This window comes from Talpa europaea (assembly GCF_964194135.1).
Source record: "Talpa europaea genome assembly, chromosome: 6".
Lineage (NCBI taxonomy): Eukaryota > Metazoa > Chordata > Mammalia > Eulipotyphla > Talpidae > Talpa > Talpa europaea.
The window spans coordinates 2800312-2922207 of NC_140072.1; the positions used below are offsets into that span (position 1 = coordinate 2800312).

At 49.4% G+C, this 121896-nt stretch overlaps 1 protein-coding gene across 1 annotated transcript; it reads left to right on the forward strand.

The window, feature by feature from the left end:
• Positions 1-62908: 62908 nt before the first annotated feature.
• TAF1B (TATA-box binding protein associated factor, RNA polymerase I subunit B) lies at positions 62909-120015 on the forward strand (the record flags this gene model as incomplete). The annotated part of the gene is made up of 15 exons (XM_084234653.1): positions 62909-62926; positions 64174-64272; positions 67722-67809; positions 70769-70866; positions 73337-73432; positions 77238-77391; positions 80370-80526; positions 85546-85645; positions 103111-103258; positions 108602-108779; positions 109314-109360; positions 112089-112179; positions 115398-115468; positions 116007-116229; positions 119823-120015. The coding sequence occupies 15 exons, from the start codon at positions 62909-62911 to the stop codon at positions 120013-120015; spliced, it is 1761 nt and encodes a 586-aa protein (XP_084090779.1).
• Between the last annotated feature and the right edge of the window lie 1881 nt (positions 120016-121896).

The window sequence follows — 121896 nt, forward strand, 5'->3', positions numbered from 1 at the left end:
CGGCCTGAGGGGTGTGCATGTTTGAAATAAAGTACCTGGGGAAATAAACGACCAATTTCGCCAATCTTTAGAGGAGTCACTGGCGCAGAAGACCACGGAGGTTGAAAGAAATCATAGCAGGACAATAATAGTCATTCCTCGAGCAATATCAGAACGCCCTGCTGTGCCCCTCCGGGACTCCCACCCATGACCTCGGTTTCTCTTTACCCTTCTGTCGCGTTTCCTCTAGTTGTTCACCAGTTTCGTGCCAACCTATGTCAGGGGCCGCTCTGGGCCCTGGGGCTTCAGGGATGAAGCAGACAGACACTGTCTCTGCCTTCAAGGATCTCAGAGTCCAGCGCAGGTTGCTGGGGCTGACGTGCAGCCATCCCAGCCCCGGCAGGCTCATTGTTGATTCGGGTTGATGAAGGAGAATTTTGGAGCCTTGGGTGTGTCTGACAGGTCTTTAATGCTGAATCAGGGACCAGACTCATGGGCAGACTAGCAGGCGGGGAAGCAGCAACTGAGCCCCCTGCCCCTGATAGCCAGGGCTCCCTGGCAACTAGGACGGCATGTCGGTAATCACAGGTGTGCGTGCCCCATCCTTTTTTTTTTTTTTTTTTTTTTGCATTAACACAGCAGCATGATATGGGGGTGGGTGGGTAATGAAACCTGGGAGGAACACAAGGCTGCAGGTGGCACCTGTAGAGGCTGGCAGTGGCGGGAGGCAAGGAGCGAGCACCCCATGTTCCTTCCAGGGGCTCAAAGAAAAAACAAAACAATTACAAATTGTAACAAGGCAGCAAAGTGAAGGCAGTGCAGGCTATGCGAGAATGTGTGTGTGGGAAAAACTAGATAGAAGCTGAGGGCGGGGCCCTCACAGAAGTGTCACGTGAGTTAAAGGGCTGAGGGTCCAAGAATCACCGATGCAAATAACAGGGGAGAGGGCACCTTGGCAGGAGGACTAGCTTGTGCAAAGGCAAGGACGTGTGTTTAAGGAAGTGATGGGGGCTCTCTAAGACAGGGGTGAGTGAGGAGAGCGGAAGGAGGTGACCTCGGGGGAAATCCTCCAGCACCTTCAGGTCAGTGCGGGTGCTGTGGACTGAACGCTGGTGTCTCGCCAGCCCCAATGCATGCGCTGAAGCCACAGTGCCCAAGGTGATGGTTTGAGGAGGTGGGAATTAGGTTTAGATGAAGTCAACAGGTGGGATGTTTTGGTAAGGAGTAGAGCTGCCTCTCCACCCTGTGAGGACACAGGGCTGTCTAAAACCAGAAGGCAGGTCCTCAGCGGAACTGGACTGGCCAGCACCCCAGATCTCCAGTCTCCAGAACAGTGAGAGGTAAATTTCTGCTGTTTAAACAGCCCATCTGTGGCGCCAGCAGGCACAGGGCAGGTTAACTATGGAGTCAGGCAGACGGATAAAGGGGGGCCCGAAGCCCCAAAGTCCCGGATTCTTCAGGCTTTAATGCTCTCAGGGAACCAGGCACATAGGCACGCCAGGCAGGGAAGCTGGCAGCAGGGAGGCAGGCTTGGGCTGGGCAGGGGCGCCGGAGGCAGGCAGGCAACGGAGCCTCCCAGCCCCCCACAAATCTCTACGCTCTTCCTCCGGGCTCTCTCTGGCGTTCTCTCTCACATGTCGTCTTGGGGTCTCGCCTCTCCGTAGCCACGCTGCTCGTCCTCTCATTGCTGCCGCCCTGTTATCCCCGCCTCAGGCTCAGGCGTGCACCCGTGCTCCAGTGTCTACAATCAGGCACTCGTGCCCTGTGCCTGTGCTCCCGAGCGCCTTCTCTATTAGCACAATCAAGGCCCCAGGTGATGGCCACACAGGCCAGTGGTACAACATGCCTGATTAACTCACTGACCCTGCACCATCTGTGGGGAGGCCCAGGCTGGCTAAGATGGTCAGTGCAGTGACCAGCCAGTGTCTAGGGAACAGAGACCATACCAGTTTCTGCCCAGGGAGCTTAATGTAGGGAATTTGAGCCCAAAGGTGCTGGAAGATCTACAAGATTAACAAGGAAATGGGGTGGGGGTTGGAGGAGCAACAGAGAGAAGAGGATTGCTGCCCAGAGGCCAGCTGGAGCCCCCAAGCCCACACTGGTGTTAAAAATAGGAAGAAAAAAAGGGCCCAAAATGGAGTCCTTCATGCCCAGCCCCGGCCCAGACTTCACCCCTAATCCTACACCCATCATTGAGGTCATCTGCTGATGAGCCCCTGTAAGGGCTGGACTGACCACAGGGCAGGTTTTCTGATCCCATACAGACCGGGTAAAAGAGGGGTCGGAGTCCTCAGTGGTTTTTTTGCAGGTGTTTATTGGGGTTCACCAGGCATATGGCAGGCAGGGGTGCTGGCTGGGGGCTGGGAGGCCTGCACAAGTCTTCACTCTATCTGGGCTCTCTGGCGTTCGTTCTGCTGCTTCTCGGCTTCTCTTTCAGCTTCTGCTTCGGCTGCCGCTGCTGCTACTGGCGTCCCCGTGACGCCGCCCTTAAAAGCACAGTCTTAGCTCAGCTGAATCCCATCTACCTCTGCCCACACCCTATTCCAGGTGCCGCCATCAGGCATGCATTCAGGACAAGGATCCATCATCTATCCTGATGGCGGAAGGGCAGAAAAGCCTGACATTTTCTTTACCCTACAGCCCCCCTCCCACGCCTGTCTGTCCACAAAGGACGATGCTTTCACCTGAAATAATCATTTCTGTGGCTAATAACCTTGTCGCAGCCTCTTCTGTCTATAGTCCCGTCCTCTCTGTGAGCCCTGCTGTACCTCCCAGGCGCTGCCCAGCTCATGAATCGTGAAGAAAACCAACGACATCTGTAAATTTGTGAATTTTGCTTTTTAGCTTTCCCTCCCATCCTAATCATGCAAATGAGCAAATCAAGCCAGAACTTTTCAACACAATTAAGGACACAGTTTTTATTATTTATAGCAAAAAAGTTTAAAAATAACTGAGCAGCATGCTACCTACAATCACAGAGAAAAGCTCTGGCGGCCAATAGATAGTGAGATTAGGGCTGTTGACCAACAGTTCCCGCAAAAGGAGACATAACTGGATCCCAAACATAAAGCTGCTCACTTCACTGATGAGAAGAGAAATGGAAAATGAAACTGCAGGTGATGCCATTTCTTGCATACCCATTTGTTGAAGCTGGTAACGCCAGGGTGCCTGGGACAGAGGAGGGACCAGAGTCCATGCCCCCATATTCTGGTGGGAGTGCGGTTGGCCCCACATCTAGGAGGACAACTGGCAATCCCCCCACCCCGTCATGCCCAGTGGGCAGCCTCTGACCTGCCCTCTCCCTCCCACGGTGTCCCCTCCAGCTGTCCTCGGACCTGGGGAGTGATGGCTGGTCACAGAATGTGGCTCTCAACATGGCCGGCCAGCAAATGGGGAGACAATTTTGGGGTCCATTGGTAGGACTGGATACCGTGGGGTGGGAAAATAGCAAGGGTGCTCATTGACACTGAGAAGGAAATTTCTCCAAGAAGACTTTTTTTTTTAAATTTATGTATGCATACAAGAGCAGGGGTGCAGGCCAGAGGTGTGGGGGTGAGAGGATCCACCAGAGACAGAGTGGGGAGCAGAACAGGCAGACTGACTGAAACACACTGCTGAGGGGAGTAGCAGGAGACAGGAGAGGTCTGCTGCGCCATGTGGGTCAGCTCCCTGGCCGCGGGTCAAACTCATGCTGCACTGGCTGCAGATTGCTTCATGGTGCTGGGACTTAACCCCTTGTGCCACCAGGGAGGCCCTCCAAGATTTTTTTTTAAAGATTTTTTTATACAAGAACCGGAGTACAGCCCAGATGCGCAGGAGGGTGAGAGGATTCATCAGAGACAGAGTGGGGAACAGAACAGGCAGACTGACGGAAATACACTGCTGAGGGGAGCAGCAGGGAGACAGGAGGGGTCTGCTGGCCATGTGGGTTGCTCCGAGGTGGGCAGGGATCGAACCGGCGCTGCAGAGGCTGCGGACAGCTTCACAGCGCTGCGCTCAACTGCCTGCGCCACCAGGGAGGCCCTCTCAAGATTTTTAAGGGAGAAAAAGGCAAGAAAAGCAAAAAAGAAACCAGGTAGGAGGCGGCCCAGAAGTCAGGCAACTGCGTCCAGGAGGGCTGAGCCCTCCAGGAACAGAGGCTGCTCCCCTGGGTGGGGCACTGTGAAGACCGTTGCTGTGGAAATGAGGTCTTGGAGGATCATTTGGGAGTTGAGAGAGGAGATATGTGCTTAGGCAACACTTAACGGACTTGACCTTGAAGGGGGCCAGGGAATGGGAAGGAAGCCAGAGAGGGAGTTTTGCACCGGGGTGTGGGAGGTAAGCGTGCAAGCTGCATGCGAAGGCGAGGATGCAACCTATCAGGGTGTTCTGCAGAGGAGACAGAAGCCCAGAAGGACAGAGTCCAGCAGAAGGGTAGAGGGAACTGACTCAGCGGTAGCGGGGAGGTTGCCCCAAGTCACACAGCTGTTGTGGGACTTTTCTCTTCATTTGAGATGGAAATAGAAAGTTGGGTTTCTTTTTCAGACTCAGCACAACTTGCTACTCAACCGGTAGCAGGTGCTTCATCCATGTGTGCTGATGAGGGTGCCCATCTGGGCCGGCGCTCCATGGCCCTGGTCATGGCCAGTGACCGCGGCCTCTTGGTGGGCACCGCTGTCATCCGCAGCACCAGACTCGGGCCCCAACTCTCCGAGACCACTCCGCCCTTGACTTACTGGCAACTTGGGTCACCCCACCCCGTCACTCCTCCGCCTTCCTGCTAGACTGCTTCGGACTTTCTGCCCTCGCAGCCTCCACCAGCATAACCCCAGGCCCCGTGATCCAGGCCTCCCCACCCCTCCAACTTTCCTCCCTAATGAGGGATCCCATCAGCACGGACAAATGCTGTGATCTTTGGGTCTATCAGGATCCCTAGCCCAGCCCCTTGCTGCCCAGAACGCCAGACTCATCCCCGGTGTCCTCAGACCCACCTGCTGTCGGGCAGCCTCTCCACTCACCCTGGCCAACACCCCATTGCTGGGTTCCCCTCCCCAGTCCCTTCCCAGGCTGATCTCAGGCCAGTAACCTGGGGTTATCCTGGCCCAGCCTCCACCTTCCCTGCAGGTGCACTGGTGACCTGACTGTCCCAGGGGAGCCCGCACGAGGGAGCAGCCTCTGACCTGCCCTTCTCCCACTGACTATATCCCGTGCCCTCTCTCCCCCCTAGCTGGCCCCAGGCTGGGGCTGGCCTGGCTGCTCCCTTCTGAATCCACTGCAGACAGAGGGAGCAGGAGGATACCTCACCCCCTTGACGCATCGCTCCCTCCCCGGAGAGGTCACCTCAGAGGCTGACGCTCTGCAGAGCTATGACCCCAGCAGGCCCACCCCCGGGTGTATTCTCAATAGAAATTCACTTATTTGTTTACCAAAGACACGTCCAAGAAGGCTCCCAGCAGCACCATTCATCATATATTTGGAAAATATTCTAACCTACTTCTGGTTACTCCAACACCTCATTCTAAATCACACACAGCCACAGCGGGGCCAGCCCTGCCAGAAGATCTGGTCCTGCCTCACCCTTTCTCCCTCTCCAGCCAGAACAGAGTGTATTTCCTCGTTTACCTGTGTGCACAGGCTGCGCAACGCTCCTGGAGCACCCTCACAGCTCCTGCAGGCAGAGCGCAGAGCACTGGGGCCGAGGAACAGCTGTGCAACATCTGCCCATGGGGAAACCAGCCCTTCAGCCTTCCCTTTGCCCGAGGGCCCGATACAGGTGTAACCACAGGGCCCTTGCAGCTGTGCGGCGCCTTCTGGAGAAAGGAAGACAAGACCCGAGCATCACTCCCTCTGTGCCTGGTCGGCGTCAGGGTGTCTTGAGGTCAGGAAACTGAAGGTCAGAAGCCCCTGGCAAGATAATCACATTCCATGGCGAGGACTCACTGTCCTGTCCTGTAAAGTAAACTCAGACTTGTGGCTGGAGCAACCATTCTCACTGAGGAAAACCTCTGGGGCTGCTTCTTGGCTTCAACTCTCACTTTGATGATCTAATAAACTTTGTCCAACTCACGGAGATTTTTTTAAAACAGGTCATCGGTTAGCTTTATTTTTATTTATTTATTTATTTATTTTTAAAGATTTATTTATTTCTGCATATAAGAGCTGTGGTACAGGCCAGAGATGCGGGGGGTTGGGAGGTGAGAGGATTCACCAGAGACAGTGGGGAACAGAACAGGCAGACTGACTGAAATACACTGCTGAGGGGAGCAGCGGGCGAGATGGGAGAGGTCTGCTGCGCCATGTGGGTAGCTCCCTGGCTGGCCGGGGAATCGAACTCGTGCTGCAGAGGCTATGGACAGGTTCATAGGTTGCGTTTTAACCCCTTGCGCCACTAGGGAGGCCCTATTTTTATTTATTTATTTAATTTTTTAAAAAAAGATTTATTTATTTATACAAGCACTGGGTACAGTCAGAAGCGCGGGAGGGGGAGAGAATTCACCAGAGCCAGAGTGGGGAGCAGAGCAGGCAGAAGGACCGAAGTACACTGCTGAGGGGAGCAGCGGGCGGCAGGAGAGGTCTGCGCGCCATGTGGGACCCTCGCTGGCAGCCGGGGATCAAACCAGTGCTGCAGAGGTTGCAGGCAGCTTCGCAGCCCAACCGCTGCACCACCAGGGGAGGCCCTAATTTATTTTTTTGAGGTAATGGCAGTTCACATTATCGTTGTGACTTAAAGGTATGGGATCTCCCCCTGCAGGTGTCGTTGCTGCACCAAACCCACCACCAAAGCACCCATGAGCTGCTGTGCTCCCTCCCCACTTTGTTGTCACCCCTCATCCCCTCCCTCTGGTAACCTCAGTTCTACAGTCAGATTTCTAGAGTTTGTTTCTACTTTGGCTTTAAATGACACTTTGGTTTCTCTATATTTCACATATCAGTGACGGATTTCACTTCACATCTTCCCCTCCGGCTCCACAGTGATGCCACAAAGCCAGAGCTTGTCTTTTCGGACAGCCGAGCCGTATCCCAGGGCATGGAGACCACATCTCCTTGACCCGCGTCTCCGTATTTGAGCACTTGGATTGTTCCCACGTCTTGCCATCGTCAATGGTGCTCAGAGGACACAGTGGTGCCGCCGGCCCTTTCAAGCTCTGTCTTTGCTTTCTTCGGGGAAGTGCCTGGAAATGGAATTGCTGGTTCATACGGCAGATCTGTTTTTAATATCTCGAGAAGCCTTCATGCTGTTTTCCAGAAGGGCTGGACCAGTCTCCATTCCCACCCCTAGCGCAGAGGGCGCCTTTTCCCCCCACCGCGCCAGCTCTTGCTGTTTCTGGTGGTGTTGATCTGGGCCGTTCTCACACGTGTGAGGGGGCAGCTCATTGTGGCTTTGATTTGCGTTTCCCTGATGGTAAGTGACGATGGGCATTTTTTCATGTGCCTATCGGTCCCCTGTGTCTTCTTTGGAAAACTATCTACTTACCTCTTCTGCCCTCTTTTTGGTTGGGTTATTTGTTTTCATTTTGTTGAGTTTTCAGAGTTCTTTGTAGGTCTTGGATATCAGCCCCTTGTCAAATCTATGGTGTGCAACTATTTTCTCCCATTTAGTGGGGTGTGTTTTCATTTTACTGGCAATTTCTTTTGCTGTTCAGAGCTTTTTAATTTGATGTAGTCCCAATTATTTATATTCTCTTTGTTTTCCTTGCTGCTGGGGATGAATCCACAAAGACATCTCTGAAGTCTGTGCCATGTTTTCTTCTACATGTGTTATGGTTTCAGTTCTTACATACAAGTCTTGTTATCCATTTTGAGCTGATTTTTGTTACAGTGTGAGATACTGTTCTAGTTTCATTCTTTTGCTTGTGGTGATCCAGTTTTCCCAATACCATTTATTAAAGAGGTCTCCCTTGCTCCAGTGAATATTCTTGGCTCCTTTGTGGGACTTTATTCCAGTTAACACCCAAGGAGCAGTAGTTGAGAGGCTGAGGACCCAGGTCTGAACCCGCCTGCCTGTGTTTGCCTCTCTGCTGCCATTCTTGGCCCTGTGTGACCTTGGGCAAGCTACTCCTCTTCTCTGTGCTTGTTTCCTTGCCTGTGAAATGGGGGTCTCCATAGCTCTCTCTGCACAGGAGTGTTTTGATGGCTCGTCCAGCTCACACCCCGAGTGTTTAGGGAGGCTCCTGCTGCAAGAAGATGGGGTAGTCATAAAATCAGCAGTTATATGAGTTGAGCAGTCACTGAGTGCCAAGTCCTTTCTTTGGGTTACCTCCTTCCAGCCCCCCGCTTCTCTAGAGTAGTTAGAAATCTCTTTGTGGTACCACCCGAGAAACTGGGTCACAAAGGGGACAAGTGAGCAGGCCAAAGGCCAACAATGGGTCCTTACGGGGTTTGCCTTCTTTTATTTATTTCATATGGATATCGAGAGATGCTTGGTGCCATGTTTCCTCATCCAGAAAGGGAGGAAAATACAGGGAAATCTGGCTTGCATGTCTCATTATGCAAGAACTGATTTTCAGAGACCAGACCTTGTCCTCCCAGATTCACTGGAGTCCTCACTTGACCCGCCTGGGCTGGTTTCTAGGAAACCACTGCCGGGCCTCCTGAGCACCTGGGCGCCATCTTCCAGCTGCATCTTCTCAGTGAAGAAAGGAACCGGGGCCCAGTTCTCCTGGCAGTTCTGCTTAGTAGGGGCCTCCCGGAGCTCAGGAGCTGCAAGACTCACAGAGGCACATGATTTGAAATCAACAGCCAGTCTTCCCCTCTCCCAACTTGGCAGATGGGACACGCTGATGCTAGGAGGGGAGAGTGATTTCTCCCCAGGCCGCTCAGTGGACCACGGTGTTGACGCTCCTGACCTAGGCGTCCTGCTGGGAACTGCTCCTCTGCTCTGCGTCTTTGCTTTCCAGTGCATCAGAGGTGACAGCTGGAGGCACAGCCCTCAGAGGGCATCCAGGGGTTCTCTATCCCGCCTGCCTTTTTAGAATCCTCTGGGGGTGCCTTATGGGGGTCCCCATCCCACACCACATACATCTATGGGATTAAGGCCACTGAGAGTCCTTAAAGATTCTCCTAGTGACTCTAAGGTGCAACCAGGGTTGAGAATCATCATTCTGGCCCCAGAGGTGGGAAATACCCAGGCCACAGTGACACAGTCGTGACCAGAGTCTCACCCTGATCTTTGCACTGAGGTGGGTGTTCTTTTTAATCCAATGCATTGTTTCCCTGTCCCCAACCCGCACCAGTAAAAACAGCCTCACATCTGGTCCGCTTCCAAGTAGTGCCGAGCTTGGCGGGAATACATCACACTCAGACCCATCAGGAGCAGGATTCAGCTCAAATAGTGAGCAGACTGAGAATTCTGTTGTTACACAGCAGAATTCAGTAATTTCCAGACTTGGGCAGGTTGGCTTTCCCCAGACGCAGCTGTCTACTCCCTAAGCAGTGTGCGTCATCTTTACGGGCCCAGCCTGCCTGCAGTGCCCTTCCTACTGCCACTGAGCGGAAGAGCTAAGTGTGGCTCAGAGACAGGAGACCCGCAGGGTAGTGGGCCTTGTCCTGTTATTGGAACCTCCGTCTACACTGATCCAAGGAACATGCTCTTCCTCCTGCCTTTTGCCAGCCCTGCCCAGCTCCCTCCTGGACGGGTTCCCACTGCCTGCGTTTTGTCACCGCCATCTCACCTCACAGCCCTGGGTCCAGCCCTCTGAGGCCCCGCTCTTCCTGGCCCCCAAGTCTCCGGCTGGATGGTGCTCCTGTGCCCACAGGTCTGTCGGGGTCAAAGACCGAACGAGAGACTGGCAGCGAGTCAAGAGCAGGCTTTAGCTCCAAAACTCTGCCTCTTTACTTTGCCAGAGGCTGGAATGGCCCGGAGGCACTTGGAAACCCAACTTTGCAAAGAGAAACCTTCCCTTAGAGCAGCGCCTCAGTGGGCCGAGCCCATCCGCTGAGGCCTAAGCTTTTTCAGTTTTTATTTTAAATGAGGCTGTTTATGCAAATCTGTCAGGAAGGTTAAAAAAATCCTGACTTGCCCTGGTGCCAAGCTCTGTTTTCTAATTGGAAAGGGAGTAATTGTTCAAGCTTGCGACCAATGCGCTTCTCAAAATTGCATGTTTTACAAGAGCTGCTCTTGCAAACATATAATTCTGATGTTGGGAAACCATTGCACCAGAGCCGTTTTGCAAACACGGGAAAGTTCACTCAGGGAACTGGGCGTTGTTCCCCTAGATTGTGACAGCCGGGGACGCTGGACGTTAGGGAGGAGACACGGGCATATGCCCGCTGATTTCTCACCAGCAGGAGGTGGGTCATCTGGGGGTGAGATGTGAAGAAAAAGAAAGAATCGGATTGGGGGACCTGGACCCCTCTGCTCCAGGGGGCTATGCAGCTTGAGTTCAATCCAATAAGCTTGCTGGGTCTCACTTTCCTTGGCTGTAAAATGTAACTGTTGGCCTGGGTTCTCCCCAGTGACTTGGGTTCCTAAGAAACTATTTCTCTGCGCCTCCCTTTCTGGTATGGCAGGTGGAGCTATTGAACCAGGTGACTCAGGGAACAATCTGGCCCAAGAATCCCTGAACTTTCCATTGTCATGGGATGATTCCCATCCACAAGGGGCATGTCAGAGCATTCGCTTTCACTATGTCATTCTTCCCAGAGAAGTTAGAATATTCTTCCCTCAACTGACCGCACTTTGTGTGAACCTCTCTGGTGCCAGCAAGGAAAGATCTACGGAAATTTCATCTTCTGTCAGAGTCAGTCATACTTTTAGGTTATTATCCAAAATAAACTGATTGCTCGGTGGAGGAGAAAATGTTGGGTGCAGAACAGGGATGGGATCACATATCTCCTCGCCTGCCTAGAAAAGAAATGAGCCTTTGGGTCTCCTTGGAAAGCCAGGAGTCGGCCAGAAACTTCTCTGCTGCTTTGGACAGGGGTGAGTGGAGGGTCCAGGGCCTGACATCCTGCCAGTTGGAGAATGGCCAGTGGTCCTGGTTCCTCCAAGCCCAGGACAAGACAACAGGACGCAAGCTTCCCTTTGCTCCTGACAACACTTCCAGTTCGCCTTGCACCCAGTCTCTCTCTGTAATGCTGTATTTCTCTCAGGGACCCTGAGTTTGTTTGAACTCAGTATTGACAACTTGCCCCTCAAGATCTGTAGCCTGCTGGGTCTGCTTATGGGAATCTTCTTCTGTCTATCCTGTCAAAGGGGGCTGGCCCTCAAAAAACAGGGCATCAGCTGCCAGAGCTGCTCTGGATGCAGGCACCAGGCTTTCTCTGGCCCCAGCCTGTGTTCCAGGCCAGTCCGTGCTCCCCGCACCCCCTCCCTCGCGCCAGTGTCTGCTCTCAAGCTTGGCTCCGCCCTGCCTGGACTGGCAAACTCTTCCACCCCTCTCCCTGTCCACTTGTTAAATATGTCAGCGTGAGGGGCCTCCCCGGTGGCGCAGCGGTTGAGCGCTGGGTTGTGAAGCTGCCCGCAGCCTCTTAAGCGCAGGTTCGATCCCCGGCTGCAACCCGGCCACTGGAGGAGGGTCCCACATGGCGGGCAGACCCCTCCTGCCGCCCGCTGCTCCCCTCAGCAGTGTCCTTCGGTCCTTCTGCCTACTCTGCTCCCCGCTCTGGCTCTGGTGGATTCTCTCCCCCTCCCGCGCTTCTGACTGTACCCAGTGCATGTATAAACAAAACAAACAAACAAATAAATAAATAAACAAAACATGCCTCTATTTAAAAAAAAAAAGTTTAAAAAATAAATAAATAAATAAATACGTCAGCGTGGACAGCATGGATCGCATTTTATTTTATTTTAGTTAATGTATGCTCAGAGACTGTCCTTATGTCTCAGGCTCAAAATGGAAATGGCGCAAACAATGAGATGTTAATAAATTAACAACAAAAAAATCTTTTGTAGAAAATATCCCACCGCCAACCCTTCTATCGCCTGCCCCTTCCTTCCTTCCACCTTCCTCGTAACCTCAGAGCCTTCACTGTGTTAATCACCGCCCACCAGTTTTTATAAGTGTCTTCCTTTGTCAGAGCATCGCTACGTGCATGTCCCGTATTTCTCTGTCACTGTGACGAGCTTGATGGCACATCACCCCCCCGACCCTTTTCATATGCCATCATCTCCTATGGAGAGGACTCCCTGGGAGTCCTCCCTTGTTGCACAGACAACCCTCTTGGTCTGAGTGGACACAGCTTTCTGATGGGCATTGGCTCTGTGTGTCCACCTTTGGTGAGTGTATCAAAAGCTGCACTGAGAGCCCCAGGGCTCCAGGGAGACCAGGCCTGGCAGGGCCGGGCACACTGACACAAGCTCAGAAGATGCTCTTCTGACCTCCCGTTGGCCCTGCACAGACACTCTGGCCTTTGAGTGACCTCAGACCCGTCTCTGATAGAGAAACCACTTATTTCTGAAGGGAAACCAAGGAGCCTCAATAGGCAGAATACATGGAAATACTGGACAGAATTACGGTATAAAAATGTAGGACGGAGCTAGCAGAAAGATAGAAAAGTCACTGAGGCTGAAGAGCCAGGAAAGCCCCAATCCAGAGAGGACGGTGGACTCGGGGCTGGGTTTGCCTCTGCTGACCCTTCTTGGCTGGAGTGTGGGTTTTTACTGGTTCATGAAGGTGGTGCAGGCGATGACGTCTGACACCCATCCGGGGTGGAAGATCAGGTCGAAGACCCACCCCCACCTAAAGCCCCCACAGAGGACATGACATCACTCGTCACCGGGACAGCAAAGCCAGCAGAGCCCTCGTGGTCTCTTTCCGGCCAAGTGCACAGCTGCCCCCTCACCCCTAGGAATGCACACCGCTGTCTGGAGACATGGTTGACCATCATGGCTGGAGGCATCTAGAGGGTGGAGGCAGTGGGCTTGCTAACTAGCCAACAACACACAGGACACCCCCAAAGAGTGACCAGCCACAGCAGTAGCACCGCTGTTGAGAACTCACACTGTGTGCACCTCTGGCCCCACAGGCCATGGCCCCCCCAAGCCCCACTTTCACCTGGGGTGTCACAGGCACCTCCTATAAGCTCCTCTCTTCTACTTCAGCCTCCTTCCGGCTGGCTCCCACCTCGGATCCAGAAACCCTTCCCTAAAGCTTCAGATGGTCATCGCCGAGGGGAAGTGAGCTGAGCACTCACTCACAGAGACTGGACCCAGAAGACGCGGCCTGGAGACGCCAGGGAACACCGTGCAGCAGCAAGGGGAGAGGGAGGCCACCCTTTGCCACCAAGTGGAAGGAACTGGATGCCATCATGCGAAGACAGGGTAGCCAGAAAGATAAAGACAAATGTCGGTGGTTTCACCCTTACGGGTAATAGAAGGAAATGCAGTGGGTGAGCTGCCAAGCAAAACTAGTGGTCTAAGAGCTGCACCCAGGTGCGGAGGATGGGGTGGGAGGAGGGTGAGGGGGCTGCAAGGGAGGGTGGTGGGTATTTTGGTTTTGTTCATTTAAAAAAGGTCAGAGCGTGTCCTTCCCCACCTTAAACCTTTCCAGGGTTTCGCCCCTTCCCTGCCTTCCAGATTCCCAATGGTGCTGCCACCCCTGACCTCTCTCTCCCCTCTGCGCTGCCCCCTCCTCCCGTAGGGTCCTGCCTGCACCCCCTCCAAGCTTCTGGAGGTGGCCCTGTTGAGGGTGGGCTCGGGCCCCTATGATTTTGTGACTCAACCTGTGTGCGCGTCTCTGCCTGGGGCTGGGGGTGTGAGGCTGGCTGTAGTCAAAGCAACTACAAAACTCCTACAAGTGAGTTGCCTCCAACATCTAGAATCTGGCCTGGGCCCTGCTCCAATTTCTGACTCTTGAGCAGCAGCTGACAGCTCCGTTCCCCAAAGTTGGAGTTAAGGAGGAGTAGGACTCCGGGCCCTGGAATCCTCTCTGCCTCTTTGTCTAAACTTTGGCCTGAAATGTGAAATCCTGGAGGCCACTTGACGTCCCTTGCCATTTGGGGCTCACCCAGACACAGCCTCCAGGTTAGCTCAGGGCACACCCTCTGCCTGGAATGTCTGACCCAGGAGGAGGGGTGCCTGGAAGAGGGTGCAGGCGGGAGGCACCCTCTGTGCATAGCTGCCTTGGGGCCCCGCCCAGGGAGTCTCTTCATGTGCTATTTCCCGTTTAATGCATTCATCCTGCCAGACTTGCAGGCAGCTTTTTGGGTGCCCATCACCCAGACAAATAAACCGAGTCACAGTGATTGAGGTAGCTGGCCAGGATCACACTGGGAAACAGGAGTCACACCCAGGCCTCAGGCCCCACTGAGCTCAAAGTTCCACATACCCCTGCCCTCAGCTGAGACCTGAGATGAGGGCTTAGACCACGAGAAGACTTGGAAGAGGCCACTCAGGCAAGGGCAACCTCCAACCTCGTCTAGTCAAAGGTGCAAAGTCAGGCATCCCGCCTTCATGAAGCTTTTTAATGGAAAGCGAAGCTCACGTCAATCTGACAGAAGGACACCACCTCAGCAAATGCTTACAGGGGCCCCCTTGCCCCGCCCTGAGGTGCACACTCACTCCAGGGCCACCAGCTGGTGTGAGGGGACTTGTGCGAAGACAGCCAGGCCCCAAGCACAGGAGGAGGGTGCGAGTTAGGATGGTTGGGAAGAGGAGGCAGGCTCGCAAAAGGCCTATTCAGACAGTTCTCCCAGTGTTTGAGTTTGGCTGGTTTGGCTAAGTAGCCCGAGGTTAGATTTTGATCCCCATGACTTGTGGGGGGACAAGTTATCTGAGCGGTGCCAATCTGCTATTTTGGGATCTGAGTTATATGTAAAGGGGTGTGGCCTGACGGAGTGTGCTGAGGAAAAAAAAAACAGTCGTGTGTGTGCGTGTGTGTGTGTATGTGTGTGTAAGGTACCCCTGGAAGCTGTTCACTGCTCTCACCCCCTAGGAGGCCTCCCTCCCTTGACTCACAGGAACTTCTGCCACCAGCTGAATCTGAGGGGCCTCTGGGGTGGACAGAGCCTGCTGAGAACTTTCTACACTGTGAGGAAACCTGCACTGACCTGAGGTGGTTGACAGGTGCTGGCCCCCAGCCTCACATTTTCCACAGCTCTAGGCAGCCAGCAGCCTGCACTCTAGGAAACCTGTCTCAGGAGAGAGGGTGAGTCTGAGGCAAATCAGAGCAGGAGGGAGCACTTCCTCTCCAGAGATGAGGGAGAGCCTGGGGAGGCGGCGTTCACAGGGTGCGGTGAGAAGCGGGTTTGATATCAGGTAAAGGCAATTTGCCAGGCTCTGTGCTAAGCGCTGGCATCTTTGTTGCTTTTGAAGACAGAAGCCTGAAAGGGAGCTGAGGACGGGCTTGGCTGACTCTTCACCTCACCTTTCCAGAAGCTCCTGTGCTCTCGCCCTGGCCGGAGGCCTAGTGGCGGTTCAGAGTTAATAGGGTCACTGAGGGCTCACCAGCTCAGGAAACAAGAACTTGAGTAATAGGGGCAAGTCTGGTTCTACCACTCACCAGATGGGTGACCTCGGGCAAGTTATTCAAGGGCTCTGACCCTGAGCTTCCTTTTTGTGAAATGGGGTTACCTACCTCACAGGGGAGCTGTGGAAACCAAAGCAGACTATAAAAGTGAAGCTCCTACCCAGGCTCCTGAGTCACCAAGGAAATGTAATGAAAGTCACCCTGAGAACCTTCCACACACCCATTAGGACATAGGGTTAAAACTAAAAAAGCCAGTCACATCAAGTGCTGATCAGGACCTGGAGCTCTGGAGAGCTCACACACTCTGGCGGCAAATAGCGCTGCCACCTTGGAAAACAGGCCATTTCTGAAAAAGTCAACAGGTCACCTAAACATCACCAGACCAAAAAAGAGCACATGCTGCTTGACTCTATTTATTTACAATTCCGGAAAATTCATACTGATCTGTAGTGACAGAAGGCAGATTGGTGACTGCGTGGAGACAAGGGTGAGGGGGTGAGCAGGAAGGATGAGGAGGTGGGCGCGGACTTGCACACATGTCATCAGATTGTGCACTGATATGTGCAGCTTCTTGAATGTCGGTGATGCCTCAGGCAGCTGTGTAAAAATTCTTGGAGGCCATAAAGAGCGGATTTTACACTGAAAAATAAAAAGAAAAAGTAGAACAGCTGGTACAGAGTTTGATTAATACATGCTGGTTGGTTGACACAATTCCTGGTTCCTCGCTACATCTGTTCATCCTTTCATTCCCCTGTGAGGAAATGGAGTAGAGAGAGGCGCTGTGAGCCAGGAGGGCAAGTTACCACCCCTGCCTGCCAGAGCACCCAAGAGGACCGGGCGCCCTGATGCACCACCCCAGACCATGTCACCTGTGCTGGGAGCACTGGACACCAACGTGAGAGAGCCCCTGGAAGGAGCAGAGCAGGAGAAGGGAGGGGGTGTGTTTTGCCTGGGAGAGGGAAGGGTCAAGGTTTCAGCCAGAAAATTGTTCGAGGTGACCTTGAAGGATGAGCAGGTCCCCAGGCTGGGAGAAGGGAAAAGGATGGCAGAAGACAAAGCAAAATCCATGTCTGCCCTGATCGGAGGGCAAGAATGTGACCTCCTCTCAATATTGGTTCGTTCAGGCCCAACCACACACTGCCTACGTGTGGAAATAGGTTTCCCTTCTGGGGTACCCTCAGGGCTGGATCTGGGCTGGGGAGCGAGAGGCCTAAGGGGCCTTAGCCTCCCTGGAACCTCAGGAGAGGAACACTCAGCGCAGGAGACTGTTCCAAGGCCCCAGGGAGCAGGGCAGCCGCCAGCAGAGGGAGGTGCCTAGACACAAGGCTAAGGGACAGAAGCTTAAGGGTTAGCTTCCTGGGGCTGCCCTAATGAAACACTGCAAACTTGGTGGCTTAAAGCAACAAGTTTCACTATTTTGAGGCAAAGAGTCTAAAGTCATGGCGTTGGCAGGACTGTGCTCCCTCTAAAACCTCCAGGGAGAATCCATCCTCACCTCTTGCTGCTTCTGGGCATTCGTGGGATTCCTCGGCTCCCTCTGTGCCATCTGCCTCTGACCTCACGTGGCTCTTCCCGTGTCTCTGGTCTCGGCTCTCCCTATCCAATCTCTCAGAACACTGGACCCATCCTTGCTTCCCCAGGAAGCTGTGGGACAAGGGCCAGGCTGAAGACAGAGCTCCCTGATGTGCGCACTGGTAGCTGGGAAGTGCCATTCCCCACCTGGCCTGGCCATGGCAAGTGGGGTGAGGCCTGGGTGCAGAGGGAGTGAGGGGGAGAAGCAGGGGACCCTGACATATTTAGGCCAAGGCCCTCTATGCCCCAGGGACACCAAGACCTCCTGGGAACTTGTTCATGTGCAGCTTCTCATACAGGTCTGCAGGGGCCCAGATGGAAACTGAGGAGCTGCCATTGTTCATAGATACGAAAAGTCTTTGACAGAAGAGGAAGCAAACGTTCAGAGGAGGAACCTGTGACAGGCCTGCTCTCTGCGTTACACAAGTCCTTCCAAATCTCGCCACCCCTTTCCCAGCCTAATCCCCACTGTCCCCCCTTGTGCTTCCTATAAAATGGGCCCACGCGTGGCCTCCCACACAGGCCTTTCTCAGCTACACACATAGGTCCATTCCTTCCAGAAACTTCCCTAGTCACTGAAACTCCCTAGTCACTGAAATCCTATGCTGTCTTCTAGGCCTGCTGCACGTGCTTCCTCCAGGAAGCCTTCCTTGATAACCTCAACCAGAAGTTCTCATGCTTGCCCGCCATCCACAGCATCTGTGCCTCGGGTGTCAGGAGGTATGTTTGGATCCTGGGGGAAGGGACAGCCCTATGTCCAGGGTGTGAGTCTCAAGTCAGGCCCATGTGGACCAATCACAGCTCCACCCTTTGCTAGTTTGGGAGTCTTAGACAAATTTCTTGTCTGCTGGACTTCCGTCCCCCCTTTGTGAAGTGGAGATGTTAGCAGGGGCACCTCGCAGGGCAGAGCCCGGGAAGCTGTCCCTTTCCAGGGACTCGAGCTCATCAGGGACTTGATTCCTGCCTCTCAGAGGTCTTCCCCACTCCCTCAGCGTCACTCAGTTGTCACATCGCAACCAGCCTAACTCTACTTAAAATTTCAGCCTGCCCACGTCACCTGCCCACGTCTCCTGCCCAGCCTGCCCTATTTATTTTCTCATCACTTACATCCTTTATCATCCTATTTGTGGCATCTCACACGCCTATTTGGGTCAGCGTCTGTCCCCTCAAGGCTGCTCTGGGAACACGGGGCTTCGTCTGGTTCTGTGTTGGGTCAGTGGCATGATGTCAGGCCCAGTGCTGTCTGTGTGGAGAAGGAGCTGAGGAGGCCACTCCAGAGGAGTCTGCAAAGGGGGAGAGGGGGGTCACAGCCACATGTGGTTGGCCAGGAGCGCCAGGTGGGGCCCGGGGTTAGGTGGTGATTCCCATCAAACTCCAGCTCCCACAGAAGACGGACGGAATCTGAGGTCCGTGAGCTGCTCCCAGTTCCAAACTCCGGCTCCTCCTCTTCCTTCTTCCTCCCATGGGGCACAGTAGAAAGAACAGCTCCTGGAGGCCTCCCTGGTGGCGCAGCGGTTGAGCTGCGGTTGAGCGGTTGAGCGGTTGCGAAGCTGCCCGCGGCCTCTGCGGTGCCGGTTCGATCCCCGGCTGCTCCCCGGCCACCGGAGGAGGGTCCCACATGGTGCGCAGACCTCTCCTGCCGCCCGCTGCTCCCCTCAGCAGTGTCCTTCGGTCCTTCTGCCTGCTCTGCTCCCCGCTCTGGCTCTGGTGAATTCTCTCACCCTCCCGCGCTTCTGACTGTGCCCAGTGCATGTATAAATAAATAAATAAATAAATAAATAAATAAATAAATAAATAGATAGATAAATAATCTTTAAAAAGAAAAAAGAAAGAACAGCGCCTGAGCTGGGTTAATTTGCTCGCGGCCCAGAGATAAGAAAGCATCAGGACAGTGCTCAGCATGTCCTAAATCAGGGGAAGAAAAATGGGCTTCTCACAACCGCCTAGGAGACAGCTAAAATCCTCAGGCTGCCACCACCAGATTTTTGTTTCCACGGCTGAGAGGCCAAGTGCCCACCCCAGTCTTGGGCTGCCCGCACCCCTCCCTTGCTCATCTCTTCACCAGATGGAAAGACAGACATTTTCTGAGGTATCCACAGATGCCCCACACCCATCTGGAAGTAGCCCAGGGAGGACGCAGGCAATATTTTTCTCTCCATGTCACAGTGGTTCGTCCAGGGCCACAGAGCTGACTCGTGGTGGGGCCGGGGCTTACGCTCACATCAAACTGCTCCCCATGTCTTTTCCACTGTGCCCCCACTTACTCTCCTTCAGCCACACACAGACCAAGACCTCGAATGCCTCCCTGAGCACCCTCCTGGGTATCCTGTGTCCCTCCTGCAGCCTCTGTGACCTCAGGCGGGCCACTCGGCTGAGCCCCTTCCCCCTCTGGATGCTAGTTTGTTAAATAGCCCTGAATACTATGGCTCTTGTGACTAGTGCTGCGTTGAGCATGGGTCCATGTGTCTTTTTGAGTTAGTGTTTTCACAGTCTTTGTAAATACCCAGAAGTGGGATAAATGGACCATATAGTATTTCTGGTCTTAATTTTTTGAGGAACCTCCACGCAGTTTTCTACGGTGGTTGCACCAAGTGACGTTCCCTCCAACAGTGCGTTTTTCTGACAGGACTTGGTGGATCTTTATTTATTTATTTATTTATTTATTTATTTATTTATTTATACAAGCACTGGATACAGTCAGAAGTGCAGGAGGGTGAGAGAACTCACCAGAGTCAGAGCGGGGAGCTAAGCAGGCAGACTGATGAAATACACTGCTGAGGGGAGCAGCGGGCTCGGCAGGAGAGGTCTGTTGCGCCATGTGGGATTCCCCTCAGGGCCAGGGGATCCAACCGGTACTGCAGAAGCTGTGCAGAAGTTGCTGGCAGCTTCGCAGCCCAGCGCTCACCCGCTGCGCCACCAGGGGAGGCCCGACTTGGTGGATCTTAATGTGCAGCCCCCCAAGGATCCCCTGGGGTGGTGGGAGTGGTTATACAACTACTAGTGTGTGTGTGTGTGTGTGTGTGTGTGTTCAGGTTTGGGGACAGAGAACACAGGAGGGAGGGAAGATGTGGAAGAGGCAGGAGAGATATGAAGTAAGATAATAAGTTGGTTGAATTTGAGGTCTGACGTTAATGAGATTATAAGCTGATTGAGTTTGAGGTACAGGAATTGAGAAAGATGTCAGATAGTTCTTGTTTATTGCTTAAAGAGCAAAGGTGAGCAAATCAGAAAACAATTGGGTGTTTGGTTGGGAGTTAGAGAGAAGGCAGGAACCTCTGAGTCTGACTAAGAGTGATTCTGGGCAGTGGGGGTCAGAGGTGGCCCTTTAGAGACGCTGCACCCGGGGAGGGCAGAGGTGAGAGTGTGGCGTGAGCTCGCAGGGAGGGTGCGGGGTGTGGGAAGCAGCCCTGCCTTTGTCGTCTGTCTCCAGGTATCCTCTGCACGCGCCAATGATACACCGAGATTGTTTTTTTATTTTTTATTAAATGTATGTATGTATTTATTTCCTTACATTATTCAATTTTATACAGTATTTGATTTCTCCCCTCAGTTGTAGTCCACATAGTTCTCCCCCCACCAAACCCCTGTGAGCCGCAGTCCCTTGTGCTCTTCCCACCCCTGCTTTGACCCCTCCCCTTCCCTCTCCCCTGCTGGATGCCTCAGGTCTATGGTCAGCTTGCAAGTTTTATCCTTTTTTCTTGACCCTTTGTTCAGTTTCTCTCTATTCCACACATGAGTGAGACCCCCTGATATCTGTTTTTCTCATAGCGAATTTCTTCACAGACTCTGTCAACACTGAAGCAACCTTCATATTCCATTTGTTGAGCTTAGCCTCAGAGCCAAAGGAGAAAGCCCCAGAGCTTGTTAAGTGTCCTGGTCCAGGCTGTCTGCTGCCCCAAGCCTCCAGTCAGTCATTGAACCAAAATGATCCAGCTCAGTAAGGCCATTTGCATCCAGGCAAACGCCCTTGGTGGCTAATAGAAACCCAACTTTATACTGCAGGAAGGTCTCCGGTAAGCAGCACTCATTCTGTCTGTACAGTGGAATGGAGCTGTCTTGGGTTCTTTTTGGGGAGCCAGTGTTATGCTTCTCCCAGGTAACACTTCCTGGAATCCTCAGCTATAATCCATCTCAAAGGCAACCTTGGTCCCGTTTTTGCACACAGCGCACAATCTACATTGTCTTGTTTATTCCCAGCCTCAGAGAGAATTGGGATGACGGGGTGGCCTGAATTCTAATAACGCTTCAAATAGTCATCTGGGCTTGAGGCATCTGGCTGGGTTGGCCAGAACAGCCACAGGGGTTATTATTGCCAAAGACAAAGGGCTGGGTTTCTAGAATTTTTGTTTAGGAGAACAATGCGACAAGAGAAAACCTGGAAAGGTTTCCAGAAAGGTGGGGAGGGGTAACTCGTCAGTGTGATCTGTAAGTGAGGGGCCACAGAGGGACATCTAGGGGCAGGCAGGGGACACCTGGACACAGCTCTCCCAAGGCAGTTTAGCCTCCTGGGGGCTTCCCCTTTGGAAAAAAGCCTGCAGCCTTTTGGTGTCAGGAGGATGCCCATTCATGAGGATGGCTAGCCTCAAGCTTCCAGAATAAGTTCAATTCAAATAAAATTACTGGTGCCAGATGGGAGGTGGGGCCTGGGAGAGGTGGCTCTGGACGCTGTAGCCACTCACTTGCCGACCAGTCCTTGATGGGGCACCAGCTCTGGCCCTGGTTTTATGGGGAGGGAAGGTCTCTGCCTGCTGGGAGCACCCCCATTTGGGCAGATATAGAGGATATGATGCCACCACGTGAGGACACTCTCACACTGGCATGGAAGCAATGATTGAGACACCAGAAAAGAAGGAAAAGGAACCTAAGAACACAGCATTGAATCTGGGTGCAGAAAACAGGAAGAATCTAGATTTCAGCAAGGTATTGGACTGCTTCTCCTCTCACTCTGGGCACTGATAGCAAAAGCTAGCACATGCATGGCCGCGAGCATGTTCCAGGAAGCTTTCAAAAGCTTTACTCACATCAACTCGAGTAGGTCTCACAACAGCCCTTGAGGTTATGCTGTCATTATCCCCATTTTACGGATAAGGAAACTGAGGCCCAAGAGGTGAATTCTTAAATCACGAGAATGTTTTCTCCGAGATCACTATACTCTGACCCACGGGGTTGTGTCTGTCCAGAAGGGGCACATTCCTTAACTCTCTATTCCCTCATTTATATGGGCTAGTGGGGGCCCAAGAAATCAAACAGCCCTTTCCCCACTACGCACCCCGCCCCCCACCACCCCTGCAAAAAAAAAAAAAAAATCAAAAGATCAGCAAAATTTGAGAGGTCACACTAGGGCTACTCAGAGAACAGGGAACACCAGCTCATCACGTGGCTATGGCTGCCTTTGGTTCTTTAGACGGGAAAGGCAAGAATTCATGACAAAGGGCACTGTTACATTCTCAGTCTTTGTGTATATCCAGGGCCGAGTGCAGGAGACCCATATCACTCTCTGGAGGCCGGGCTCAGCCGTTCCCTTCCAAGCTCCTGCGGTCTTGTTGCAGGTTCATCTTTGCAAGGTGGTCCTCCCTGGCCCCACCTCCAGCAGCCCCCTTCAGAACTGGCCTGCTGTGCTCCCCAAACAGTCAGTGCACCCCTTTGTGATATTTCTTTCCCCGCTTTTCTGTCTGCATGTTTACACAATGTTGTCCTTCGATATATCACTGCTTTCTGGTTGTTTGCTTGATAGATGCTATGTATTTTCCACAATGCCTCCTCACTTCCACGCTTGGTGTTTGTCAGCACGGCTGTCTGAGCAGTGCCTGTTGTCCAAGTAATAACTATGAGTTTACTCAGTAGACAGATACCCACCAGGAGGGAGTGCAGAGTGGGGGGGCAGAGGGTGCTCTGCTCAACTCTGTTCTTTTCAGCACGTTCACCAATGGGATGAAGCTATGGCGTAGCTTCAATCAGTCAGATTGCTAAAGTAAGACTGGAGAGGGTAATGAGTTGTTTGGACAAAGTTTGCCTTGCAAACTTTTTTCTGGAACCTGCTTCTCATCTGTGTGTTTGCAGGGCTTCCCTCAGCAGCCATGACCACAGCAGGATGGTGTCCCAGCCCTAAAGGTGGCTGATTGGTGTCCCAGCCCTAAAGATGAGCCAGAGAATCTTCCAGACGGCTTTGGAAATGGAACTTACAGATTCCAAGGCTCCCCAGGAGGCTGAAGTAAATACATCAGCTTGGGAGATACTGTGGCCATGTTTTGCTTTCTGAACCTGAGAAGTAGAGGAAGTTGGTTGGAAGAGAGAGAAGAGGAAGATCCAGAGGAAGGGAGAGAAAAGAAAGGCACCGGAACCCGTGGTTCACCTGTTCCTGGACCCCAGTCACCAATTTGTCCCTTGTCCAGAGAATTCCAGAACATGGCCGTAGACCTCCCTTTCAGCTTGAGCTGGCATCTGTGCTAATATTCTTGTGCCATCAACAAGCAGATCTGACGTCTCTGTTTACAGCTGACTCAAAATTCAAGAGGGCAAATGGGTTGCAGAAGCATCAAGACCACATCAAGACCAAAAGCATCAAGCAGTTATTGGGGAACTGCTTTTGGGGCGCTATGGTGTTGTGCTGTCATCAGCAGGGTGCTCGCTACCCGATGTGCATAGAAGCCAGATTATTGTGACATCTGGGTTTTGAGAAAGGAAAGAAGCTTTATTGCAAATCAATTGGCAAGGATTGGCAGAAGGTAAACTCAAGTCTGCCCCCTTAATTAAGAAGGGGAATGAGATGATACAGGTTAGGGTTTGAGATTATATATACGGAATAAGCTTATCTAGGGTTGATCACAGCGAGTTCAATTTTATTGGCTGAAAAGCAGGTTGAGGCAAAGAAATGTGGACTTGGCTGAAGTTCATCGCTTAGTTACAGAGCAGTCCCTATATGGAGACATGTGAAGAGGCTTTTCTTCAGATCACTGGAGTTGTGTATTCCTGTTGGGGCCCCCTCACCTCTGGGAAGCCCCCTCCTCTGCATCTGTGGTCTCCTGGCTCTGATCCGCCGGCACCCAGCTCCAGTTCACTCACTTTTGCTTGCTCAAGCTGTATTATTTATAAATAAGGCCCAGCCTCTGCTGCCTGTGGAAGCAAACCTCAAAGAGAAAGTTAGCTTTTTCTTTCTTTATGTTGAGCTCTAGTGTCTGAAAGCCAGTCAAGCATTTAGCCTGGTTACCGTATGACCTTGACAACCATCAGGATGGGGGGGATGCCCCGGGGAGCTATCTCCAGGCAGGGCAGGGAAACCAGGCCCCACACTCATGAGTCAGGAATATCATGGCAGAAATGGAGAAGATTTTGGTGGAAAAATATGGTATTTGTCATATAGAACATGAAGGGACCGAGGCCCGACCTCGGACAATGGGTGGAAGGACTTTGAGGCGAACCCTGGCAAGCCATCTCTACCAGCTGTCCCCCGGGCCATGGCCCTTCCAGGGAAGCAGAGAGCACCTGACAGGAAGAGTTTTACACAAGTTGGGCGGCCACACACGGGTGGGCGTAACAAGGGGGCTTCCTGCAGGGAGGTGTCTGTACTTGCCCTCCCAGCCCTGCGATCCTGGCATTAGAGAAAGAGCGGGTTTGTTCCTCTCTGAACCCAGAAAGGACCTGCTCACCAGCGTTTCAGAAAGCCAGGGTTTCAGAAATCCCTGGAACAAAATGTTTGGTTTGGTCTCCTCCTCCCCAAACAATTAGAGAGGCGTTTCTCCGTGGGAACTGGGGGAGGTGGACACACCGTCTCTGCCTCCTTGGAGCAGCACTGGCTAGTGAGCCCAGAAGGGTGAGGCTGGTGACGAGGCTGAGCACGCCCCAGGGAAGCCCGAGGGGCCTGTCCCAGGCTGGGGCTGTCAGGCCAGCAAAGCGGTAGGTCAGCAGGGAGAGAGTCTCCACTGAGGCCCAGAGGTTCCCAGGGGTGCAGGACAGCCTGGACCTGAGGCCAGGCCCTCCTAGGCCACCCCTGGTGAGCTCTGTCTCAGAGATGTCTGTCCTTCCCAGCCCTCCTCTCCCACCGTCCCCACCGCTGTTTCCCAGGCTGCACTCTCGCCCCACCCCGGGAACAGGCCCTAACTCAGCTCTGTCCCCAGGCCGCCCTCCGCCTCCCACTCAGTTCCCAGCCTCCCCAGAGAAAGTCTTTTCAAAGATACTTTAGTTAAGTCTCTTGCTGCTTAAAACTCAACAGCAACCCATTATCCTCAGCAAAAAAAAAGCTCCTATTCTTCAGCCTAGTATTTGAGAATAATAACCCCAGAGCAAGCACTAAACCCAGCGCTCACACATGCTGACATACATCAGCTTCTCAGTCCCCACAGCCACCTCCTTGACAAAGGTCCTACGGAGACTTTCGGGAAGGCTGGTATTTCACCAAGGCACAGTGAGTTGGGAATTCATTTGCCCACACCTAAAGCTAATCAGGGTGGGCCAAGTTCAAACCCAGTCCGGCGTCTCAGCCTCCCCTCGTGCAAGTCAAGGGTGGTCTCAGAGCTGTGGCGGCAGCGAGGGGGCTTATTAGAAATGCAGTCTCAGGTGCCACCCCAGGCCCCTGGGGCCAGGAGACACATCTACACTAGAGCCCTCGGTGTCTCTCAGGCAGGTGTGAGGAGCGCAGGGATTCCATGTGCCTTTCTCCACCACCTCGCCCCACCTGAGGACCCTGTCCCCACTCCAGCACTGAGGCACCTCTATCTCACATTGCCCAGACGCTGAGCTTGCCTGCGCCCCCAGGAAGCCCTGACCCTGGACTCACTCACCAGGCTGGGGAGCCCAATGGTTCTGCCTTGTTTCTTTTCTTCCTGACGCATCCCTCTTGGATATATGGGCTGTTGTCAGCTGGGGCAGGAGGGCCCGTTCCCATGGCTGGCCGGTGCCCTTTATCGCCACAGTGCCCAAGAGGGATTGGCGAAAGCACAGAGGCACTGGCCTGGCCCGGGACCCGGTGGGCAGAGCTGTGCAGGGGGCAGGTAGGAGAAAGAGCAAAGGCGTCCGGGTAGGCTGCTGGGCTGACCCTCCTCTGCCTCGTCTCCCACATGTGGCGGCTGTGTCTCTGCTCCTCCGCCGCCGCCGGCCGCCTAAAGCCCACAGGGCCGCGTGAGGGGGACGGAAATGCTGTAGCAAGGGAACTCTGTAATCAGCTTATCACCTTTCAGTGGAATTCTGGATGGAGCTAGAAAGTCCAGATGACAGGGAAACTGAGGCCCAGAGGCACCGAGTACTACACAGGGTCACATAGCCACCTGCAAACAGAACTAAGGCTGCAGGGCACCTCAACGGACACCTGTCCGCGCCCTCCCCGCTCCCCATGGCCTGCACGTGGCCGCTTGTACGGCTCCCGCTCTCTGGACAGGAAAAGGGAATCGGAGGTGGCGTCTCAGGAGAAAGTGACGTGGGTTCCGAAAGGCGAAGTCCAACTTGGACGACTGTGGTCCCGCGGAGAGCACAGCGAGTGGGTCCCCGCCCTCAGCCACCGCAGGCCTGAGCTTCCTGGGAGAATGGCCGCCGGAGCCGGGGTCACTCTGGCCGGAGATGCCCAAGCAGATGAACCCAGAGGCCCACGCGGGACACACGCACCCCTCGGGCAGGGGCAGCCGGGGGCCCTGGCCTCCGGGGCGATGTGGAACAGGTGTGGGTGCTTGAAGCACCTGGGCCTACACGCACGCCCACACCTGTGCACACCCCCACACACACTCACTCTGGCCTGTGAGGGGCGGGCACATGTGTGGGCACGGATTTTGGCCTGAGCAGGTGTGTGGGTGTCCCCCCACCCAGATGGGAGGCCCAGAGCAGGGCTGGGGAGCTGAGCACAGTGGTCCTGTGCGGGGGAGGTGAGTTACCATGGAGACGAGAATGGAGCTGCAGGTTGGGAGGCAGGATGTGTGGGCGGCAGACACTCCACCATCCAGGGACCGCGGAGGGAGGGGTAGAGGGAGGGCAACAGTGGAGGCTCCAGGCTGGCAGGCAGGCTCCGGAGGGGGGGGTTGGGGGTGGGGAGTGAGGCTGGCAGGAGCAGCAGCCTGGGACCCTGGGACGTGAGGTGACAAGCATGTAGCTGGTCCTGGCTGACCCACCAAGCCAGGCTCCAGGGCCTCTGCCTTCTTCAGAACGCTTCTCCGCCTGTTCCCGCCTGCTCTGCCTCCGCTACCCAGAGGCTCTCGGGACCCTGGGCGGGTACGGGGAGCAGAGGTCTGAGGCTTGCCCTCCTCCAGCCCAGGAACCCCCTCCCCAGCTTAGGGGTGGGAAGGGAGGGAAGGTCTGAGCTGGGGTGGCAGGTGGAGAGCAAAGCCAGCTGGGCAGGGGTTGGGAGGCCGGGGCCAGGGTTTCCCCTCTGAGGACGATGATGGGGTGTGACTCCCGGGCCTCACGGCTGGGGTAGTGCTGCTTCCTCACCAGGGAGGGTGTGAGGAGCCGCAGGGATGCAGGGGCGATGGGAGGGTGGGGAGCAGGGGCAGCGCCCACCGCACCGGCTGGCACCTACTGGGGTTTCTGCGCAAGTGTATTTGCTCAGGCAGAAAAAAGTGTGTTGCCATGGCAACCCATGTCTTCCCTACCAAGCTAAGTCCCTCTGTGGGAAAACAATATCATAGATGCCAGGGATGGGTAAACTGAGGGGGCTTTCCAGGGTCAGGCCCAGGGGCAACGAGTACCCCTCCCTCGGGGCAAGGGAACCATGTTCACCCACACTTCCAGGGTGGCCGCGGGCCTGGTGCTGGGCACCAGGGATGTGGAAATTCTTCTGACACTGTCTGTCCCTGAACCCAGGGAGCTCATGGTCTGGGGGGCAGAAGGGGCAGGAAGACAGCAGGTAAACATGGTGATTCGGAGGGTAAGCACTTCCCAGGCAGTGGGCGAATGCCCTGTAAGCACAGAGGAGGCAGGAAGGCTTCCTGGAGGAAGTGACACTTGTGCTGGCCTGGGCCACACTCACTCCAGGCAGGGGAACAGCAAGCACCAAGGCAGGGGAGAGCAAGCCGGGCCCCAGGAAGTTGTGGTGCTGGGGGAGGGTGTGCCCACCAGTGGGGAGGTAAGCCCTTGTCTGCAGGGGCCAGACCTTGAGCCCCACCTGCTCTTGAGCCCCAGCTGTGCTGCTCCCCAGGTGGGAGACCCTGGGCAAGGCACTGTGCTCCTCGGTGCCCAATATCCTTGTCTGTGAAATGGGGACCAGGGTGTGACCCATCTTGGGGGGCACGTAAGTCAGCTGTGTGGATTCCACGCAGGCCGTGTGGGAGTAACGCTATTAGTAATAACATCTCGGCCCTTCCCCCCACCAGCTTCTCAGGCAGGTGCGAGCAGGAGGGCACAGGTGCCTGATCTCTAAGACACGGGATTCAAGCTGAGCGGTGAGCAGAGGGCCAAGGTCCCGCAGCCCACTTCTGCCCCAGCCGGCTCCTCCTGGAAAGTTCCTTGAGCACCTAGAAGCCCTTGGAGCCCATCCGTCCAACTCCTGCCTGGCCCTGAGGACACTGAGGTCCAGAAAGGGCAAGGGACTTGGCCGGACACACAGCCAAGAGTGTGTGCCGGGGGTGACATCCCCGGTGGAGCGTGGCTTTCTATCTGACCTGAAGAAGTAATTGATTTCTGGATTTTAATAATTTAAAAGCCTCCATTTTATTCCTGCATCATCAAAAATAGAAACTCTCTTCTTCCTCATTCCAGATTTCTTTTAAAAGTAGCAAGTGGGAGCAAGGGTCTCTGAAGGGTTTGTGGCAGTGGCGCCCCCCCCCCCCGCCAAACAGAGGCCGAGAGCCCCGAGTCTCTGACTGGAGAAGGGGCCAGTGGCCTCGTGTGCGCCCCTCCTCAGCCCCACTGTCCGTGGAGCTATGTGAGGGCACAGAAGCCACTGAGCTGCTCCCCTGGAAGCAGTGCAGAGCTGTGGGACTCAGCTCCCCACTCCTTCCCTGTCCACTGGCTGCCCTCTCCTCCTGGGCAGTGGGCTGGACGCCCCCTCTCAGAGTTGCTGAGAGTGGCCATGAGTCCCTGGTGGTCCTGTCTGTGCCCAGACCTGACACATAGTAGGCCCATAGCCTAAGACAATGTCCATCCAACACCCCAAAATTCCGCAACAAATGCTCTGGTTTCCTTGAGGCCTTAGTGGTCATTGATCAGGGCAGCGTGTTGGTCACCTGTCTCTATCCACGAAGCCACCATGAAGGCTGCCCACTCAGCCTCAAGAGGTGGTTTTCCTTTTGATTTTTTTTTAAAGATTTATTTATTTATGCAAACAAGAACTGGGGTACAGGCCAGATGTGCAGAAGGGTGAGAGGATTCACCAGAGACAGAGCAGGGAACAGAACAGGCAGACTGATGAAATCCACTGCTGAGGGGAGCAGCAGGCAAGCCAGGAGAGGTCTGCCACGCCATGTGGGACCCTCTGTGCCCGGGATCGAACTGGCGCTGGAGAGGCTGCGGACAGCTTCACAGCATGGTGCTCAACTGCCTGCGCCACCAGGGAAGGCCACCAGGCCACCTTTTCCTTTTGAAAAGCCCCCAAAACAAGAGGTCACCCCCAACTGAAAATGCTCCCAGGCCCAGCCCCTTATATGTTCAGCAACTCTGGGTTAAAAAAAAATCTCTCCTGAAAATGAGGTCAGGTAAGCTAGCGGGGGTTGTCCCTGGGACAGATGGCGTGTGGCTCCAACAGCAGGGCAGTTTTATGAGAATCCTCAGGGTGTCAGCCCATCCACAGACAGGGGGTTAGATAAGAGGGAGAGGGAAGTCAACTCCAGGTATTTAGAAGGTGCTCCTTTGCAGGGGTGGCAGACAGGAGAGCTCTGGGATGGATACCCCATTAGGGACCCCAAGCAGCGCACCCTGTCATCCTTCTGACCATACCTCAGTCCTGTGACCACAGAGCCCCGAGTTGGGGTTCGGCCCAGGCCCTGCTGTTGACCAGCTCAACACCTTTGCACCAATGGAGTTCTTGCTCCTAAACCTCAGCTTCCTCATCTGAGGAAATGGACACAGTTGTGCTGCCCTGGGCGGGAATCCAATAGAAGAGGCCTCAGCACAGGGGACATCTCCAAGGTCAGCTTGAGTGAGGCCATGATGTTGCATGATAACACAGCCCACAGACACCCTTTCCATCATGGATGGGGACTCTGAGGCCCAGGAGGGACAGTCCCTGATCAGACCTCACAGCAGATAGGGGAGGGGAAGCGGGCGTTCCCAGGGTGGCCATCTGCCCAGGCCTGGCGGAGCTGGCCCTCCCTCTGGCTGAGAGGCTGCCTGTGCACAGAGGCCCCCTGAGCTCATGGCCTGGCAGGAAGGTACCGGGGTGGGGGGGTGCTCAGCTCGCTGTTAGTTACTTTGACAAGGAGAAGCCAAAGTCCACACCAGCTCTACGGAAATACAGCAGCCGAGTGCAGGATGCTTCCTGCTGCCCCAAATGCTCGACAGGACTTTGGCTGGAACTGGCAGGGCCTCCCTCCTCGGCCCAGGGTCCCCACACCAACCTATTCCCCAACTTGGTCAAAGATGTCCTCTCAGCTACCCACACCCTGCCTGGGGAAGTCCCACCACTCTCCTCTGCCGCAGGCCCCGGCTCCGGGCCCTGCCTTGACGACTAGCCGGAATGAGTCAGGGAGGACAAGCCATCACCTTCCAGGCCTGGCCCTGGGGACTTCAGCTTCTGCTGAAGATTCCCTCAGCTGCACCCAACCCCAAAGAGCTCTCACCAGCCCCTCCTTGGTCCTCCTCACCCAAATCCACAGGCCACCTCTCTTGTCTTCACGTCCTGGAGGCCAGCGGACAGCTCTGGTGGTGACCAATTTCAATGGTGCCTGGTGGCTGCAGAAAGGAGCTGCCCCCGCCAGGCACAGCCTCCAGAGGGCTCCAGGGTGCCTGGACAGGAGAGTGGAGGGCAGTGCGGGGACACAGGACTCACCTGAGTTATCCCCACCTCCTCCTGGATCTTCCCCACCTGCATCAACCCATCCCAGCCACCTCAGAGGAAGGTGAGGACCCCAACCCTCCCAGGTCCAGATTGAACAGGAAAAGACAAAAAACCCAGCCTAGGCGCCCCTCCGTTCCTAGCAGAAGTCAGGGGCTGGGGCTCAGCAGGAGCCGAGTAGGCTGACTCAGCACAGCCCGCGCCAGAAAGCTCAGATGTGCTGAGTGATAACTTCTGTGACTCACAGCCGAAACCTGGGCAGCAATAGGCTCAAGGGCTCGAGAACCCTCAGAGTCCGGGAATTGGTAGGGGGGGTTCAGTGAGCCCATTGCCATCCATGGCGGGCGCATGTCCCTGTCTCCCCCGACAATGTCCCAAATCCTGGCCACAGTCCCGAGGCCTCGAGGACCCTCCTCCACTGGCCCTGCCAACTACCAGCCCGGGGCCTTCCCACCCCTCTGGCTCAGAAACCTCTACAGGCCTAGTCTTGTCAAGAGAAATGGCTCCACAGTTACTGGTTTGGAGGAGTTAACAGAAACCTGCACCCACGACCCTGCTCGAGCAACGGCCTCCGTTCACGTCTCCCCCGACGGGGACGCCTGCCTGGAGTGTGAGGTGGTCCCACCGTGCGCGCTCTGCTCCCCCATACCTTGGCTGCAGGTGGCGGCTCTGGGCTTTGAGTTCTTCGAGCCTGGGTCCTCGTGGCCCTGAAGGCCACTAAGCAACACAGACAGTGTTCTAGCTCTTTCCCACCACTTCTTTGTTTGAGGCTAAGCATTTAGCTTTTGCCACTTCTTTGGAGCTTCATTTCCTAAGTGGGGCTCTCCGGTAAGTGTACAAATCTGGAGGCCTTTTTTATATCCTGCTGATCTCTTCAGATCCCCCCACCTTAGGGGCACTGCTGGACACAGGGGCGTGTGTGGCACCTGCGGAGGTCAGGAGGGGCCTCGGGACAGGATGGGCTGCAGCCCCACTGAGCCGGCTGAGCACAGATGTGATGGGCCGACAGAGACAGGCAGGGGGACATGGCCCGTGGCCAGGAGAGCCAGTTCCTCAGTCCCACTTGGCCCCTTGCCTGGATCCAGTGGACATTAGCAGCCCCGCTGGGGTGGGCGTTGGGAGGCCAGGGTAGGGAGTGTGGGGGCAGGAGGAAGGGGTTCCGCAGGAAGACGCAGGCAGCCCACACTGCATCTCCATCGGCAATGAAGCCCAGCACAGGCCTGTGCCCATCGCTGGTTACGACATCACTGTAGGGGAACCAGCCCGGCGGGAGCACCAGTTGACTTCAGCCAAGTTCAGGTCCTACCTCACCAATGAATTACACAGACCTGGGGCAAGTCAGGCCTCCACATGGGGCTTTGAGTTCCTCGTCTGTGAAGTGAGGTGTGGTGGGTTTCCCTTCTGGGCCTGTGACGCCCCCCTTTTAAGTCTCAGCCTCATACTGCTATTAGAAGTAAGCAACTTCTTCAAATGCTGGCATTCTTCCCATTAAGTCCTATAGAATATAAAAATAAAGTTAGCCAGCCCGGAAATCCTGTTTTTCAAGGCAAATTTCCTCCGGGTTATAAATAAGCAGGTCTGAGTGGAAGGGAACCCCCCCCCACCCCACAGGCCCTGGGGGACCCATGCTGCTTTGCACACACATTTCTGGCTGTGCAGGAAATGAGGTGCAGGGAGGCGGTATTCCTGTTGACGACTGTTGCTGAGGTCACATCAGGTCAGGCTGCCAACAGGTCGGAAAAGCTGACGCTTCTTAATCACCCCGGAGATCACCAGGAAGCTGGGGAACTTCTCTTGGAATCACAGGTGGGAGCAGACAACCCAGCTCCCCGAGAACGAGTTCAGTCCCCAGCCGCAGCTGGACTGGGAACGAGGCCACGGGCTCTCACATCTGCACCAGCGTGGAGTTTGCTGCGGACTCCTGGCCGTCCCGTCCTCCCGGGTCCCCACCTACAACTTGAGGGGTTCGATGGGATGCACCAGGGCTTCAGGGAGCCGTCAGGGGACTCCATGGGCACAGCTGACTTTGATCCATTTTCCCCAATGGGAAAAATCTTTTTGACTGGATAAGGTTTTAAAGCATTAAAGTGGCGAAGGGTGTCCTAGATCGAATAAGGAAGGTTAGGAAGAAATTAAAAATAAGAACAAATGGGGTAAAATGTTAGCTACCCTAAGTTAATCTACGACTTTACAGCTGGGCTGATCAAATCACTAATAGGCTTAACTAGGGGTGTTGTTTTGTAGGGGTCTTTTTTTTGGGGGGGGGTGTTGTTGCGCTGCCTTTAAAACCAATCAAAATCGGTTGGGGTACTTTTACCATAGAAATGGTCTCTATTGTTTCCCAGCTCCCTCTGGGCATGTCACTGTTCACTGACAGTTTAATAGCGGATCTTCTGTTTCAATCAAAATAGAATACTAATCCCATCTAATTCTAGATGAACTGATGATAATAAATTGCGAAGAAGCGGAAGTAGTATATTCACGACAATTATGTCTATTTGAAGAACTCCAGTATAGGAAACACAGTTTATCAAACTTTAATAAGAACAAGCGCAGCATCAATGAAATAATTGAACTAAAGGTATTCATCAAAATCACTTTTTAAGGAAGAAGACAGATAAAATCCTGCTACGACACTAATTATTCCCCCAGTGGCCCTAGGTTTCTCCCCTGGGGAGATGCCTGAGGATGTTGGGGTCCCCTTGTCTGCAGCCTCAGTCCATGGCTGCCTGGGGGCCCTTTGGGACGAGCTGAGCTCCAACGCCGTGTGTGAGCGCAGTCCGCTCCTTCTCGGTGGAGCAGCTCAGTGGGAAGAGCCGCTGCCTTTCTGGTGCTCCCTTCTCCTAGGGGAGCGTGGTTCCCAGAGGAGGGGCCTCTCCTGCTCTCCTCTGGGTCTTTGCCTCTTGTGTGGGAGGCTCATTCCCCATCGTGTGGTGAAGTTTCCAGGCGTGTTGGGAAGTTTCTTCTTTATTTCCGAGCCTTACAAACAGACTGTAACGTGTTCTGGGAAGCCCCTCCCTGCCCTAGCAGACAAGAGAGCAAAGCCTCCTGCAGACTTGCGTCTGTGGAACAGCCGAGCAAAATCCGCTGCCTGCTGGTGAGCCAGCCAGCCTTCCCGCTGAATGACCAGGAGCCCAGGGGCACCCAGCCCTTGCCCTTCTGCAGGGCATTCTGGGAAGAGAGTAAACCCCAGCTTTGGTTTCCTCTGCACACAGTTAGCATCAAGATATCTTTGGCCCCTGCCAAGAATAACTACATTTTTAATGTCAGTGACTCACTGTTCCTACCTATATAAACTCAATTCAAACTTATGGTGGTTGGAACAGTTCTCAAAGTAAAATCTGCTGATCCACTTCCTCACTCCACTGTCTGTCTAATAAACTCCACCTATCTAGCATCGAGATTTTCTCCCAGGTAACAGCAATAAATTTCCTCCTTGATTATTTTTCTTCAAACTCTCTTAATGCAATTCAGGCAGGACTGGAAGTTTCAGTGGAAGCTTCTGAGTCTCTAGCTGCGGCTTTAGACTCCAACATGCTCGCTCAGTTCGGAGATGTCACTGGAACTGCCGGAGCGCCGTTCACATGCTTCTCTGGACACGACGCCCCCTTATTCCTGGTGGCTCTCCTATGGGCCATTGGAAGGGGGCATTTAAGGTGACAGAGTTGATGAGTTTCTGCAAATCGGCTGTCTTAGCCTCCCGAGTCCATCTCTGATTCTGTGTGACCTTCTGAAAAGTGAGCAGGGTCACCACCCTCTGCCTGGCCCCCCAGAGTGCGTCTCATCAGCTGTGGCTCCTCGGCCTCTCGTGCCAGCCCGAGGTTTCCCTGGAGCTGGTGCCGACACCCTGGGAGGCCTCAGAATGTGCTTTGGGCATCCGTCACTTTGGCCCAGGGGATTTCAGTGCAAGGTTTGGGGACCCTGTCTGTGTGACGGAGCCGGCATCCCTCCTTGGAGTGAAGATTTTGGGGCTTGCCTTTCTGTTTTTCTAGAAGGCTGGCTTTGTCTCCTAGTACAGAGGTGTTCTGTCTGCCTCTTTATGAACAGCCGCCCAGCCCACAGTGTGACGTGGGGCCTGGATGCCGGCCCTGTCATTACTCCTGACATCAGCAGGGGAACCAGGGACTTCCAGGGACTGAGAGACCCCCTGGCACCTGGTGCCCCCCAAGAGAAGGTGGGTTTCCAGGACTGGGAAGTTCTGTTCCAGCCTCACTAGGCCCCATGGACATGTTAGCCTGCTCTCAGCTATACAGCTCTTGGGGAAGTAAGGGCCTCCCCAAGAGGGGATATCCTGCCCCACCCTGACCACCCCAGGATGGCTCTGTTGTTTCCTGAGGGAAGAGCAGGGACCAGCAGGAAGTAGGAGTTTTCCAGGCACTTCTGCCCTGGGGTCCTGCTGCTTCCACCCACCTAGCTCAGCTGCATGGCCCAAACCACCTCACGGCAAGGGCTGCTGCGGAGCCCCAGTTAAAAATAAAAGGGCACTGCCACTTTAGGACAGAGCCACTCCCCAGGGAGGGGCTGCCGCCCCCTGGCACATATGGGAGCCCTTGAAAGGCAGTGAGCCCAACAGATCACACCAGAGGGTCAAGAGGTGACCCAACAGATCACACCAGAGGGCCACGTGCCACACTCAGCTCAGACCACAGCTGCCCTGGGAGGTGAGCTCTGCTATCATCATCACTTTACAAAAGGGGAGACAGACACACAGAGAGGTTAATTAGCCAGCCCAAGCTTGCACAGCTTGGGAGCGGCAGAGCCAGGACTCAAAGCCTTCAGAGCCAGGAAAGCAGTGCGGGGTTAAAGGCCAAGGCCAGCTTAAGACAGCACCAAGAAAGGGATCCTATCCAGCCCCACGCCCCAGTAGCCCCTTAGGTTCTTTCAGAGCCTCTGGCTGTAGACAGGAGTGTGTTCTAGAACACCCAGGGGCCCCTTCCTCCCCTGAGGTACAGCTCAGGGTCCCCAGAGCAGGAGCCACAGAACTGTTCCTGGGCCTGGGGGGCGGGGGGGTTCTGCTGGAAGGGCTCCTATGCATAGGCCCTGCCATGTGGCCCCTAGCTCCCGCAGCCAAGTCCCTGCCTCACTGTACCATCATGGTCTGTTCTCTCTTCTTCCTTCTCCCCTATACCATGCATTCGCAGAAGAAGGGGGTATTTTCCTTTTTCTCTGACCTCCAGCTCACAGTAGATGCTGACCAGAGAGAGTCACCACAGCGAGCAGAGCTGCTGGAGGGTGTGGGCGATGCATTTCCAGATCTGACCAGCAGGGGGAGGCATGCACAGCAGCTGGAGTTGGGGCAGAGCAGCCGGAGAAGGTGGGGGTGGGTCCCTGGGTGCCCAGCGTCTAGGCCTGGGGACAGGGTGCGCCAGGTGAAGCCACCTGGGGCTTCTGTGCTTCTGCTGAGTCCAGTCAGAGTTCCAGAGCCCCCCCTTTGTCCCTTCTCCCTTTCTTCTCCCCTTCCAGGCTCCTAGTTTCTATCTTGATTTTTTTTTTTTAAGATTTATTTATTTATGCATATAAGAGCTGGGGTACAGGCCAGAGATTGGGGGGGTGAGGGGATTCACCAGAGACAGAGTGGGGAGCAGAATAGGCAGGCTGACTGAAATCCACTGCTGAGGGTAGCAACGGGGTGTCAGGAGAGGTCTGCTGCGCCATGAGGGTTGCTCCCTGGCTGGCTGGGGATCGAACTCGTGCTGCAGAGGCTGCGGATTGCTTCATAGTCGGTGCTTAGCCCCTTTCACCACCAGGGAGACCCTCTATCTTGACTTTGTGCGATTTTGGATCAGGTCTCTCTCTAGGCTCTAGTTCCTCTCCTGCGCAGTGGGTCAATAGTGATAACATGCAGCTTCTGTGCACGTCCCCTACGTGGGGATTTGGAGCCCTTGACGGAGGTGACACACTCCTCAGCACCGGCACTTCCCTGCTCTCAGCAGAGTCCAGGCTGTGTCAAGGCAGAACCAGGGCCCTCTTGCTGTAACGCCTCTCATCCTGCCTCCTGCTTGGTTCCTGGTGAGGAGTCTCCAGGCCCAGGTCCTTGGGCTGCAGGGGCCTGGCTGGTATGGCTGGACCTGGGATGACCACTCCTTACCCAGTATGGGGGCTGCATTGGCCCCTGTGCCAGGATGCTCCAGGGACATCAGATTGGTCTGCTCCATCCAAGAACAGAAGATGTACGGATGGATGGAGGGAGGGCTGGATGGAGGGAGGGAGGGAGAGAGGGAGGAACAGGCGAAGGGAGGGATGCATGCGTGCATGAGAGAAAGAAATTCATACATTGCTTCAGAGCATTTGCAGCAAAGGGCTTTCCACACCACCACCAGCCACACCCTAAGGCTTCTGAAGCTTCTTGGGCCTGGCTCCAAAGCTGTCACTGAGGGCCTGTGCCCCTTTTGAAGCTCTTTGTTCACTCGGGATTCCCCACTGGCACTTGGCTCTGGTCGCAGCTGCTCTGTGTGGGCTGGGAGGATTCGCTTGGCTGGAAGGGCGTGCTCCTTTATTCTGGGTTGGCCGCAGCACCAGCCAGCCGGCTTCAGAGGAAGTCACCGGCCAGTCAGCCAGAGGGACACTGAGACACCTGCCAAGCCGAGGCCACTGAGGGCTAAGCCACAGCCACAGCCGGCCCACCAAGCTGGCCCAGGCCCCGATGACTGGCAGGCTCCGGCCCTCCCCTCCTGCCACGCCGCCTCCAGAGAAAGGGTTTCTGGGCGGGCCTGGGATGGGATGTGTCATCACAGAAGGTTCTTGGTGCCCAGCTTAGCTAATCCTCGCTTACAGCCGGGCTATCTCTCTTGGTGCGGAGGGCGCCTGTAGGGACTTGCCGTGGTTGACCCAGATTTCCAGGCCACCCTGTCAACACCTCCAGGGCAGGGCAAAGCGTGGTTTCTTGGAGGCCCAGAGTTCATGGCCATCCTCAGACACAACCTGCCGCAGGAGCAAATCGCCTAGAGGAGCCCAGAGCCACTCAGGCTGAGTGGTGACGGCCAGTCGGCTCTCCCCAGAGGCCGCAGGGGAAGAACCCGGGCTCGGGGCCTGTGGGTGGGTAGAAGGTGTGTAAGCACCCAAAGGTGGCTCTGGGAGGCTGGGGAAATTAGAGCACATAGATAGGTGTGTTGCACATTGGAGGCCAGTGCCACAATCCTGGGTACCCAGCTCTTGCTGCCCTGGGGTGACTCGGGGCCTCCCCATTTCTGCTGCCGCCTGTCCCAACCTCGGCAAAGCCAGCTCTCTCAGAATGACTGATCTTGTTGCCCTACAGTCTAGAAAATTCTGGCTTTGGGTTCCTTTTACTCAGCCAAGAGGAGGTATGACTCACAGGCCAAGTCCCAAGCACCCAGAGTTGTCCCAATGGCAGAGTTCAGAGGCTGCAGGGCGCACCCCCACCCTGCTGCTGGCCGCTGCCTCTCCCTCCTGTCGGCGGACGAGGCCTGGCTTCTCTGGGGTCTTCTCTCTTTGCTCGAAGTGGCTCAAGCAGCCCCACGCTATTAGTGTCCTTGGGCATGAAGGGCCCACCCCTGGCAGGGCCAGTTGGAAGGGATGTCACCGGGCATGCAAAGAGCATTGCTTTTAGATTTTTCTCAGATTGTAAATGCCCAACTGCAAGTCTCTGTGGAGAACTCCTGGACTCTCAGATGCACCCAAGGGGTCCCCAGCTTGAGAAATATTTAGAGGGTGGTACTCGGGGGCCTGATGCCTGCCTTGTCCAGACCTGCACATACCATCCTCAGAGCGGGCACCCCCCCAAGGCTCCAACCTCTCGGACATCCTTGCCCCTGGGTTCCTTGGACACTTCCCAGGCCCAGCAGCTGGGCTTCAGTCCAGACCAGCTGGGTGCCCCAAGAGGCCTCTTGGAGCAAGGCCGGGGCACGCCCAGACTGGGGAGCCCCTGCCCTCCCCTCCCCTCTATTGCAAGGTGATGTCTCCAGAGGTCCCCCGTGGCAGGCGAGTGGCTCAGAAAGGCTCTGCTTTCCCCATTGAGACCTAGACAGGGGTCTGGGCACTGTAGGGAGCTGGCCTCTTGGGTGGCCTAGGCTCAGGTGGAGGATCCGCGGTGCCCAGGTCCTGTGACCAGGCCAGCTGGTACCTCTTGGGCCTCGGCAGAGGAGCCCAGACGGCCTGGCCTATTCTGCTGGCCGGCCCGCCCTGAAGCCTGGCAGGCCCAGCACTGCACAGGGAGGCTGCAGCCTGAATTCCTGGGAGGAGAGTAGGGAAGGGGACTTGGGGGAATCCACCCAGGAGGCCAAGTCCCTAGTGCTTTCCTCGCACCCTGCAAGTGCAGACTCGCAGCTGGATGGTGTTCGGCACTTGCCCCAGCTGGCCCAGGCCCAGGACCTGACAGTGGACATCAGGAAACCTGGGCTCCGTGGCTCCCTGCCAGACCCCAGCGTTCACATCTGTGAGACTTCCCTGAGATTAGGCCATGAAACACGTTTGAGTCCCAGTAGAGGCATGACAGTCCCTCAGAAGAGGCGGGACCAGACCTAGTGGCTCTTGTAACAGCTCCCCAGTGTGCAAACTGGGAACGGCCTTGTCCACACTGCAGGCGGCCTGGGGGGACCATCACTGAGGGTCCTCCTGCCAGGCCAAGGGCCAGGCTCAAGGCTTAGCCAGGCCTGCCAATTCCTTCCTGCTGAACTTTGGATTTGGAGAGGAGATAGAGCAGCTGGCACATGTGCCAGGCTCCTCCGGGGGCTGAGAGGAGCAGCTGTCTGGACTGCACAGGTTCCTGGTGATCTTTGTGACTCTTGCTCCAAATCTTCTAGAATTGGCCATGCCCAAGCCTGGTTCATGCTCCCCTTATTCACTGTCTTATGGCTTGGATTGTGCTCCTTCCCCGAGTTCATATGTTGAAGCCCCAGCCCCTCTTGGCCTCTGAGGCTAGCCAGGAGGTCAGTTGGCAGGCCTGGCTAAGCCTTGACCCTGGCCCTTGGCCTGGCAGGGAAACCTGAGAATATGACCTATCTTGGGAATGAGGTCACCACAGAACCAGTTAGTTAAGATGAGGTCCCCCTGGAGGGGGTGGCCCTGGCCCAGCACGGTAGTGTCCTTATGAAGAAGGGGAGGAAGTGGACACAGGTGCTCACACAGCGTGAGGGCCACGTGCCCGGGAAGTGAGAGAGAGGCTGGCGTGGCCCTGCCTTCACAGCCTCAGAGCCAGCACTGCTGACAACTTGGTCTGGGGTGTCTGATCCCCATAACCTGGCCATGTGAGAGCAAGATGTCGAGAACCCTCAGCACAGAACAGCCTCGCAAAGCTGGTCTCACCCACCGTCGTCATTGTCACACGGGTCGCTGCGGGGTCTCGCCGCCCTTGGCCCCTGTGGTGGACGCTGTCCCGGATCCATCACCACTGGGGGACCCTCCCCAATGCCTGCTGCTGTGCTGCCCTCTTGTCCCCAAGCTCTCCTGGGAGCAAGAAGCCCCTTGGGGGGTGCCGCCTCCGTCCCTGGGCAGTTTTGTGTGTCCTCCTGGGGCAGAAAGCAGTGCCAGCCTGCAGGGAGCCTCAGACCAGAGACAGCAATCTCTGGGCCCTGTGCTTAGCATCACCTCGGCACCAGGCAGCCCTTGGCCGTGACTGTTTCTATTTTGGTGGGATTCCTCTTGCTGTAAGAACTGCAACAGTCCTGCAGGGAATATCTCACCGGAACTTACCCTGGGACAGCCAGCCTCAGGGGCGATGCCAGGGTGTCACTATCACCGTCCCAGGCCTGCTTCAAATGCCCACTGTCTACCCGGGCGGCCAGGAGCCCCACTGGGCCTTGGGCCTTGGAGTCCCAGACTTGGACTTGGGCTGTGTTGAGTGTCCCAGCATGGGGGGAAGCGGGGATAGGGGGGTGTGAAGGAGTTGAGAGGGGGCGCTTGGGTTGCTCCACCCCCACCCCCACAACAACCGGCTCCCACAAAGAAAGTTCGGCCCTTCCAGGGCTGCTGGGAGACAATGGGCGGCGGAGCCTCCAGGGCCCTGTGCTTCTCCACCACTCGCAGCCCAGGCGGGTTCCGTGAGGACCCTCTGCTGCATCCGAGGGCCTCTCCCAGGCCAGGACTCAGGGGCCGCAGTGGCCAAGAGGGCACGGGGCACAGCAGGTCGGCCTCCCCTCCACTCACTGGCCCGGGGCCGTTGGGAAGGGACTCGCCTCTGAGGAGCAAAACAAGAATTCCTGCCTGCAGCCTGCCCTGGGACCAGCCTCAGTGTGTGTAACGAGACCCCCAGGCTCGGACAAAGATACTCAAAAACAGCTGATGTTTCCTCACCCAAGAACCCAAAGCCTAAGATTCCTGCTAATCCATCCAAAATGGGTGTTACCTCAGTGTTCTCCTTCCTCTAGCAAAGCTGCCTCCAGAGCCCCCGGGATCTGTGGGGGCAGGGAGCTCACAGCCCCCAGGCGGGGCGGCCTCCTGCAGCACACAGGGGACAGAGGTGATTGTCCCTGCCTGCAGGGCCGAGGGAGGCGGCACAGCTGCCGGGGCCCCAGGGCAGGGGACAGGGACAGCCTGGATGACCCCCGGGGCTGGCTGCCCTGGGTGCAACCAGGACACCTGGCGCTGGATGTGGGCCCAAGACCCCCCCACGCCAGGCAGCTGCACATCCAGGAACAGGTGTCTGGCTTCACCCACCCAGGAGGCAGATTTCAGGGAAGGGCTGGGGATGACTGAGCAGGCAGTTACTGTCTCACACCCACTCACACGCGAGTGCACACATAAGCCCTCAGCCTGTCCTTGCACCCTGACAGTTTACCCAGCCCATCTACCCCCTCATCTGCCCCACCCCTACCACAGTGCCCACCCCCACCACCACCTTTTCACATGGAAACATCGAAAGCGTTTCTTTTCTTTTTTCCCTTTTTATTGAGGTGACATAAACCCTGTATATGCTTCAGATATAGTTTCCCACCTGAACGCCTGCCTCCATCCTGCCACACTCACCACTAATTGCCAGTCGCCACACACCACCCAGCTGCTCCGCCCCCTCCTTCCCCTGCAGAACCATTTTGTTGACAGTCTTTGTCGTGTTTGTTTTTGCTCTTCCTTATAGTCCACAAATCAGTGAAATCACATGGTATTTCTCTCTCTCCTTTGACTTATTTCACTTTATGAGATTCCTCCAAGGTCCCAACTGTTGTTGAAAATGGCAACATTTCTTCTCTTTTTATGGCTGTGTAGTATTCCCTCGTGTCTGTGCCACATCCTTATACTCGCTCACCTGTCGCTGGCTCTGGGCTGGCTCCATAGCTTGGCTGCTGTGACTAGTGCTGTAATGAACACGGCATCTATATTTTCAAATTAGTGATTTGTAAATTTCATGCATGAAGGCCCTTGTAACACGAATATTTGGGAATCTAATATCTGAGTGATGTGAGTAGGGTTTTTCTCTTAATGATCATCACATGGTTTTTACCCTGTGACAAGCTGTGTTTCAGAATTCGTGAGCCTGAATTTCACAATAGGTGCAAACATCCTGCTCCCCAAATGTGGGGGTCTTGGCATGCTCTCTCCCCCTCCCCACCTCCCTTCATCATACACTTATACAGAGAAGTTGATCAAGAAGCCAGAACTGGGCCTCCCTGGTGGCACAAGGTTAAGACGCAACCTAAGCTTTGGAAACAACCCAAATACCCCAAAATAGATGACTGGATCAAGAAGATGTGGTCCATATACACCATGGAATATTACTCAGCCTTCAAAAAAGATAAACACATGCAATTTGCAGCAACACTGATGGCGCTGGAAGGGATCATGCTCAGCGAAATAAGCCAGAAAGAAAAGGAAAAATACCGGAGGGTCTCACTCATAGCAGGAATCTAGAAAACCTAAATAAGGGACCAGGAAAAAGAATAACTATAAGAAAGAAAATATCAAAATCAACAAACAACTATAAACCAGAGATACACTATGGGTGGGGGGGCCGTGGGGAAAGGAGGGATTGAGGCCAAAATATGGGGGGTGCAATTGTATGGGGAATATAAAAATAATAATGAATCTAAAAAAATACAAAATAAAAAAATGAAATGTCAAAAAAAAAAAAAAAGACGCAACCTATGAAGCTAACCACAGCCACTTCAGCCTGAGTTTGATCCCTGGCCAGGGAGCTACCCACAGGGCACAGCAGACCTCTCCTGTCTCCCCTCTGCTCCCCTCAGCAGTGTACTTCGGTCAGGCTGCCTGTTCTGCTCCCCACTCTGTCTCTGACGAATCCTTTCACCCCCCACACCTCTGGCCTGCACCCTAGCTCTTGTATGCATAAATATATATATATATTTATAAAAAAGAAGCCGGAACTGACTTCCGGTCTGGCCCTCATCTACTGGTCTGGACCTTTCCCAGATGATTAACCTCTATGAGCATCTTCAGTTAAATAACCGGCCTTGGGGGGATTTTATAACTAAATGAACTGATGTTGAGTTACAACTGGGGTTCACATTGCCTTGAGAAAATTCAGAAATGTACTGAAGATTCATGAAGCCAGAGGAGACACTTGTCCTTTAAGAAAAAAATGTCATATTAAAATGTCCATTTATCAGAGAGCTGTGTTTAATAAGCAAGAATTTTTAAGGTAAAACTTGAGACTTCAGGGCATGTCAAGCCGACAGGAACTCGTTCAGACGCTGCCCCATCTCACCACGGCTTGGGGTCTCCCTGCTTGGAGACTGAAATGTGCGGGGTTGAAAGGTGCCCCCCCAGAGAACGCCTGTCCCTGTCACTGACCATGCCCCGGGCCTGGCACACCCCGGCACCCGTGAGTGCAGGCATATTTGGAAAAGGGTCCTGCAGGTGAGGTCAAGAAAGATGAGGCCCTAGGCTGGGCCTGATCCAGGCCGAGCATTGACAGGAAATAGCTTCTCTTGGGAGCTGAAGAGGCGCCGAGGGTTCTACCTGCACCCCGGGAGCCACCCGTCAAGGCTGGGACTGCAGTCTTCCAGCCTCCAGAACCGTGAGGACCTCTGCAAGGTAAGTGAAAAATTATCAGGCTTTTCTGCCCTCCCACCATTAGCATTAATGATGGATCCCCGTGGTCCTACATGCCTGACTGCGGGTTAATCATGTAGGTGGGCGCACCGGGGCTGAGACTGGGCTCATAAGGGCAGCGTCACAGGGATGCCAAAGGGAACAGGAATGAGAAAGAGCGAGAGCAGAACCAGCAGAGCAGCAGAGACCATGAGAGAACACAGAGAGCCCAGAAAGAGTGAAGACTCACTGGGGCCTGGGAGCCCTGCCAGCCTCCCGGCCCCCCGCTCCCTGCCTGCCGTGTACCCGGGTGCCGCACTACAAAAGATGTAAAAAGCCCAATAAAAGCCACCGAGGGCTCCAGGACCCTCCTTTACCTGCCTGCCCAGACCATAGAGATCCTGCTCTGCGCCTCCTGCCCCCACAGCCTCCATTGCCCCCTCTTCTGAAGGTAACCACTGCAGTTCCAGGAAGCTACTCCCTGGCCTAGAAAAGTGTGGGAACCCCAAGGGTGGCCAGAGAGGGCAGCAGACCTCTTCCCACCAGCGTCTGCCTCTTGTTGACTGGGTGACCCAGGAGGTCACTAGACCCCTCAGGCTGCAGCCGCCTCACATGGGCTGGCCCATTCCTGCAGAGGTGCCACTTGTCCTTATTCATGTCTGTGGCCCTGTCCTGCTCAGACGTGCTTATCATGGAAATAGCATAACCCGAAACCTGGCCACCGCCTGGGGGAGGTGGGCCTCCTGTGGCGTGTCCACACGCCCTTTGTCTGCCCTGGCCGCCCTTCTATGTACTGGACGCCTTCTGCCTGTGCCCTGGGGGGAGGGTTGGTGGCTCTGAGGGGAGCAGGGCCCTAGAGGGGATGGCTCTAGGTGTCAGCAGTGGGAGCAGGTCCTGGGAATGCAGGGGGAAAAAAGGAGGGCCTCTCACCTCATATGATGGAAGTTCAGGGGGACTCCAAGGCAAATGTCCCCCAACACTGCCTTGGTTACTGGCTTGACAAGGCCTAGCCCTGGCCCTGTGGAGAGTTCTGGGGATGATGCAGCAACTTTGGGGCTCATAGGAAGGTCACTACCAACAGGAAGGGGGCATTCACGTGGCCTGGGAGCGAGAGGGGCTTGAGTGCTTGGGCACCAGTGCTGGGGTCCCCACAGGGATCCTCTCTCACAGGGAAGCCTGGGTCTGGTCTGGCTACCCCCTCCCCAGGAAGAGAACCCCAGTCCAGCAGCCTGCACGGGCTCCCCTTCCCTGAGGAAGATCTGGGCACTACGTCACAGGTGCCACAGAAAGTCTTCCTGCGGAGCCCACCCGCCACCCTACAGCACCCTGAGCAGGCTGGGGTGCTGAGTGGGCCTCTGCGGAGCCTGCCAGCAGCTGGTGCTCTGTCCTCACTCTCTCCTCTTCCCAGCAGGACTCAGAAGGCTCTGTTTAGAAAGATGAGGAAGGGCTGGGAGTGGGAGCCCTCCTTTTCCAGAAGGTTCTGGAAACCACCCCAACTCACTGGGCATCACTCACAGGTCCTCTCTCCTGGGCTCACAGGGCCACATCCCAGAGGTGGGGAGGGCACCTCCTCCTGCTGACAGGACAGAGCAGGGCTCTTGGCTGTTGGCTGACACCCCAATACTCCTGAGAGAAACTTGGGGAGAACCTGCCCCCCATGTCTCATTCTCTGCCCATCATTTGGGCGGACAGGCTCAACCTTCTCATCTACTCTACATCATGCAGCTGCCAGGTCAGGAATCCCCTCGACTCATCGATCTGTCCTGCTGTTCCCCGGGGCCTTCACGGTGCTGGGCACTGGCCATGTCCCAGACTGGGGGCGGTGGCCGGCACAGCGGGGCCAGCAGTGTGGTGACAGAGCATTCAGGAGCACTGAGGGGTGATGCCCCCCAGCAGGGCAGGCAGAGCCTTCTGGAAACGACGCAGGCAGCCGTTCAAACCCATGATGCCCCAGCTGCCAACTGTCAGCACCTATTAAGCGCCAAGAGTTTACATTCAGGTCTCCAATTCTTAGGGATCCTCCATGGCATAAATCATTACCCCCTTTTTAATCTGACTTAGTTTTTAAATTAAGAGGTTAGTTCACAGCACTGCACGAGATCCAGGGCCACAGGGCGACTCCCCTTAGATGTGTGTGGTCACAGCCACCACCAGCCCCCGGCCCAGTCTACTGGCCCCAACCCCCCTGCCCCTCCCCTCGGGTGGCCTCGATGCTGCGGTCAAGTCTCCAGGGCTTGTTTTGGTTTAGTTTCGTCTGATCCTTGGTCTTGATTCTTTATATTCCACATGAGCGGGCCCAGGCGCGGTTTGTCAGTCTCCTCCGGCTGCTTCTTTAGCACCGCGCCCTCCAGCTCCACCCGAGGGGTCTCGGGGGACACGAGCCCGCCCCGCGAATGGGCTCATCTTGCTGTCACCTCCCCCTCGGGAGGAGGAGAGACCGGGGGTGTCCTGGGACGCAGACCCCGTTCCCAAAGGCGCCCTCACCCCTGCACCACACTCAGTTCTGCGGTGAGATTTCTAGGGTGTGTTCGGGTTTAGACATCACCCTGCGGGGGTGGGGGTGGGGGGGAGCCCCGGCGGGGGTCACGGGGGAGGGAGGGCGGGAAGCACCTGGGGGAAGGGAGCGCATGGAGCCGCTCCCTCCCAGGCCTAGCGCCTTCCCCTTCAGGGGGCGCGGGCACCCCGGGGCCTGTCTGCGCGGGGTGGGCGTCGGGGCTGGGCGCGCGGCTCCCACCGGGTCCGCCTCGGCCTCGGGCTGCGGTTCAAGGTCAGCCGCGGGGCCGTGACCGCCGGGCCCACCAGGGGGCGCCCGCGCCCCTCCCTCGGGCCCCCAGCGAGGAGCAGGCGGAGCCGGGCCTGGGGCGTCCCGGGCGCTTCCGAGGGGGCGGGCAGCCCCCCTCCCCGGGCGCGCCCCTCGGCCCGGCCCGCCCTGGCCCGGGCCCGCCCGCGGCCTCCGGCCTCGCGGAGCTCTGCGGGCCCAGCCCGGGCGGGCGCGGTCCAGGCCGCGGTCAGACCCCGCCGAGGACTCGGGGCTCTGCGCCGAGCCGGGGACCCCAGGCCGGACCCCCAGGGACAGAGCCCCTGGGGGGGGCTGGACGGTGGTGACAGTGTGAACCCCGAGCCGGGCACCATCTTGTGCCCAGAAGTCCCTGCCCCGGGGCTGCGGGCGGCCTGGCCAAGCCAGCTCGGCCGAGACTGAGGATCTCGCTCTCCCGCATTTTGCGCTTTATCGGAGGAAGACGCTTTGCCAGTTATTTGCCACGATGCTTTCAGAAAGAGGGGCAGGCCGGCCCAGTCCACTTTGATCAGCATCTGGCAACATCCAGCCAGTGAATGTTCTGATTGCTAAGGGCTCCTCGCGAGGCAGGTGGTGCTCCTCCATGTGACATTGCAGAGTAACAAAGGGCTCTTCCAAGCCCCTGTAGTTGAGAGTTGGTGGTGGTAGCGGACAACCCGGGAGGAGCTAGTAGAAAGTCCAAAAATAGTACATAGAGAAATTTAGTGGACTTTCAAACACCGGGGCAGATACAGGGAGCCTAAGAGCTGGTGTTGCGACAGCCGGAGAGCCACTCGGTAGAGAAAAGACCATACCTCACACCACACACATCCTTTACGCCAGCGGATTAAAAATCAAAATGCTAAAGAGTCCCGTAGGATGGGGGATGGGAGAAGACCTCGCCTACCTGGGGCTGGGCGGACGCTTCAGTCATGACTCAAAACCCAGGTGCAATTTTACAAATGATGACTCCAACCTCATCACAGTTCAAAGAAACTTTGAATGGCAAAAAAAACCCCACTATAAGCAGTCTAAATGGCACCCAGAGGGAAAATACTTGTAATCAATATAAAGGTCAAAAAGGACAATGATTCATAGGTAAAGAATCTTAAAATTTGAGGAAAAGGCCAAAATTCCAGTAAAAACCTGGGTTAAGAATGTGAGCACACCATCCACAAAGAACAAGGTGCCAGCCTTCCCGGGAGAGTCGGCTCCGAGCCTGCGTTCTGCTCCGCTCACAAGGAAAGGCCACGGTCGCCGCTCTGCCGAAGGGCACATCCTCCTGAAGCTAGCCAGGCTTCCCGAGCAGCCAGCCCACTGGACAGGCGGTGGGAAACAGCTCATATGCTGTGGGGGGGACATCAGGACTGCAGTGTCCTGTGGGGATGGGTTGACATCTCCACAGGACACTGAGGATAAAGACAAAATGCTTTGGCCCTCAGCATGAGGGTCCCTGCTTCCCCAGGGCAGCCTCGGCCGCAGGCAGCTCTGCTCCAGTGCTGATTTGCTGTCCCTAGCCAGCCTGTGGCTTGGAGAGGACTCCCTCTCTCAGGGTGTCAGCACCCCTCAGAGGAACGAGGGGCTGGGCCCAACATCCAGTGACCGCCCCCTCCCCGAGTCCCTCCTGAGGCTGAGGCTGTGGCCAGGTCACCCTGTGCAGCTGGCTCTGGCCTGGCATCTCCTCTGGGGGTGCGTGCATATACCCTGCCCAGGGTGCAGCACACACCTCGGCATGTCTCTCTAGCCTGCAAATTCCCATTTTTAGTAACACTGAAGAGCACCCCTGGGCTGTGCCGTGTCCAGGCAGGGCTGACCTGGTGGCTGGGTGGCTTATTAAGGCTGCAAGTCCTGGGAACAGCAAAGGAGAATCAAATCTTAATGAAATCTTCAGCTCACCAGGGTACAGGCCTTTATTAAATCCCAGTCTACGGAACGCTGCAGATTACAGAGGGATTTTGGCTCTGTTTTCAGAACTTCAGCAGTTTGAAATCAACAGCCCTTGGGTGAGGGTATCTGAGCCGAGACCAGGAGCAGCACCTGCCCATACAGCTCGGTACCAATCACCCCGCAGAGGGGGGCATCTGGGTGACGCCTTCCTCCAGCCCTGGGAGAAGCAGACCCTCCCAGAATGACTGACCGCAGGCACAGGCCGGCAGGAGAAGCCATGGGCAACTCAGCCCTCTGTACTCACACAACCCGCAGCTGTGCTCAAATTAGGAGCCATGGCTGGAAAGGTGAAAACATAGACACATATATAATGGTTGGTTTTTTTTTTTAATTAAAAAAAATTTTTTTTTAATTATCTTTTTTTTTAAAGATTTATTTATTTATTTATACAAACACTGGGTACAGTCAGAAGCGCAGGTGAGCGAGAGAATTCACCAGAGCCAGAGTGGGGGGGGGGCAGAGCAGGCAGAGGGACCGAAGTGGTACACGGCTGAGGGGAGCAGCAGGCGGCAGGAGAGGTCTGCGCGCCATGTGGGACCCTCCTCCGGTGGCCGGGGAGCAGCTGGGGATCGAACCGGCGCTGCAAAGGCTGCGGGCAGCTTTGCAACCCAGAGCTCAACCGCTGCGCCACCGGGGAGGCCCACATATATGTTTTTATGAAATGCTTTTCGAAGTGTTGACTTTGATATTGGTCTTGAAATGCGCATGTGATTTTGTTTTCGCTATTTTGGTAGGTCATTGCAGATTTGGAAAGTCTAATAAAATGTAAAAACCAAACCAACAAACAAAAGTCTTATTCCCATACACAGGCACTACCACTGTGATTTATGTTGTTCCTTCCAGTTTTTTCTTTGCCCTTTTCCCTTTCACTTGTTGAACTCATACTCTCCATATCGTTTTGAATTGTTTTTTCTTTAACAGCTCATGATAGACATAAGGAATGGTGGCGTTCCACAGGCAGAGGAGGTGACCGGGGAATTCTAACATGGCTTGGGGAAAGGCGTGGGGACAGGGAACGGCAGGGTGGATTCTGGAAATGGTGAATAATCCTTTGAGGCTAACCTTGTGACTCTCTGAGGCTCTGAGGTTTGGCAAGGAGTTTAGAAAGACATCTTTCATGTCAGAGGGTGCATGACCTTGAATGATATCTATGGAATTCTAACTTATTCTATTCTCATCAAAGAGTAATATACTTTGCAATGTACATATTTAGAAAAATACAAACAAGAACAAACGTTTAACAAAAACAAATGAAATAATCCACAATCTAACTGCTTAGAAATAATAGCTACTGTTTGATACATGTATAACATTCCAATTTTTTCCTGTATACATATTTCTCATTTTTTCCCTAAACATGGACATAAAACTAATTCTTTTTGAATCTGCTTATAATTCCATTAACGCCTTCTTGGTCATTATATATACAAAAATTATTTTGCAATAATGGTTTTTAAATATTTTTGCATGGGAGTTTTTTTTTTTAAAACAAAATCTTACCAGGAGCCTCAAAGCCAAAGGGAATAAAAAACAGAGCTACTGTGATCAGAACATTGGGGTGGGAGGGGGATATGATGCCTGCCTGACCCTGTAAGGCACCGTGACCCCATTCTGAAAACTGCTGTTGCATAATGTCATTTTTATGGTTCATGGTAAGAATATAACATCACCTATTTAATCAGCCTGCTCAGTTGTTTCCAATTTCTTCCTTTGTAAATTGATACTACATTCTTTGAGCACATCCCATAATTAGTTCCCCATGAAGCTTTTTGAACATGGGTGTGACATAATCAGACCTATTAGTATGATGCCAAATACAGTAAAACCTTACTTAACTAGAACTCAGCTAACCACAATCCTTAATTAACCAATTTTCTTTTGCTCAACTTTGGGGCACATAATGGAGACTACTTCCCTCCCTCTTTCCTCTCAAACACACACAGACACACAGAGAGACCATTATGAAATAGGGAGAAATTTAACAAATATGTGCAATAACTGTATCCTGAAAAAAGCAACATAAATATTACTGGGAAAAATTAAAGATGAGTCCAAATGGGGAGGTATACCATACTCATGGACTGGAAGTTTAATAGCATTAAATTGTCTCCCAAATGGATTTTATATAGATTAACCATATATAGATTAATCTATATATAGATTAACCATAATGACATTCAAAATATTAACAGGATCATTGTGAGAAATTTAGTGAAGAAAATTATGTGGAAATTCAAAGTATATAGGATAACCAAAACAATAGTGAAAAAGAGTGACTTGGAGGACTTACACTATGTAGTTTAAAGATCAGCTCTATAGCTGACAATAATCAGATAGTACAGTGTTCAAGTAAAGAACAGCATACAGGGGACCTTCCTGGTGGCCTAGGGGTTAAGTCTCAGCATTATCAAGCTATCACCACTGTGGCCTGAGTTCGAACCCCGGCCAAGGAGCTGACCCTCATGGTGCAGCAGACCTCTCCTGTTTCACCTGCTGTGCCTCTTAGCAGTGTATTTCAGTAGATCTGTCTTTTCTGCTCCCCACTTTGTCTCTGGTGAATCTTCTCACCCCCCCACCTCTGGCCTACACCCCAGTTCTTCTACACACACACACACACACACACACACACAATATATAGAGTACAGACCAAGAGACCATGAGAGAAAATCCAGAAAAAAGTCACATACATACGTGGTCAACTGATTGTCAGCAAAGGTGTCAAGACAATTAAATGGGAAAAAGGATCATCTTTTCAATAGGCACTGGAATATGGTTGGTTATACACATAAAACCACTATCTTTAAAAAATCAGGAGAAAATCTTAGTGATACTGGTTTGGGCAACTATTTTTCAAATAGGACACAAATTTTAAAAAGCGATAAATTGGATTTCATAAAAAATTACAGATGTCTGCTGTTTGAAAATGCACATGGAAAAATGAAAAGGCAAGCCACAGATTGGGAGGAAATGTTTGCAAAATGTGCATAAAATAAAGTGCTTGGGGCCTCCCCGGTGGCGCAGCGATTGAGCGCTGGGTTGCGAAGCTGCCCGCGGCCTCTGCGGCGCCGGTTCGATCCCCGGCTGCTCCCCGGCCAACGGAGGAGGGTCCCGCATGGCGCGCAGACCTCTCCTGCCGCCCGCTGCTCCCCTCAGCAGTGTACTTCGGTCCTTCTGCCTGCTCTGCTCCCCGTTCTGGCTCTGGTGAATTCTCTCACCCTCCCGCGCTTCTGACTGTACCCAGTGCTTGTATAAACAAAACAAACAAATAAAATAAATAAATAAATAAAACATGCCTCTATTAAAAAAAAAAAAAAAACTCTAAAAAAAAAAAAAAAAAGTGCTTGCATCCATAAGATATGAAGAATACTCACAACTCAATAATAACAAGACAATTAAAATTGGGCACAAAATTTGAACAGATATTTTATTAAAAAATATTCAGATGCCAGATAAGCAATGAAAACATTTAACATCATTAGTGATGAGAGAATGCAAATTTCAGCCTAAAGGAGATACTACCATACACCTACTGAAGTGGATAAAATGTACAGTTTTGAGAATGCCAAGTGTTGCCTAGAATGCAGAGCAACAGGAACTCTCAGTTGCTGCTGGTTACAAAATGGTACAAATATGTTGGAGTAGCCAAACCTGAACCTAACCCAAATGCCCATTCATTGGTAAATGTGGATAAGAAAAATCTGTATCTAAATGGGATACTCCTCATCAGTTAGTAGGTATGGACGACTAAAGCAAGCAGCCACATGGATGACCAAAAAAAGCATTATTAAGTGAAAAAAAGCCAAATAGGAAAGATTACTGCATGTGTGTATTTATACGAAAGAGCCAAGCCAGAGTGAGACAGCAGATGCAGGTGAGAGAGGAAGGCCCCGGGGCGGTGTCCTAAGTTATGTTTTTGGTATTGGCTGCACTACCGTATAATGTGTCCAGTGTACACTGAAAATTGGTGAATTTTCTTATAAATAAATGACACCTCTCCTGGATTTGGATTCACCTTCATCCACTGTTTTGTCATCTTCCAGCCACTTAGCAGCTTCACAGTTAACGGTTCTGGAGGGTGATGTCTATAGTGTCAGACACGGGGTTTGAGTTCCTGTTTTCTTATTTCCTTATAGTTTTCAGGCAGCATTTGAGAGAACGATGGAAACAGGAACCGCTTTCTCTCGCGATCTTAGACTCGAAGTCTTAGAGACAATATTTAAAATCACAGGACTGGGCTCTTCCTGTTTCTTAAGGTAATTCCTCCATCCTGCACATTTGGAAGCCCTGCTAGTGAGTTCCCACAACAATAACTACGGCCTCAGATCTTCCAGACCACCCCGCCCTCCTCAAAGGAGCTAAAAAACAATTTCAGCTCATATCAATGTCAGTTCTGAGCGCGGCGCAAGTTGGCTGGAGGACCCCACTGTGGCATGACCCTTCCAGGCTCTTATCCCCACCTTTCTTTATTGGGGTTCATTTCCACCTTTCCTGCCATTTACCTGGCTTTCTACACCCCGATCATTGAGTCTGCCCATCGAGCCTGCTTAGTCTTATCCACAAGGTTTTCCATAATCTCAAATGTCACACCCACCCTCTTCCTAGGGACTCCCTCTTAGAGCCTTCCCTCCACGCGCTCTTGCTGTAGCAGCACCCAGAAATTCCCACTTGCCATCACTGTGGGATTCACGGGCCCCCCGCCTTTTCTGAGTCCTTTGCTTCCTGGATCCCATGGGCTCTTGCCGTGGCTCATGCCTTGTTTTGTTGGATCGTTACGTCCAACAGCTCGCTAAGGAAGAGTACAAGGCGAGAAAGTGCTTTTCTTCTTGCATGTCTGAAAATCTCTCACTCTGTATTCACGTGCCTGGTGGTCTGGCTGAACCCCACGTGCAGGGTGTGACTCAGACCCTGATGCAGCGGCCCATGGTCTCCAGTGTCCAGGGCACAGGTGAGACGCATTGATTCTGGCTCTCTTCCTTTTCTCTCCCTAGAAATCCATGGTATCCTCTCTGTATCCCTGAAATTCTGAAAGTTGACAGTGGGAAAAAGGCACCCACCGGCGGGACCTCACCAGACACTGATCTTCAGCCTTGGTATTGGACTTGCCAGTCTCCAGAACTATAAGAAACCAAAGTTCTGCTTATTATTACTAATACTAATAATAAAGTTCACGGTGGCGTGTCTGACCCTAGACCCTCTGCATCCCCGTGCTAGGCAGACCCTTGTTGACCTGGACACTTGGCTCCAGTTCTGGGAAGGTCCCTTGCATTTTTTCCTTCACAATTTCCTCCCCAGGCTCTCTTCTGGCACTTCTAATAGTTGGCTTCCCACCTCCGAGGCTTCCCCTCGTGCTTTATATATTTTCTCTGCTGCCTTCCATCATTTTGTTTAACCTTCAGGAAATTTCCATTTTGTTTATGTTGAGTTTTATTTCAACTTATGTCTTCCACTTGCTTTCAGGATTTTTCCCTAAAGCGTTCTGGTTCTTGTTTGGCGAATACTCTGTCAACCCCCTTTCCAGGGAGCTTGTTTGAAGTTGTCTCTGATTTCTCCCAGGCCCATTTTCCATGTATTTTTGTTTTCAGCTTCAAGTCCTTAGCCTTCTCTGTATCTGTAGGTGCAGGTCATCAGCTCTCCCTTATGCCTATAGCCTAGAATGTTCTTTGCACATAAGCCAGACTTGGGCCCTCCAGGCTTCAGTCTAATGGGAAGCTCTCTGTGAAGCATCCCAAGGTTCAGCTCTAGAATTCACTCCTTTTTGGCTCTCCCAGAAAGCCTCACCTCCCTGAAGAGCTGTCCCCTCTGCCGAATCAGTGACCACAGGAGGGCTGGCTTTGGGGCGCAGCGGTGAGGCCACAGGCGGAGCTCAGAAGCCAGCTGTGCTTGTTTTCATGGTCTGTTGTCACCGCCTTGCCGTTCTTCCCAACTTTTGAACAGGGTGCTCCCATTTTTATTTTGTGCTGGGCCCCTGAATTGAGAGTAGCCAGTCCTGACCACTGAATGTCCACAGGCCAGGAGTCACCTGGCAGGGACTGTAGCACCCGAGGCCAGAACCACAACCCAGGGGCTCTGTTAACCCCGCAGGCTAGACGGGAGGGTGGAGCACACCCAGGTTTGCCGGAAACCAGTAATGGGTCAACCACCTCCCAGCAGGTCGTGCAACTTGCCTGAGATCCTATCACTCAGGTTTGGGAAAGTGCCGAGCTGGTTCAGTCGCACTCAGCACCCCAGGAGCACAGCAGAAGGTGGCTTTCCTTCTGTGTCGTTGGGCTGCGCCTTCTGGCAGTTGATGTCTTTAGACAAGGCCACTTTGCATCTGGAAGACTTCATTTATTCATCTGCTCACTCACTCAAGACACCTGTGCAGCTCCTACTATGTTAGCAGAAAGAAGCTTCACAAATTAGGATCCCCCTTGGCCTCTGGCGGCGATGTGACCCTACTGGACAGCCTGAGCCTCAGTTTCTATTCCTGTTCAGCGAGGACTCCCTCACAGCCCAGTGATGACACAGCACGGGGCACACACTCTGTGCTCAGCAGATAAATACTCCTGCTTTAGCCTTCTCCTCAGCACTAGTCGGAGAAAGAGGAGGGGGCTTAGCTTCAGTTATGGACACACCAGGACACAGGCAGGCTTTGAGGCGAAGCATGTGTTCATCCAGGAGATCTTAGCTGTCTTCCCTCCAGCGAAAAGGCCGGTGGGTGCTCAGGGGGAGAAAGGCCCCCAGGTAGGAGGTGCCAGGACACTGCTCCCCAGAACATCCCTGTGCTTTGTGATTAGTATTTAATGGGCTCCCAGAAAGCTTTGAAGATAATAATATGTCTCCCCTCCCTTTCAACTGGTGATCTTGAAGTGATACCCTTAGGTCTGTAATGAAGTTTGGAGGCTCTCACCGGGAGCCAAGACTTGCTCTTATCTTGCAAAAAATACTTAAAAGGTTAGTTGTGAAAATGAAGCTGGCGGAGCGGCCTGGCATGGGCACATGCCCTTAGTGCCGCCTTCTCCAGGGGAGGGGCGTGATCACGTTAATCTGGCCTCGTGACATTTGCACTGCACGGATCCAGCTAGGAGGCTTGGCAAGGCCTTTGCGCACCCGTGATCCATGTGGGCTGAGGCCCGCAGATGAGCACATGAGACCAGGAGGAGTGCCGTGGCCTGGTCCCCGAGCAGCCAGCCAGCATGGGCTGCCCATGCTTATAGCCTTTGTTTTTGTCTCCTTGAATGGCACTGAGCCATGTTCTCACCCAGCAGAATATCCTTCACCCAGCTCTTAGCTGAGCAGACCTGGGCTCCAAGCCCTGCGTGGCTGACAGCATTGGGGGTCCACGAGGCAGTGATACCTGCTCTAACTGGCCACACCTGGCAGACCAGGGCCCTGGCCTGGCTGAGTGGCAGGAACCCCACAGCCTGTTCCTGTGAGAAACAGGCCGCATCTGTCCCTGTCACTGTCTAGGATTGGCCCCTGAAATTCTGCCCTCTCTCCCAGTAACCCCAACTTCATTCCCATCAGCACACAAACCTGCAGCGAGTGTTTGGTGTCAGTAGCCTCCGTCTCTCCGGTCACTACCGCCCCTTCGGGAGCTGTCTACACTCTCCACCTGCCCCTGTCCTCCCGGTGGCCGTGAACCAGTCCAAGAAAACCTCCCCACTTCGCTGCAGTCATCTTGTCAGTGACGTGCATCCTGCTGAGCCTGAGGCAGAGCTCGCCCAGGCTGGCCCTTCTTTCTTGGAGTTGTCTTCATGTGGCTCTGGTCACCCGCTCAGCTGTTCTCCTCTGTCCACTTCAGCTGCTTCCCCGCCATCTTCGCTAGAGGGCCCTGCTCTTCTGCCCTCTGAGGGCTACAGCACCAGGCTCACCTCTCTCACCTGCCATCTCCTCAGTGTCCTCACAAGGCCCCAGGGCTTCCCATCCCCTGCTCAAGGTGGCCCCAAATTCGCATCCCAGCCACAACACTCCCTCCAAGTTCCGGACTCGCTTGTCTGGCTGCCCACTGGTGTCTCGTGTTTCTGTGTTTCTAGCTGAAGCCACATGGCATGACAGGTGTTCATCGGTGAGAATCAGGATGAGTAGCTATTGGATCACCGTCATGGCTGCAAGCCTGGCGCTCTTAGGTTTGGAGGCTCTCACCGGGAGCCAAGACTTGCTCTTATCTTGCAAAAAATACTTCACCATCTCTGGTTTTTCTAACGCACACCCCACATTCCCAGTCTGGATTTAACCTTACAGATCTGCTCACCCCACCTGAGCCAGCGGCCTGCCATCACCCAGCTACGTCACTCTTGCTTCCTCTCTTTCTCACACTGACACCCAGTCCAGCGAAGGAAGGCTCTACCTTCAGTCTGTCTGCTTCTCACTTTGCAACAATCACCCCCTCTTCCCAGCACCACCTCTAGGTTAGATTCCTGTACAACCTCCCACTTCATCCACCCTTATCATCTGTGGGCCTGGCCTCACGGGAGGCCTGAATAACACCTCAAAGCATAAGTCAGACCCTGTCATTCCTTCAACGACTTCTCCGCACACTTAGGATTGAATCAAAACCAACCTCGGCCTCAGAAGGAACATCTGAAGTAGTCGTAGTTACCAACTGGTAAGGGGTACAGCTGTGCCTAAATTTCTATAGAAATCAACATTTTAAAATAGTCACTTTTATTTTCTAGATAAACCAACTACTTCTCTCCATAACAGAACTTCTCCCAGGATGCCATCGCTTCCCCCAGAGTTCACATCACCCCAGCCCATCACCTCTGAGTCACCGGCTGGTGTTCAGGCATCCCTGGGGTGGGCTTTGCTGGGTACACTCTCCCTAGCGGCAGGATGGCTGCTGCAGGGCTATGGCCTGGCACAGACGGTGATCAAGCTATCCCAGGCACGGCTACTCAATCAGTGGCCACCAGGTAATTTATAATCTGAAAAACTAGGGGTGTGTTTTCTTAATAATAACATCATCTGTGGTAATGTTATCCCTCAGCTTTTGCTAAACCAGGGCATTACATTCAAACGTTTCTGATCCTTACAAGGTCATCTGCGAGCCTCGCGCATTCAGCATCGAATGGGGGCCGATGAATCCCGCCCAGCCCTGCGCGAGGCCGCACTGCCCTGTCAGGAGGGGTCAGGCAGGGCCTCCCACGCTCAGCTGTCCAGCAGGCGCCTCGGTGCTGCCCCTGGCTCGGCTGCTTGTGTCGTTTCTAAATGCTCTCTCTTGTTTCTGTTTCGTCTCTAAAGGGGCTGATGAAGATCGTGGCCTTGGGAGGCACTGATGCGTTTAGCCTGGCACCTGGCTGAGGGAAGGCTGGGTCCATGCCAGCACCCCTTTACCAAGAATGTGGCAGGGGGCCCCGCCTGGAAGGTGCGTGGGGGGTTAACAAACCTAAATGCAAGTGATGTCCAATAAGAAGATGCCAAGAAGGAGCCACGACCTGGCGTCAAGGCCCTTCCTCCCTTCCCAGCCTCCCTCCTGCCTCAGGAGCCCCCCAGGTCGGCCAGTGCCTGAGTGCCCGGCCCCTGCCTACTCCTGCAGGTTCCCCTGGGCTCTGAACCCAAATCCTGTGACGGCTGTGGAAGGGGCAGGGGAGGCGGCCGTGCAGCTGCCCTGGCGGATCCACACAAGTCCCTTTCCCCTCGCAGGTGGAGCCCATGACAGCGGCCCAGTGCCCGTAGCGGCCTCTGCCTCTTGTCTTCCCCATGTGGCCGGATTTGCATCGTTTTCCCTTGTGCTGCATTTATTCCTCTGTTGCTTTGTCCACCATGTACAAAACTCACCAGAGGTCACGATTTATGACTGACTTGGAAAGAAAAGTGATTAAGGGCCATGAAAGTGCAAAATCAGTTACGGCGATTGCTGGCCATTCCGGCCAGCCCCGTTCCAACAGAGCGCCAGCCCTGAAGAGATGGAAGCTGTTATGAAAACCCTGTGTGAGCTGGCACACTGAGGAACCCGAGGCCTTCGAGCACATGAACAGGCACACACAGGCAGCCCACCACAGCACACTGTCATGCAGTAAGAGGTCGTGGGTGGCCCAGCTTCTCTTGAATAGCTCTGACAGTGACATGAATTATTGTTTGGAGAACAGTACTGTTCAAGGTTTTGCTTATTGTTAATGCTCCTGGAAATCCTCCTTTTATTAGTGATCTTTGTCCCAATATCAAAATGGTGTTCTCCCTCCAGACACCCCCTCTTTGGTCTGGCCTCCAGCTCCCAGGATCTGTTGCCCGGGATATTGCTGCAACTGAGAAGAGGTTGATGTAATTCTGGAAGGATCACAACAGCTATGACTGCATCAAGAACCTGGCTTGGGGTGATGTCACCCAGGAGTGTATGAGTAGCGTGTGGAAGAAGACTCTCAAGGGGGGGTGAGGGGTTGTCCATGATCTCAAAGTATTTGCCAAGAATGAGGGGGTTGCAAAAATCAACAAGGCTGTGAGATAACAAGCAACTTTCATCTGGGTGTGCATGAGGATGACAGGAATTGGCTAATGAGGAGTTGTTGGAACTGCAGCAGAAACGGAAGAAGAAGCAAGAGAAACTGCAGGAGACAGGATAAAGAACCCCAAAGAAGAGTCACAGTGAAGAGAATCTTCACAAAAGCTCTTGCAGACCTCAACAGTTCCTTAAACAGTTTAAAAACATGGATCCCCAAACAGAAAGATTTTCATGAATAGAATGTTTAAGGTACATGATTTTCTTACAAGCAAATCTATGACGACAGAAACAAACCAAGCAAACCACCAAGGACGCATTTCTGAAAAGTGCCACACCTCCTTGAGAGCCTCAGGCCGTCCCTCCAGGCAGATTCCAGAAGAAGGTTTTGTCATCATGACAGTCCCATGCAAGGTCTTTCCCCTGAAGACACCCCAGGGGGACAAGATGTGGAGGTGGGGGACAGTGATATTGAAGATTCCTGCCCGGTGTAGGCCCAGGCTAATATGTGTGATTATGTCTTAGTTTTGAGACACAGGGCAAGCTAGGGTTATTAGGCAGTTTCAGGGACAGTACAGGAGGGGACCTCTGAAGAATTTAGGGAGGCTTCAGAGATAAGGACAACCAAGGAAATACAACCAATTCCATTAGGAAAAACAAACACCCCAGGACCACGGACAATATTAATACTGTTAAAGATGGTCCTGGTTTTCTTCAGGTGATAAAGGGAGGTGGAGACTAGAGAAATGGAGAGTGGTTTAATGTATGGACAACTTAGAAGGGCAGCTGTTTAACTTCAATGTAGAGATGCTCACCCGGAGGACTAGGCCATAAAGATAAAGTGTAGAGATGCTCACTCGAAGGACTAGGCCATAAAGATAAAGTGACAAGCATGACAAATGGGGAAAGGGAAAGCTGTTAGATAAGGAAGGTGAAATTTCCCCACTTAGTAAGTGTGAGACCCTCTGAGAGTTAACCAATCAGGGAGAGAGAGAGTAAAATTTAAACATAATGAGGGAGAGAAAGTATATATTGCCAACGTAATATCCCGTACAGGCTCATCTTGGCCCCTCCCAGGTACTTTATACCTGGGAGTCTTTCTTCTTTGTCTCTTTTCTTCCTAAATAAACTTTTCTTTCAAAGGCAAGATTTGTCTCTCTCTGCTTACTTACTCCAAAAAGTCTGTGAATTCCTTTCTAAGGTTTCACGAGACAAGAACTCCTGGTAAAGCGGCAGCAGTTGTTACACATGCCGGCATCAGTTTTTAACAAAAAAGTTTAAAAAGTAAAAAACTAAAAATAGCAAAAAGCTTATAGAATTAAGAACATAAATAGTTTTCTGCAGCTGCACAATGTTTTAAGCTAAGTGTTACTATAAAAGCTAAACAAAAATTATAAAGTTTGTGAAGTTAAAAAAGTGACAGTAAGCTGCATTAATTTATTATTTAAATAAAAATTTATTGAAAAAAAATTTAATAGATTTACAGTAGCCTGAGTGGACAGGGTTGATGAAGTCTACAGTTGTGCACAGGAGCATGCAGGCCCTCCTGCCCCTCCCTCATCCTCACTCATCACTTCTCACCTTCCTGTGTTGCGATTTCCATTCTTGGTTAAGTGCCTTGTCTAGGCGACCATTTTGTTTTTGGGTTTTTTTCCCCAATACCCTATTTTCACTATACTTCTGCTCTGTCTAGATACCTTAAAATACACAAATACCATTGCATTACAGTTGCCTCCAGTGCTCAGAGCAGCGACCTGCTGTGCAGATTTGCAGCCTTGGGGCAACAGGCTGGATCACACAGCCTGTGTGTGCAAGGGGTGGACCATCAAGGCTCATGTGATTATGCTTTACGACGTTCACACAATGACAAAACCACCTCGTGATGAATTTCTCAGACTGTATCAGTCATTAGCATGTCATGATTGCGGGGGCTGTTCAAATTTTCCTTTTCCTCTTGCATATTTTTGAACAAAGTTTTTCTAGCAAGTTTTCTATTTAATTACAATTCTCAAGTTTATTGGTCTAGATGTAGCCTTGTATGCTCTTTTTAATGCCCATGGTACTTTTAGTGATGTCACTTTTATTACTCTGTTAATTGCTTTCCTTCTTGATCTGTCTTTCCAGGGCTTACTCAATGTATGTGTCTTTTTTTTTTTTTTAATATTACTGTTATGGATCCTCTCTTTTGTAAATTTCTCCCTTCTATTTCCTTCCTTCTATAGTTTTTTGGTTTAACCTTCTTTTTCTAACTTTTTTTTTTTTTTTTTTTGGTGGGACCCTCGCCGGTGGCCGGGGATGGAACCGGCGCTGCAGAGACTGCGGGCAGCCTCGCAGCCCAGCACTCAACCGCTGCGCCACCAGGGGAGGCCCCTTTTTCTAACTTCTTGAGGTGTATGTCGATATCAGTGATTTTTCATCCTTTCTGTTTTCCCCTCTAATAGATGAATTTTGGGGCTATAGAGTTCCCTCTATATTTAAGTGCATTTCAGAATTTTGCTAGGCTCTATTTCCATTATTATTCAGTTCAAAATGGTTCTGTCAGTCCATTGTGACTTCTAAATATTTAGAAGTGCACTGTCTAAACATTGCAGTTATTTAGCATATAGTTGATACACAGCTGATTGCTCAAAAGAAACAATGACAGTTGGAAGAAATAAAATAATGTCTTCAGAGTGCTGAAAAGAAAACAATTGCTAATCCAGTATTCTATACCCAGAGAAAAAAATCCTTTCTATTACAGTGCGCTGTCTCCATAGGGGCAGAATTGGATTAGCCCTGGGCTCTGTGTCTGTCACTGAGATGTACGGAATCCTGGGTACATTAACTGCTTGGGCATCATCGTAGCACTGAGGGCCTTTCTATGGACAGGTCCTTGATCCTTTTGTTAGACTTGAAGTAAAGGTTAAACACACATTCTTGCTTTAAACACATCAACACCTGCAGGCAGGCTTTTGTGTTAAATGAAATCTCTGTTCTAATTTTGTTGCCCTGCTGCCTGTCCTGGAGCTGCCTAAGTGTTGTTGCACCATATTCCCTCTGAGCGGCTGAGCTCTTTTCTGGAAATCCACCCCCGCGCTGTGCTCTCACGGGCAGCAGAGTCCCCCTCAGGAGCCCTCCAGCAAGGCGCATTTCCCTGAGGAAGAAGTCACCAAGGCCCTGGCACCGGAGCTAGTTTTAGGAAATGCATATGAAAGCTCCTCAGCTGAAATCCCCAAGGCCCTGGCACCGGAGCCTGGCTCCTCTGCTGAAACACCCCTCCAGGGTCCACAGGGTTAGAAGACACTTTCCCCAAGGAGGCGGGCTCTGTTCAAGAACAATCCATCTCCCGCTAAGGAACAGCCGGCAGACACTGTCTCCTGTGGAGCAACTGCGTGTCCAAAGCTCCACAGGGCGGCGTGGCGGCCATTGAGACTGTCCTGCGCACACGTAAAAGCCTCGCAGGGTCACTCGTCTACTGACCGCGTCCTGGGAGCCGGGTGAGCCCCCGCTCGGACCGCGGGGCCCGGCAGCCCCGGACGCTCCCCGCGGGGCCCGCGCCCCGGCTCCCAGGCCCCGCTCCTGCCGCTCCTCTCCGGCTGCGCCGCCGGGACGCGGCCCCCGGGCCCCCCTGCCCCGCCGAGCCCGCCGGCCCCTCCGCGGCGCCGCTTCCGGGCCGAGCCCGGCGCCGAGCGCGCCCCGCGACGAGGCCGGGTGGGCTCTGCCCTGCGGGCGGCCCGGGGTGCCCCGCCCAGCGCCGCCGCCGCCCAGGCGCTTCGGGCCCGGCTTCAGCTCCCCCACAGCGGGGCGCGGCGGCCCGGGACGGGGCGGCCGAAGGGCCTCCCGGCTTCGCCCCAGCACCGGGCGGGGGCGTCCCCGCGGGCACCTCCGTCCGGAACCTGAAGTCCCGGCCCGGGTTTCCGCCCGGAGCGCGCCCGCCGACCTCCCGGAAGCCGCGCCCGTTGCCGGGGTAACGGGCCCCGGCGGCCGCGGGGCGGCGGCGCGCGATGGATCTGGAGGAGGCGGTGAGCGGGCCGCGCGCCGGGCGCGCCTCTCGGCGGGGCGGGAGCGGAGCTGAGCGGGCGGCGGGGAAGAGGCCGGAGGCCGCCGCGGGCTGTGGGGGCGGGGCCGCGGGGCGGGGCGGCGCGGCGCGGCGGGGGCGGCCGGAGGCTGGAGTTTCTGGCCGGGCGAGGCGGTGGGGGAGGGGAGGGGAGAGGAGGGGAGGGGAGGGGGCGCTGTGGGTCGGTCCGCGGGCGTCGCCCCAGGACCCGGGCGCGGGTTTGGTGGGGTGGCCACCCGCATGGCTCAGCCTCTCCGAGGACCACCCGCGAGGGCCGGCGGGGGCGAGGGAGGCGGGGTTGCACCTGCGGCGCCCGAGCAACCCCTGCGAGTCCTCGGGGGTCCCCCCTCACCCCTCCCCACCCCCATCTCCATCTCCGCCCCCGTCCGGGCCAGGGATTCAAAATCTGGGCCTGGGGCCGGCCAGGGTCCCCGGCTGTCGGCGCGGGGTCGCCGGGAAGCGCCGTCCCCCTGTGGGGATTCTGTTGACGCTGTTTTGACGCGCTGCGCCCGCGGCCCCGGCGGTGACGGCGCTGACGGGCCCGAGACGCGGCTCGGCCGCGACGGGCGGGGCCTCGCGGGGCGCTCGCGCGGAATGGGGGTCCCGCGGGGGTCTGCGGCGACCGCCGGGCGCCCGAGGTCGGAACCGCGACCCCGCGGCCCGCGCTCCTGAGGAGGCGCCTGTCGCGGCCTCGCGCCCCGCCTGACGCCCGCGGCGCCGGGGAGGGAGGGGGGTGGCGGGGAGGGAGGGGGGGGAACCTGACGCGACCCTAATAAAGTCTGTCCCCTCGGCGGAGAGCCTGTGTTTTCAGTGTCCCTGACACGGTTCCAGGTGGTGTACGCTTTGTTTTTTTACGTTTTCTCAATATTTAAATTTTGTCACAGCATTTTTGAGGCGCTGTGTTCACTCATCCTTTTTCCACTTTACGTTATCGCCTCCCCCCCTTCCACAGCCCCCGTTTTAGTGACTTTCATAATTTAATTCCGGTGCAAGCTGGTCAGAGACTGAACTGTTCTTGTTTATAGATAATCTCATTCGTGTATTTCCATTTTCTGTAATTTTACATATTGCTGTGATTTCATATATTTCTATTTTCCCGCAGCTTGTAGGGGAAACAATTGCAGGGAGCCCTCTAGGTAGAACTTCAGGGTTTAGCGCAATGTATGAAATGTGGTTTGATATTTGATAGTAACACTTTCCTGTCTTCCGTAGAGAGAGTTCCGAGAACGCTGTACCCAGTGTGCTGCAGTCTCTTGGGGTCTCACGGATGAAGGCAAATATTACTGTACTTCTTGCCATAATGTCACAGAAGTAAGTAACAGATCTCATTTGTGAATTTGCCTATGTTTAAAAGGTTACCGGTTCAGCCTGTTATGTGGCATTGTTCCCAAAGAATTAATCCGTTTTTATCACCCAGGTAGAGCTCATGTTCCAAGAATATAGGGAGTCTTCAGGGGTTTATATATGTGGTCATGGAATTTGTAAATGAGATTTAGTGTGAACTCTTGAGATTATGTATAAATGATTTCGTGATTCAGACTGTGTGGTCTAAGGGGAAATAATTAAAATTGGACTTAGGAGATGATGCATTTCTTTTTATCTATTAATACTTATTTAAGTTTTTAATATATTTTGGTAGCTTAGAGGTTTGGAGGATAGAAGTTTAGAAAAATTGAGGATGATTGAATATCTACAAATGCTCTATTATCATTTTAGCTTTTATAGATTACAAAGTGGTTTTTTTACACATTATTTCATTTTCTACAATTAGCATTCTCTTATAATCATAAAAATCCACTAAGCTCACACAAATCTAACCTACACCTTTATTAAAATTAACAAAAACTTACAATAGCTGTTGTCTAAACTGGCTAAATTTAAGACCTAGAATTTTTTTCTGAATAAAATACACCAAGATAATTTTCTAATCCTGTTACCAATTTGAAGGCCTTTCCCCAGGTTGCAGAGTCTGGGGTGCAGAGCGTGAGGATCTCATGCAGAGGAAGGAGGCGTACAAGGCAAGGCCGCTGCAGTGCTTGTCAGTAGGTGGGGCCAGTAGGCTCAGGAGTTGTGAATTTGGCACAGCCATGGTTTACAGTGTTGAGCCGGGATTTGAGCTCGAGCCTTCAGACTCCAGCGTTCATGTTACCATCCCTGCCTCTTCCAGTAGGCTGTCACACTGCCCGGGTAACCTGGGGAAGTGAGGCACTGTTCACAGTGGGCTGCTGGGTCCTCTGCTGGTTCCCACACCTTCAGGGCAGTACAACCAAAATAAGGGTGTGGACAGCCAGCCCTTGGACAGGCTAACCAAGCCAGGACTCTTCTTTCTGGAAAAGGAGCTACTCAAAGTCTATAGAGCCAGGAAGAAACAAACTGTTACCTTCACCACATGGGCCTAAGATAAGGCAAATATGGGACAGACGAAAGTAGCTGTGAAGACTTTGGCCTCTGCCCAAGGTGGGGTAACAGGGACCAGATTTACCAACCTAACTTAAAGAGCTAAAATCCTGGGTAAAAATAGATGAAACAAGTTCAACATTTCCCCTTTAGAAAAGTGGTTAATTGAACTTGCAGCTCCATTCACACAAGAAGCTTTTCTTTGAGACTGTCATTGTCCTTCGGCCTGTAGTTGGAGTTCTTATGTCTGCTTCCCATTTCTTAGTTACACTGAATATTAAAAAGTTCTCAGATTGCTGGGGTGATGGATATGTTCATTATTTTGATTATGACCATGGCTTTGTGCATACACCACACCCACATCAGGTTGTACATTTTATTGTGTGCAGTTTAGCCTCTGCTTTGCTGCCTGTCAGGACACTAGCAGTCTCACTCACCATTGCTTTTGTAGCAGCTGTGCAGATGTAAACACAGCGACAAAAAGTGGGTCAACTGAACAGTTGCCACTAGCAGAGCTTACAATTTTATAGAAATTAAAGCACATTACTTGCTTCTAATAGCTCCCCTGTGATAATGTTTCTGTTTCATTCTGTCTGATAAAACCTGCAGCAGTCACTGTTTAACTTAAAAGGGCCCAGTACCACTGCCTTGACCCACATTTGAAAGACTATCAGCCTGTGTGGACTCACTTATTGAGAATGCAGCACTTTGAGGATGGGCAGCATCTTCCATGGGCCAAGAACTTAGCTCGGTGACTTCCAGGCAGTGCTTGTGTTGCCCAACTTCAGTGGTTCCTCTTGGCGTGATGGCAGTGCAGGTGTATTGGGGCTGCCCGTTGTGTGGTGCTGTGCAGAGCCAGGCCCGGAGTGCCTAGGAGGCAGCGGTCATAACAAAGAGTGGCAGTCATGGTGCAGCTTTCCCATTTCTCTGCCCCTTTCCTTGCGCTCCTCCTTCCTCTGCATGTGATCCGCAACCTCTGCTCCCGAGACTCTACAGCCTGGGGAAAGGTCTTCAAATGGGCAACCGGATTAGAAAATTGTTTTGTTGTATTTTATATAGGAAAAAATTCTAGGTCTTAAAACTGGCCAGTTTAGACAACAGACATTGCAAGTATTTTGTGAATTTTAATAAAGGTATAGGTTAGACTTGTGTGAGTTTAGTGATTTTTATGATTATAAGAGCAAGTTTATTGTAGAAACTTTGGAAATTATGAGGATGAAAACCAAAATTACCAATCATCTCAACAGACAGTATTTCAGTAGTTTCCTTTCAGTTTTTTCCCTTTGTGGGGAAGGAAGAAGGGGTAGGTGAGGACTAGTGAATCTTTTGTCTTAATGCGTTTTCTTCCTGTGCTATTCTAAACATTGTAGAGATTTTTTGTTGACTAAACTATTCAACAATGTAACTATATGCTATTTTAATTAATGAGAAGTCCAATTTTAGATTGCTAGCTTTTTCTGTCTCTTAGCCATTTCACTTTTGTCTAGTCCAGATTTTAAGTCTTCGTTCTTGCCTACTGTTCCGTAAGTTTTATCTGCTTTTGCTGGGTGACGGCTTTGGTGTGTATTCTGGTAAGTCTTAGGTTCGCACTGTGGTCAACTGCTTTGCATATTGTTCCTGGGACTAGAGAGAACATGTTCCAAAACTCCTGTTGCTAGGGACTTTTTATTCTTATGAAAGTTGAAGATAAATTTCATTTCTAGTCTCTGAATTTAGAGAACATAAGTATTCTCTGTTGATTAAAAATCTTGTCCTTTCTTTCACCATTAAGATTTAATACTTTCATTTTTTGGTTGTGAGAGAACCAGAACCTGAGGTGCCAGCCCTTGAGAATACTCAGAACTGAAGTCTTTGGGTCTGAGTCGCCCTTGAGTCATTGCAAAAACCCTGTAGATTTGATGAAAATGAAATGGCACCTGTTTTACGGAATTACTAACAAACACACAGAAAAGTAGGGCAACTCTGATCTACGTGTAGCTTAGGCATTGCTCATTACAATAAATGCAGAAATTATTTTAATTTCAAAGTGTGTTTTGGGTGGAGAAAAAGGGGATAAATTTGCCTTTAGGGTTGATTTGAAAAGTTACAAGGTTATTTAAAAATAAGAATATACTCATTTGATGAACATTTATTTAGTGTTTGCTATGTTCTGGGCACTGTTTTAGGAACCAAGAAACTTTGAATGAAAAAAAAGTAAACTAAAGGTTAACCAGAATGTTATCATTTGTGGGAGTCTCCCAAACTGTTTAGGTGGCTGATCCTGCTCTCATGGTTTGGTTCGTGACACTTCCCAGGGCCTGCTTAGAAATGCCTTAGGGAGCCATAAAGCTACCTTTGTGATGGGCCCTTTCTGTTTCCTGCAGATATCAAAGGAAGTGCTAAACACGGGGGCTATCCCCAATACTAAGATACAGGCCATCAACAGAGGGCTTAAAAAGAAAAGAAAACTTGGTAAGTTTTTTCTTTGTATGTGCTTGTAGCATTCCTTAGGCACCTTTCTGCCTTCATGATTTGAAGATGTGGAGTGGAATTTTAAATAGATTCTAGAGAAGTTGTCAGAATTTTAAGCAGGTAATCCAGTATCAGTGGTAAGACCAAAGGCTGTGTCTGGCAGCAAGTCCTCCTGTGTCCTGCCTCGTGTTGCGGGCTTGCATTTCCATTGGAGCAGCTGTTATCAAAAAAATATTAACAGCAGAAGGCACATATGTTCTTTTTGACTGTTGGCATATGCTTTCTGTTCTTTGTTGCCTATTATGAATAGGATTTTCTGTGCTTTTTAAAGAAAAATGCTTATTTTGCAAAGTGACGCAACTATGAAGTGTCAGGTTAGGTGAGTTAAACACGATACTCAACTTTCAGAAATCCATTTCTTACATTGACTTTTGAACACACCCTTTTCAAACAGGGAATATTATTTTTCCTTCAAATAGCCTCAGCATGAATGTGCTTTGAGAGGTAATCAGTTTCTTTAATCCAGTGAGTACATGTAATTAACCATTATTGCAAAGCATCTGAGGTAAAGTGTAACTGATGATTTTTATTTCTGGGAGTAATTTCCTAGGAGTGTATTCTTTTTTTTTTTAAATAGAGGCATGTTATTTATTTATTTTGTTTGTTTGCTTGTTTGTTTGTTTATACATGCACTGGGTACAGTCAGAAGCGCGGGAGGGTGAGAGAATTCAACAGAGCCAGAGCGGGGAGCAGAGCAGGCAGAAGGACCAAAGTACACTGCTGAGGGGAGCAGCGGGCGGCAGGAGGGGTCTGCGCGCCATGTGGGACCCTCCTCCGGTGGCCGGGGAGCAGCCGGGGATCGAACCGGCGCTGCAGAGGCTGCGGGCAGCCTCACAACCCAGCGCTCAACCGCTGCGCCACCGGGGAGGCCCTAGGAGTGTATTCTTAAGTTTAGAACCAGGCTAATGATGATGGTGGACTCTTCTACATAAGATAGCGTTAAGGATGCACACACATGAAATAAATGAATGTCTGTGTGTACATATGTATACACACATATATGAAGTATATATAAAATATCTATATGAAATAATTCTTAGGTGAATAGAGAATGCCTCAATGTGACTTTTTCATTAGGCTAAAGCCTTAATTTTAATGGATTTATTTTGGAGTAATAGATTAATTCTCATCAAATTTTTTTTAGAGTAGAGCCTGATTAATTTCGATTTGACCTATTTAAATAATTAAAACATAGTTTAAACTTTAATTGCTGAAGGAACTTCAGGTGCTTCAAATTAGATGTCAAGTGTCTTATATTCAGCCTTTTGTCCTTGGTTTCATCATCTAGGAAATGAGATCCTAGACTCGGAATTAAAAATGACTATCAGTTTCTAAGAACTGTGCAGGCAGGACAGAGTGCACATGTATACGGCTCGAGGGGCTTAAACCCTCTCAGCTTCTAAATGCATCAAAATGACAGGCCCTCCGCTTGACTCCCAGCCAGCCTAAGACTCCTTCCTAGAGTTGAGCTGGTCAGCAGGGAAGGGGAGACCTTGTGACATTCAGGGAAGGGAGAGAAGGGAGTCCTCGTTCTGCAGGTGGAAGGGGCCCTGGAGTCAGAGGAAGAGGCTGTGAGTAGTAAGTGCTGCTAGGGTTTTCAGAGAGGTACAGTATTTGTCCATCAACATTTTCTTTTAACTGGTAGTTCAGCTTAAACACTTGACTTTGTCAATTGCAGTGGCAGATTTATTCACAGTCTCTTAGGGTTGTTCTGAGGATTCAAAAAATAATCTACCTAAAATACCTAGCACACCCCAGGTACCTAAGCAGAGCTCTGTGCTTACTAGTCTCCATGCTTTCAACTTCCCACTACAACCCTGGCCTGTTTTCAGAAGAGCAGGGGGCCATTGAACAGTTGACTTTCTTTGAATGTTTTTGTCCCTTCTGCATTCCTGGACTGTCACATCTTGGCTTTTGCTTACTCATTCTCCAAATATTCTCCTTATGAGGTGGAACAGAGGGATGGTAGAAGCAGCAGCTTGGTACTTTCATTTGGAATTCTGCTGGGCATTGTTCAGTACAAGATACATTTTTTGAACTTATTTCATTGTTTTAAATCTATTTGCTATTCATTTTCTGCCTTTTAATATTTCGAAAAAGTGGGCCTCCCCGGTGGTGCAGAGGTTGAGCACTGGGTTGCGAAGCTGCCTGCAGCCTCTGCAGCGCCAGTTCTATCCCCGGCCGACGGGTGAGGGTCCCACATGGCGCGCAGACCTCTCCTGCCACCTGCTGCTCCCCTCAGCAGTGTACTTCGTCAGTCTGCCTGTTCTGTTCCCCCGCTATGGTGAATTCTCTCACCCTCCCGCGCTTCTGACTGTACCCAGTGCTTGTATGGATAAATAAATAAATCTTAAAAAAAAAAAAATTTCAGAAAAGTTCTAGATCATTAAAACTATAGGTTGGGGCCTCCCCGGTGGCGCAGCGGTTTGAGCGCAGTGCTCTGAAGCTGTCCGCAGCCTCTGCAGCGCAGGTTCATTCCCGGCTGGCAATAGAGATTCCTATGTGGCACAGCAGAACTTTCCTGTCGCGCCCGCTGCTCCCCTCAGCAGTGCTTTCTGTCTGTCTGCCTGTTGTGCTCCCCATTCTGTCTCTGGTGAATCCTCTCACCCTCCCACGCCTCTGGCCTATACCCCAGCTATTGTAAATAAAAAAATAAATCTTAAAAAAAAAAGCCCATAGGTTATAGGTCATTAAACTATGAAAATGATGCTTAGCTTTAGCATTCGTGGACAGATTTTTGCCAGACCAAAGACAAGAGAATATAGGAAATATGGAAACTCTACTCAGGGGTACAAGAAAATTCTAGTTGCAATGTATAAAACACAACTGTAACTATGCAGTACCATTACAGTTAGCAAATTAGGAGCACAAATGTCTGAAAGATGTTCTTTGTCATTAGAGAAAGGCTGGGATTGGTATGTGTGCGAAGGTTTTCAGCATATACTTTGTCAACAAGCAGAAGCCTTAAAAAATCTTGGAGTACGCCCAGAATTAAAGGTAAGTGCACCTTTTTCTAAGCATTTGCTTTAGATTGTTATGGTTTAAAGAACGATAAGAGTTAAAGTGAAATTAAGGAGAAGAGAAGATTCTCTGTAGTAACACTTTGATTACTGAAAGAATCACTTTTCCTGGAAATTTCACTTTAATCCTTTCGCTGGTCCAGTAATTCCTAAAGTATGTTATACCGATGTGAATGAACAATACTTCCATTGTTTCCAGAGGAAAATAAAAACGGTTTAATCTTCAGATATTTAGGAAATAACTTAAACAAAGTAAAACAAATAAGTTTGGAGACTTCTTGGTGACTTTTATGTGTTAATAATGTGCTTGCTTGATTTCCAAGGGAATGTAATATGCAGTGTTCACAATTTAAGAACAGAATCCTTTGGTGTGTGTATGTTTGAGGCACCTGTCAGGACTTGAGGGCCACAGAAGCTCTGTGGCATTGGGGAGCGGACCTGGAGGCAGGGGTTCTCATGCTGCAGCTTATCAGTAGGTCACCTGGGCTTGTGAAGACACACTGCTGGACCCCATGCCAGGGCCCTGATCACGAGACCTGGAGCAGGCCCTGCAACGGGCACTTCTAACACGATCCCAGAGGATATTTGTGCTTCTGGCCATGCTTTGGCTTTGCTCTGCTCAGGAGAATTGTAGTGTCCCTGCTGTTACTTGAATTCCCGAGTCCCTCATCTGGGTGAGGCAGGAATTCTTTTACAGGCCACTGTTTAACCCCAGGTGGTCGTGGCATACTTGCTTCATGCCCAGAGTTGGGGCGGGGGCGCCAAGAAGGCGAGGGCTTGTGTGTGCTCGGCTTGAGAAAGCCGGAAGTCATACATGGACACACCTTGTTTTATTGTGCTGTGCTTTAGTGCACTGCACAGATAATTGCATTTTCTGTACCAGCAGAAAGATTACAGCTTGCTGAGGGCTCAGATGATGGTTAGCATTTTTTAGCAATAAAGTATTTTTAAATTAAGGCGTGTACTTGTTTTTTTAGCCATTGTGCTATTGCATATTTAATAGACTGTAATGTAAACTCTACTTTTATGTGCACTGGGAAACCAAACAATTCGTGTGACTCACTCTGTGGCGATGTTTGCTTTATTGCGGTGGTCTGGAACCAGACCCAGCACACCTCTGAGGTGTGCCTGTAACAATAGGCTCATAAGTGACATTCAGGCAGTCAGAGAGTGGGAGATCAACGTGCAGACATCATCCAGAAAAGATTCGTAGAGGAGCCTTTGCTATTCATACCAGTGTCTGGGAGCAAGCCCAAATCAGTGACCTCCAGACCAGCATGTAGCCTAAATGATCTGGGTCCAAAAAGTATTTTAGGACTTAAAAATCCAAAAACTGTCAGAGCCTTCCCCATGATCGTCATTGCGTAGGGTGGGATTATTGGTTGTCCGGAGCTTGGTGAATCTGGTTTCTCCCTGCGGAGTTCGCCTGTGTGTAAATCCTTTTATAAAGAGTTGCATATAGTTACAGCAGTAGCTGCAGTAGGGATTACTCCCTCCTGTGTAGCTTCCTACCCGCTTCATCAGGGGTGATCCTGAAAACATTTTCTCTGAATTTAGCTACTGAGCACATAACTTTGCAGCTGACTGGCTAAATGATGCAGCGAAGGCCTGCTGAGAACACAGCCTCCCAGCCCCGTACCAATTCCGCATCCCGTTCGCAATTTTTCTGTTTACTGGCCCAGTTACGCAGTTTTTCAGTGGTAGAATGGAGCAAACAGCCGTCTTGCAGTATTGCGTTAGGCTAATGGCTGCCTCGTGATTGGTAGATGGTGACTAGATGGAAGAGCTGTTTTGTGTTACTCCTCTTGGACTGGGGTGGGGAGCAGGAGGTCAGCAGGTCAGTATCTGCCCCAGCTGGAAGTGTAGTCACTTCTACGTTCTTTCTCGTTCTTTCTTGGATTGAATTAACTTGCAAAACGAAGGGATCCAACTAGGTGATCTTTACAGAAATAATCTCTTCCTTTTTAAAATGTGAGACTGAAGAAGTTACTTAGTGTTTCTGATATCAGCGATATTGAAGTGGAGAATATCCGGCTGACCTGCTGATGAGCTGAGGTTGGGACTTAGCCTGCAGACTGAAAGTTTCAGGGAACAGCTGATAAGCACCCTCAAGGCCACACGCACCCAGATTCATGCATTCGCGGATGACTGTACCCCTGGCTCTAGTCAGTAAATACTCTGTCACCTCGTTGCTTGGGACTCAAACTTTGGAGAGCTCCTGTGAGCCCGTCGGTGTAAATAAAGACCTTCCCTCCTCGCTGAGTGCTGCCTGGTTCCCTGACAGAATCGTGCCATGACAATAAGTCTCCCTAAGGAAGAGCGGGGCAGAGAGGCGAGAAGGCCTTCTGTGGAAGGCGGCATGTAAAGCACAAGAGATGCTTTGGTACAGATGCGCGGGGTATTTGTCATCATCACCCGAATCACCAGTCCTTTCCCTTCCACCTTAGAATGAAGTTTTACACAATTTTTGGAAGCGTTACCTTCAGAGGAGCAAGCAGGCATACTGTAAAAACTCGATTTACGCCAGGAGAAGGAAAGCTGTGGTAAGTTACAAGTCTGAGAAGTGGAAATAAAGGAATCTCTAGTGAGAGGTACACAGTGAAGCAGATGTGCAGCCTCGTCTAGGGTGATTGTGCGCACCAGAGGGTTTTCTGTGATTTCTGGTCCAGAAGATCAGAATCTGACGGGGACAGTGGAATTAATTTCAACTTCTTGTTTGATGAGCAGAAACAAATTTGCGGTTACGTTCTAAATGAAAACCTAAGCAACTTTTGTCATTGTACTATTTTAAAAAATTCTTTTTTGCACATGGCATTCCTTTTGTATGGAATACCTAGTTACTTTATTTGGTATTTCAAGATCCAGCTAAGTTATTTTCTCTTTCAGAAGCCTTTATGTGAAGAGAACCAAGTCTGGGTGTCTTACTCTACTCCCCACTCCCCACATTCAGCAGAGCAGCTATATTTTTAGTGATTAGTTTTTAACTGCTTTGTTAATGTGCTGTGGAACTTTTATTTTTGGGTAGGGAAGGACTTCACCTCTTAGAAAAGCAAGTTTGGCCAACTTTGTTGTGTTCCATGTGTGGTATTCTCTGGCCTGAGAAGAGATTCTGAACCTACCTGACGCACATTTGTTAGGAACTTGGAAACATGACCCAGTGATTCCTGGTTTGCTTGGGGGCTTATGGGTTCCACCCTCAGAGGTTAGTGACCCAGGGTTGGGTGCTAAGAATGAACAGTCCAGAGTAGCAAAATACTATGGTAAGAGGGGAAGTCTCCTAAGTGGTTAGTTTAGGAAATGTCTTTTTGAAGTGTGAGACAATGAATTTAAATAAACCCAAGAAAAATAACTTGAATTTATGGGAACATCAGAAGATGCTCTGGTTTCTAAGGTAATGCTTTGTTTTTTTGTTTAAAGAAAAAGAGGGCCTCCCAGGTGACCTAGGGGTTAAGTCTCAGTGCTAGCACCACCACGGCCTGAGTTCCATCCCCAGCCAGTTTGCTGACCCACACATTGTGCAACAGACCTCTCCTGTGTCCCCACTGCTCCCCTCAGCAGTGTGTTTCAGTAGATCTGCCTGTTCTGTTCCCCATTCTGTCGCTGGTGAAGCTTCTCACTCCCCCCTCCCCACACCTCTGGACTACACCCCAGTTCTTCTATGCAAAAATAGATTATATTAAAAAAGAGAAAGGAATAATTGAGACTTAAGAACTTACTATTTAAACTCACATGACTTATTGATTACATCTGTGCACAGGGAATTGCTCAGCATGTAGAAAATGAATCAGAACTTGGCATTCTCTCTGGTATTTTAATATTTTTAGGTTAAGATAAAAAAAAAAGGTGTGGTCGACTTGAGCAAATATCTGTCTAAAGTAATGTTAGCATCACACTACAATCTTCTTGGTGAATAAATAAGCAAAATTTTAAACTGATATATAGATTGGTAAATATAATTTCTGATGAAAGAGTACGGCAGTATTCTATTTTGAAATGAAAAAGGAACAATTACTTTTAAATTGGAAGTTTAGTTTTCTCAAATAATCAAGTATTTTCTTTGTGTTTGGCTCTGTTCCAAGAAGAGTAAGGGGCCAGCATCACCCGTGACGACTATGATCCTGGGTGAAGTCCATTCCTTAACCCTAGGAAAGCAATCAAGTAAGCACAGATGTGAGTCAGGGTACTAGACAGATGTTGGGATGGCACGGAAGGTGCTGTTTGACAGGGAACAGTCGGGGAGGCCTCCCTGTTGAGAGGTTTAAGTAGTAAAGCAGCAAAAGAGTGAACCATGAGGATCCATAGGGGGAGAAATGACAATTCCAGCCTCACCTGCACCTACTGAAGCCGACTCGACATTTAACATAGTTCCCAGGTGCTTCCTAGACAAAAAAGTTTGAGAAGCATTCTGCTAGGTAGAAATAGTGGTGACTGGGACAGGTGTTGGGAATGGAAGTAAGTGGTAGGATTCTAGATGAAGTCGGGATGGAGCCCACAGAATTCCCTCATGGATTGGGCATGGGGTGATAGAGAAAGAGGGGAGTTGTCAGGATGACTGCAGGGTTTTGGCTTGAGTAGTAAATGGAAGGAGTTGTCACCACCTGAAATAACAGGTAGAGCAGGAAGGTCAGTAGTTCCGTTTTGGGCATTCTCAGCGAGGCGGCCACTGGACGTGCCAGGGGAGCTGCGTCCCTCGGACAGACAAGGGAGTCTGCGTTCCAGGGAGAGGTCGAGGCTGGAGCTGTGGATTTGGAAGCTGTCAGCTTACACTGTACTCATCAGATCTAAAATTCTGTTGTTTATAAGTCGCACCCTAAGAAAATAATGCTATAAATTAAGCTGTCGTGCCACTGGTTTTAAGACACAGCCTGATATCAGGGATGTTAAAATGTGGGGAGAGGGCCTGCATTTTAGAACTGAAAGCAACGTAGTAGGTAGTGGTGCAAACCACAAGACCAGGTGACGTCACTGAGGAGTGAAGACAGAAAAGACAACCAAGAACTGAGCGCTGGGTCAGGGCCATGTCTGAAGCATGTCAGAGGAGCCTGAGGAGCAAGTGGTGAGGTCGGAAGGCCCGAGAGCGAGGGGCATTCTGGGAACCAGGGAAGAGGGGGGTGATCACTTGTGAGAACTGCTGTCGCAGGGCCCCGAAGAAGGGGAACCCAACTGGGTGAGAGGAGCAGTGGGGTACCGGACCAGCTGAGAGGAGGGAAATCAGAGATGGCAAGTCTGGACAGCTCTGTCAAGGCATTTTGCTGCAAAGAGGCCCAGAGAAACTGTGTTGTGGAAGGTTTTTCCTAAGCGATAGGTGATAGCACATTCAGTGCAGAAGAGAGAAATAATGAGTGGAGGTGAGTGATGATCCTGAGTGGGGAGAGGGTGGGAGCAACTGCACATGGGGAACCTGGCTCTGAGCGGCGCCAGATTCCCCCACCAGGGGACCAGACAGGCAGAGGACGGGGTCAGCCAGTGGCAGGTGGCTGCTGTGTATGAACCGGTCAGTGTTTTCTTCTGGTTGCTTCCACTTTCCCGCTGAGTCCATGCTCCTCAGCTTGCCCCATGGCCCCTGCCCCGCCTGTGTCTGCCCGCAGGGGATGTGCTTGGCCGCGGCCCCCGCCGCTCATCCCCCTCCCTCATTTTTTTGTTTCATCGTCTTAGGAGTTTCTGTAATGAATTGCGTCTTTTATCTCCTCATAAAAAGACCAAGTTTCTTGGCCTGCATGACTGAGAGCCGTCATGTTTGACCGTGATGTCAACTACTGTGGCCCTTAGGTTGTCAGCCGGCTGGCCTTCTTCAGGACGTGCTGACTGCCGAGGCAACTGAACCGTGCTGTGAGGCAGAGGTCCCGTTAGTGCCCCTCGGGAGTTCTCAGAAAAGAGAAACCACCGAGGGAGAGGTGGCTGGTGGGGAAGATGGTGTGATAGAGTGAGTGGTAAGTCACAGAGGAGGAGAAAGGCCAGGCACGATTGATGGAACAGGCATAAGCGCCAGCGCCCATTCCCGGTGAGTCCAGCAAGGAGAAGCCAGCTGGCCGTGGAGCCTGGCGGCACCTGGAGTTCTTACTGGTGGGGATACTGGAGCGGCGGAGGAGCTGCGCGGGAGGAGGCCTGTGCTTCCGCTGCCAGAGTCCTTGCTCACCCTCTCCGGCCCGTTTCCAGAAGCACTGGCGGGAGCTGCCAGGGAGCACGGTGCGGGAGAGAGCTTCAGGCAATTGGCAGAGGGTCGGTCGCAGTTCCCAGCAGTGGTTTCCTTTATGGTGTTTGCAATGGTCAGGCATTGTTTAATTTCGTGAAAATTGTTTTTAAAAAGTTTCTGTGCAATAATTTTTCTTTATTTTATTTTGCCACTAGGTCCTAGAAGACAGTCTCAGTCAGTCAGACTGGGAGAGCGGGCCTGAGCTGCTGAGTGACCTCAGCGGTCCTTCTCTTGTTGAAAGTGGAGCAGAGTCCCAGGCTGATGGCCCTGCTCGGAAGCCTTTCCCCAGCATCGGAGCATCGCACTCAGGTACAATGAGGATCAGCTTACCTAGAATTTTCAGGCTGGTGATGCATCCTGTAGATCGGTGAGCTCACTCGGGACATCCTTCCGGGACGTGTGCCCGGCCCGGTGAGGAAGAACGCCAGGCTGCGTCACGTTGCAGGAGACTGGAGAAGCAGATGAAAGCTTGCTATAGTTTTTAAAAAGGTATCTTGTCTCCACACAAGTAATTTTGTGTGATTGTTAAACACTGCTAAGCAGTAAGTAGTCCAGAAAGGAGGCTGGTTCAGTCAGCATCGTTTACGCATGGGCTCAGAATTGGCGAAAAAAAGTTGCAGCAGAGAAGTGCTAGAACTTAGCCATGTGGTAACAGATGAGAATCAAAGATGACACACCCAGCGTGGTGGGGTGGGGGTGGGGGTGTGTGTTTCTGATTTGCTTCTGCGTTTTAAGATAGTTAAGGAGTAGATTGGAAGTTGCAGATACACATCTTCTCGGTGACTCATAATTTGAGTGTTTTCATGCTATATATGTAGTTAAGCGATGGGGGGAAAGAGGCCTCCAAGAACAGACCGGGCTTTTATTAAGATTACTAAAACCTTTTTCTTTTAAGATGACTAAAATCTGAACATGTGCAGACAGTGCTTTGGGAGATAGCTTCCAGACTCTCTAGTATTGGAGACTGTTGAAATTTGGTTAAGTGTGATTATATAAAATTTTCAACAAAACATTTCTTGTATGGATTGCTGTTTTGTAAGCCTGTTGCCCTCCAAAATTCCTGTTATCAGCATATCGGCATTTCTTGCTGAACTGCACAGCGACAGAGATAATCAGATAAGTTACTTTTTGTGTCCAAAGAACTGAAGAAGTTAAAATCATAGCATAGCCTGGCAGCAGTGAGTCTCTGAAACTCTCTTCTCCATGCTCTCAGGCAAGCCTGAACTCAAACAGTCCCAGCATCCCCTAACCTCCCTGGCCTTGTAAACCTTCGTGATCATTTAACTGTAATGAAGGGGTTCTGTTTGTATATTTGTGTTTTAGTAAATGGGGACCCTTAGAGCTTTATTTTAGTTTTTACATTAAAAGTAACTGTTAATCCAAAACTTGTTAATAAAACTGTAAAATGCAGATAGTGGTGAAGAAAATAAAATCATTAGTCATTGTGCCACCCAGAAGTAACCATTATTACAATAGTAAATCATTCCAGAAAGTTTTTCGTTTCAGTATATAGAGAAAGGGAAAGAGTTTTATTATTTTGCTTCTGCAAAAATGTGAGCTATTCTTCATTCTTTTAAATTTTTTAATCAAAATTCTACAGGCATGTAACTCAAATAGATGTATAGTTGTTATAAATAACAAGTTATAAAAGTAAAAACTAATGGCAGTCCACTATCCCTTCTAAACGTCCTTGTGTAAGCAGCATTCATGTTCAGCTTTCGCAGCCTCCAAGGCTCTGTACCACACACTTCTTCAAGGAAGAGGTTTCCTTCAAGGCTTTAGTAAGCCTGAGTGCTGTTAAAGAATCGGGACTGAAAAGCTGATTGAATACTTGTTAGTGCTGTTCAGTGTGAGCAGAGGAGCCGGCTGGATTATTTTCTCAGTGAAACTCCAGAATTATCATCTTTTTATCATCTTTAAATCTTTTCCCCCTGAGCTGATCGGATTCTCCAGCGAGATGTCTTTGAGTCCCGTGTGGACGGCTGGGAGGATGTAACCCTGCCTGCGCTGCGATCTGGGTGGGAAGAAGGCCCAAGAGCCACGGGGGGTGGCCTCACTGCCCGACATGGAAGCTTCCCCAAATCCTCCTGCTTTCAGCAAGGCACCCCTCACACCAGTGTGTGTGACTGGCAGGTCCTGTTCCAGAGACTCTTTGTTTTACTCTTTCTAGAGGAGAAACTTCCAGTGTTTGCCAGGATTAGGGAGGGGCAGTCATTTGGCTGTGGGGAGCTGGAGTGGAGATCTGAGTGAGACTTCCAGGCAGTCCTCTTAGTGTCACACCTGTCTTTCCCTGGGTTCCAGGGGGACTTGGATTAACCAAGTCTCCAATTGCTGGGCCTTTCCTGGGAAAGTCAGGTACATTTTTTGGCTTCTTTCCCTGTGTGCTGGCTTGGATGTCAGCTTTCTGTGCACAGTAGACCTGTGTTTTCCGATTTTTAAGATCTTACTCCTGTGGTCTCCTTTTCCATGTTATTTGTTCTTAGGTTTATCTTTTTAAAATTCTTTTATACTTGTAATGAGACAGAGCAGAAACTAATGTGTGTTTTCAACCTGCCATCTTAACATAAAATCCCTTCATGCCATTTTATTTACATTTATTTATATAAGTAAAATGACACATAGGGATTTTCAGTGTGTGTGTATAATTTTTTAAAAATAACATTTTAGGGAAATCTGTGTCCTTAATATATTCTTTAAGAGCAGTGGTCTGCAAACTTCAGAATCTGTTAGGCTCACCCAGAGGACTGGCTGGTACACTGCACCGCTCGGAATAGGGAGGTGTGAGTTGAGGCCTGGGTCAAAGGAATTGCACATTTTTTGGTTTTGCTTTGTAATTATTCTTTTATTTACTTGAGAAATTGTTCTTGTTCACTCCAAAAGATTCAGGCAGGTCAAACCCCTCTTCAGAGTCCCAGCCCACCCCATTTCCACAGAGAACCAAACCAAACGTGACCTTTTGGACTGATTTCCTTCTAAAGTTATCATTGCTGGTTTTTTTTTTTTTTGTTGTTTGTTTGTTTGTTTGTTTGTTTTGGGACCCTCGCTGGCAGCTGGGGAATGAACCGGCGCTGCAGAGGCTGCGGGTAGCCTCGCACCCAGCTCTCAACCGCTGCGCCACCAGGGGAGGCCCTATCATTGCTCTTTATTACCAGGTTGCTCTTTGTAAAGATCATATAACTTGTTGCCTCATTTTAAGATATTCCGAATGCCTCTGAATTTTTTGTGATTATTCTTTTGTTGTCCAAAATAATTACTTGCACTTTTTAAGTCTCCATTTATCCTCCCAGAAACGGCGTCCGTCTGTTCCGGATCTCTTGATGGAGTCGAATATTCCCATCAAAAGGAGAAGGGGGTGGTGAAGATGAGCGTGCCGGGGACACTTGCCTTCTGCTTCCTGTCCTTACTTTGGCAGAGAGAGACGATGACGCTTTCAGACCTCTTGAGGTAAGCGGGACCTCTCGCGTGATGTTTTGCTGATTATCTGTGTGAACTAAGGGGCAGCGCTTTGGTTATTTTGAATTTTACGAGGAGGCTTACATTGAGGAGGGGTCTGGACAGACTGGGAAGCCTGGGCTAGTCATTCCTCTCCTTGGTTTCCTTATTTGCGTGCCGGAAATAATAGCGTGTGCCTTACTCAGGGTGTTGGGAAATCACCTGTCTAATTCGAGTGAAATGCTTGGAAGATGAAAAGTGACATATAAGTACCTGAGTAATGAATTCAGTGCTCCTGTTCCTGAGAGAGAAGATGAACAGGCGGCTGCCGTTGGCAGGGCCAGCGGTCCCCGCTGACCCTGCATCCATGGTTGTCAGGGCTGAGGACAGGATGTCTGCGTTTACAGGTAAAATTGAAAGCAAAAGTATGGGAAGAACCTGCTATGTTGATAGTTAGCATTTGCATTTTCAAGATAATCTGCAGGGTGCTATAGTTAATGAGTAAATTATGGCATTGTGGGGGAGAATTTCTCATTGAGTAGATGTGCCAGAATTTAATGCGCTTGTTTCCCCCTGGCTTTGGATGTGTTTGAAGTGTTAGTATCTGGGCCTCGCCAGTGTGTAGTGTGGTTTTAAGAGCACAGATTTAGAACTGGACTCGCTCCTGGATTCAAATCCTAGCTCGGCCACTTTGATGGGTGTGACCTGGAGCAGGTTACCTCACTGTCCTCTGCCTCTGTTTCCTTGCTGGCAGATGCAGTTAGAGTAATACCTGCTTCACGGAGTTGGAAGTCCTTTCAGTAATAAGCTCCACGTGAATAGTAGTTAGAACAGCGTGTGGCCCATATGAGCTCAGTGCTGGCTATTACTGGTTTTGTTGTCTTCATCATCATCATCTTCATCATCATCATCACCGTCGTCATCGGCACTGGGCTGTTGATGAAATAAAATGGCTCCAGTAAGTGATGATAATGCCTTTGAATTTGACCACATCAACCAAGTAATAAGGCTTTTCTTGGATGTGATGAACTTGCGTGCAGATCGTCCGTGATTCAGCGAGCCTTACTGTTAAGGGAAAAACCTCCTCTTGCTCTGTGTGCCTCGCCGGGTGAGCTCATCCTCTCCCGAGGCTTTAATTACCGTCTCTGTGATGATGACTCCCAAATTGACAGCTCCAGCCTGGACTTGTCCACTGAGGGCCAGACCCACATCCACAGCTGCCGGCCGGCCGCCTGAGGATGGCTTATGATACCTTGAGATCGGCGGGCCCAGAGGAGGCGCATCTCTTTCTCCTCCGGCCTGCCCGAGCGTCAGTGTTTCCTTTCCTCTTAAGCACAGCACCCCCTGTTACATCCTCTCCAGACACCTCGGGCTCCTCCTGGACTCTGTGCTCTCTCCGTGTGGTCAGTCGCTACCCCGGCAGTTACTTACACTACCGGAGTGACTCTCAGAAGCATCTTTGTCCTGTTCTGTGTCCTCACTCGGCGCAGCAGCGCCCCGGGCCAGTGCGGCGCCTGCAGTCTGCCCCCATCCACTCCTCCTGCTAACAGTGGTGCTGGACACAGGGGCCAGCCAGCTGACCGAGGGCAGTCTCTGAGGGGATAACAAAACTCTCCTGGAAATCTAACAAGATGGAGAAAAAAAAGATGTATCCAAAATCGTTCTCAGGGGAATGTTATATGTGAAGGAGTGAGATCCTCGACCTTTCTCCCTCTCTCTCTCCCTCGCTGCTGCCCTGTGCCTCCCTCTCTCCCTCCTGTCTCCCTCCCCCTCCCCTCAAGTGGAATTCTGAAGAACCTTCTTGGAGGTGGGATCTAGTTAGCTGGAGGGGTGTATCTTGCCCAGGCGTCATTGCCAGAGCACCAGGAGATGAGGCTGTTCACCACTCGTCTTCTTTCTCTACATTCCTTGAAGGAGGAGCCCCCAGTCCAGGCTCTCAGGGGGTTCCCTGACCCGCAGTAGCAGACTTCCCTGGAACTTGATCAAAGTGTAGACCACTGGACCCTGGGGATAGGGCCTAACAATCTCTGGTTTAATAAGCCCTCCAGGGGATTCTGATGGATGCTAAAGTTTAAGAACTACTAGTAAACTTTGAAAAATATGTAAAGAAACTGATTGGAAGGGAATTCATTATTAGCCTGGCCACAATAGCCGTAGATTTTATGCTGACCCTACATGGTGCCCTTTAACACATCCACAGTCCTTAGAATAAATTCAGTACCCTAATATATTCACTCCCCAAATATTATTGAAGGTGACTGCAGATGTTTTATGTCTAAACCCTTGAGATACAGTTGTGAACCATGTAGATCAAGGCCCTACTCTCATGAAGTTCAAGACCAGAGGAAGGACCTAGAGAGCAAGTCCATAAATGGGAATTGATCAAGGCAGGTGCTGTGCAGCGTGCTGGAGCAGCGGTGTGGAGGGAAAGGCTGGCGCCGCGTTAGGTGAGGGAAAGCCTCGCTGAGAAGGTGGGATTCCTGGAAGTGCGAAGAGCCAGCAGGTGACTATCAGGAGGGCGTGCCAGGTGGAGGGACCCTTAGAAGTAGGGCCATGCCCCGGGCAGTGGAGGGGCTCTGAGAGGAGGAGGAGGGCAGAGGTCATGGGGGGGGGGCAGATAAGGGCTTTGTCAGGTGCCTTAGGAGTTTGGATTTCTTTTAAAGTGAGATATAATCCATTTATAATAAAACTCGCCCTTTGAAAGGCGCACTTAGGTGATTTTGAATACATTCACAATGGTGAACCACCCTTACGGCTCTATTTCCAGGGCATATTCCTCAGTCCAAAAGGAAAGCCTGTACTCATTAGGAGTTCAGCTTTTAAGTGTGATAGTAAGCCCCTGGAAAAGTCTAGCAGGAACATTCAGGAAGCTATGAGGAAAATGGCTTTCCAGGGAGACCAGGTGGCCTTTTGCTGTACTTCACTCAGGAGAGAGCAGCCTCCATTAGGACACTGGTAACAGAAGTGGAACGAGGCGAAGCGGCTCCATACATGGGGTTCAGGAGACTATAGCCCTGACGCCAAGCTGCTTAAATTGTCTGTCATGAAGAGCCGGCTTACTAAACCCTCACCCTGGCACTGACTGACACAGCGCCCATGTGCACAGGGCACAGTGCAACTTCAGGGCACATGGGATACTTTTAGACTGTGCCAGCTCCCCCATCACCTTCCTGGATTGCCCAAGAGACCCACCTGATCATGCTTAAGATGGGAAGTAGATTGTTCAGAACTTTGACACCTACCTTTTGGGCAAGTATATATTTTAAAAAAGGAAATTCAAATTCAGAAAGAACTTTGGAAAGAGGTGGAACAACATTCTTCATTGGGGAAAATTGTTAACCCAGATGCCGAAGACCCGCTCTGTGCAGCCTCCTCTGCTTCCCCAGGTGGGTTTCTCCCCTTCCCTGGCTCCTGCGGCAGCCTCGGGGGCGTGGGGGGCGCCAGTGTAGCTGTCTTTATTGACTCAGCTCCAAGCCCTCTGACTGGCTAGGGTCGCGGAGGTGGCATGGCTGGGGCAGCTTCACATCTTACTCACCTCAACTCCTGACTCCTCACCTGGGCCTCGCAGGTACTGTCACGGGGCGATGACAAAATACGGTGTGGACATAGTTACATCGGGGGACACTAGATAATATAAAGGTGATAAGCATTCAGTATGTCTGACATGCAAAATAATGGGAACCAAGAATATGGTTCCAAAATATATGAATCCTGATTACTGTGTACAAGTAATATTATATAGATTAAAGGAACAAATGAAAATTTAGCTGGGGGAGGCTTTCCCTATAAGGCTGCTCTAATTAACCCTGTTTTATCACTAAGTTTTATGAAATACCACTTTCACATAAAATATTTACTTTAGTTCTCAACTTTCAGTTACCAAAACGTTAAAGAAGTCACATTTTTCATTTAAAATTAAAGCTGAACCAATTGTCTTTAGCAAGAAAGCTGAAAGCAAACATCAGCTGAGCTCTGACTATAGCAGAGACAAAACATTTCGTGTCCTGACTTGGCTCTGCCTTTATCTTATTTTTCTACATGGTTTTCTGGTTTTCAGAGTCTAAGGTGTAGATGGTAAGACGCTGTTCCTCATTCTCTGTTCTTCTCTGCTACTGATTTCATTTATTTGTTCTATCTGCCATCTTTCACTTTTCACTAGATTGTAAATTCCCTGGGAACAAGATTTTTTCTGGGTCTTGTTCACTGCTGCATCCCTTTCTAGAGCAGTGCCACGCATATATACTAGTAAGCCTTGGTCAAACGAGTGAGTTTTAAGTAGCCTGTGTGTGTGTTTGCTTCTGCAGCTATGTTGTTTTCTTTCTTTAAAAAAAAAAAGTTTTCTTTTTTTTCATTTTTTAATATTTATTATACAAGAACTGGGGTATAGGCCAGAGGGTATAGGGAGGGTGAGAGAATTCACCAGAGACAGAGCAGGGAGCAGAACAAGCAGGCAGACCAAAGACACTGCTGAGGGTAGCAGCGGGCAAGACAGGAGAGGTCTGCCGCACCATGTTGGTATCTCCCAGGCTGGCCAGGAATCAAACCCTCGCTGTAGAGGTTGTGGACAGCTTCACCGTGCGGCGCTCATCCCGCTGCGCCACCAGGGAGGCTCTGCAGCTGTGTTATTTTCTTCAAGCTCATTAAGTCACTCAGAACATTTGCCCCCCTGCTGTGTAGCCACCTTGGGGTGGAGTGGTCAGTGAGGGCTGGCCCCTTCCCTCATGGCCAGAGGGGCAGCCAAGGAGCTAGTCTGACAGGGCTCAAGAGGGATCTCCCTGAAGAAATGAATTAAAAGGTGAGTAGAAGATCTTTCTGGTCAGAAACAGAAGACATCATTAGAAGATCGACTCGATGTTCTCCACACACCGCCACAGAATAATAAATATCTTCAGATTCTGTATCCTTAAAACTATGTGGGAGCTAGAATGGACTTAACTGATTCTCACTTGAGTGTGAAATACAACATTTTCAGAAGTTTTTACTTTGCTAAGTCAGTGCATGCCTCTCATGGAAACTTTTTTTTCAATAAAGATTTGTCGAAGAGGACCATATTCCTTACATAAAAGCTTTTGAGCATTTTCCAGAAGAGATGAAATTATATGGGCGTGACAAAGGAATCTTTGCCATAGAAGTAAGTTGTTTTCTTTCTTCTTTTGTTGTCACTACCGAGACACAAGAGTAGTATGGTGATTTATTTTCCTGGTCTGACTTAATATTTGGTGTTAGGAGTTTTTTTTTTTAATGTTATCTAGGTTTTGTTTTATCCAAATTTGAAACATTAGTCATAATTTAATGAGAACTTGAAGTATTATTTTTTTGTTTTTCTTGTGTGACTTCTAATTCTTTAGGTTATCCTCAAAATTTAACTATAGTTTGATGTGTGGGCATTGCGAGTTAGGTGTATTATTGAGAGTAAACTTGAGATACCACTAGGTAACTCTAGCTTTTGAAAAAATATATGTGTATTTTTTGTTACTTGTGCACACTTTTCCTTTGGAGGAAAGAGAAGAAAGGCATTACCATATTTTTAGTCCTTTTTGTGTTCATCTTTTTCTAGATCTGTTTCCCGATGTCTCTAATGGAAGGGCTTCTGTCCTTTAATTTTGAGTCAATCACTACTTAGAGTACTCAGAGGTTATCTTCCCTTTGTTCTTCATTAGCAGGTTTTCATTATTCAATAATTAGTAGGTACTAATTATTATTAAATATGATTCTCCACTTGCTCTCTTAAGGAACTGTTTTCATAGGCCTTCCTAACATTCACAAATTTTACATTGTTTGCAGTTTAATTCAAGAAACATTCGAGATCTATGCAAAGCTCCCTTGTGCTCAGTGTAGCTCTGCAACCCCACCCTTGCTTATGAGCAGCTGCTTCTGACAGGTCAAGTGGCTTGCCAAGGTCACATCACAGCAGTGCTAGGCATAACTACAGTGCTTTAGGCCTGTTATTCATCGTGTCATCTCCTGCTCTGATTGCCTGCTGCTCTGCCCTTGTGTTACCCTCGTTCTTCAAAACACTTGAACGGGCGCTATGAAGACTCCAACAGGGGTCCTGACACCACACTGCTAGGCAGTGCTTATTTTGAAGCCCTGAGCCAGAAGGAGATGATGGCTGGGACAGCAAGAAAGTAAGCTTGCAACACGCCCTTTTATAGACTATGTCCAAGGTGATTAAATATTTTTACCATTTTGCATTGAATTAAAACATTGGTTACTATGAATGTTGTAGAGAACATTTCCGTTTTTAAACCAGGAATGGCTCCTCCCAGAACCACTGGAGCAGGAGCAGTCCTGTAGGTTTAGAGAGGGGAAGGCCTGCTCAGAGGCAGTTCCCAGTGCTGCTTCCTCATGGTCCTCTCTCACACCCGGGGAGATAAGGCCAGTTCCAGACATGCTTGCTCTCTCGGGTGACGCCCTCAGCACACGAGGCAGGACTTAGGGCTGTGGCTGACACTTAACCTGGAAAAACAAACAGAAATGATAGTGGTGGCAGCATAGACCATGTCCCCAGGCCTGTTGACACACTTTATAAACTCATATAGTTTTCACACCAACCCCGTATAGTAGTCGTTCTGTCTCCCCACTTTTACAATTGAGGGAACTGAGACTCCAAGTGACTGGGTAACATGCCTGCTTCTCTCTCCCTGAGCACAGTCAGCCCGGTCAAGGCGAGGTTTGGAGGGAGAGCCGAGGAAGGGACCATGTCAAGCCGTGAGACTGGGGTCAGGGGCAGGGCAGGTGTCTGGGGCTTAACCTGATTTCCCAGCCTGTCACCGCTCAAGTCATATTGATCACTTTTCCTTAACTGAAGTTATTTGTACTTTTTGCTCTTGCTTAAAATTATTACTTAATTGTCTTTAACTTTCAAGCCAAATTGTAAACTTCTCAGGGTGGGGCACTGCAGTCTTTTATAGAAAATGATGGAATGTTAAGGCTGGAGAGAAATTTAAAGCTCACTCATTCCACCTCAGTTATTTCTCCAATGAAGAAATAGGCCTAGGAAGAGATGTCACTTGGATATTAATGTACCTGCATTTGATCAAGGCCATCCTGAGGTTGAGATGAGACAATTTGTTCAAAATGCAGGCCTGTGGCGGGCATTAAGGTGGTAGTAGTCTCCCTTTTAGGCCCTGGGACGGAAAGCTTGTCCTCTTAGGTGGGGGTAAGAGAGGAATCAGGCTGCTTGGAGAGACACAAAGTACGTTTCTGGAAAATAACATTTTCATTTTAAGCTTCTATTTTTTTTTTTAAAAATTTATTCATTCATTCATTCATTTATTTATATAGGCACTGGGTACAGTCAGAGTGCGGGAGGGTGAGAAAATTCACCAGAGCCAGAGCAGGGAACAGAATAGGCAGACTGACGAAATACACTGCTGAGGGGAGCAGCGGGCGAGACAAGAGAGGTTTGTCGCACCATGTGGGACCCTCGCTGGCGGCCGGAGATTGAACCGGCGCCGCAGAGGCCGCAGGCAGCTCCGCAGCCCAGCGCTCAACTGCTGCGCCACCAGGGGAGGCCCTTTAAGCTTCTATTTTTTGTGTGCCCATTTCTAATTTTTTCCAAAGTAGATTCCAGGAAGCGATGGACATCACTCACTTTTCATGAGGATTTTATAATTTTGGTTGCTTCATGCAAAGGATAGTGCTTCTTTGGCTGACTTTATGTGCTCGGGACTGGTATCTAGCCAGCAATTTCCTTTGCAGTTAAGAAATTTGGTTGCACTTTATATATGCTACAAGACACTCAGATTTTAATCTAGGAAAATAATTATTAAAAAGAAAATTATTCCTTGTGCCTTTCCGTGATTGCCAGGTGTTTAAGTTACTGCAAGAATGACATTTCATGCACCGCTGGCGTGGCCACATTTCCCAGAAGCCTGCCCTGAAGCCTATAGTTAAGATTTGCACTGCCCTCCAATGGGCGGTGTGTGAGCCGTGCTTGCGGACAAAATTGAGAACTCCAAGCTATTTTTTTAAAAAGTTCACGTTTTCTGTCTGAAATATTACGTTCCTGTTATTTTATCAAATCTAAACTGGCTTTTGCCCCTCCTAATTTTTGCAATTTGAGACTTAAGTTTTGTAAATTAAGACAGGAAGTGGGTTGCATTATGTTTGCTTGTTTGTTTTATTTTTGCTCTGAAACCATTCAGATACTGATTTTTATTCATCCATTTTTACTGAGGGAGGAGTATTGAAATTTCCAGCTGTGATTGCAACTCTTTCTTTCATGTTGAATCAGTTTTTGTATTTTGGAGCTCTGACACTAGGTCCATAACATGTATATACTTTGTCTTGTTGGTGAATTAAACTCCTTCATCAGTATGTAATATTCTCCTTTCTCCCCAGTAATATATATTATGCTGACATCTACTTTGTCAGATATTAATATAAGCACTCCAACTTTCATAGAATTATTTGCATGATATATCTTTTTTCCAATTTTTTATTAAACCTGTGTTTTTATATTTAAAGTGGGTTTCTAGTAGGGAATATCAAGTTTAGCCTTGATTTTTTTAATCCAGTCAGATAATCTTTGCCTTTTAATTAGAGTTTATGGACCATTTACATTTAATGTACTTATAAATATGGTTGGGTTTAAATCTACCAGCTTGCTGTTATTCATACCTTAATTCTTTATTTCCTCTTTTTTTGCTTTCTCTCAAATTAAGGTATTTTTGTGATTTCAATTTATCTCTAGTACTTATTTATTAACTATGCCTGTATTTTTAAAGAGGTTGTGCTAGAGTTTACAATATCCATCTTTAATTGTCAGACTACCACAAATAACATCCCAGTTACGAAAATACACTTCCACTTCCTCCTCCTGTTCTTTAGTGTCTGACATTTACTTTGTAATTTACTAAATCCCATGATGCATTGGGATTATTTTTGCTTTAAACTCATTTATCTTTTCAAAAATTTAAAACTCATTTATCTTTTCAAGAAATTAAAATGAGAATAACTATTATATATTTATCTATACAATTGCCATTTATGGTGTTTTTCCTGCTTGAAAAAATGTCCTTTAACCTCACTGGTACTGTAGATCAGCTGGCAGTGAATTCTTTTGCCATCTCTTGGTCAAAAGTGGATTTTGATTTCATTTTCATATCACTTTTTTCAGAAGTATAGAATTCTGGGTTCTTCCTTTTCTTTCAGCACTTTAAAGATCTTTCATTTCTTTAAGCCTGATTTATTTTTTGTAGTATAATTGACAAAGTTGTAAGATGTTTGAAATATAAGTTGCGGTGATTTGATAGATTTATTCATTGTGATAGGATTCCTCCATCAAGTTGACATGTCTGTCACCTCATGTTTTATCATTTGTTTCTTTTTTAGTAAGAACATTTAAATTCTACTCTTAACAGATTTCACTTATACAACCCTATCACCTGCAGTCACCATGCGTTACAGTAGCTTCTCAGACTGTGTCCTGTGAAAGTTTGTACCCTTTTACCAGCCTGTGTCTGTTTGCCTTGCCCACCCCATTCTGCCCCCAGCCTCTTCACCTTTCTACAAACTGTTTCTTAGTTATCCCCGCCCCACTTTTTTTTTTTTTTTAAAGATTCCACATATAAAGGACTCCATGCAGTATTTGCTTACCTTATTGGTTTATTTCACTTAGCATAATGTCCTCAAGGGCCATCCAAGTTGTCCCAAGTGACAGGATTTCCTTCTTTCCCTTGGCTGATTGACATTCCTCTGTGTGTGTGTGTGTGTGTGTGTGTAATCTCTATCCATTCATCTGCCGATGGAAGCCTAGGTTGTCTCCATATTGTGGCTAATGCTGGAATGAACATAGTGTGTGTGTGTATCTTCGAGACCCTGTTTTCATTTCCTTTGGGCGTGTACCCATATCTTCCCAGGCGGGATTGCTGGATCATAGGGTAGTTTTGGTTTTAACTTTTTTGAGGGACCTTCATACAGTTTTCCAAAGTGGCTCATCAAGTGGGGTTCCCTCCACAGTGTCCCTTTCTCCACATCCTCTCCAGCACTTATTATCTCTTGTCTTTCCTGTGCTGGCCTTTCCAGCCATGTGAGGTGACAGCTCATCATGGTTTTGATTTGCATTTCCCTGATGGTTTTTTGCATCAGGGAAGTTTACATTTCCCTGATTGCCTTTTCAGGTACCTGTTGACCATTTGTATGTCTTTGGAAAAATGTCTATTCAGTTCCCCCACATTGTTTAGGTGATTAAGATGTGTTAAGATGTGTGAGTTCTTTGTATCTTTTGGATGTATCTACTTGATATTGTCCCAAAACTTACTGAGCTGTCTGTTCTTTCTTTTCTTCCTCTTTTTTCCTTTTCTGTCTTCTTTCTTGGTGTGTTTTGTTTTGGATAGTTTCTGTGGTCATGTCTTCAGACATAATTTATTTTTCTTAAGTGTCTAATCTGCTGTTACACCCACTTAGTATATTTTTCATCTCAGCTTTTTTTTTTTTATTCCTAGAAGTTCCATTTTAGTTGTTTTTCTTTTACGTTTTCCTCATCATGTTCCTATTTTCTCTTACATCCTTGAGTATATTGATGACATTTATAATAGATGGGTTAAGGTTCTTATCTACTAACTTCACTGTCTGTTATTTCTGGGTCTGTTTCTACTGTTTTGTTTTGTTTTTCTCTCTGGTTGTGTCATATTTTCCTGCTGCTTTACATGCCTGGTAAGTTTTGATTGGATGCAGGTGTGAATTTCATGTTGTTGGATACTGGATTTTTGTTGTGACATGTAATTAGGTAACTCGGAGATCAGTTTATCCATTAGGAGCTTGTTTTTAAGTTTTTCTTATGGCCAATCTAGGGTCTGTCTTTTGGTCCTAACTTCGCCCCGCTGCTAAGGCTATCTGTCCCTGCAGGGCCTCTAGCCAGTGCCCAGCGTCTGAGCCCTCCACTCAGGCTTGTGCGTGTGTGGGCTCTGGTAGCTGTTTGGATTCATTAGGAAAAAATCCAATTATTTTTCTCCCCTGGCCTCAGGTTTTTCCTCAAACATGTGCAGATCATTATTCAGCCAAAGACTTGAGAGTTCACTACCTGCAGCCTTATCCTCACTGGTAGTCTGCCTGCAAACTATATAGCCACCCCAGCTTCCAGAAACCCCAGTCTCTGTCTTCTCAAGACTGCAGTGCTATTTCTCGCCCGCTCCCTGCCTCCAGGCAGTAACCAGGGCGTTTGTTTTCTTCTCACAGGTTCTAGGCCTGTGCTTCCTCTTGTCCAGTGCCTAAAACTTTTTCCCTCTTCTTTCCCAGTTCTCTGATTGTTTATGGTGGGAAGTCAGTTCTTATAGTGGCTAATCCTTCATGGCAAAAACAGAACTGTCCCATATAGGAATTATTAGGCATATAGAAGAGTCAATAGCCATAGGCTTTTTTAGGTGACTGTTACCTAAGCAGTTCTTTCTCAGATGCCTAAAAGTAGTTCATGGCTCATTCATTCTTGAATTTTTTAAAAATTAGAATCTCTATTCATGACTGTTGTCACTATTTTGATATTTGCATGACATATCCCCCCAACCAAACCATGTTGCTGGAAGGTCATAGTTACAGAGTTTTGTTTATACAAAATATTTCCCCTCACAATTATCTCTTTTTGGGGCTACCTTCAAGTTAATCTTGAGTAAGAGGACAGGGGTAAATTAGAGGAGTGATTCCTTAGAGAGAGATTTCTGGTGGAGAGTATAAGCTTTGAAAGAGTAGGAAGTCATGTCTTGGTAACAGTCTTCATCAGTGTTCATGTTTGGGATGGGGAAAAGGAAAAAACAACCACCATTGCCCTTTGCCTTTTTTTCACTTATATCTAGGAGAGTATTTTTTTTAAATAAATAGTTTGTTTTAGAGCAATTTTAGATTCACAGAAAAGTTGCAAAAATAAAAATGTATAAAGAATATCTGCTTCTCGTTACCCAGCCCCAGCTAGTGATAACCCTGTGTCCCGATTGTCTTACTGCGCGCGGCCCTGCATCAGCCCCGGGCCTGCGGCGGGACGCCCGTGCTGAGTGGCCGAGGGCCAGGCTCTCTCATGACCCACTGCCTTAAATATCTTAGTGTGTATTTTCTCCGAATAGGACTGTCTGCGTTTAGAATTCTAGTTTAGTTATTAACTTTGCACTTTTCTAAGAAGTGCACAGTATAGATGTGCCGCGGTGCACTTAACTGGTCCCCAGCTGATGGAGTTTTGTGTTAGGGATAACAGGCTGAAGACAGGTGGGTCGTGAACAGCAAAACTAGAAACACTCTAAATGTCTGTTAAAAGGAAAACAGATAAAATGTGCCGCTACGGACAATGAGCTCTAAAACAACTATGAAAATGAGTGAACTACCACGGGAAGTCTGAGAAACAGCCTGTTGAGCGTGAATGGGGAAAAATATGTACAGTATGAAGCCTTTTTTTCCTTTCTGGTGCTCAGACTCTTATTTTAATTCTTACCAAAAACACTATGGAAATGAACCCAAACGAAACAGATGTGTACATGCGCCGAAATACAAAATTTTACATCTGAAAAAGACTCTGGAAATAGAGGGTTAAAAAAACACTTCAAAAGATTTAAAACCAGTAACATGAAACTGAGTTCTCAAAATGATACTGTTTGTTTCAAACTCAAAAAGAAGCTAAACTAAACTTATTATTTCTTTATGGACATTTCCGTGTATGATAAAGCCAATTTTAAAACACAACTTCATGATGAGCCAAATCAAGGACACTAGTTACCTCAGGCGGAGGCACCTGGTCCATGCAGCTGCGTTGCTGACATTCCAGTTCTTAGTTGGGTGGTGGGCGCGCTTCATATTTTATAAATCTAACTTGTGTCCTTCTGTTATTTTCAATATTTTAAAGGCAACTGGAAGATGTTGCCTAATAGAATTTCTTTTTTTTTCTTTTCTTTTTTTAAAGATTTATTTATGTATACAAAAACTGGGGTACAAGCCAGAGACGTGAGGCGGGGAGGGAGTGAGAGGATCCACCAAAGACAGAGTGGGGAGCAGAATAGGCAGACTGACTGAAACACACTGCCGAGGGGAGCAGCGGGGAGACAGGAGAGGTCTGCCATGCCATGTGGGTTGCCCCCTGGCCGGGGATAGAATTCGCACTGCAGAGGCTGCAGATTGCTTCATAGTATGGTGCTTAACCCCTTACGCCACCTAATAGAATTTCTAAAGCAGAAGACTGAGAGATCGTACATGGTACTGGATTTGTCTGCATGCCTGTGTCCCCAACTACTCTGCAAGAGTTGGAACCATATTAATGCTCCTGTTTTATTATCCAGAAGACCTAATGAAATTCCATATACACACCAAGAACTCAGTCTGTGTTTACTGATGAAATGATTTGAAATAGCTAAAAACAGAATAAGTGTCAATATTTTTTCAGGAGATTTCAAATTGATCTGTAAAGAGTTTCTTCCACCGAAGTGGGAAACTTCCAGACTGTGTCTGGTGTATATGCTTTATAACAGAAGGCCATTAACAGTGGTATTTAGTTGATGAAAAATAAAAAGGCATTCTAGTATTTTGGTGGTAAATGTGTAACTTCTGTACTTCTGGATATAACTTGTGCTTATAAGCACGTATACTGTAAATGCCATTTATGGGGTGTGACGGTATCACTCAGGTGAACCGGTGTGTGGGATCATCTTATCAGTTAATGTGTACTGTTCACCAGTGTGCTGAAACCAATAGGGAATTGCTCCAGTCAGATACCGGATATGTGAGGCTACTTGATGATACCTTTTTCAGGAGAACCCCACTTAATATTTGCTAAGTGAACCAGTGATTTCATGTAGGTTATCTGTAATTTACTTTGATCCTGGGCCAGTACCCCCAGCCCCAGCACGTTCAGCCCAGGTTTCTTTTCACCTCCCTCCCAAGGAGAAGAGACTGGGAACTAGGCTTATAATTGCCTAACGAAAACCAAATAGTGACAGAAGGCAGATCTGGTGCAAAAATAATCTTTGGGAGCATTTACTCTTTTGGACTCCAGCTTTTAATTTTCTCTAGTTTTCCAGATTTTGTGGGGTTTGAACACAGCCGTGAGACAGTGGACAGCATCTTTGGAAAACAGGCACATCTCATGAAGGAGACGCCTGCGGGGTTTTCCCAGCCCTGGTCCTGAGGCCAAAATGGAATGCCCTCTGTTCCATGTCCCGGTGGCCGTGTTCATAGACGTGAGCTTGTTCAGACGCTGTGTCTTGGCCTGTGCAAGCTGACTGAGTGTTTCTAAAATGGTCTTTTCCTCCGAATCAAGATTCTTTCACATAAAGTCATGAGTTTACCACAGACTTCCAGGAGGCTGGCTTTGAACATTAAAAAAAAAAAAATTGTTACTACATGTAGATTTACAACCTTTACGATAACTCTAGCAGACTAAAAATAAGAGGGGAACTGTTTTGTGAATCATCATATATGTGGAATTCATTTGATCCTTCCCCTATAAATAATATATCGCAGTGCTTGTCATGACTTCTGACATAACTCTTCTTCCATATTAATTTTCCTTTGTTATAGAAAGTCTTGTTTTAAATTTGGATTAACAGGTGCATGTAGCATTAGCTTTTTCTCCGCTGAATCTTTGCTTCAAAACAACAATAAGAATAAGTAAGGGTGAGGCACTCTACTTTTTTTTTTTAATAGCTAAGCAGGAAGTTCCCCTCTGACAGGGTATTGTAATCAGGTTTATCACAAGAGCCTGCTGTTGTGTAACAGAAACTCTAGCTTGTCCTTACCTGTCTTAAGATGTTGCTTCATGAAGGAAAATAAACTCACTGGAATATTTGTGAAATTCAATAAAATGCTTTCCCAAGCACTCTGTTTCTAATGAATGCTAGAACAATTTATTACAGCTTTGTGGACTTTTGCAAAACATATTAACCTTGTGGCTTATTACCATCATAATTAAGCAACTCTGTCTGTCGCTCACTAGAAGCTCTGTCACAGTGACTGTACTTTCTCGGCACATCTTCAGCCACAGCTGGGGATAGTCCACACTCCCTCCTGCCCACCCCCCCTTTTCAAGCAAAAGGGGAAGATTTGGGATGTTTTCAAATGACTGTTGATTTAATTGACAGGCAGCTTTTCTTCATTGTATGCTTTGCCTTTGCTCACAAAAGTGCATTCACTATTCCATAGTATGTTGAAACTTTTCAATGGAAACGGCTTTTCGTTAACAAAGGGAGCATTTTCTTCCCTCCTTCCATGTCTTAGCTTTCCCTACTAAGTCTTGGCTTCTTCAGCGGCTGTACCTCCACCAGAAATGACAAAAGGTGCGATTGTTCTAGAAGATGGCGATGAAGATAAAGCCAGTGGAGCTTTTGTGTGTGTAGGCTGCTGGGGACTGTTTTTCTTCTGTGTTCGGTTTTGTTTTGTTTTGTTATTCCAGAAAGTTGAGCACACCTTAAAAACAAACCAGAAAGAGAGAGAGAGTGCAAGAGAGCTTTGATGACCCTTAAACCTTTATCCCAAGTGAACTGTTTCTTTCCATTAAGGTGTTCTGTTTGTATTTATGTGGCCGCTCTGCCCCAATAATAACAAATCTGACAAAACTCTCTGAAAACATGGGGAAATGGAATAGCAAACACAGAGACTATTGATGTGGTTTCTTGCCCTCTTCAAGCAGGCCACGTGAGTGTGAGCCTTCCTGCCATGGTTCTGGCTTAAGAGCAGAGCTTGGCGAGGAGGCTGGTGGCCTAATGAAGTTTTCCTATTTCCAACATTTTCCTTTTTCTGAGTTGGGGTTCCCCACTCCAGGTAGACAGCCTTTCATTCATTTACTTTGTTAATTGGGAACTAGCCACCCCCATGTCTGCCTCTGCCTCTTCTGCTGCTTTGTTTTTACTTAAGTTTCTGAAGAATGGTGCTTATAATTTACTTCTAGCAAAACTCTTCTTGTTCGGCTGGTAGAATAAGCTGAAAATCGAGCCTCTTTCACTGACGGCATCTCCATACAGCGAGGCAGTCCTGTCAGGTTGAATGGAAGTGTTGAGTCTGGACACACTTACCTTCTGTTACTGTCACAGTTTATCCTGCCCGTGACTTTCCAAGAGGAGGAATACGTCTATCTTTTCAGCCTTGATTTTCTGTATTCTAATGTATTTTAAACCCACAGACCAATTTTTTTTTCTAAGATTTATTTATTTATTTATTTATACAAGCACTGGGTACAGTCAGAAGCGCGGGAGGGTGAGAGAATTCACCAGAGCCAGAGTGGGGAACAGAACAGGCAGAAGGACCAAAGTACACTGCTGAGGGGAGCAGCGGGCGGCAGGAGAGGTCTGCGCGCCACGTGGGACCCTCGCCTAGTGGCGGGGAATCGAACTGGTGCTGCAGAGTCTGCGGGCAGCTTCACAACCCAGCGCTCAACCGCTGCGCCACCGGGGAGGCCCACAGACCAATTTTTAAACAGATAAGCTGCAACACACTCTCTCTCTCTCTCTCTCCCTCCCTCCTGGTCCTTGACGTTGTTTCTAAACCCTCTCAAGAATTAGTCATTTCATCATCCCTCACTAGACTCATCTAGAAGGGACAAAGAGGGAACTGGAAATTCACCCCAAAGTACATCTCCAGTATTTTGAATGTTGATGAACAGCATTCTGATCTCCTCTCTGAATGATTAAAGAGAAGAGCTGCGATGCTGGTTTAGCCGAATGCGCAGAGTGGCATTTTGCCATCTCGGTGATTCATTTTGCCCTGGAGGCATCTTCCACCCTCCATGCAGCCAGCTCCCCCATCAGTGAGGGAGAGAAACACTTCTCCAGAGCTGCCAGTCACTTCTTAAGAACCTCCAAATGAAGGTCTTATTGGATCAAGTTTTAATACACGCAGAGTCTTCAAACTTGTCTCTAGATTTGCTCACCATCTCTGCTCAGTAGGCCGCAGGGAGCTCTTGAGACCGTTTGTGCAATCTTTGTCAGAGTAATAATCTGACAGTAATAATCTTAAAGTCTGCCTGGCCAGGATAATGACAGCAGGTATTCCAGTCCCTGCCCTCCCAGTCACTGCTGCCGCATGGCCTGAGCTGTTCCTTCCTCCCTGGCCTCCCCCCCCCCCCCCCGACGTCGCCCCCAAGGGAGTTGGGGCCACGTCTCTTTTGGGCCATGGTGCAGAACCATCTGAGTGCCTCTTCCAGGCTGCAAGGAGAATGGAGAGGGAAGTCACTGCATTTTATTTTGCATTTTTTCCTTAAGAATGTCCTCGAGAGCTGTTTAAGCTGCAGGTTCTCAGACCCTATGTCAAAGATCGAGTCCATCAGTCTGGTGAGGGATCTAGAGTCTGTATTTAACAAGCCTCTGGCAGATGATTCCAAGAGAGAAGGTGCATTGAGCAGAACAGACCCAGTCTTTCTTTTGTTACCCTATCTTGTTCCACAAAATATTTAAGGTAGAGTTAGAGGAACTAGCAGATAACCAAAGAGTAGTACAAAAGAAATTTCTTTTATACCTTCTAACATGCACCTTCTAACACCTTCTAACAAGGTGTAAACGGTACTCTGATAGTTCTCTAATTCTATTTAAACATCAGGCATCCCACACACCTCCCTCGTAAAAGACAGTGCGGCCATCCTGCAGCCCTTCTGAGGCCCTCCCCGGTGCCTTCCGGATTTGAATGCATTTTCTGAAGCGTTAGCATAAGGCAATTCTAACACAGTCATTAAATGTTTATTAGAATTATTATGGAATAGGTAGCTATTGATAGATCATACAGTAATTCTATGTTGAATTTTTTTATGCTTTTGAACATATATTTTTTCTTATGAAAGTGATACATTCATAATAATTAAAAGGAATGTGGAAACTAACAAAATGCATAAAGGAAATAAAGATCTGCCACCCAGTTTCTCATGGATGCCACTAACATTTCATGTTGTCTTTATTTAATGTGCATAAACATTTGCAGAACTAGGACTGAAGAATATATAGAAATTTATATCTGGGTTTTTTTAACTCAGTATTGTACTAGGAATATTTTCCTAAGTCATAGGGCAACCCCTGAAAATGTGTTAACAGCTGCTTAACTTGCATGCCTGTGACGTATAGCTGACGTAAATGTCCGGATGATCACGGAGTGATGGTTTCGTAGAGGGGGTTATTTTCCAGTCACTCAAAGTGACATTTTCAAAAGCTACTTCACGACCTTAGCAAATGCTGGCAAAATACAACGTTCAGTGAAAATGCAGGAGATGGACTGTATATCCCAAATTCAGCTTGTACCAAGGTTCGGGGACACCAGGAGGTTAGCCAAAAGCAAAATACACGAATAGAGAGATTTCAGTTGGGGAGCAATGTATCAGCTTTGCATTTGAACTGTCATTCTTTTTTTTTTTTTTTTAATTTTTTAAATTTCTTTTTTTTTTTTTTAGAGGCATGTTTTATTTATTTGTTTGTTTGTTTGTTTTGTTTATACATGCACTGGGTACAGTCAGAAGCGCGGGAGGGTGAGAGAATTCACCAGAGCCAGAGCGGGGAGCAGAGCAGGCAGAAGGACCGAAGTACACTGCTGAGGGGAGCAGCGGGCGGCAGGAGAGGTCTGCGCGCCATGTGGGACCCTCCTCCAGTGGCCGGGGAGCAGCCGGGGATCGAACTGGCGCCGCAGAGGCCGCGGGCAGCTTCGCAACCCAACGCTCAACCGCTGCGCCACCGGGGAGGCCCCTGAACTGTCATTCTTGCTGCTGGTCTCAAGAGGCAGATGCAGACGTGTGGTGTCAGTGGGGCTGGCAGGGACGGGATGATAGGCTAAGAGCAGGGGGTTGGGAGTGGAAGTGGGAGGAGTAGCGGCAGTCCAGACCCCTCTTGAGGTGGAGTCAACAGTCCTTGGAATTGAGTAGATGAGATGTGAAGAAAGGGGGTGTCGTGAAGGTTTGCTTTGTATGGCTGAGTGAGCACTGGATGGAGGGGTGCAGTTGTGGGTGTGGAAGATGAAGAACTCGGTCTAGAACAGATAAGTTTGACACGGTGAGAAATATCCAGGCAAAGGTGTCAGAAAAGCTGTTGGATTTAAATGCCAAGGTTATAAAGAGGGTTATGCCCCAAGTCCCTAACAATTATTTTCTCTAAGTTGTGAGCAGTTTTTATGGCTTTATTATAGTATTTTGTATTTCATAAACTTCTATAATGATCAGGTATTATTTTTATAGTCACTTAGTCATATTTAAATTTTGCTAAAATATATTCATTATGGCATAATATATGCTAGTATAAAAATTGGAAACAACCTAAATGAACAGCAACAGTAGAAGACTGGTAAAAAATAAGTAGAAAGATATTCGAAAGCCCTTTAGTCACCTTTAAAAAAGATTTTGGTGTTATTGTAAAAGAAAAAGTCTGTTTAAAAATGAATGACTTTTTTTTGTGGGTTTTTTTTTTTTTTTTGATAAATGAAATTCTTTAAAGTGAACTCTGATTTGAGACTAAGAGAATCTAGACTACTGTAAACAATAGGATAAATACATTGATTTGCCTTAATTATTTTATCTTCAGGGTTTTTTTAAAGATTTATTTATTTATGCATACATGAACTGGGGTACAGGCCAGTGGGGGGTGAGAGGATTCACCAGAGGCCAACTGGGGAGCAGAACAGGCGGATTGACTGAAATACACTGCTGAGGGGGGAGCAGTGGGTGAGTCAGGAAAGGTCTGCTGCGCTATGTGGGTAACTCTCTGGCTGGGGATCGAACTCGTGCTGCAGTGGCAGCAGATAGCTTCATAGGTTGCGTCTTAACCCCTTGTGCCACCAGGAAGGCCCTATCTTTAGTTCTTATGTGAAAAAATAGTGGTTTGTCTGTTTGTCACCAGATACTCGGTTTGATGTACAGTCTTGTAGTGTGAACATTTTGAAAATATATTAAATCTTTTTAACCAACTAGTTTCTTTTTCATTAATGACCTTATATTGATAATTACTTGTCATCAATTTATCAGCCATTAATTGGTTTTTTGAGATGATTTTATTTCTGAGAGGAACATTCATGGCTTCAGTGTTTGCCTTGTTTGCAGATAAACGTACTTACTGTCATCTACATGCATTATTTTAAAGGATTAGGGTTGTCATAAATCTTGTTAGGACTGTTACTTGAAAGGTGCTTCAAATTCTATGTATAATGAAATAGGTTAGAATAAATTATTATATAAAGAAAAAAGACAACTTCCTTCCAAAGATCACTGAGAATTTACTTTTCTTTTGTCTCTTTTAAATTTACAGATTAGAATACATTTAACAGCACTTTCCTGCACAAATAGAATTACTCAGCATTAAAAAAAATTAAAAGGCCACATTGCTACTTTGGATTGTCAGAAATGTACTTTTTTTAATTCTTCAGCTATGGATCAATCACATATGAATAAAATTCAAGAGTTCAGATATTAAAACAGTGGTATCAAAATAAATATAATACAAAGATCATGACTTCACACAAAGTAAGATCAAGTGTAATTGTAAGTTCTAGAAGTTAACAGTGTGATTGCTGTAAGTGTACCCCTGTGCAATATGATTTCCTCATGCTTCAAAATTGCACATGAGCTTAATTTAACAGAAAAGTGTTTGTTCTTTCAACTCATTCACATTCACTAAACACATTCACAGACTCAGAAATGGACAAGACATGACAGTATTTGCAAAAACCACTAATGACTATGAAATTGGGAAGCAAATTTTCACCTAGCATTAGCATGAGCAGAAGGAAGGACTTTTTAGTGATTAGACTTGTTTTTTTTTTTTTTTTTTAAAGATTTATTTATTTATTTATTCATACAAGCACTGGGTACAGTCAGAAGCGCGGGAGGGTGAGAGAATTCACCAGAGCCAGAGCAGAACAGGCAGACTGACGAAGTACACTGCTGAGGGGAGCAGCAGGCGGCAGGAGAGGTCTGCGCACCATGTGGGACCCTCGCCCGGTGGCCAGGGATTGAAGCGGTGCTGCAGAGGCTGCGGGCAGCTTCGCAACCCAGTGCTCAGCTGCTGCGCCACCAAGGAAGGCCCCGTGATTAGACTTGTTAAAGGTGGAATTGCCATCGGTCACTGGGGGCAAACAAGGCGAGACGCCTGCCCCCTGCGACTGTAGAGATGGGCCTTGTGCTGCTTTCTGACTGAATTCGCCAGTTAAATTGCCTCTCCAGTAAGGTGACCCATGAGGCAGTTCTCTTAGACAGAATCATTTATTTGAGGAGTATATTCCCTTGACAAGTCGTGTGTTCTGCTGAGGTAAACGAGTGTGCGCCCCACCAGCCTGCGGAGCCGGAGAGGTGTTCACAGCTAGGGTCAGCCCTGGCAGCGACGGTCTGTTGCTCACGTGCAGGCTGGGTGCTCCCACTCCAGAGTGATTATCAGTGTTTTGACTGGCCTTCTGGAGGCTCGGAGCTCAGCTCTGTTCCTTGTACCCATGGCACCATTCTCTTCTGGTGCTGATTTTTTCCTTTGACCATCCCAAGCCCCTGTTCATTCATTCGCGTTGCATTAGCATGTCCATGCCTTTGCTGTGCGGGCCCCCACTGGGGGCGGACTCAAAGTGGACATCTCTGTTCTATCGGTGATGGCATCTGGGTCGTTTCCAGTTTGGGTTGTTTGCCAGAAGTGTGGTAATGAACATTCTAGTATGTCTTTTTGTGGAGTGCATGCAGATTTCTGCTGCAGCCGTGTGGCGAGGGCCAGACTTGCTTTCAAGTCTTTTAATAAATAATGCCAAAAAGGTTTCCAAAAGTTTGTCCTGGGGTGCAATGTTAACAGGGTCTGATCTTGTCAAATAGGTTCATTTTTCTGAAGTCCCATGAGCATCTTTAGAAAAATCTTATTTGTGGTAGTTGGTACCTTTCTATCTTGTGCTGTAGTTATTTTTATACACACCTTCTCTTCTTTCTAGATTATAAACTCCTTGGAGGGATTGTTTTATTCATCTTTTATTTCCCAAAGTACCTTGCACAGAATAGAGTCTAAAGTACATTTTTTATGTGAACAGATGAGTAAGTGAGGAAAAATTATGTACTGCATTGTATCAAGAATGTTTACAAATTACAAGAATATAAGTAGTTTCCTCCTGGTGGTCCCAGAGTGAATAGAATTAATTCACTAATATTAACTCATAGATTCTCCTGAATTCAATAAAGAATCTTACATGTTATTATATGGGAGAGTTTAGTGTGAAGTTGAATTGTGGATTTTTAGCAATTAGTCTTAAACCCTGGTGTTACCTTCCACATAGAAGCATGTAAATATTATGCAACTGTGAGCTAAATTTATTAGCTGTGAGTTTGCCTATAAATGAGAGTGCTGGTGCAGTGGCTGAGAGGAAGTCTGCATTAACTGGCATTGTAACTTCAGCTGGGGTAGCTTGACACCCTCCCCCCCCCACACACACACACACCAGACCCTCAGTGACTGGCAAGAAGTAATGATTTTGCTGTAATTTGGGTCGGGGTAGTAGGTTTATGAGCCAAATAGAATATTAGAGACTTTTATCTAGTATCACTGCTATTTAAAACTGCTAAGTTAGGAGCCCTTCGTGCTTCTCTCCACATTCCAAACTTTACTCAATAAGTACATATTACTTTAAAATCAGAAATTACTTTCAAAAATAATTTATGTTGTAAAAATTGCTACCTTGACTGGCTCACTTTCATTTCAGTCCTGGCCTACCTATGAGGATATCTATAAAAAGGCGATTGAAATTGCCACGTTTTTAGATTTGCCTCGATTTCCAGAGATAACTGAAGATTGCTATCTTCACCCAAACATCTTGTGTATGAAATACTTGATGGAAGTCAATCTCCCCGGTAAGTGTGTGGTGTATATATTGCGAAAGCTTTTGCCTACTGGAATTACTGTGATTAAAACGTAGCGTCAAATCACAGACACCTAGAACCACTGGACAGGACCCGTGACCTGACAATTTCAGGATCCTTTCTTAAAATATTTCAGACCATTTGAAATGCTTAAAGAACACTGTTCAGAAATAGAGTTCTGCCTTGGTGTGAGGGATATGCTTGAGAGAATATGTTTGGCTGTCATATTAAGTTTGCTGTGTGCAAGTAAAATAAACGTTTCCGTGTATTTATTAGTGACTTACACCCCCCCCACCCCCCAAAAGCAGCCCTGGCCAGTGCACCATGCTGGATTATTACATTATGAATTTTAATTTTAAAATCCCAGAAGCCCAACCATAGTAGCACTTTCATTGTTTGGTTAACATAAACTTACTTCCGGCCCCTTAAAGCTAGTGGCGATGAGAGCCTGGAGGGATCACAGACACAGAGCGTGACGGAGCCTCTGAGACTGCGTTCTCTGCGCACGAGACGCAGGAACGCGCTGGAATCCGGTCCTGAGCTGCTTGTTCAACTAGAAATGCAAGAAATTCAGGACTTTCATTCTAAAGAGGAAATACAAACATTGTGTGACTATACTACTGCTTAAACACTATCGATAATAGGATTGACCATATTTTTAATAGGAAAGGAAATGACGTGTGAGAAAAGCAAAAACAAAACTATGTCTGGTGTGCTTTTAACACAGGCATCATCCATAACTGTAGGAACATACACACACACAAATATTAAGTCTGTAATCTTAAAATTTTTTAAAAATATTTTAAACCTTTCAAATGTATCATTTACTAAGCCGAGAACACATGTCTCTTCCACGGTTGAAGCTCTGTAAGATTCCAGTATTCAGGAAACCTGATTTCCGCATCTTGAGGTTGTTTTGGGTGTTTTAATGGATTTCTTGGGTGGCTCTTTCAAACTGCAAAAGCTCTCATCTCACTCATCTCAGGTGCTCCAAAGTTTGAATCTGTAAGGAATTGTTGGGTTCTGGCGGGAGACCAGGGGTGGCCAAAACAGAGCCGAGGCCGCCTCAGCTCGCAGCCAGCTCACACGGGTGCTCCTGGTCACAGAAGCTGGCAGCGTCTTCTGGCCAGCTTGTGAGGTGTCAGGGCTTTCCCCCCAGTCTCCCGAGAGCAGCGAGTAGGACCGCGGTTGCCAATGCACAGAGGCGGTGCCCAGCTGGCGCTCCCCTGCGTGCCTTTGGAGACAGTGTCTACAAGCCAAGACCCCTGTGTTTGTAGACCAGGGCAGTGGAATCCCACGTCTCACAAAACTAACTGCTCGGTAGAAATAATTTGAAGCATAGGAAAAACATATGCATAAATGCTAGTGACCTCTTTATTTAGAATACTGACAAATCAGAAACCACTTGAATAGCCAACACAAAGGTTATGGTTAAGTCGAGGGTGGTGTGTGTGTTCCAGGGAACATTACGTGGCTTTTAAAACCATCTTTGTGAAGAGTTCTTAAAGAGAACTCTCAGAATGTTTGTTGCGACAAAAATTGAAATAAGCCAAATTGCGAAAGTCTGTGCAGTGTGGCACACGTAAAGTAGATGTATGCACACTGCATAAAGTGAAAGTAGTCATTAAAAATTAGAAGTAAATGGGGCCTCCCTGGTGGCGCAGTGGTTGAGCGCTGGGCTGCGAAGTTGCCTGCAGCCTCTGCAGCGCCGGTTCGATCCCCGGCTACCGGCGAGGGTCCCACATGGCGCGCAGACCTCTCCTGCCACCCGCTGCTCCCCTCCGCAGTGTACCTCCTTGTTCTGTTCCCCACTCTGGCTCTGGTGAAATCTCTCACCCTTCCCATGTTTCTGACTGTACCCAGTGCTTGTATAAAAATATATATATATATTAGAAGTAAATGAACCAAACTACACTTCTTCTATGCTTTGACAATGCGTTTTTTCCTTTCTCCTTCCTTTATGTATTTTATAAATGAAGAATTTGTATTACTTAATAGTGGGAGCAAAACAATAAACAAAATAGACCTACAAGTTAAGATGCCAAGACCCCTGTGCTTGGGATTTAGATTCTAAAATGTGGCATGACTGCAAACCGCCCTTAGGCCACATGGAGCCCCTGGAGAGTCGCCATCTTACAGTCACAGAGCGTGCTCTCGCCATGCTGGCGGTCCTGTGGCTGTTGATCAAAAAGAAGAGACTTGTGTATTTGGCACTTTCACAAAGAGAGATTTCAGGGTTCGCAGAAAGCTGAAGGTGGTTTTCACACGCCAGGACTACACACGCCCTCCTGGTGCCTGTAGGCCCACCAAATCTCCGGAGCCAGCTGGGACGCTTTCAGCAGCGTGTCTCACATGCCTTCACTGCTCTGGGACGGCTTTGAATGAGCTCCAGACACACTTGTTAGTGTCATCCCTCCCACTAGGACTGAGGAGCCTGCCAGAGAGAATTTCGGGCAGTTTGCACAGATACAGTATGTGAGGAATTTGCAGATTTGCAAAGGGCCTCCATCTATTTCATGTCAGCTGTGACGGCGAGGAGGGAGGCCAGGTGATCCTCATTACATAGAAAGCTCGAGCCCCCTGAGCTGGTAGCTGGCGGGATGTGGCAGTAACCTAGGCTTGTCTGCGACAGCACCTACTGTGCGCCCTGATCCAGCTTCCTGGGGCCTTAGTTTTGCTTGACTCTCCTTGCTTCCTTTATCATCGTATTTCCCATCGCCCCTTTATTACTCTGTGCTTTTGGTATAGAGAAGCAGTTAAGATTTATTTAAAAGAAATGGAGGAGACATTTTTCAAGAAATGTCATTCTTCATAGTAAGAATATAAATATAGTTTTGATTTTTAAATTATCTGAGAAGGGCCTCCCCTGGTGGCGCAGGTGGTTGAGCACCACGCTGTGAAGCTGTCCGCAGCCTCTGCAGCGCTGGTTCGATCCCCACTGGCCGGCGAGGGTCCCACATGGCACGGCAGACCTCTCCTGTCGCACCCGCTGCTCCCCTCAGCAGTGTATTTCAGTTGCTCTGTCTGTTCTGTTCCCCACTCTGTCTCTGGTGTATCCTCTCACCCTCTTGCGCATCTGGCCTGTACCCCGGTTCTTGTATAAACAAATAAATAAATCTTTTTTTAAAAAAAGATATTCTTTAAAAATAAATAAATTATATGAGAAGAGATTGTAGATGCTATAACCCAAAGTAGATGATATATAAAATCTTCTGAGTGTATTTTAAAAGCAGTCTTCCATGTCTGCTGTGCATCTTGTTGGAGGCCGGTGTCCTGACCATCACTCGCTTCCTGGCCCCTGGTGGGTGCACCCTGTCCATAGTGGGTGCTCAGAGCTTGCTGACTTGAGCTGAACCTTGTATCTTCCTCCGCACCTGAATCAAGTCCATGTGCAACGGGTAGAGTCTGCACTGCGCTGACCTGCTGGTGGGTCGAAGGAGAAGCCGAACCCCTGTCGCAAGGGAGACCTTCGTATCCGGCTGCCTCCACTGCTTCGTACACGTCAGAGCCGTGCACTCTGATTCCCCATGGCCCATCTCCTCTGTCCTGGGCCCAGCACTCTGCTCACCCACGGTTTCCCTGGGCCCAAACAGGGGGCTTCTTGAGGGAAAAGACTGTCTTCACCCCTAATTTCCAGAAAGTAGTAATTGCTTGGTAAATATTTTGTGAAAGAATGAGCAAAATCCAAATGAAAACTTAGGTAGGTTACTAGGGCCAAGTAGACATGTGAAAATACTTGGATGCTACATTTTGAATTACCGTTTTTATGTATGTTCTGCTTCTGTGTGAACAAAGCATTTTTTAACCAGTGGAAATGTTTTACTTAAGCATTTCAGAAAAGAAATTAGTTTTGTATTTTGCTCATTCTTCGTAAGTATAGGCAGTGACCTTTATGGGAAGGCAAGTGAGACCAGACCAAGTCTGCCCTCCAGTTTAAGGGGGAGTATATCAGTAAGTGGGGTACGTGACCCCGGAGAGGATAGCCCATGGGGCTCTTAGCCGTGATGGATGAGACTGAACGCTGTCACATGGGGGTCTGCCCAGCAAGCTTGAGACAAGGAAAGGGGAAAAGAAATTGACTTTTGGTGGTAAAATGTCAAAATAGTAACATCAAGCGGAGAGGCCAGTGAGAACATGGATTTGGGGCGACCTGTATTTGGACGGGGAGCTCACCATTCTAATGGGTTAGTGAGAATAGAGGGTTGGGATAGTTGAATCACAGGTGGATCAGCCGAGAGCAAGGAAGACCAGTTATGGGGGTGAGCTGAGGAGCAGCAACGGAGAGGAAGGGAGGGTGGCCAGGGGGCAGTGAGCGTGACAGTGCGTGTTGGTCGCCTGCCCGCTACAATATGCCAGACACTTCCCTGGATCTGCGTGGTAACTCAGCTAGAGGTGATGGTGTTCCTGTTTCCTGACCATGACCAGGAGGGAGGCACAGTGTCCTGTTGCTCTTATGGGGTCACAGAGCTGCGGGCAGTTTGCTCCATCATCTGCTCTTCTCTGTCTTGACACTGATCGGGGAGTAGAGTCATGGGACAAGTGGCCGAGTGCTTGTGGGAGACTCGGGGCAGCTCGGCACTCCTTTCTGTGCCGCTGGAAGTGATGGCTGCTCTGCTGGACATTGGGGAAGCTGGGCCGCGGGGTGTCCTAGGTACTCAGTGAGAAATGTGTCCAGTTACTTAAGAGCTTTCAAAGAACAATCACTTGTACTCTTGCTTACTCTCAGTCTGCCCTCACTGTACCCCATTTTACAAAGGAAAACCCGGAGTCAAGTGAGTCTGACCCAGAGTCACAAAACTAATCATTGAAAAGCCCGGGTATCGGCCCTGGGTTTTCTGGTTCCACACCCGACATGATTCAGCCCGGAGTTACAAATGCAGCCCGTGGCTGAGTGCGTGTCTTCGGGAGAGCAGCTGGCCCAGTCAGCTCACCCGACTCCAGGCACTGTGCCAGCTCGGCCACCAGCCAGCTCCTAGGGGGCTCCCGGTCTTGTGGGGAGGTAGCTTTGGGCAAGTGCAGAAGCCATAGAACAACACAAGAAATGTGAATGAAATAGTCGAGTGAGAGAGAGAGTGTGTGTATGTGTGTGTGTGTCCAAGCTATGGCCTGTGAGAGTAGAAGTCAAATGGAAAAGATGTGCCTTGCCAGAATTCGGCCGCTCGTTCTTCTATATGGATATTTTTTAGTTACTTTTATTCACAGAATGTGCCTCTCCAAGTTCTCGCATCGTACCAGGTTTTAAAATAAAGCTCATCTTACTGTGCATAGATGGCATTAGCATGGTCCCGTTGGCCAAGAGTTTAATTCACATTTTACTGTCTTGTTCTTCAACAGATGAAATGCACAATTTTACCTGCCAAGTGGTAAAAATGACTGGAACAGGAGAAGTGGATTTTCTGACATTTGATCCTATAGCTAAAGTGGCAAAAACTGTCAAATATGACGTTCAAGCCGTAGCTATTATTGTGGTGGTATTGAAACTGCTCTTTCTGTTGGATGACAACTTAGAGTGGTAAGTGTGTGTCCATTTTGTGAGGAAGAAGTTGTATTGTTTTTACCTAATATTCAGAGTAAAGAAATCTGGGTTATCTCAGAAAATAGAGGCCCAGTTGTTACAGAGCATTGACTAGCAGCCAGTGACTTCTACCATCATGCTCTGACTCAGCTGCTTGTCAGAGATTTCATCCTGCCTTAGGAAGTCGTTTGCATCATATTGTATTTGTATTTTTAGGGAGCAACACACTCCACTAATTGCTGAGTTTTAAATTGTCATAAGCAATCCTACAGTATCATCAAGCACCGTATGTGCATGCTGTTCTGCTCTGGTCAAAAGAGCAGCTCCCAGGACTATCCTGGAAAGTAAAGGGACCTGGAGTGTTACCTCTCCCTAATGCCATGCAAGTGGAAGTGTTAGAGCAACTCCTTCCCCTTTGTGTGATTGCTTCGTTAAAATCTGGCATCAGATTCAAGTACTGCTTTCCTGTCAGAATTCAAGATGTAGCTTTAAATACGTGCTTGCTGAAGGACTTGTTCTTGGTGTTTCCAGGTCTTTATCTGATGTTGCTGAGAAATATAATGAAAAGAACAAAGAAGGTACTTCATTTTTTTAATCAATCAAGTTCAAAGTGATTATAAATGATGGATTAAAAGATGTATTAACTGGGCCTCCCCTGGTGGCACAGCGGTTGAGCGCTGGGTTGTGAAGCTGCCCGCAGCCTCTGCAGCGCTGGTTCGATCCCCGGCTGCTCCCCGGCCACCGGAGGAGGGTCCCGCATGGCGCGCAGACCTCTCCTGCCGCCCGCTGCTCCCCTCAGCAGTGTGCTTCGGTCCTTCTGCCTGTTCTGCTCCCTGCTCTGGCTCTGGTGAATTCTCTCACCCTACTGCGCTTCTGACTGTACCCAGTGCTTGTAAAATAAATAAATAAATCTTCAAAAAAAAAAAAGATGTAATAACTATAGGTAACTTTGAAAAATATACATGTATACAAATGTACCTTAAGCCAGGATTTTTTTCCACATTATTACCTAATGGTCTCACTAGTCTGCTGAAAAACTTTAGTGACTTCCTACCCCGAGTGAGGGCCAGGCTGCTTTTTTATTCCCAGTTTGTATCAATAGCCCTGCTAGACCGTGAACTTGCTGCAGCTGTGTGACTCGACCATCTATTCTCATGCCTCAGCCTTGCTCATGCTGTTCCCCTCCCTGAAACGCTTTTTCTTTCTTAACCCCCAACTCCTTCAGCAAATCTGTCTTCATTCTTAGATGCAACATCAGTACCTTCTTCTCCCTTCTCTTCACACCCATCTCACCTCTCCCACATCAGAACTAATCCCTCCTGTCACAACCAGTCCTGTCTGAACTTGCCTTAGACATTCACGCATTGAGTCGTAACCGGCGGGCTGTCTGTCCCTGTCAGCTTGTCAGTGGCTGTCAAGTGGCTGCAGACCACCCACCCCACAGTGGGCAGCTCATACCTGGCGTGCAGTGGCAGCGCACGCTGACCTGCCAGTGGGAGGGCCATCTTCTCCTTTCTTTTCCATAAACGTGTCTGTCATGCCTGCCATAGTGACTGCTGTAAGAGCCGTGAAGTTGGACAAAAAATGAATTCCAAAAAATCCAGTTCCAGTTTCTGAATAGTCTCACCAGGATTTATATTCACTTTTTTAAAATTTCAGTTTTATTGAGGTATGCATGAATATAAAATTGTAAGGTACGTAAAGTGTATGTGGTGATTTGATGCACACAAACACTGTGAAATGAGTCCTCCGTCTAGTTAATTAGCACATCCATCGCCTCACTTATTAATTGTGAGAACTTTAAGTTTTACTCTTAACTTAGCAAACTTTAATAATACAGTGTTATCAACTCAGACCACCATGTTTTCCCCTAGATCCTCTGACCTTATTCATCCATCCTGTAGCTGGAAGTCTGAACCCTTTTACCAGCCTCCCCCTCCCAGCCCCACCCCCGACAACCACTTTTCTGCTGTTTCTATGAGTTTCGCCTTTGTTACTGTTTTTGTTTGTTTTTAGAGTTCACACAGATGTTCAATGGGTTTGAGCTTGGATTTAATGGTAGCCATCTATTTGTGTGTCCTTTCTAGAATATGTGCAAAACAAGACCACTTCTTTCTGCACTTTGGTTGTGTTGGCTCCTCCATGGAGTGAAAGGCTGCAGGAGACGGTCGTCTAGGACCCTCACCACGGGTCTGACAGACTGTGTGGACACTGCTCAGTCTACAGGGTGCTTGGTCATATTATCTCCCCGTGAGCCTCAGAATAACTCTGAGCCTTCACTGGGGCAAGGATTGCTGCTCTCTTTGTACCCTGCTCTCCATTGTCTCCTGCACCCACACCCCATTTTTGATGAGGAACTTGCAATTTTGAAAAGTGGTGGCTTAAAGTCAAAGAACCCGGAGTTCTGTTATGATGGCTTAGAGTTTTTCTGGATCTGTATAGCTCTTGCGGGAGCTGCCTCTCGCCGATCACTCTGTGACCAGCAGGCTGCATGTAATTAAAGAATAATTATACTGTCCAGGGACTATCTTCATTAAAGAATACGTAAAATTTCAGCCTGTCACCGCCCTCCAGTCAGCCAGCCTTTCTTCTAACTCCCTGTAATCTGTAATCCTCTCTACTGCCTTATCTGTTATTTCTTATTTTTTCTCCCTGCTCTTCCCATCCCCCTGTATGGATTGAATAAGGGTAAGGAGTGGGTTTTTCTAGTTGACTCCATTCAACTCTGTTCCTCTGTCCTCAGCATCTTGAACACACACGCACATCAACGATCCCCTGCTACCCACTTTCTTGCTTGCGCCCAGATTCTTTGCATTTGAATCAGGGATAGGAGCTGAGGAGGCTGAGAGTGTGGATTCAGCTGTTGCAGCGTCATGTCATGTGTTGGTCGTTCATGCCTTAACTCATGTCGCCTCAGATGCATGAAGCACCATCTTGGGCAGATGCTCCCCTGGGTGTCGGGTGGGAGGGAGAGGCCTGCTTATGTAGTGACAGATGAAATACGGCCCCTCCCCTCAAGGAGACAACCACGGCTCAGAGACACAATCATATACAAAGCTGTTTTCGGAATATAACCTGGTCACGGCCACAGCGTGGGTTGGTGCTCAGAGGAGGGTGTGGCGGCGTGCTCAGGAGTCACAGCAGCGCATGGAGACAGTGACTCCATCCAGACTTTCCAAGGCTAGTCTATAAATGTTTAATTATGTCAGTGAATGAAGACTCAGATGAGCAATGTGTATCATTATGTGTATATTATGTATTATTAGGTGACTGACTTGGTTAATAATAATGGATTTCATCTTTCAGATAAGCCATGGTTTGATTTCAGAAAATGGTACCAAGTTATGAAGAAATCTGTTGATGAGAAAAAACAAAAATGGGAGGAAGCCAGAGCAAAGTACGTTACCTTTTCTAGTTTTAGATTTGCTTGTCTTTTTTCCGAGCCTGCTGCTTTATATTTGAAAGCTGAAGTTTCGTCAGTATAGGCTCATCAACAGCCGGGACATGCTTCCTCAAAACATTAGCCCTCGATTCTAATTAGCTCTTTTCTTCTTTACATGAGTGTTAACTAAACTCCAGATTTTATTTGAATTTCACAGTGTTTCCGTGAATGTCCTCTTTCTGCTCATGGTCAGACCTGCCTACCATGCTGTGCGTGGCATTTAGCGTCTGCTGTTTGCGTCTTGCCTGCAGTTTTAATACCCTTTCTCAGAGTTGGTCCTTCCCTACCTGTGCTTTCCAAAACTACACAGATTACAACTGCCAGCCTGTGACACAGTGATTAGAATGTCCTCCCAAAATAAATATTCCTACAAAAAACAAAACAAAGACAAACAAAGTATATTTAACTCAGTCAGTTCCACTTTGCACTCTCCTCTGATGCAAGTCCATTTGGTAGAGAGGACAGGCTCAGCTTCAGAGACAGACGGGACGGGCTTTGAATCCTGGTTGCCTGACAGACTGGTTGTGTGACCACAGCAGGTACTTCGCCTCTTAGCCTCAGCACCCCCAAATTCCGTCTGCTCATAAGTTTTCAGACATCGTCTTATGTTGTTAGCAGAGAACATTTCCACTGATTTCTGTTTAGAAGAGTTTCATGTCTTAGAATTTTGATTCTCTGTGAGACCCTGGAAAAAAAGTCAACATCCCTTACTTTATGTAAATTTATAGTAATAATCATTTGATCGAGTAATTTTATATCCTTTGAGAAAAATCAAGGTTCCTCAAATTAATTAAAATGATAGTTCAACACTAGTTTTCTCATCAATAAAATAGGGATAACACCCACCTATAGATTCAAACTCAACTTCTGTTTCCACAGATAGAACTAGATTCTTTTTCCTCTAAAAGCAAGAGAACTTTTAAATAGAGAAGCAGTTTGTGGGGATGACTGAACTAAGTAGGGAAGTGGAGCCCGCCCCAGAGCGGGGAGCCAGCCACCGTTGCCCTCTGCTCAGGGTGAGCCATGAGGAGGGAGAAGAGGGACCCACTCTGACAGCCCAGGCCGGGGGGGCCTGGCCCCCACTTCCCTGTCAGAGAAGCACTGTCATTCAGTCAGGGTCTCCCTGTGTGCAAGAGTGGCGTCAAGAGCAGAAGTTTGTTCTGTTGTCGTAGGTCATCTCGGAGAATCATCCGGCCGTCCTCTGCATGGCCGGGGTCATCCTGATGGATAGTGAGAGGCCAGGCGGTCAGGGCCATGCTGCTCGGGCGTCTCAGCAGTGACTAAGCACTCATTAGCCTAACCCAGGCACCAGCTTCCGCCTTCAGCACAGCTGGTAGAGCCCACATTCATGTTGCAGTGTTGCCATCAGCTGCACGGCTGAGACTTACTAACTTTTCGCTGCTTTAGGGGAGAATTTAGTGACTAAAGAAAATGTCTAATTTCAAAATGGTGTTTCCAGGGAAACATCAGGCCCCAGGGAGGAGATTGTCCAGGGATCCACAACCAAGCTCCTGCTTCACACAGTATGTTTTTTGACCAGAAATAACATGAATAAATCGTGCTGGCAAGTGCTTAAGCACAGAGCTTCTCTGTCAGCTGAGGACTTGTCTGTTTTCCTCTACCCCACCCCCTCTGTTGACATCACTTTCTCATTTTTCTCTCTATTCTTCTGGACAGCATCTTCCATGTTGTCAGATGAAGTCATTGAAGCACTTCCTATAACTGAGCAAGGCCTCTGAGCATGGAGTTGTGAAAACCACTAGCAAACACTGGCTGAAAACTAAAAACAGCCCACGAGGCTCTTTGATGACTTCCTGTCGTCAGGGGTGATGTTCAGAAGAAAGTGAAGGAAACTTTTAGAGTGTGGTCAGAAAATCATGATGGCCTTTTGCATTGGGTAAAAAAAAACTCATTGATAGGGCACCAAAAGCATGACTAATAAAAGAAAAAAAATGATGAACTTGACTTCATCAGAAGAATTTCTGCCCTTCATGTGATACCGTTAAGAGAAGAAGAAGCCACAGACTAGGAGAAAATATGTGTGAGTCATATATCTGATAAAAGGTTTCTACCTAGACTGTAGAAAGAGCTCTAGTATAATAAGGAAAAATTTTAATGACCCCCAAGATTTGAACAGCTGGCCCACTAGAGAGGACAGACAGACGGAGCCTGAAGCGGCGCTCCCCAAGCCAGCTGCTGGGAGATGCGAGTCAGCCACAGCAGACTGTCCTCGTGCACCAGCTAGGGTGGCTCCACACAGATGGACCCAGCCAAGCGTGGGCAAGCTACGTGGTGCGGCCTTTTGGAAAGCCTGGCACTTTCTCATCAAGTTAAACACGTGCTTATTCTGCAGCCAGTACTTTTCACTGCTACGTACTGTGAGAATGTGGAGTAACATGTTAAAATCTTTGTTTTATGTAGAATCAAGGTCTTAGTGATTTAACCAAGTCTTTTTGAAATCCTTGAAAAAAGGTCAATTCTTAAATGGTTAAAGTGGCCATGTTTACTTTCTATATGAATTTTCTTTCTTAGCATTCAAAAAGAATGGTGAAAAATTACCCCTTATGTATTTATTTTAAAAAATAAAAATATTTGCATTTCCGACTTTCTGTTCATCAACTACTTTTGCAGAAATTTCCCAGCTGGGTCGTGGCGTCTCCTCGTGGGGACTTTGTCTCGCAGCCGTCTCCGATCTCCGCTTTGCGGTGGCCTCCCTGCCTGGCCTTCCCTAGGCCAGGATACGTTGAGCCAGTGCAGGGCCTGTTACGGCTGTGTCATGCCGGAATCCAGCTTGTTTCTTCTTCCTGGCAGACACAGGATTGATTTCCAGGCGTTAAGCACCAGAGGCTGGCACTTGTTGCCTTTGTGTGACCACAAGTGATCCTCAGTGAGAGCACAGCTGGGCGGGGGCGCGGAGGAACACTTGTTTCTTAGGTGACTTCACTTTATGAGAACAGACAGCAAAGGAATTTTCTAGTGAGGGAAACCATGTCTGCATTTTTGTGTAATTAATAGCTTCTTCGGGAGCTGATGGCATCTGGAGACTCAGGGCCATCTGTGGGCCATCTTGCTTGCTTCCAGGCCAGAGGCCTTCCGCCAGACATGAGGACCGTCTCTGGCTGTCAGGTCCACTCATCTCCACTCTGTCTCAGTGACTTCTCTACCTTGTGCAGGTACCTGTGGAAAAGTGAAAGGCCACTCTACTACTCGGCCATTGACAAGTCAGTCGTGTATAAAAGGAAAGGTGAGTTGCATTTTCTCTTGCAAATGACAACTAACAACACAGTTGTGGAGAAGCTAAACATCTTGACTTGAAAAGTGAATGCATGAGTCATTTTGTTACCTCTTTGGCAGATGTTCCCGTGCACATCCCAGGAGACAGCACCTTCTGCAGGAAACCTTCTTTGGCATGTGGCTGTCTCAGGAACAGGCCGTTATTCAAAGCGGCCCAAGTTCCCAATGGGCAGTCCTGCCTCTCAGTGACTTTCCCAACTCTTTGTTTAGAAAATTGCCTCTAGGTTGTCTTGTTCCTTCTTTTTTAAAACACTGTGGTAAAATATTCAAAACATAAACTCCACCACTTTAACCTCTTTGTAAAGTAGTTCCCCTGTGCCCGGTATGTGCTTTCAGTGTCCCTCATGCCCTCCCGCCACGTGACGCCAGAGCCCTTGTCAGCACTGAGGAGCCGGTATCGGCGCGTTACTGCCACTTGAGCTGCACACCTGCTTTGTGACTTGACGCTAGTTTTTATTTTATTATTTTCCTTTTTCCTCTATTTCCAGAAATGGTGGTGAATCTGCAAAAACAATTTAGCACACTGGTCGATTTAACACCGACTGTTGAAAAAAAAAGCCCTTCAAGTTTTCAGTTCAACTGGCGTGAAGAAGAGCCTGGCAAAGTGTGTTTCCACGGACATAGCCTCCAGGGGATCCTGAAGAAGAAAGGCCAGTCACTGACAACCAAGAACCCGCTGTACTGGCTTAGCACACAGAAATTCTGTAAAAGGTATGCGATGCTTCGAGAGAACATGATGTTTTGGCCTGGATAGTAGTAGTTGCTAATTTTTAAAAGTCACATATAATTTAAAGAATTTTTTTTTTTAAAGATTTATTTATTTATTTGTTTGTTTATACAAGCACTGGGTACAGTCAGAAGCGCGGGAGGGTGAGAGAATTCACCAGAGCCAGAGCGGGGAGCAGAGCAGGCAGAAGGACCGAAGGACACTGCTGAGGGGAGCAGGGGGCGGCAGGAGAGGTCTGCGCGCCATGTGGGACCCTCCTCCGGTGGCCGGGGAGCAGCCAGGGATCGAGCCGGGGATCGAACCGGTGCTGCAGAGGCCGCGGGCAGCTTCGCAACCCAGCGCTCAACCGCTGCGCCACCGGGGAGGCCCTAATTTAAAGGATTTGATGTTAAAACTCGAGCAGGTTATTTGTTGGAATTAGAAGATGGCATGCTTATAATCAGAAAAAACAGAATTGGACGCTGAGTTCTGCTGAAGAGTTTTAGATATGGGCATGTTAAGGGGCCTTATTGTGATAATCATGTCACAATATATACGTGTTAAATCACCACATGGTACTCCTAAAACGTAACATGTTATGTGTCAAAAATACCACAATGAAGCTGGGGAAAGAGCTCTAGGTTACAAAGACTTTCTCAGCCTGACATTGTATTTTTATACTGACCTCATTCCCATGTTGACATGGACGCTGGTCTGTCAGGCAGGGATTTCCCACAGCAGGTCAGAGGACACGCCAGCCGGCCTGGCTGTTGCGCCCCAGCTTTGCCGCTTGCTAGTCATGGGCAAGTTTTTCACCAGCTCTCACTCTGTTGCCCCGACTGTAAAACTTGGGATAATACTGATCCTTCTCAAAACCTCCAGTGGGGCGCAGGCCTCCTGTCTTCCTACGGGCACTTGGCCCTGTGTGGGTTAGGGGGCGCACAAGCCTTTGTGCTTTTCGGGTGGCACAGTCAGTGGGGTTTGGTTGTTCTCTGTGAATTTAATACTGTAAAATAAGACCATTAATTGTAGCTCTTGGCCTAGTTGGAGGTGGAATAGCTGTGATTTTTCCCTGCATGAACTACAAGACTAAACTGTAGCACACGAATGGGGTTTCAGGGTCCGGTGACTTTCTGCGCCCAAACCACCTTGCCCCAAGCCCGCCCTGCTTCAGGAGAGCAACCAGGGGGCGGAAGATGCTTCAGCCAACCAGTGATAGTGTGAAAGGCCCCTGACTGAGGCTCCTGCACTTTCCTCGAGAGCCCCCAGCCCCTCACTCAGGGCCTGCTTGCTCTCCCTCGGTGGGTCCCTCAGGCTGAGGTATCTGGCTGCCAAAATCCTCATCACCAGAAAAACAAAGGAGGGGTCCGAGAGGAGCTCTGCTGCTCGGCTTCGTGCCGTGCACTGGACGCCCTTGGGACAGGATAGAGCCCGATTAGGACTCAGAGGGGACGCAGCCAGGCCCCTACCCCAGCTCGGTCAGGACGCAGAGAGCAGACCCTGTCCCCCGAGGGCTGTGTTTGCTTTTCTTAACTATATTTTTCATATTTGTACAATAAAAAAGGTCAGCTTGTAACAATATTGTGAAGCCTAAAAAAAAAAAAGCTGGATATACTGTTCATAACAACCCGGTAATGTACAACTCAGTTTTTAAAGATTTCCATCACAAATACTACAATGAAATATTTTGATGCGTGACGAGACCACATCTTCAGCAACAGAGGACTTCGTTTTGCTGAAGGACCCACTGCTAAGGGCTCAGAAGAGACGGACATACCTTGTCCTGTAAAATCATCGCGAGGACGCTCAGGCCTGGGGAGGCAGCGGCGAGGGGACGGGAGCACGTCAGGCAGGGGAGCTGGCTTGTCCTCCTGAGCTGAGGCAGCGCTAACTAACCATCTTAATGAGCTTAAACACCCCTAATAGCCCTCACATCTGTACCATCGCCTGTGTAAACAGGCCAGCTTCTGACAGCTAGCAGGCTCCCAAGACCTGTTCTACCCTCGACCTCCCCGAGGGGACAGTTCATCTCCTCCCACTGGAAGAGGCTCGGCAGTGGTTCTTCCAGTTGGATTCCACAGGGAACAGCTCAGTGTCCCACAAAAGATTGATTTGAATTTTTTATCTTATTTTTAATTGTTTATAGTAAAAAAAAATACTCAAATACCACAACATTAAGTGGTGTCACCAGTTCACTTGTGTGCGTGCAGACTTCAGAGGCTGTGCTTCTGGGGTCCGGGGGAGGCCGTGCCCCGCCCTGCTGTCTGTAGGTGAGGCGCCCTCGTCTGCGCGTGCAGAACTGCTGGGTAGACGGTCCCGGCACCCACCGGCCACGCGTTAGTGAGTCCTACGCAGAGCAGCAGAATTGGCAACAGCAAATTATTTGTATTTGGTTTTATTTCTGATCGCTCTAGGATGGTTTTTGACTTGATAATACAGAATGGAAAAATATATAAAAGAATCCTTGTGGGGTGGCATGAGTGATTCAAATTAGAAATAAAAAGTCCTTACTGGAGCAAATTGATTTACTTCTTTCATCTTTCTGATTTAGAGATGAGCTGCCCTGGTAAGAAAAACAGTGTTTTCACCTGAAAGAGCTTTCCAAATAGTGAAAGTGAAAACTAGGAAAGAAGAAACACAGGCGCTGCCACTTACCTGGGCGGTGCGGCCGCCGCCTGCCTGGTCCCGCAGCAGTCCAGGCGCAGGCGGGGTCTTCATCCCCTGCTAGTGAGCACAGCAGGGAGCTGGTGTCGTTGTATGTCATTAAAACAGCCTTAAGATGTTAAGTGAAAACAAAAAAAAATCCACAAAGAAACTAATCGTAATTCCTTGATATTCAAACATGCGGTGTTTACACTTCCTCAGTTGTCACCTAATTTGTTTCATAACTTAAAATCTTACTAAGATCATACTGTGCAAATGGTAGAGCTGTCCCTCGGGACTTTCGTTCCTCAGTCTCCCCTTTATTTCTTTGTTTCCCCTTGCCATTTGCTTGTTTACATGCGTCCCTTACTGTGTGTTTCTCATAGTCTGGCGTTTGCTGATTACAGCCCTTGATACCATTTTACATGCTCCTCTGTCCCCTGGAATGAGTCTACCCCGGGACAGCTGGGGATTGGTAGTTAGAGATTTGATGGTATTCAGGTTCTACTATTTTGTGAAACTGCTTTGTAAACTTTTCTTTCCATAATAATCCCTGTGGGATTGCAAGCAACCTTATCAAGTCTATTGTCTAATTTTGGTGGGGGAGGGGAATCCCCCCCCCCCACCAAGAAAACGCTTCCAGAATCTCTCCCCAGCTGCTTTTGTTTGCCTTGACCATGGTAAGAAGGGCCCCAAGTGGAAGCAGCTCTGGGCAAGGAATGATGCAACCCGCCCTAGGACCCCGGGCCTGGTGTGGTGGCCGATGGCAGCACTACAATGTTTGCTCTGTAAAAGCAAGAGTCCTGCCAAGGGCCCCAGGTCTCCTTCCAGCCCAGGTACTGTTGTCAAGCCTAAGCTACATGCTCACACCATTGCTTGGGGTGTTCACAGGACAGAGGCCTACATTCCTAACGGTCATCTCAAGATAACATCTTCCTTTTTCTTCCCCTTCTAGCTATTGCAAACATGTGACAACCTATGAAGAATCCAATTTTTCTCAGAGTTACCAGTTTATATTAAATCTCTTCTCCTTCCTGCTAAGAATAAAGACCTCTTTTCTCCATGAAGAAGTGAGCTTAATTGAGAAGAGACTTTTTAAAACAAGGTACAGCAAAACGAAAAAAAAATCTTCAAGATCCAGAAGGTGAGAAAGTGTTGAAAAAATGAAATAGAAACTTTCCTGGGAAAAGATTTTAGTACTAACAGTAATGTCATATTTTAATATGACATTCCAGAGAATTGTGGAAAGTGGATTTTTATCACACATACACACATGCGTAAATATACATATATGCATCAGGTATGCCTGAAAATGTATATTGGCAAGCCAATGACCTTTCTTCGAATTTGTTTTTTTTAAATAAGAATGTTTGTTTGTGAAAATTAAAACAACAAAATATATAAATGGTCTCCAGAAATTTGTATTCATTTATTTTAAAGATAGATTTTATTTATTTATTTTTTTTAATAGAGGCATGTTTTATTTATTTGTTTGTTTGTTTGTTTGTTTTGTTTATACATGCACTGGGTACAGTCAGAAGCGCGGGAGGGTGAGAGGATTCACCAGAGCCAGAGCGGGGAGCAGAGCAGGCAGAAGGACCGAAGTACACTGCTGAGGGGAGCAGCGGGCGGCAGGAGAGGTCTGCGCGCCATGTGGGACCCTCCTCCGGTGGCCGGGGAGCAGCCTTGGATCGAACCGGCGCCGCAGAGGCCGCGGGCAGCTTCGCAACCCAGCGCTCAACCGCTGCGCCACCGGGGAGGCCCGATAGATTTTATTTTTAAACTAGGTCACGTCCTTACTCTTTCTGCCCCCAAAATAAATCCCAGTTGGGTCAAAGATCTAAATTTTATAATCTTTTCTGTATACATATGCTAAAGTATTAGAGGAAAACAAGTGTGAATGCTTTGATGATTTTGGAATGAAACCAAATGGCCTAACCGGAAGCCAAAAGGAAGAGATGGATAATGTGCTCACACAAAGAAAAATGGCAACTAGGAAAATACATTTGCAGCATATGATGGACAAAGGAATAATTTATTGTGTTAATGGCTCTTGAAAAGCAATAGCAGGAAGACAAGCTGAGCAAAGCGTATGAAAAGATAGCTGCCCCAAAACAAACACAGCCCAAAACCACCATCCCCCACCTCATATTAAAGGAACACAAATTGGAGTGAAGAGGGGACCTTGGAACATCAGTCCCTCTCGTCACAGGATGTTTAATCATGCAGCAAACACCGAGCCGCTTCTGGGTCCTGGGGATTCAGCACTGACCAGGTCCCGCCCGGAAGGCCCTCCAGAGGCGGAGGAAGAGAGTAAACCAGGACACAGAGTTTGGGGGAGTGAAATGCAATGAAGGAAGAGCAGAGTGAGGGGGTAGTGATGGAGGAGCCACCCGTTGGGGAGGTGACATTCTATCTAGAGGCTAACTTGAATGAAGAACAGTCACGGGAGCCAGCCTCATAGCCACCCCGGGCAAGATCCTTCCAGGCAGCGGGAGCTCGCCAAGGCCCTGAGGCAGGAGTGTGCGTGATGGGTTAAGGAGTAGCAAGTTCTCGGAGTACTGTGGCAGAAGGGAGAGTGGGCAGATGGAGGGAAGCTGCCTGCAAGGCCGTGGGAAGCATTGGCTTTCACCCCAGCTGTGCCACAGGATGGCACTGGAAATTTTGAGCCATAGAATGATGTGGTCCAACCTTTGTTGCTGAAGGATCCCTTGCTCTGTGGTGAACAGACTCCGGGAGAAACAGGCAGAAATATGGAGGACACTCGAGAGATGACTGTGCTCGTTCCGGCAAGCCATGGCGGTTTGCAGTGGGGGTGGTTGGGAGTGACGTGGCCGTGGACACAGTTTAAGTGTGGGGTAAGGATTTGGTGAAGGGCTCCTTGTGGGGGTGAGAAATTGATAAAATGCCCCCAAAGTTAAGGTACCATTTATCCAGATGGGGCTGTTTTAATTGTCTCCTATTCGCCCTGCTTGTGAAGGAAGTTCTCCCAACCTGCGGTATGGGAATGGCCAGACCCGTGGCTCCTG